Source organism: Tamandua tetradactyla, chromosome 4, assembly GCF_023851605.1.
Source record: "Tamandua tetradactyla isolate mTamTet1 chromosome 4, mTamTet1.pri, whole genome shotgun sequence".
Classification (NCBI taxonomy): domain Eukaryota; kingdom Metazoa; phylum Chordata; class Mammalia; order Pilosa; family Myrmecophagidae; genus Tamandua; species Tamandua tetradactyla.
In genome coordinates this window covers 106369588-106497527 of record NC_135330.1, presented here as the reverse complement: position 1 = coordinate 106497527, position 127940 = coordinate 106369588, and the positions used below count along the sequence as shown (strand labels likewise).

Genomic DNA, 127940 nt, shown 5'->3' with positions numbered 1-127940 from the left:
GGTACAACTTACTAGAAAAGTGTAAACAACCAACAATGACTAGAGAAGAAATACATGACCTCAGTAAACCAATCACAAGTAAAGAGATTGAATCAGTCATCAAAAAGAAAAGTCCAGGACCGGATGGCTTCACATATGAACTCTACCAGCTATTCAAGAAAGAATTAGTACCAATTCTGCTCAAACTCTTCAAAAAAATTGAAGAGGAGGGAAAGCTTTCTCATTCCATGAAGTCAGTATCACCCTAATACCAAAACGAGACGAAGATACTACAAGAAAAGAAAATTACAGACCAAATCTATTTAATAAATATAGTTGCAAAACTCCTTAACAAAATGCACACAAGTCAAAGCTAGCAGTACATTTTAATGACCAAATGGGATTTATTCCAAGTGTGTAAGGCTGTTTCAACACAAGAAAAAACAGTGTAATAAGCCATATTAATAAATCAAGGGGGGGAGAACACACGATCATCTCGAATGATGCAGGCAAGGCATTTGACAAAATTCAACATCCTTTCTTGATGAAAACACTACAAAGAATGGGAGTAGAATGAAACTTCCTCAACATGATAAAGGGAATATATGAAAAACTTTCAACTGAAATCATTCTCATTGGGGAAAGACTGAAAACTTTCCCTCTAATATCAGGAAGAAAACAAATATGCCCACTGCAACCATTGTTATTCAGCATTGTGTTGGAAGTTCTAACTAGAGCAATTAGGCAAGAAAATGACATGAGATCCCCAAATTGAAAAGGAAGCAGTAAAATTTTCACTGTTTGCAGATGGCCTCCCTTATAAGGCCTCCACCATGACATCAATTGTTAGTCTAGGCATAAGAAGATTCTATATATGGTTTCTGGGGGAGTAGAAGCCCCAGATTGGTGATAAAAATTTAAAAAGGCTTTTGCAAGGCAAACAAACTCACTGCCCTCCCCTTCTACGTGGGACATGACTCCCAGGGATATAAACCTCCCTGGCAACGTGGGACAGAAATCCTGGGATGAGTTGGGACTTGGCATCAAGGGATTGAGAAAACCTTCTTGACCAAAAGGGGTAAGAGAGAAATGAAACAAAATAAAGTGTCAGTGGCTGAGAGATTTCAGAGTCAAGAGTTTATCCTGGGGGATTTTCTTATGCATTATAAATGTTTCCTTTTTGGTTTATGTGAAATGGCTAGAGGGAAATACCTGAAACTGCAGAGCTGTGTTCCAGTAGCCTTGATACTTGAAGACGATTGTGTGAAGATATAACTTTTACAATGTGACTATTTGATTGTGAAAACCTTATGTCTGATACTTCTTTTATCTAGGTATAGACGGATGAGTAAAAAATATGGACAAAAATTAAATAATAGGGCGAATGAAGATTAAAACAAATTTTAACAGGCTTTTATTGTGTAAATTGTGGCCATCATATAATGTTCTGGATGACTCCTATTCCATATGGGCTTAAGATTTCTAACCAGCATGACTGTATAGGTCAGCACCAAGGACCTCATTTTTCCCCATTTCTATGGTGTTCTAGTTTGCTAGCTGCCAGAATGTGATATATCAGAAACAGAACAGCTTTTAAAAAGGGGAATTTATTAAGTTGCAAGTTTGCAGTTCTACAGAAGTGAAAATGTCCAAATTAAAGCAAGTCTATAGAAGTGTCCAAATCAAGGCATCCAGGGAAAGATACCTTGGTTTAAAAAGGCCAGTAATGTTTAGTGTTTCTCTCTCAACTGGAAAGGTACACGACAAACATGGCAGAGACTGCTAGCTTTCTCTCCTGGCTTCTAGTTTCATGAAGCTCTTCCAGGGTGTTTTCCTTCTTCATCTCCAAAGGTCTCTGGCTGTGCCGGCTCTGTAGCTCTTTCCAAAATGGTTCCCTCTTAAAGGGCTCCAGTAAGCAACCCCACCTTGAATGGGTGGAGACACACCTCCATGGGAATCATCTAATCAAAAGTTACCACCCACAATTATGTGGATCACATCTCCATGGATAGTAAAAAAAAAAAAAACTCCCACCCAGCAATACTGAATGAAGATTGAAAGACACGACTTTTCTGGGGTCCACAAATTCAAACAAGCACATATGGTCTGATGCACAGGCAAGAATACATTATTATTATTCCCCCTTTGGGGCTGTAAAGTGGCTGGCCCTTTAACTTGTATCCTCAGCGCTTATATCAGCCTTGCATTAGCATTTCAGTAGGAGATAGGGCTGCAACCCACAGTAGTTTAGGCAGGTTAGGGCCTGATATATAGCCTTTTGGAGCATTTTTGTAAGGATGTCTCATCATCTTACAAGTGTTCCTTTATGAGGCCATTCACTCTATAAGGCCTTTGTGTGTGGGATTATAGGGTAGATGAAAAGTCCACATTACATCATGGTCCATAGCCCATGCTTGGATCATTTATGCAGTGAAAGTGGTTCCTTATCACCGTTTATTTGTGTAGGTATTCCATAGTGGGTGCTTACCCTTTCTAGGCAGTATATGGTTGCTCACTGATTAGCTTTCCCCACCCAAAAAGCTAACATAAATCCTGTGGCATTATCCACTGCAGTGAGTGCATACCTTGCCCCTTCCGAAAGTAGAAGGGGGTCAATGTAGTCCACTTGCCACTGGGTCATGAGTCCCTGATCAGCCAATATGTCCCATCCGGTGGGGCAATTCGTGTGTTCATCACAGGAGCACAACAGGCACTCTTGCGTGATGTCTATAAGTTGCTGGCACATGATGGGAAGCTGAAAGTGCTAGGCTGAGCACTGCGAGCTTTGATATCCTCTGTATCTGCTCTTTCAATGAAGCCACTTGGCTGCTTCTCTGGTTTCAATAATGTGGCTCTAGACTCAAGCAAGAGTGTCCGCCTCAGTGTTGCTGGGTAGCACGTTAGAGTGTGGGCAGGGACATGTAGAGAGTTACTGTTACTTGATCTCTAACAAGCATCCCATGTGTCTTGCACAACTCTTGTTGCCATAGGTGGCAATTTATAACTGTCCATTGTTCTTGTTGTCATCCAAGTTGTAAAACCTTTGTAAACAGCCCAGATGTAGGCACAGATATTTAGCATGTCTCCTGGATCATGCATTATAATCACGTATACACTCTTAATTCAGTCCACAGACTACTTGGCAAATGTCAGTCTCCCACATGGTGTCAGAACTGGGTTTTACCTCCATAGCTCTCCATGTGGGAGGCTGCTCATGAGCAGGACCATCAGTACAGTAAGCAGACTCAGGAATTGCTGCTGTGCACACTATAGTTGGTATTTTAACAGCTATGTCAGGTGCTACAATTTTGATGAATCTTCTATGTATGACACTGGTCCTAAAATTTCATACATTTTGGCATTAATAGGGCTGGTATTGAAAATACTGTATTGCAACAAGTAAGCTTTCCATTTTGTTAAGGTACTTAATTGAACACTGTCAGAGTGTGTTTTACTGGCCATGTGTATAATCCACCCATGTATAGGGAAGTCTGTCTTCAATATGATGGGACATTTCTGTACCAGACCTTCCACTTGTAGTAGAGCATTATAAGCAGCACATAGTTGCTTTTCTAAGGGACTATATCTGAATTCTGCCCTTTCCAAGATTGCAACCAGAACCTTAGGGATAATCACTTAAAATGTTGCTTCTGCCACAAATGCCACCTGAAGACAAAGTCAGTTGTAGCCACATCCATTTCACAGGGTAAATCAGGATCTACCACCCCTCACTGCTTTTGACTGTGCTGTTGCCCTTTTTGCTTTAAAAAAGCAGCCTGCTTGGTGTCTTCCCATTCCCAAGTACAACCTTTTCTCATTAGCATATACAATGGTTTTAATGTTTGAGCTAAATGGGGAATGAAATATCTCGAACATCCTAGCAGTCCTGGAAAGGCCATTAATTGCTTAGGTGTATGTGGTGTAGGACAACATATCAATTACTGCAGAAGGAATAGTTTTTGTCTTACCTGACCATACAACTCCCAAGCATTTGACAGAGCAGCCGAGAGCTTTGGTCTTGTTGCTATTGATTGCCCATCACTGGCTCTTGAGATGGGCAATCAAATATTAATGTTTCAGTTGAGAATTGCCAGTTAATATCATCAATATAATTAAATAAAGTCACAAATTGGGGTTTCTGTCAATTGGTCAAGTGTGTCACCACTAGGCTGTGGGAACTGGTCGGGCTCGGTAGATGGCCTGTGTGAGCACAGTGAAAGCCCTTTGTATCCTTCACAGGTGAAGGTGAAAGCAGGTTGACTTGTTTCATCTAAGGGAATACTGAAGAAAGCATTAGATAAATCTAAAACAAAATGATACTGGCATAAGTGAGTGCTGATTTCTCGTAGCAAAGACGTAGTGTTTGAAACTGCTACATACAAAGGTGGTATTGTTTTATTGAATCACGGTAATCCGTTGCGCGCCAGGTTCTGTCAGGTTTCCATACTGGCCACACAATACTACTAAAGGGGCTATGGGTTGGTATTAATAGTCCCACTCTTTCAGTTCCTTAATGGTTCTGACATCAGAAATCTCTTGAGTTCTCCGCCACCTTCCACCCCCACCTGGAGCTTATATTGTTGAGTGGCTACAACCCTCTGAGGTTGCAGTACTTTTACAGGGGACCACTTTGCCCACCCTTTTAAGACCACTTTCATTACTCTACACCAGAGGTAGACTTCTCCTATGGTTTTGTAATGTGGAATTTAAGAGATCAATTCCTAATATATATTCGGGTACAGGAGAAGTATGTACAGTGTATTGTTGGGGGGGGGGGGAGGAAGTCTCCCAATTTGCAAGATCAAATTATGTCATTTGGCTCTGATTGTCTACACCCCAGAGCCAAATATAGCTAGCACGAGTCCATTAAATCAGGCTACATTTCCATAAATTAGAGTACATTCAGCCACAGTATCTACTAGTACCAACACACTCTGTCACTAGGGGGCCAACAAATAGTTGATTCTACATGTGCCCTCTGATCCCTGGGGTTGCTGGTTATCAGTTTTACTCATACTGGGGAGTCTTGACCCATCCCTATGGGAGAAGAAGAGAAGCTTGCCAAGTCTCTTCCAGAGTGTGGAGGATTCTCATGTTTTTGAAAGGGGATTGCTTAGGTGGTTTATCTTTCCCTTCAACTAATTGGGGAAAGACCAATCTTTTGTCATGGGGTAATTTGTTCCATCATTTAATTTAAACAGCACTTGGTTGTTTGTCTATGGTATCTAGTTCTGTCTCCATGGCAATTAGATCAGCTGACATTTGCTCATATGAGACCCATTTAGGGCCATCATGTTCTCAGGGAATTTTTCCTGTGGCTCTTATTCCTCTTTTCCAGAGCTGCTCAGATTCCCTGAGGTCTGATATGGCCTGAGAAACTAAAAATGGGCTGTACCACTAAAGGACTCAAAATGAACATGAGGGATCCATAAAAATGATTAGGGATGGTGTTCAGGATGGTGTATTTCATCCCCAATGTAAGTTTCATTATCAAGGCTTGCAAAATCTCAGAATATATTGCATGCTTTATTCCAAGACTCTGCAAAACCTCTTGCAATTTTTCCATAGATTGCCAATAGGAAGTAGTGTATGGAATATCTCCCTCCCTGAGCCAGGCAGCTTTGCATGCAGCTACTGGCCAGGCTAACAAAGATACCATTTCTGTACAATTTAGCATGGCATACAGGTGCTGGAATAGGGATGAGTGCATTGTCATAGATGCCAACTTATTCGGTTTCATCCTGGTTAATATCACACCCTTGACTTCTGTGTCCCATAATCATAAAAACCAATCCGGTATTGACTCCCTGGCTTTCTACCAATAATAGTACCCGAGGTCACCTAATTCAGCAGCAGTATAACCTCATGGTGCTATGGAGTTTCTGCACAGGAGGTTGTAAATTCTGTGGGTCCACCCTGGCAGCCGCTCCTGTTCTGTTTTTATTTTCTGCTATAGCACTGGGTATACTTGCCAGGGGGTTTCTTCCTCTACTTCCCATACTTCTCCCTTTTCCTCCTCTTTATCTTCAGATGAAGAATCTATGGGATCCCAAACTTGGGTCCTACCCCAGATTAGTTAGTATTCTCTGGACTCAGACTCAGGGTAATTTCCAACTGCCAGCATGAGCATATCTACAAGCTGAAGTTTCTACAACCAACACAAGGGCTCGGTTCAGGCATCTTTCATATCTGCTTGAGCAAACTGTGTATCTCTTTATAATTTTAATTCCTCCTCCAGAAGGTGGGTTGTTGTTTTTTCCTACCTGTTCTGCCTCTAGGGCCACACATAAGGCTCCTAAAAGGGGCCTAGCTATGGTTGCCACTTCTTGGCCATCTCCTTTCTTTTTGCTAATATTTAGTTGTCCAGCTATCTGTTACAAAACAATTAGCAAACCTGCCAGAGTCTTTAAGGCACCCCACATATTTACAGAAGTCCCCACCCATCCAGGACAGCAGCTCCCCTTCCCCAAATGGACAATGAAGGCCAACCCAAGATTTCTCCTACCGCGTCTCCTTTCCCTAGATGCATGCCTTCTGCTGCTGGCAATGTCCAGCTTGCCAGTTGTTCAAGCACAGACCAAGTTCATGCAAAGTATGGGTTGGTGCTGCTGTCATACCAAAAAACACATCAGGCACAGAAGTAGACATAGTTTTATTGGGACTTACTAACATCAGAGATTCTCTGGTGGTAGCCATTCTGGATGGCTAAAGCAGATTTGTTATAGGTCATTTAGTAAGGGGCCTGGGCCCTGGGCTGCTATTAAATGATAATAAAATTTAAATGCAGATCACCAATGTACCTTGTGTTATATCTGGTCGATGTTCCTGAGTGAAGGCTACCCATCTTTCATACATTTTAAAACTATTCTTCAGAATAACAATTTTCTTTTGATTAAAAGTTACAAAGATTTAATAGCAAATGAAAAAAAGAAAACTGTCAATTAACAAAAATCAACGAAAGTGACTGTCAAATGTAGCCAGAGCTACCTGACCTGGGAAAAGACAACTTGTTTGTGGCACTGCATTTGTTCCCCAGTTTTGCCGCATGCTTTCTAAAATTTATTCACACACTTTGTGGAGGACTGAAGAATGCCCCCCACAAAATGAGTGCTCGGGTCCCAACCCCTGGTCCCGTGGGTGTGAACCCATTTGTTAACAGGACCTTTGAAGAAGTTATCAGTTAAGGTGTGCCCACACTGAATGATGGTGGACCTTAATCCAACATGGCTGAAGCCCTCACAGGCAAAAGAATTTGGACACAAGAAGAGAATTAAGAGTGAAATTCTGAAAGAGAGAGAAGGTATGGGGAGCAGCCAGAAGCTGAAATTCAACAGAATCGTAGAAGCAAGGAGAATATGCCATCATGCCCATTGCCATGTATCAAAAAGGCAAGGAACATGGATCTCCAGGGGTCAATGCAGACCACCTCAGTCTTCTGAGAGAAAGCATCGCCATGCTGACACCTCATTTTCGACTTCCCTTAGCCTCAAAACCATGAGCCAATCAATTCCAGTTGTTTAAGCCAACCAATCCTACGATATTTGCTTTAGCTGAAGGAAACTAAAGCACCTTTTAAAGCAGTAACTGTATTTTAGGAAAGCACTCTAATAAAATAACCCTAAAGGGAAACAGAAGTATACACAGCGCTCTCCACGTATAGTGCGAAATAGGAAATAAAGTGGAAGGGGCCCAACTGCTGGCAGCGAAGGCTATGGACCGATTTGTGTTACAAACAGACAAATTATAAGATGGCTATGTAATGAAATATTCTCCATTGTAAATTCATGAGGTCTGTGTTAGCATCTGGAGATGTTTAAGTGAAAACAATCTTTGGGGAAAAAAAGAGGAGCACAAGACAGTATTACATCTAACTGTCACTGGATAAAAACCATTCATGCCACACATTTCATTTTTTTAAAAGCTGCTATTTATAGTCTTTAAAAGGAACGAGACAGCATGCTGGGCACTGCCAAGAAACGTGCAGCAAACATGCAGGAAGAATGCGCAATAAAGAAGCCCAGCTGTGACCTGGGCTCCCTTAAAGTCCCTTGTAAGCTCCGGGTGTGTGACCCAGCTGGATGGAGAATGGGGTGCATGTGTCCCCACGCCATCAATATCACAGGCCGTTTCGGCCGGACCGCCAGAGGGCGCTGTCTGCTCGTCCCCAGGTCCTGCTCGTCCCCAGGTCCTGCTCCCGCTCGGTCCCCACCGGACGCCAGGGGGCGCAAGGCTGCCCGGCGCTGGGCTCGGGGCTCGGGACTCTGGGCTCGTTGCTCCGGGAGCGCGCGGGGCCGGCCCGGCGGCGGCTGCGGCGGCGGCCATGGACCGCTTCGTGTGGACTAGCGGCCTCCTGGAGATTAACGAGACCCTGGTGATTCAGCAGCGCGGGGTTCGCATCTACGACGGCGAGGAGAAGGTAGGCCTCGCGAGGGCCTGGCGGAAGTGGCTGCGGGGCGGACGCGCGGCCCGGGCTCCACAGGGGCCGCCGGGCCTGCACCGGTCGTGGCGGCTCCGTCTGCGCCCCCCGCGCCGGGCCCCGCGTTCCCCGCTGCGCCCGCGGGAGGTGCCGGCTCCGGGATTTTAGGCGGGGGAAGCGGCCGCGACCTCGCATCCGCGGGCGTGGGTGCCGGACGCCGGCCGAGGCTGGGCGTCTGGCCCGGTGACCCCGATGGGCTCGGCCCGCCCGGGTGGGGAGCACGCCCGGGTTCCGATTATGCAGCCCGGGGGACGGCTTCAGCTGGGGCTCGAGAGCGAGTCCGAATGCATCGAAAAGCTGGCCTGGGCCTAGGGAGTGAGGGGTTGCTTTGAATGGACTTCTGAAAAGGGCTTCGGTGCGTTTCTCACGGAAACACCTCGGCTTTTGTAATTTCCTTACAAAGGAGTTTTGAGCGTTCGGTTTGTAAAGGGGAGTAGACCACGCTGTTACTTTGCTAAGTAATAACAAACATCAATTTTAGAAGTGTTTGTAAATTAAGAGAAGAATTTTGGCTGTAAGTGTTTTGTGGATGTTTCTGTGACATCACAAAATAGCTTCCTGTTCTGATTGAAACGTACAGAATGGAATTAGAACAAAAATTTAAAATCATTTTATTTTTCTTGTAGGACCGTATTAGAAAAAAAATTGTTTAAACTTATTTATCCTCAAGCACCCAGAGGTTTTCAGTCATTACCTCTCCTTTGCAGTGTTGTTACTGAAGCTTCTCCACTGTACATTTGTATACGTTGACCCAGGCTTTTCCTAGTAGATGCTTACCTAAGCTTTAGGTTTCCTCCCGGGCCCTGGCGCAGCTGGCAGCAGGTACATCTGAAACTGGACCTAGGTATCCCTGACTCCCTTAGGGTATTTTCCATGCATGTACTCCCTCCATTGTTGAGGCAAGGTCTTTTCCTTAAATAATTTGCTTGTACTTATTCCATTTACTGCCACAGCATTTCTATTAACTATATCAGATTGGAACTAACATCTTTTGGTTGGCTTGACAAGCTAAATGTGTGGGGTTTTTATTCTTTTATTTTAGCCAAATTTTCGCCTTTGGAATTGTTTTTAAATAGGAAACTTAATCTCCTTTCCTTCTACTGTTTTGATTATGCCCCCAACTCTAAGAAAAAATGAATTCCCACAAAGATAAATTGGTCTTCAAAGATTTCTCTAAAGCTTCTGTCTGCTGGAGCTCATGGAAGTATAATTCCAGTATACCAGTTAGGAACACGTTTGCTGGCAGACAGTGCTGTGATATAGTTAAAACCGTATAAAATCCCAACTATATGAAAAAGCATTGTTGAACCAGCGAAGTCTAGTTTTCCTTTAAAAAATGTTGCTGCTTGTTTTGCAGACAAGTAAATATAGGTGTCAGGGTTTAAGAAAAAGTCGTGGGGTGGGGGGTGCTTTGAGACCCTTTGATCTAGTTAGATATTCTTAACTTTTTGGAAAGCTCTGGTGAGAGATGTGTTTACATTGCAGTGGGGCTCTAAGAACAGCCTTCTCACCACTGAATTAAACAGGGTTTAAACACGTGGCTGAACCTACTTGAATAGTTAGTCACTTACTGAGTGGTCCGCAGCCGCTTGGTCCCCGTATGAGTGAGTACAAGACTTTGATTCCTGGGGAAAGCGCTGGGTCCTGGTTTCCTTCATCTTCCAGACCCCACGTGGTGCTGATGACTCCAAGAGGCTGCTTGTCATCTTCAAGGGTCGTTCAAGTCAGTCCTGGTTCAAAATCCTTCCCTGGCTCCCTTGGTGGAAGAACTGCAACCCAGATGGCTAGCCTCTCTTCCTGGCATTTCAGCCCAGTCCATTCCCAGGACTGTCTTCCAGACCACTTGGAGACTCCTGGAGGGCAGAAAGTGTGTACTCATCCTTGTATCTTTTAGCTTATTGTGCTTGTAAAACGTGGGGTTCCCCCCCCCTCCCCAAACTTAATAATTAAAGCACTTGATATGTGCCAGGGCTTTTCATAGATCTCATTTAGTTCTATCAACAGCTGCATGACTGACTGTTTTGATTTGTCTAAGACCCATAGAGTCAGTTATCAGGAGATACAGGATTTAAGTCTTTATTGATCAGACTCCCCAAGGCTGTGCTTTGTTCACTGTGCTGCATCACTTCAAAATAGATCAGTCACCAGTGTCAGACACTATATAATATGTAATATAGTTAATTCTTCCGAACATCAGGAAGCTGAGACCCTCTTTTTATAGTGGAGAAATTGTGATTTGTCCAAGGTCGCATACCTAGTCATTGATGGAGCTGAAATTCCAAATCAAATTCCATGGATGATGCTCTTTCTACCACTCAGTACCTCTTGTGAATAACTGTATGGTTTGCTTGTTTCTGTAGGCACAGTTTTCATGTGCCCATTGAGACTATATAATGTGTTATTTTTGTAAGCGGTGTAGATAGGTCGTTTGTTGCAAATCACAGAAGCTTCTATAGCCTCAGCTAATTTAAAAAATGTCAGAAGGCTACTAGTGGTGTACAGTGACAAGTTGGTAGCATATACCAAATGATTTAGAAAATGTTTATTCTCCTTCATCCAGTGGTTTCCCTTTTAGGAATTTACCTGGAGAAATAATCAGAGATGCATAAAAATGTTACATACAAGGACACTTATCTCTGCATTGTTTCTAATACAGAAGATTTGGCAGCAGTCTGAGTGCTTCCATGGCCTCCTAGGTTTGCACATGGAGTTGCTTATAATAGGCTGTGAAGTGAAAAGAAGCAGATTATGAAACAATAAATATCATAGTGCTGTTTGTGTGTGTGTGTGTGTGTGTGTGTGTTTGTATACATATAAATTAGAAGGGTATACCTTAAAAGGCTGAAGTGTTAAACTTATACTCTGGCTGGTATGATAATTTATTTCATTTTCCTTCTTTTTTAAAAAATTTGTTTTGGTAACACATACAATTCTCATTTTAACCACTTTCGTGGATAATTCAGCAATATTAATTGCATTCACAATTTTGTGCTACCAACACTGCCATCCGTTACAAATTTTGTTATCATCCCAAATAGAAACTCCGCACCCATTGCTTGCAATAACTCCCCATTTCTCCCTACCTCCAGCCCCATTCAAACCCTTGGTAACCTGTGATCTGTGTCTATGAAGTTACTTAATCTAGGTGTTTCATGTAAGTGAAATCTTACAAAATTTGTCCTTTCGTTTCTGGCTTATTTCACTCATCATGATGCTTTTAAGGTTCATGCATGTTGTTGCATGCATCTGCACTTCATTTCTTTTTTGTTTTCCTCACATACATAGTTTTTTCTTTATTAGCGTTTTTCGTTAGTGTGGCATGTTTGTTACAACTGATGAACCAATATTGTTATATTATTGTATTATCAATTAAAGTCCATAGTTTACATAAGGTCTATTCTTTGTGGTGTTCATTTCTGTGGTCTTTTTCAATTTTTTTATTGTAGCTATATATATATATATATACACACAAAATAAAATTTCCCATTTTAACCACTTTCTAGTATACAGTTCAGTGGTGTTAATGACATTAACAGTGTTGTGCTACATCACTATCATCTTTTGCCAAAACTTTCCCATCACTCCAAACAGAAACTCTGTACTCATTAAGCATTAACTCTCCATTTCCCACGTGCTCCTTCCCTTTTTGGGGGTGGTGGTGACATGATTTATTAATAGCTATCACTATAATAAAGCCTATAATAAAACAGAAGTAATATTGGCTTAAATAGAACAACCTCTCTGTTTTCCTTCTGGCCACAGTAAGTAAATTGAGGCACAGAGGAAACCTGACTTGCCCACAACAGATCATAAGTCAATGGTGTGGCATCCATAAAAGGAACAGAATAATCTAGAATTGCAGTGGTTGCTGTACTGGAGTTCAGAACTCAGTATGCTAGTTTACATTATTTTTTTTGGTGGGGGTGTGTGTACCTGGTCCGGGAACCGAACTGGGTCTCCCACATGAAAGGCGAGCATTCTACCACTGAACCACCTGTGCATCTGCATTTATTTTTTATTTTTTTTAAATTTTTTGTGCGAATGGTTCAGGAGGTGAACCTATTATTTTTTTTTTTTTTTTTTTAAAGGAAAGACAGAGAGAAGGAAGGAAGGATAGAAGGAAGGAAGGAAGGAAGAAAGGGAAACATCTTTAAACATTTTCTTGTTTTATTGTATTTTGTTTTTCCGTTTTTTTGTTACATGGGCTGGGGCCGGGAATCGAACCGAGGTCCTCCGGCATAGCAGGCAAGCACTTTGCCCGCTGAGCCACCGCGGCCCGCCCCCCTATTATTTTTTAATAATGATTTCTATTGTAAAATATTACATACTTACAAAGCAAAGAAAGGAAAAAAACAGTAATTTTCAAAGTATGTTTCAACAAGTAGTTACAGATTTCAGAGTTTGTTGTGGATTACGATTCCACTATTTAAATTTTTTCCTTCTAGCTGCTCCAAAACACAGTAGGCCAGATTAATATAGTGATTCAGCAGTCATACCCATTTGTTAAATCCTGTTTTCTGTTATACCTCTGCCTTCTCCTTTGATCCTTCTCCCAGTCTATAGGGATCTTTAGGCGATAACCCGTTCTGACTTTTTCATGTTGAGGAGGTCCTTTTTATAGCTGAATAATATTCTTTTGTGTATATATATACATATATATATATATGTATATATATACACAATATATATTGTTCCATGTGTTTATCTGTTAATGGACACTTGGGTTGTTTTCACCTTTTGATTCTTGGGATTAATACCACTATGAACATCGGTGTGCAAATATCTACTTGTACCCCTCTTTTCAGTTCTTCTGAGTCCATACCTAGTAGCAGGATTGTTGAGTTACGTGATAGTTCTAGGTTTAACTTTCTGAGAAACCACCAAACTGTTTTCTACACTGGCTGTTCCATTTTACAGTGCCACCAGCAACGTCATGAGTTCCTTATTCCCCAAAATCTCACTAACACCTGTGATTTTCCATTTAAAAAAAACCAGACATTCTAGTAAGGGGTTTGAAGTGATATCTCATTGTGATTTTGATTTGCTGTTCCCTAATGACCAGTGATGTTGAGCATCTTTTATATGCCTGTTTTCATTTCTTCTTAGACTTTTCTTTAAATATTTTCCAATTTTTCAGCAATAGAGCATGCATTACTTTTATAACTAGACACATGTTAAGTAAAAATATAGGGCAATACCTTGTTCAGTGAGTGCCTAAGATAGATCATATTTTAGATAGTAAAATTATTCTAGTGCTGAGTGGCAGAAGCAAACCAGCCTAAACGTGTCTATCAGGTTTAGATCATAATCCATTGGAATACCCAAAGGGAACTTTTCTTCACTTACGATGGCAACATTTTACACTTGTGCTTTAGTGGGCATAACAGTGGAATATACTCTGGCATCATCTTTAAATTTACATCTTTATTCTTGGATATCACTGAGATAAAATGCAAAGTCTCTTAATCAGAGCTCTTATGCGCTAAGGTAGCATTATGTGTTCTTGTGTTAAAATATTTGCTTTTGGAGAACGAAAATTTTACTCATTGGCAAAAAAAAAAAGAGATGTTTGAAGTATGTCTTAAAGTCAATTATTTTGTTTTGCACAAACAAGATTAACCAAACATTTGACAGTACCCTGAAGTAAGAGCTGGAAATACATATGTGCTCTTCCAAACTCAGGAAAACACGGCAAATTAGTGAGGTTTTTTCTCAGAGGTGTTTTAGTGCTTTGGTGGAATAATCTCTCACAGAGTGTATATAAAAAAAAAACTAGTAAGTTTCTTTAAATTTGTTTAATATCATTAAAGCTTATTAACCAAATTATTATTTAATATGTACAAATTTCAAAACATTATTAATACCTTTAGTTTTAGTAATACCATTAATAACACCTTACTCTTAAAAGTTTTTGAAAATTCGTGTCAAAAGTGTTTTGGGTAGATAGGTAAGAAAATAAGGACAAAAATGTAAATAATGGGGTGGGGGATAACGGATATGGGATTTTGGGGTGTTCTTTTTTATTTTTTATTTTTGGACTAATGAAAATATTCTCAAATTGATCGTGGTGATAAATGCACAACTATATGATGATACTGGAGCCATTGTATACTTTGGATGTGTATTTGGTATGTGATATATCTCAATAAAATTGCATTTTAAAGAGTGTTATTTTTTATACACGGGTTTTTGACAAATGTTTGTCTGCTTAATTTGACAAAAATCATTTGTATGCATTTCAGTTACATGAAGTTACTTACTCCTGAAACACATTTCTTGAACTTTTTCTTTTTTTTTGGACAAATAGTAAAGCTGATAAATATGGTTAAGATAAAATAAGAGTCTTAAAATGATTAGTAATCCTACTGCCTGTAAACATTAATTTTTGGCCTATTGCATGTGTGATTGCATTATGTGTGTATATAATCATGTCCCATATACTCTTTTTTGGTTATAGAAGTTGTGTGTTTACAGAACTATCATTCATAAACACAGAGTTCCCAAATAATACCCTCTTTATTAACACCTTGCATTACTATGGTACATTAGTTACAATTCACGTTAGAACTTTTTATAAATATATTACGAACTATAGTTCATTGTAGGGTTAATGAAAATAGGGTTTACTATTTGTGTTGTACAGTCCCATGTTTTTCTTAAAATTTGTATTCTAGTAACATATATGCAACCTAAAATTTCTTCTTTTAGCCACATTCGAATATGTAATTCAGTGCCATTGATTATGTTTGCAATGTTATGCTGTCGTCACTACTATCCATTAACAAAACTTTTCCAACGTCCCAAATAGAAATACTGTACAATTTAAGCATTAACTTCCCTATTCCTTACCCCCACCCTGTCCCCTGGTAACCAATATTCTAGATTCTACTATGAGTTTGCTAGCTCTACTTATTTCATATCAATGAGGGTCATAAAGTATTTAACTTTTTGTGTCTGGCTTATTTCTCTCAACATTGTGTCTTCAGGATTCATTCATGTAGCTGCATGTGTCAGGACTTCATTCAGTTTTATGGCTGAATATCTGGTTTCCAAATATTTTCTCCCATTGAGTAGATTGTCTTTTTACTTTCATGATAAACTTTCCTTTGATGCCCCAAGTTTTAATTTTGATGAGATGCCATTTATCTGCTTTTTTTTTTCTTTTGTTGCTTGTGCTTTGGTTGTAAAGACTTAGAAACCATTGCTTAACACAAGGTTCTGAAAATGCTTCCCTACAATTTCTTCTAGGAATTTTATAGTTCAGGCCTTATATTTCGGTCACTGATACATTTTGAGTTGATTTTTGGTATATGGTGTGAGAGAGGGGCTCACCTTCATTCTTTTGCACATGATGTCCAGTTTTCCCAACACCATTTGTTGAAGAGACTGTACTTTCCTCTTTGAATGGACTGGGACAAAATCAGTTGACAAAAATGTGAGGGTTGATTTCTGAACTCTTAATTTGATTACATTGGTCTTTATGCTGTCCTTGTGTCAGAACCTTGCTGTTTTGATTACTGCAGCTTTGTTTTGAGTTTTAAGATTGGGAAGTGTGTATCCTCCAACTTTCATTTCTCTTTTTCAAGATGTTTTTGGCTATTTGGGGAGCCTTACCACCCCATATAAATTTGATGTTTGGCTTTTCCATTTCTGCAAAGAAGGCTGTTGAAATTTTGTTTGGGATTGGTTTGAGTCTGTAAATAACTTTAAGTAGACTTGACATCTTAACAATATTTAATCTCCCAATATATGAACATGGGATGTCCTTCTATTTATTTGGGTCTTTTTGAAATTTCTTTTAATAAAATCTTATAGTTTTCTGATATAACTCCTTTGCATCCCTGCTTAGATTTATTCTTAGATATTTCATTCTTTAGTTGCTATTATAAACTGAATTTTTAAAAAATTTCTTCTCCAGATTGTTCATTACTAGTATATAGAAATACTACTGATTTTTATATGTACCGCACCACTTTGCTTAATTCATTTATTAACCCCAGTAGTTTTATTGTGGAGTTCTCAAGCTTTTTTGTATATAGAATTATGTCATCTACACATAGGAAAAGTTTTACTTCTTCCTTTCCAGTTTGGATGCCTTTCATTTCTTTTTTTGTTTTTTTCTTGCCTAGAGCAATTGGGCAAGAACCTCTAGTACAATGTTGAATAACAGAGGTGACAGTGAGCATTCTTGTCTTGTTCCTGATCTTAGAGGGAAATTTTCAGTCATTCATCATTGAATATAATTTTAACTGTGGGTTTTTCATAGATGCCCTATATCATGTTAAGGGCATTTTCCTTGATTTCTAAGTATTTTTATCAAGTAGGGGGGCTGGATTTTGCCAGATGCCTTTTCTGCATAAAATATTTCTTGGTAAAATAAAACTATTTTTAGTTTAGTTTATACTCCACAATAAAACTACTGGAACTAATAAAACAGATCATGTGTTTTGTCCCCCTTGTTCTGTTAATGTGGTGTGTTAATTGATCTTCTTTGTTAAACCACCACTTGCATTCCTGGGATAATTCCCACTTGAGCTCCATGATGTTTAACTCTTTTGATGTACTGTTGGATTTGATTTGCTAGTATTTTGTTGAGGAGTTTTGCATCAGTATTTATAAGGGATATTGGTCTGTAATATTTTTTCTTGTGGTGCCTTTATCTAGCGTCAGTGTGTGTGTGATGTTGGCATCATAGAAGGAGATAGGGAATGTTCCTTCCTCTTCAATTTTTTGGAAGGCTTTGAGCAAGATAGGAATTAATTTTTGGAATAGTTAGTAAAATTCACTTGTGCAAGTACTAAGCAATAAAGATGGATCACTATGAAAAATTCACTTGTAAAGCCATCTGGTCTTGGGCTTTTCTTTGTTGGGAGGTTTTTGATTACTTATTCAATCTCTCTACTGATTATTGGTTTATTGAACTCTTCCATTTCTTCTTGAATTAGTATGGATAGTATAGAATCAGTATAGATAGTTTGTGTGTTTCTTGAAATTTCCCATTTTATCTAGGTTATCCAATTTATTGGCGTACAGTTCATATAGTATCTTCTTATAGTCCTTTATATTTCTGTGGGGTCAATAGCATTATCCTTCTTTTCAGTTCTTATTTTTGTTGTTTGTGTCCTCTGTCTCTTTTTCTTTGTCAGTCTACCTAAGGGTTAGTCAATTTTATTGATCTTTTCAAAGAGCCTACTTTTGATTTTGTTGATTCACTGTATTGCTTTATTTTCTGTCTATCTCATTTATTTTCACTATAATCTTTATTTCCTTCCTTCTGCTCGCTTTGCTTTTCTCTTTTTTTTTCTAGATCCTCTAGTTTTGAGGTAAGATTTCTTATTTGAAATCTTATTTCTTTTTTAATGTAAGCATTTATAGTTATAAATTTTCCTCTCAGCACTACCTTTGCTGCATCTCATAAGTTTTGCTATATTGTGTTTAATTTTCATTGCCTTAAGATTATTTCCAAATTTCCCTTGTGATTCCTTCTTTGACCTGTACATTGTTAAAAAGTACATTGTTTAATTTCCATGTATTTGTGGCTTTTCCATTCTTTGCCTGATACTGATTTCCAGTTTCAATCAGTTGTGGCTATAGAAGATATATCATATGATTTCAGTGGTTTTGCAGTTATTGAGACTTGTTTTGTGACCAGCTGTGTGGTTTATCCTGGAGAGTGATTAGTGTACACCAGAGGAGAATGTATATTCTGCTGCTATCAGATGAAGTGTTCAATGCATGTTTGTTAGGTCTAGCTAGTTTTTGGTGTCATTCGGGTCTTCTCTTTCCTTAATGATCTTCTCTCTGGATGTTCTATTCTTTATTGAGAGTGGCTTATGGAAATCTATTAATGTAGAACCATCTATTTCTCCCTCCAAATCTGTCAGTATTTGCTCTTCTTTTAGGTGCATATATATATATATATATTTTTTTTTTTTGACTTGATCCATTTTTCAGAATATTGTGGCCCTCTTTGTCCCATCTAACAGTTTTTGACTTAAAGTCTGTTTTATCTGATATTAGTTTAACTTCCCCAGGTCTCTTTGATTGCTATTTACATTATATAGTTTTTTCTATCCTTTCACTTTCAACCTACTATGTCTTTAAATTTAAGGTAAGTCTCTTTAAACAGCATATAGTTAGGGCATTCATTTTATAAATTTCAGCAGTTTCTGTCTTTTGACTGGGGATTTAATCCATTTACATTTAAAGAGACTACTGATAATGGATTACTTTGTTTTACCATTTTACTATTTAGTCCTTATTAAGTCTAATACCTTTTTTGACCCTCAATTCTTCTGTAATACCTACTTCCATATTTATTTGGCTTTTTATGTTGTACTATTTTGAGACCCTTCTCATTTCTTTCCATATACACTTTTTTGTTGTTGTTATTATTACCAGGGAGTTAAACTTTGACATTCTGAATCTTTAACAGTTACATTTGACTTGATACCAACTGTTTTAGTTTCCTATGCTGCTTAAGCAAATATCTTGAACTGGGTTGGCTTGAACAATGGGAATTTAGTCGCTCATGGTTTTGAGATTAGGAAAAAGTCCAAATCAAGCCATCATGAAGACGATGCTTTCTCCCTAAAGATGGTGGCATTCTGGGGCTACCTGCTGGTGATCCCTAGTCACATGGCAAGACATGGCATTGTCTCTCCCTTATCTTCCATGCTCTGTTGATGTTCGGTTTCTGATTGCTCCTTTGTGACTTTCTCCATCTCTGTCTGAATTTCATTCCAATTGTAAAGGACTCCAGTGATAGGATTAAGACCCATCCTAATCAAGGCGTGCAGCACCTTAACTGAAGTAACCTCATCAAAAGGTCTTACTTACAATGGGTTTACACCCACAGGAATGGATTAAATTTAAGAACATATTTTTCTGGGGTACATACAACTTCAAACCATAACACCAAGTTATTTTCAATAACACGCAAATATACTTTCCCTAAACCCTTCTGTCTGCCTGCTTTTTTTTTTTCTTTTGGTACTTGCTATAAATTATATATGTATTTTCATGTATGTATGATACAAATTATCATTGTATGTTCAGAACCATCAGTTTATCATACTTTTTATGCATTTGCATTGTAGCACTTATATGAAGCAAGACGTGTAGTTATATAACAAACAATACAACACAGAGGTACTGGCATTTATACTTACCCGAATGGTTACCTTTGCCTGGTCTTCACTTCTTTATACTGCTTTGATTATCTGTCCAGTGTCCTTTTCTTTGAGTCTGAAGAAATTCCTTTAGCATTGCTAATAGGACAGGCCTAATGGTAACAAATTCCCTCAGCTTTTGTTTATCTGGAAATGTCTTAATCATTATTTCTGGATTTTGAGAGGCTGTTTTATATATATATAACCTGATGTTTTGAGATAAGAATGAAGCCAATCAGGTTGGGGTTGAAGTAATTCAGAACACAGGGTAAGGTAGACAATGTCCTCCCCCACTTCCCCAACTATTTACCCCTGGTATTGCTGTGGTGCTATTAATGTATTCCTGTTAAATATAGGCCATAGCATGTAATAGTAGTTTCCCCCCATACCTCTCTATTATTGGCTCTTTTTACAAGATTCATACCTTTGAAGTAGTTCACGCAGGAACTTATTTGTATTTGTAGTGTTATACAGTGGGATACATGGCTCTATATAACCCCTTTCAGTCATGTTCAACTTTAATAGGGCAGTATTACTCATAGACCTACTATGAACCACCTTCACATCTATCCATTCCCTTACATTTAAGTTCAACCTCATTAGCTAACGGTTCACCCATTTCTAGCTTCTGTGTATTTCTGAGTCCCCTATATTTTATAAGTCTGTGAATTTATCTTTACCAAGGTCATAGGAGGAAAATCGTATAGTATCTGTCCTTTGAGTCTGGCTTATTTCATTCAGCATTTTGTCTTCAAGCTTCATCCATGTTGTCATATGATTCAGGATGTCATTTCATTATTCCTTTTAACTTCTGCATGGATTTAATAGTATGGAGGAATCATACTTTATTTAACTACTCCTTTGTTAAATATATATTTAGGTATATTTATGAAGTGTGTAGCATTGCTTCTCTTTAATTTGTAATAAACTTGATATTTATTCATGTGATTAACTTAGTATTTGTATAATTCATGAGAGAGAAAATCTGGGCAACATTGAATGATATGTTATTAATATTTTGTGATGATCTTATCTTTCTAGATAAAATTTGATGCTGGGGTCCTCCTTCTTAGTACACACCGACTCATTTGGAGAGATCAAAAAAATCATGTAAGATACAGTCTTTTTGGTATCTGTTCTGAGTTTTAAATCACTGTATTTTTCTTTTTCCTTTCTGGCCAGACTACACATAGATGCAATAATAAAATTTTTTTTTTCAGAATGTCATATGTCCGATTTGATCTCTTTGAATAGAATGCAAATAGAGGAGGTAGGGTACTGTCACTCATTTAACTTCAGAAAAGTCTGTGTAGCTACTGGATTAGAGAATTGTGTTTTTAAACACCAGTCATCGTGTTTTTAAACACCAGTCAGATCCTGTTCTATATTTGAATGTTCTGCATGTAATAAAGGGAATAATTCTCCCATCTGTTGTGAGGGGTCCTTTTAAATAACTAGGGCATCTTAAAAACAACGCCTTTTCTCAGATGGTTGGTAGAGTCAAGTGTATATGTCTGTTATGAAGTATATACTTTTATCCGCATATTGAGGCGAACTGCCTTTAAGTCACTCAGCAAGAAGAGAAAAATGCTGTTTTTAGTTTCTAGGAGAGGAGAACAAGTTATGTGTAAGTAGAGCTGATATTTTTATTACAAAGAGCTTTAACTTGAAAGTATATATACATTAATTTCGTTGTTGCCAGTTAAAGAAGCTAGCTCTTCTACATTTAAATTTTCCTAATCACCCCCCATTCCCATGAAATTTTAATGCCACAGATATGTATACTGTACTGTGGTCCTTTGAAAGGGCCACTAACCATTGCAACATCTTAAGGCCATTTTTTACCCCAAGAACCAATTTTTTCCCTCTTGGGAGTGATAGTCCTCCCATTGAGAATGCTTCCTTAGACTGTTAATGTTGTTTAATTCTTGAAAAAGAAATATGCATTCAGGAAAAAATCTTTTTTTTTTTAGGGTAAGGTGGTTATCCTTAAGCCATGTGTTTATAAATTAATCTTAGTATATTTTTTTGATTGCCATATAAAGAGGCAAATTTGGATAAACCCATAGACCCCTTTGCTGGTCATATATAATTTTTAAATCAGGTTTACTAATAAGGGCAGTATATCTCAGTATTCTCTTTTAAAAATTGTGTGTATGTGTATAGATACAGATAATTATAAAGAAAAAGAAAAATCAGCCATATAATACTCCTTAATGTTGTTTTGATTTATCTGTTTATTTTTGTTTTCCATGTAAGTTAATACTACATATAAAAAGTTTTCATATAAATATTTCTTGAAAATACACCCTCTGTGAAAGCAAAGGTAATTATAGCTTTTGAATCTCTGATGGTCTTCCACCTAGCAAATTGCCATCATTTTAATTTTTGCATTTAATTTTTGTTAAATGTTTCATTTAATTTTCCCTTAAGTTTATTTAAGGCTTAAAATAACAATGACTTTTTAAATGTTTTCATTACTAAATACTTGTGCTTAAATCTGATGAAATGGATTTCTGACAAGTCTTATAAATCAGATTTCTGCTTTTTTCATCCTAGGAATGCTGCATGGCCATTCCTCTTTCCCAAATTGTGTTCATTGAAGAACAGGCAGCTGGCATTGGTAAAAGGTGAGGTTTACAATCCTTATTCACATTCAAAAAAAATTTCCAATCAAACTTAACTTAGCGGATTTATTGCTATGCCATGACTGCATATGTGAAAATGAATCTTATGTTTGTGTTTTGGGGCATTATAAATAACAGTCACTGATCAGGAAGAAAATACCTTAAGAAGGTATTTATGTACATTTTGATTCATTGGTGAATGAAGTCATTCTTAAAAAATGAATAAAATACTAAGGTTAACTCTAATATGTTCTCACGTCATTATAAATAAATATGGGCCAGCTATCACTGTACATATTTCCATAGACACCTGCTTTCACATCTATATGTCTGTTGTTCAGTATTTAAAATCAGAAATGACCAATCTGAGAAAAAGAACTGACTTTGGTCCAGTTTCTAATTGATCATTAAGTTTACTTCTCAACTTTGACTTTTTCAGGTATCAGAATTAAATAGATATCATAATAGTTATTGTCCAAGCTGGAATATTTATAAGAATAAAATGGAGATTGGATTATATGAATGATGCCATATTATATGGATAATATGTATTGATATAATATATATTCATATAATATATATGAATAATATGAAGATTAGGGCAGCAGAAGTGCTGTGGTCACTCTGGTTTAAAGCCATATGTTTACACATTTCTGTTTATTCAGGAGTATCCCAGATTTTGACTTACATTTTGAGTGCATGTAGCTGAGGGAGGTTTATGAATAAATATTGTTGGTATGGAATTTTTTTCTCATAAAGGACCATTTTAGGTTTAGCATTATTGTGTTCTTTAATAGAAGTTAAATAAATATTGTTTCTTACTGGAAATGCAATGCATGCCTTAATTCTATTATAATTACCATAAAAAAAGTGCTTGTTTGGCATAAAAGAAACTAACATTTTGAAACAATTAGTAAGCCATAGATTTTTTCAAGCAAATGGTTCCTGTAATTTTTGTTTTCTGCCTTGTTACTTTTCTCCATTTTTTAGTTATAGAAAGTAAAATTTAAAGGCATTCCAAATCATTTGAATTTTCCGCTGCTGTGTTCCTAGGAAATCTGAGCTCTATAATAAAAATACTCAGAATACTTATCTTCATTACTAATGTCTTATTTTAAAAAATATCTCCAGTGAGGAGAAATTTAATTCTATTCCTGGTTAATTTTTCTCAAATTTCTCTTTAGTTTTCAGCTCTGTATCCCCAATTACCATATCTCACTAAGACTTAATATTTCTCCTTCTGACATCTCTGCATTCAAGATACTTCTTTCATTTAGTGGATTTTAAATTTGATGAAATATGGCAATTGAATGATCCAATAAATGAATGTAAAAAAAAATTGGCATGAATCTTTTATGCTTGCTCTGGAATTTTTAAATGATATTTTATATTTATGATCTTTTAGCTTCTCGTTGGACTTCATTTGGCAGAATCTGGTGGTAGGGCTTAGGGTTTTTAGCTTTATAGATTGTGTGGGCCTATCCTAATTGTTGGAATTTGTTCCTTTACTTGATGATTTATTTTTGGCAGCCTTGTGATTCTGCTTACACAGTTAATGGGAACTTCACTTAACTGATGTTTACCACAATGTAATAAGTGAAGAGTCCATACACAGCTGGCCAGAACTCATAACCAAAACGTGTTATACTGAAAAGTCTCAAAAATAGTGTTTCAGTTGTACAATGATATTTAGGCAACAATGTGAGTGTAAACAATGAAAAGTAGAATTTAGTAATAAGTATAGTTATAATTCAGTCATAAAGAAAATGTTCTAAACCAGGTATTCAGAACATTTTGATTATGAATTTTAGTGGTTTCTCTAATCTTTAAAGAGTGCTGTGTATTGAGTAGATGGGAACAAAGGGAAGAAAACAGATTTATAAAGCTGAATAAATATGGTGACATTTTTAATCGCATAGTAGATAACGATAGTCATAAAGATAGCGGTAGTTTGTTTTCCAAGAGCAGCAGCATTTTGAGAATTGCTTTTACTGTTGGATATCTTTCTAAATCATGCTGTTGACCTAGTGGTATTTTCCAACAAATGACACTGTAGAATGTTAGTTTTGGATGGAATTTTAATGAAGTGTCAGCTGGCCATTAAACAGATAAGTTTTCACATTTATTTTCAAAATAAGTAAGGTAATATGATTTGGCAAAAATTACAGGCCCCTTTATGACTTCTAGTGATGATTTTGTAGATGGAAAACCCTAATCATATACCACCCAAAATTTAGCCAAATTACTTTGAATTTGTTTTCTAAAACCACATTTTAATTTAGTCCATAGAGCCGGTAACTTGAAATTTTTTGGTTCCTAACTTGTGTTAAGTACAGATCTTTTGAATTAATACATTTTTCAAAAGGGTGCTTTTCAGGATGATCTTTGTTTTTACCAGAACATTAAAAGTGGTATGCAATATATTAAAGTTTGTAATAATAGAATCAGTGATGTTTTAAAGGCAACTAAATATATTACATTTGTTTTTTCTTTAGTGCCAAAATAGTTGTTCATCTTCACCCAGCACCTCCTAACAAAGAGCCTGGTCCACTCCAAAGTAGTAAGAATTCATATATCAAACTCTCCTTCAAAGAACATGGCCAGATTGAAGTAAGTTTCTTTATGAATAAAATTGGACTTAGAAATATGTATGTGTTTATTTTTTGCTTGTTAATATGATAAAAAGCAATATTGTACAGTATATCAAGTTTTTTAATTAAAAAAGTTATGGGTTTACAGAACAATCATGCATATAATACAGGTTTCCCGTATACCACACCAACACCAACACCTGGCTTGGTATGGAACATTTGTTACAACTTCTGATACCACATTTTTATAACTGTACTATTAATTAAAGTCCATGGTTTAACTTAGGGTTCACGGTTTCTCTAGTTTAGTTCCATGGACTTTTTTTCCCCCCTGTTCTTAAATCTAACATTTCCTCTTTTAATCATGTTGAGATATATATTTGAATGCTGTTAATTGGGTTTACAATGTTGTGCTGCCATCGCTACCATCCGTTACCAAAACATTTCCATCATTCCAAATCGGAACCCTGTACATTTTAAGCCTTAACTTCCCATTCCCTAGCCCCATCTCACCCCTTGGTAATTTGTATTCTAGATTCTGACTCTGTGAGTTTGCTTATGCTAATTGTTTCAAAACAATGAGCTCATACTATATTTGTCCTTTTCTGTCTGATTTATTTTACTCAGCCTGATGTCTTCAAGGTTTATCTATATTGTTGCGTGTGTCAGAACTTCATTCCTTTATACAGCTGAATAATATTCCACAGAGTGTAAATACATGAAATAAATTATGCACATTTTATTTATCCAGTCATTGGTTGTTGGACAGTTGGCTTGCTTCCATCTTTTGGCATTTAGGAATGCCACTGTGTACATCAATGTGCAAATACCTGTTTGAGTCCCTGCTTTCAATTCTTCTAGATATATACCTAGTAACAGGATTGCCCTGTCATATGATAGCTCTGTAGTTAGCTTTCTGAGACACTGCTAAACTGTCTTCCATAGCAGCTGCACCATTTTACATTGCCACCAGCAATGAATGAATGTTCCTATTTCTCTGGATCTTCTCAAACACTTATTTTCCATTTTTTTAATAGCCAACATTCTAATGGTTGTAAAATGTTATCTCATTGTAATTTTGAATTGCATTTCCCTGATGGCGAGTGATATTGAGCATCTTTTCATGTGCTTTCTGGCCATTTGTGTATTTTCCTTAGCGAGATGTCTGTTCAAGACTTTTGCCCATTTTTTAAATTGAGTTGTTTGTCTTTTTGTTGTTAAATTGAAGGGTTTCTTTATATGTTCTGGCTGTTTATCCTTTATCAGATATGTGGTTCCCAAATATTTTCTCTGTTTGTGTAGGTGGTCATTTTACTTTCATGATAAAGTCCTTTGGAGAACATAAGCTTTAAATTTTGATATGGCCCTATTTGTTTGTTTTTTCTTTTGTTGTTTGTGCTTTGGGTTTAAAGTCTGAGAAATCATTAACAAGGTCCTGAAGATGCTACCCTACATTGTCTTCTAGGAGTTTGATAGTTCTAGCTCTCTGATCCATTTTGAGTTGATTTTTGTATATGGTATGAGGAAGGGAGTCCTTCTTTTCTTTTGCAAATGGAGATCCAATTTTCCCAAAAACCATTTGTTGAAGAGACTGTTCTTTCTCAAATGATTGGTCTTTGCCACCTTGTCAAAAATCAGTTAGTCATAAATGTGAAGGTTGATTTCTGAGCTCTCAGTTTTAGTCCATTGGTCCATATATCTGCCCTTGTGCCAGTACAATGCTGTTTTGATTTGTGGCATTGTAGTAAGTTTTAAGATCAATAAGTGTGAGTCCTCCAATTTTGTTCTTCTTTTTCAAGATGGCTTTAGCTTTGGGGGCCCCCTTACACTTCCATATAAATGTGATGATTGGATTTCCCATTTTTGCAAAGAAGGCTGTTGGAATTTTGATTGGGATTGCATTGAATCTATAAATTGCTCTGGGTATTATTGACAAATTAATATTTAGTCTTCCGATTCATGAGCATGGAATATCCTTCCACTTATTTAGGTCTTCTTTAATTCCTTTAGCAGTGTTTTGTGGTTTTCTATTACAAGTCTTTTACATCCCTGGTTAAATTTATTTCTAGGTATGTGATTCTTTTAGTTACTATTGTGAATGAGATTTTTTTTTTTTATTTCCTCTTCCAGTTGTTCATTGTTTGTGTGTAGAAACACACCTGATTTTGGGGTGTTGATCTTGTACTCCACCACCTTGCTGAATTCATTTATTAGCTCTAGGAGCTTTGCTATGGATTTTCCAGGATTTTCTGTATTTAGGATCATACCGTTTGCAAACAGGGAAAGTTTACTTCTTCATTTCCAATTTGGGTGCTTTTTATTTCTTTTTCTTGCCTAATTGCTTTGGCAGGAACTACCAGTGCAATGTTGAGTTACAGTTCCCTTCTTCCTGATCTGAAAGGGAAAGCTTTCAGTCTTTCACTATTAAGTAGGATGTTAGCTGTGGTCTTTTCATATATGCCCTTTATTATGCTGAGGAAGTTTCCTTCTGTTCTTAGTGTTCTAAATGTTTTTATTAAGAATGAGTGCTGGATTTTGTCAAATGCCTTTTCTGCATCAGTTGAGGAAATAATGTGGGTTTTTTTTTTCCTTCAGTTTGTTAATGTGGTGTATTACATTAATGGATGTTCTTATGTTGAACCACCCTTGAATACCAGGGATACATCCCTCTTGATCATGGTGTATAAACTTTTTTAATATGCTGTTGGATTCATTTGCTAAAATTTTGTTGAGGATTTTTGCATCTATATTCTTAAGAGATACTGGTTTGTAATTTTCTTGTAGTACCTTTACCTGGCTTTGGTATGAGGGTGATGTTGGCCTTACAGAATGAGTTAGTGTTCCTTCCTCTTCAGTTCTTTGGGAGACTTTGAGCAGATTTGGAGTTAAGTCTTCTTGGAATATTTGGTAGAATTCCCTGTAAAGTTATCTGGTCCTGGGCTTTTCTTTCTTGGGAGGTTTTTTGTTTTGTTTGTTTGTTTGCATGGGCAGACACCTCTTGGGAGGTTTTTGGTGGCTGATTCAGTCTCTTTACTATTATTTGGTTTGTTGAGATCCTCATTGCTTTTTAAGTCAATGTAGGTAGTTTGTAGGTTTCTAAGAATTTGTCCTTTTCATCTGAGTTATATAATTTATGGTTATTCATAGTATCCTTTTATAGTCCCCTTTATTTCAGCAGGGGAGGTAGAAATGTCTCTCTTTTCATTTCTTCTTTTCATTGTTTGTATCCTCTTTTTCCTTTGTCAGTCCAGCTAAAAGTTTATCAGTTGTTTCAAAGAACCTACTTTTGGTTTTGTTGATTCTCTCTGTTGGTGTTTTTGTTTTTTATTTCATTGACCTCTACGCTGATTTTTACGGTTTCCTTCCTTCTGCTTACTTTGGGTTTAATTTATTTTTTGTTGTTGATTTTCCAGTTTTGCAGTTAGGTCTCTGACTTGAAGTATACCTTCTTTTTATAATGTAAGCATTTGGAGCTAAACATTTCCTTCTAAGCCTTGCCTTCTGTACATCCCATACATTTTGGTATGTTGTATTTTCATTTTCATTCACCTCAAGAAATTTCCTAATTTTGCTTCTGACTTCTTCTTTAACCCATTGGTTATTTAAGAGTATATTGTTTCCTACGTGGGTCATGTCTCCCAGAGGTGTAAATCTCCCTGACAATGTGGGACCTGACTCCCGGGAATGAGCTGGGGCCCAGCATCATGGGAATGAGGAAACCTTCTTAATCAAAGGGAAAAGAGAGAAGTGAGTCAAAATAAAATCTCAGTGGCTGAGAGAGTTCACATAGACTTAGGAGTTTATCCTGGAAGTTATTCTTATGCGTTGTATAGATATCCCTTTTTAATTTATGGTACATTGGAATGTCTAGAAAGAAGTACCTGAAGCTGTTGAACTGTGTTTCCATAGCCTTGATTCTTGAAAAAGACTATAACTATATAGCTTTTACAGTGTGACTGGATGGTTGTGAAAACCTTGTGTCTGTTGCTTCTTTTATCCACACTATGTATAGATGAGTGAAAAGAAAATAAGGATAAAAAATAAATAGTAGGGAGAGATAAAAGGTAAAAATTAGGTAGATTGAAATACTATGAGTCAATGAGAAGGAGGGGCGAGGGGTATGGAATATATTAATTCTTTTTTTTTTCTTTTTATTTCTTTTTCTGGAGTGATGCAAGTATTCTGAAAATGATCATGGTAAAGAATACACAACTATGTAATGATATTGTGAGCCATTGATTTTATAATATGGTCGGACTGTGTGTGTGTGGATATTTCTCTATAAAAATATTTTTAAAAAACTGGGCACAACACACACACACGTACGTTGTTTAATTTCTATGTATTAGTGAATTTTCCATTTCTCCCTATTATTGATTTCTAGCTTCATTCCATTGTAGTGGGAGAATATACATTGTATGATTTCAGTATTTATGAATTTTGATTGGGATTGCATTGAATCTATAAATTACTTTGGGTACTATTGCTTTCTTAACAATATTTTGTCCAAATAGTTTATCCTGGAGAATCATCCATGTGTACCTAAGAAGAATGTATATTCTGTTTTCATTGGGTGTGGTGTTATATGGGATATAACACATATGTGTTATATCTACTTGGTTTAGTGTATTATTCAAACCCTGTATTTTCTTATTGATCTTCTGACTAGATGCTTGGCCATTATTAAGAGTGGTATTTTAAAGTCTCCTGCTATTGAAGTAGAACTGTCAATTTCTCCCTTTAAATCTATATCTTGCTGCATGTATTTTGGGGCTCTGCCATTAGGTCATATATATTTATAATTATTACATCTTCCTGTTGAATTGCCCCCTTTATCAGTATATTATGACCATCTCTGTCCCTAATAGCTGCTTTTGACCTAAAGTTTATCTTATCCCATATTAGTATAGTGACCCCAGCTCTCTTGGTTACTACTTGCATAGTATATTTTTTTCCATCCTTTCACCCTCAACCTACATGTATCTTTGACTTTAAGGTGGATCTCTTGCAGACAGCATCTAGTTGGACATTTATTTTATCCTTTTTGCCAGTTTCTGTCTTTTGACTACAGTGTTTAATCCATTTACATTTAAAGTCACTACTGATAATACAGGACTTTCTTCTACTGTTTTGCTATTTAGTCTGTAAGTTTTACATTTTTGTCCCTCACATCTGTTAACGCCTACTTTTACATTTATTTGATGTTTTTTGTTGTACCATATTTATGTGCCTTCTCTCTTCTGTCTGGATACATTCTTCATCTGTTTTCCTTGTGGTTACCATGGGTTTAAAATTTAATACCCTAAACATATAACAGTTATATTTGGTTTGATACCAGCTTAACTTCGATATCATGCATATATACTTTTCCTATGCCCTTCTGTCCCTCCACCAGTTTCCTTGTACTTATTGCTACTTGTATCTTTGTACACTGTACTTCCCTTCATTTCCTTGAATAGTTTTAAGGTCTTTTTTAAAAGACATTGTTTGGTGTGTTCACATTCTCATCTTCTTCATTGGTATTTTTATCCTCCCTTTGGATGGGACGTCCTTTCCTGATTCTTTGTCTTATACTCTTTTGTTATATACTGTACATTTTAATATTTTGAAATTTTAACTCTAGGATTTACTGTCTGGGGTGTCTGTTTCTTGGTTTTTTAACCAAGTTGATGGTAAGACAGATTTTCCTGAACTTCAGCCCTTATATCAGGAAGGTCTGCCCAAGGTGAATATACTGTGCAAGGTTTTCCTTGTCTTTCTGGTCATCTTTCTTGTCTTGGATTTTGCTTGTTTGTAGTTTCCTGTTTACAGTAGTTTAGTTTTCCAGGAGGTAGACCTCCCCTATAGAATATTTGAAGCTGGCAAGTCTTTGCTCTAGATTGTCCAGCTCTATAGTTTCTTATACTCCTTTCCTTGTGCCATGCTACTTTTGCCTGGAGGGAAAATTCTGGCAGGATGGGCACCCCAAAGAGTTCTTATCCTAAGTCAACCTTTGCCAACCACAGTAGGGCCAGGGACCTATGGAGAAGGTGCATACTGCCTCTAAAGTGCCCCAGGTAGGAGAAGACTCTAAAACCTTCTCTAATGGCTACCCAAAGCTGGGCTTTTCTTGCCTGTCCAGCAAGTGCAGCCCATATGTTACCTGTCCCTGCATCTCTGAGGAAGAGGAAAAGATAAACTACAGCTGTGCCTTTAAATCTCCATTGCCTATGTACCTGTCTAGGGAGGGTTGAAAGAATGACTGCCATCACCATTATCTGTGCCAAAGGGTTGAAAGAATGACTGCCATCACCATTATCTGTGCCAGGTTGAAACAGTAGGTGCCCTTAGAGTTGGGACCTAGCAATCCAAATTCTCTAATTGAAAGCTGTGATTGGCAACTTATGCCCAATCCTGTTCTTGGGGAAGATTTTTATGTCCCATTCTGTTACCAGCAGCTAGCCAGGAACTGGACCCCATGGTGGCCTGCTGTGAGATTAGAGGGTCAGCCAAGGTAGTCGCCGTGGGTAGAGAGCGATTTACTGTCATTTACTGTAGTTTATCTTTTCCTTCCTCCCACTCTTCTCTGGATGATATACAGCATTCTTCTGGACTCTGGAGTTTCAAAATCGTTGTTTCACACAGTTCCTGCCTGTTTAGTTGTTTTGGTGGAAGGACTGAGTCCTGGAGCACCCTACTTTGTCATTTTCCCTGGAAGTCTCTTCACCATATTTTTACAATAAAATTTTAAGATAATCTTAAGCCTCGTTAGAGAGTGAAACATGCAGTTTAGCTTGCAGTGAGGATAGGAAACAGGAAGGTGTGATCACAAGAAAGAAGCAGAAGCTGGAAATAGCTGAAGTTGTGCCACTAGGCCACACTTTTCATTAAGCTTATGTATTTATTTATTCATTTTTAATTGGAGAAGTTTTGGGTTGCAGAACAATCATGCATAAAGTATAAGACTCCCATTTACCACCCTGTTATTAACACCTTGCATTAGTGTGGTACATTTATTACAATTGATGAAAGCACACTTTTATTATACTGTTAACAGTAGTCCATGGTTTAACTTAGGGTTCACTGTGTTGTGCAGTTCCATGGACTTTCTTTTTTAAAATTTTTATTCTAGTACCATGTATACACATATAATTTACCCTCTTAGCTACATTCAAATATATAATTCAGTATGTTAATTACATTCCTCACAGTGTGCTGTCATCATCACCATCTATTTTATCAAAACTTTTCCATCATCCCAAATAAAAACTACCCTTTAAGCCTAACTCAGTGTTCCCAGTCCCCACCTTGTAAGCATTATTCTAGATTCTGACTCTATGAGTTTGCTTATTTAAATTATTGCAAATCAGTGAGATGATAGGATATTTGTCCTTTTATGTCTGGCTTATTCCACTCAACATGATGTCCTCAAGGTTCATCCATGTCATCACATATATCAGAACTTCATTCCTTTTTAGGGCTAACATGCTTTTGCATGTATATACCACATTTTATTTATCCATTCACCAGTTGATGGACATTTGGGCTGCCTCCAGTTTTTGGCAATTGTAAATAAAGCTACTATGGACATCAGTGTGAAAATATCGTTTGAGTCTCTGCTTTCAGTTTTTTCAGGTATATACCTAAAAGCAGGACTGCTGGGTCATATGGTAATTCTTTTTTTTTTTTTTTTGATGATTTGAGAGAATCACACTTGCCAAGACTGCATCATACATATTTCACAATAGTATATGAGAAAATCTCTTTTTTTCTTTTAGTATTTTTATTGAGAAATATTCTCACCTTCCATACATGGTGTACAATCAGTGGCTTACAATATCGTCACATAGTTGTGTATTCATCACCATAATCATTTTTTAGAAATAAAAAGGAAAAAGAAAAAAACTCATACGTATCATACACCTTACCCCTTCCTCTCATTGACCACTAGTATTTCCATCTACCCAATTCCTTTTACCCTTTGTCCCCCCTATAATTTATTTATTTTTTAATCCATATTTTTTTACTCATCTGTTCATACCCTGGATAAAAGGAAATTTAATACAAGGTTTTCACAATCACATAATCATATTGTAAACGTTATCTATTTATACAATCGTCTTCAAGAATCAAGGCTACTGGAACACAGATCAACAGTTTCAGGTATTTCCCTCTAGCCACTCCAATATACCATAAATTAAAAAGGGAATATCTCTATAATGCATAATAACCTCCAGGATAACCTCTCAACTGTTTGAAATCTCTTGGCCACTGAAACTTCATTTTGTCTTATTTCTCTCTTCCCCCATTTGGTCAAGAAGCTTTCTCCATCCCTTAATGCTGGGTCCCGGCTCATCCCAGGATTTCTGTTCCACGTTGCCAGGCAGATTTACACCCCTGGAAGTCATGTCCCATGTAGGAGGGAAGGCAGTGAATTCACCTGCTGAATTGGCTTAGAGAGAGAGGCCACATCTGAGCAACAAAAGAGATTCTCTGGGGGTGAACTTAGGCCTTATTTTAAGTAGGCTTAGCCTATCAGTTGCAGGAATAAGTTTTGTAGGGGCGAACCCCAAGATCAAGGACTTGGCCTATTGATTTGGCTGTCCCCACTGTTTGCTAGAAGATCAGAAATTCTCCACCCGATGCAAAAGTTGAATATTTCTTCCTTTCTTCCCAGTGCCCCAAGGGGACTTTGCAAATACTTTTTTATTGTCTGCCCAGATTATTCTGGGATATATTGGGGCATCACACTAACCTGGACAAACCAACAAAATCTCATGCCCTATTCAGTATTCCCTATATGGTAATTCTATACCTTACTTTTCGAGGAACTGCCAGACTCTCTTCCACAGTGGCTGTCATGAAGTTTTCAGTGGTATAGTCTGGCTAAAGAGACAGAATATAACACAGTAAAATTAAATTTCCTCAGTATCTGAAAGATCACCAGCCTTAAGTTAGGCAGATCTCCCCAGATGTAATCATTTAAGTACTTAGCCCACAGAATAGTAAGTTATTTGGTTTGATTGGTAAGTCCCTATATAAGTGTTCTTAAGACATTTACAATTTTATTTGTCTGTCCGTAACATTATAAATTATTATTTTTTTACCTGTAGTTCCTCACCCAGTGCTTCTCACACAGTAGGCACAGAACAAATACAAGAGCCTGTATGAAGTCATTTTCACTCTACTTGAAATATATATTTGATTTTTTTTGTGTGAGCATAGGCATGTTTTGGCCCTAATTTCTGCCTTCAAATTTTAAATAAATTATTTTCTGCTTCCTTCATGGAAAATGGTTGTATATTTTTCCTGGCACTGCGTTTGTTTCACTATAGGTTGAAAACAATCCACATATGCAGGATTATTTAAAGTGTTTATTTCATTGTCACTCATCTCTTTGGTGAATAGCCCGTTTGTATAGAAAGGTCAGTTCCTTCTTTTTTTTTCTTTGTGCTTTTTGAAGTTGATCCAAGAAAAGAACTTCCTTTCATTTCCTTTGATGTCTCTGTGAATTCTAAGCTTGTTCAGACCTTTAACTGAAGAAATGTTAAGTAATAATTTGTATAAGGGTGTAAGGATGCCATAACCCTACTCACTTAAAGTATGTGTATGCATATAACAGTTTTACAGGCGTTTATCAGAGGAAATGACACAGAGAAGATGGGAGAATCTGCCAGTTTCCCAGTCAGTACAAACAAGTAGAGGATATCAGGTATTTTTTTTTAACTATTTGCTAATACAGTATTTTCAACTGTGTACTTTTTTGCATCTTTATTAAGGAAAGGACTCCGTGATTGTAGAACTTTATAGAAGCAAAGCAATGTTATCCTTATTTTATTTTTGTAGCATCTAATTTAGTGCTCTATAGACAGTACATATTTAGTAAACATAGAAGACTGCTTAACAGTATTTCTAAGGGGAGTAGAAGTCAGATTCCACATACTACTTTCTGTTCTTCATAATCAGAGCACTAAACAGTGCTGGATGGCATTTTCCAGACCAGGCTAAATTAATCACTAACCACGGACAGGCACTCAAATATGTGGCTGCAGCTTATATAGTCACTGGCTAGTGCCAATATTTTAACTATAGTTTCTTGCAGATTTGATACCCTATTAAGAATCTGTTGCATAATCACTTGCCAAGGAACAAAAATGAATTGAATAATTTATATCTAAAATATAGGACAAAATATGCCATTTATTATATATTCAGTTTTCTTTAATGATTTGAAGATCTTTATGTACCGTAGGAAGCTGACAAATGTTTTGAAAGAAATTTAGATTTCTTTCTGTTGTTTTTCTTTGGTCCTTTGTGGGTCTTTTCCTGCCATTGGGTAACACAGTGTGTTGAGATACAAAAGATTTTGTTTCCTTCCTATGTTGTATTTCTTATTTCTGCTTTTGTTTTTCAGCCAGGAAGAATAAGGGCTGTAGGAATTGTAGGTATTGAAAGGAAACTGGAAGAAAAAAGAAAAGAAACTGACAAAAACATTTCTGAGGTAATTATTACACAAATTCTGGTCAGCCGTCTTTTTCAGCCTTTTGTGTTTATTATTTTTGGTACAGCTATGCCTAATTCTTTTCTGTAATTGAAATATATTTAGTTTTCCTGAAACCACAGTCTCCTATTCCATTTAAGAGGTCCATCTCAGGTTGGCATAATTTAACCAAAACATGTTCTAACAGCCTTTTTCTAAAAAGAAGTAAAAAAAAGAAAGGTCAATATGTTTTCTCTGCTCAATTTTTTTTTTGGTAGACTATATAGTGGAGGTCACATTTCATTTTTCCGTGTGACTGTCCTATTATTGCAACACCATTTGTTGAATTCTTTGGGGGGTGGTAGTGGAGGGGAAGTGCATGGGCCAAGTAATTACTCAGTTTTTAATGCAATAGTTTCTCTACCTCAGTCTCCTGGTAGGGCAGTTTCAAAAGTTTCTAGGGTCTATGCTGCTTGCCCTTTCAGCCTTTCTGAGGACCCCTTGCACACATTCTATTAGAGTTGGGAAATCCCTCCCAGTTTTAGGTGCTGTCCTCAGATTGGCCTGCTATGAATACCATTGGCTCGGTGGGTTCTCTTATTCTCAGAGCTGTCAGTAGCCCTGTTGTTCCCCTTTCCTTCCCCTTGCATGGATGTGGCTATCGTGCAGGACTTGTGGCTCTTGGTAGTTTGTCCCTCTCTGTTTGTATCATAGAGTTTTGTGGGTATCTTCTAACTTAGTTGTTTTTTTTTATGCATATTTCTGTTTATTTTGGCTCATATTTATTAAGTATCTTCTATTAGATTTATGTATTGAAGGAACACTGCTCCAGAAAATTCTGAGTTGGCCAGTTGTCATGTAGTTGATAAGCCGTAGGATGTGTTTGTCAAAACATAGTTGTAGAGGTGAGCAAGATCAAATATTAGCAAAATACTATAAAACTTAAAACTAAGAATCAAATCGTATGGCTGAGCCATATTTCTATAACTGGGTTTTTATTGCTCCTTTGAAGTAGTTCAATCCGACTAATTCATTTTTTGCAAATTAGAGGCATTCATTGATTATAAAATATATACTGCAAAAAGCTGGATATTTAGACGTAGAATTATATACTGTAGAGCTGGCTGAAAGTGAAATTTTAAAATTTAATAGGAAAAGACCAACTACTGCCAAGAAAAATTAGAATTATGAAACAATGTGGACTGATGAGACACACATAACAAATTGAAAACAATGGAATTTGCATACATTCACATATATAACAGATGAGAACATTAAATTTTAAGCACAAAACCAGTTGGTGATTTATTTCATTAATAGTAAATGGATATAAATCAGTAAAATGTATGTGAAAATATGAAGACCAGAAATAATACATGGCTAAAAGTCATGGAAACAGTCCCAAAGTGGAACAGTACAGGGCTCATGTGCAATTTCAATGGCATGTAACTTAAGTAAATGTTTATTACAGTTTTAGCAAGCTTCCTTTTTCATTTACAAAGTTAATTTGGGATGTGCAGTAAGGAGATTAGCATACCAGTCTTGTGGGGGCAGACCTGCTGTTTAGGGTGAAATCTTTTGATTAGTTGTTTCCATGGAGATGTGATATACCCAAATGTCAGTATGATCTTTTGATTAGATTATTTCCATGGCGATGTGACCACACCCATTTGAGGTGGGTCTTAATTTGTTAACTGGAGTCCTTTAAAAGCGGAAATGTTTTAAAGAAAGTTCAGACACAGACATGTAGAGAGATGCTCGGTGTGCCCACACAGACACCTGGATAGACACAAACATTTGGAGATGTAGAACCCATGAGACATCGCCATCTGCCTTTCCGTGAAAGGACCCGCATTACTGAAATACCAGAACTTGGAAAGAGCCAAGGTCTTGTCACTTAGTTTTGAAGTATTATGTATGTATTGTCTGTGAGTTTTGGTTTTGTGATCCAGTTGTCCTCCCTGGTGTTGTGATCCAGCTACTGTCTGTTTTTATGTGGGGATTTGTAGAGATTTAAAAACTGTGTCGTCACAGCCACCATCTTCCCAGAATCCTCTAATCTCATTTTGAAAAACTGCTTAACTTCTTTTAGTCTCAGTTTTCTTTTCAATAAAGTATATACATGTTTATATGTGCCTTTCCAGGTTGTTTTGAACATAACCCTGGTATTACCTTCAAATTAATGTTTTTGTTTATTTATGAGATACGTTATTCTATTTCCATCTAATTTTCATGAAATCTCACAGCTAAAAGGACTGTACACAAGCAGTTGTGCTCTGTAATGTGGGTCACTAATACATTCAGCAAGCAGATGGTCCTTGCTCTCTGTGGACTTGTCACATCTGACCCCAAGATGCTGTGAATGTAGTGGTGACAAGCCAGACACAGGCAGGCAAATAGGAGTTATCTACAGTGCAAGAAATGCAACGTTAGGGAAAAATACAGGGTGCAATAGGAACAACAAATGGCCCCTAACTTCCAGTGGGATCAGAAAAGGTTTGTTAGCAGAAGTAGCCTCAATGTCAAGACCTGAAAAATCAGTTGGCAGAGGGAACAGCATCTGCACAGGTACAGAATCAAGAGTACTGAAACAGAAAATTCACGAATAGATTGTTAGTTACTGACACTGGTTATCAAAGTAATGACTGCAAGTCAGTAAGAAATAATGCCATAAATCAGGATAGACCACAGTTGTAAAGCAGAGATGCCGTTTTTCTCAAAATTGGAGTGGGAATTGGGACATAGTAGAGGGATAGGTGAATCTGTAAACTGGTAAATAAAGTAATAAAATGGGCATGTGCATCTATTTTGCATTTGTGCCTATATTGCTTTAATTTTTATTATAGGTAGATTTTAGACATTTGGCTGATTCCAAATTTTAAAAGTGAAAAGCTTTTGTTTGTGTTTTGTAATTAAAATATTTTAGGGATAATTCTTCTAAGGCACTAAAATATTTATTTTATTTTCTTCCATTGTATTTTTTTAGCTTTTTTATTGTGTAGTATAACATATATAGAAAGCAAAGAAAGAAAAAAGCAATAGTTTTCAAAGCACTGTTCACAAGTAGTTACAGGACAGATCCCAGAGTTTGTCATGGGCTACCATACAGCCCTCTCAGATTTTTTTCCTTCTAGCTGCTCTAGAATATAGAAGGCTAGAAGGCTTAAATACTTTTTTATTATCACAATTGACTTTTTTTCTTCTTTTTTGTAAAAAATAACATATACAAAAAAGCAATAAATTTCAAAGCACAGCACAATTAGTTATAAATATAAATATTTATATTTATATATAAATATAACAAACATTGGCTAAATATGTAAGAAATAGGGTTAATTTTTTGTATTATATTACTCTTATTTTTGGCATATTTTTCCTATGAAAATATAATACAATAAAGAAAGTGATTTGCCATATAAATTTGTTCAAATGTTGTCTTATTGGTTTTCTTTATACAGGTAAAAGAAATATATTAATACTTTATATAGTCAAAGTAAAAATCTTAAGTGTATAAAAGGTTTGTGTGTTTTATTTTTTAAAACTAGGTTGGTGTGTGATTTGCCCTTAATTTAAATGTTAGAAATGAGTTAGTTTGAGAGCTGGTGCCCAGAGTTTCCCACAAAAGGTTTCCTGCATCTGCTGTTTGTTGCTGATAAGAATCCAGTGTTTAAGCCTTTTGTTTATCTGAGGAAATTCCTGTTAGGTGTGTGCACAGTCCCCTTTGTTTTCTGTATTAGTCTTAGTGAGTTGGCGGTAAGAATCTTACACAGCACTCTATTCTTTTAGTAAAATCCTTTCGCACATGAAGGATACCTTCCTGCATGTTATTAAGATGGGCACAAGCTGATCAAAGCCTGTTGATCACTAGTCTATGTAAATGGAAAGATTTCCATTACTGATGTTTCTTAATTGACCTTTGAAATTAACGCTTATGCACATCAATTAGAATAAATCTGGAAATATATTTTTCATCACTTGAAATAATTTATTATATCTGAGTTAGTTTGAAGAGGCCTTTGAAGTGGCTTCTAGATGTAGTGAGTTAAACAATTCATGAGTTTTATTTGAAACTTTTTGGTAGTATTTGAATGTTATTCTTATGTGATATTCACATAACCCAAAGCTACAAGCATAATCTGTTCATATTCAAAGGTTGAGGTTCTCTGATTCAGTTATATCACACCTGCTTTTAAAACCAGAGTTATTATGCCCAAAGAAGTATTCCTGCCAGCTGCCTATCGCCTTTTTTCAACAGGAAGGCTTTACAATGCCTTTGATTCTTAACTTCCTGAGAGGAAATGATTTTGGAAAAAACCAATGAAAAATTTTCTTGCTTCTATCAAAGAACAATAAAAAATATTTTCTGAACTATAACTGATGTTACCTTTTGTTTGTTTAATCAATAATAGCTATTTTCTCTTTAAGAATTTGAAAAGGTTTTGCAGTTCGTTTTGGAAACAACAAAACCGAACTGAATTCTCAGGGTAGGCGATATATTTTTGTATAAATATTCATGCAAATAAATTAAAACTTGTAAGAAATTTCATAAAATTTTATTATAGTAAAGAAAATACAGAAAGTGTTTCATCGCTTGAAAGCATTTTAACCATTTAGGCAGATGCCAACAAACATGTGTTTCTCATTTCAGGCCTTTGAGGACCTCAGCAAGCTAATGGTCAAGGTATGTGCCATTTGCGCCTATTTAATTCATCCCAATTATGATATGGTTTTGAAAATATACCTTGTTTTTAGACACTTTGGGGACATTGTTTCTTTTTGGTCTTTTGCTTTTTTCTGGACAGGCTAAGGAAATGGTGGAATTATCGAAGTCAATTGCTAATAAAATTAAAGACAAACAAGGTGACATCACAGAAGATGAGGTAAATAAGTTACCTGTTTAAGGCATTAGAAACCAAATTGCACAAATAATGCAAAGATGATTTGGTAGTTTACCAGTTTTCTTTCTTAATGTAATGCTTTATTTCTTTTAGGACTCAAGGATAAATGAAAGTATTAAAAGAAAGTGACCATAAAAACTTTGTTAGTTCTAGTAGGAATGAAGGTTATCTTAGTACCTTCTCTTGGAGGATAGAAAACAAAAGTATTGAAATGTTGTCATATCTGTTTCATTAAAGCTGTCTACAATCTGGCCACACCCATTTTCTTTTCTAAATTTTAGGTCATATCATTTGGTTGGCATTAAGTATAATATAGTTGTATCTTAATCTCCTCTGGCACCAAATTTGTGAGTATAAGATACAAGATAGGAGAAGGAAGAATAAAATCTAGATTTATTCAAGTAACTCTGCTCTCTCAATAGTTCACAGTATAGAAACCTAGTAGAAGAAATGGTGAAATATGGAAATAATTGTATTTATTGCTGGAATATTTGAAATGTTGGAGAGGAGTGCTAATTCTGGAGAGTGATTTTTTTTTTTATATTTTTTCCTTCATTATAGACTATCAGGTTTAAATCCTACTTGCTGAGCATGGGAATAGCTAACCCAGTTACCAGGGAAACCCACGGCTCAGGCACACAGTACCACATGCAGCTGGCCAAACAGCTGGTTGGAATACTGCAGGCACCTTTAGAGGTAAAAGCCAAAAAAACTGTGTGAAACTATTTCAGTGTCATCAGAAATCCTAAGAAACAGAAATCCTTTCATAACGTGGTTACATTCAACTTTCCTGTTAGTTTTTCTTTTGGAAATGTTAATTAAATCACTGTGCTTAGTAATGATTATTTGTCAGCAACCTTCTAAATTGTTTTCACCATCCTTTTCAAATAGGTATAGCTTTCTAAATCTATTTGATAGGAAGTTGTTTTATTTCTTATTTTCAAAAGGAAATATATGATCTTTCTCTATTCCCATATACTCTCAAATATATAATGCACGAAGTAATTAGATATTATAAATATTGCAGTATGTAATTGTAAAATAAAAGACTCTTTTAAACATACTATAATCATTTCATGCCAAAAAATTTAAAATAATTTAATATCAAATATCCAGGTAATGTTTAAATTTTCTCTTACAGTTGGATTATTCAAATCAGAATGCATTGCGATTGATTCGTGTTGAGTTTTTTTGTTTTTAAATCCCTAGATTTCCTCTTTCCCCACATTTCTTTTTGCCACATGAAGTTTATTAAAGAAACTAGTTGGCTAGCCTATAGAGTTTCTCATCATTTGAATTTTGCTAATTGTATCTCTCTAGTGTTTAACATGCTCTCTCTCCTATGTATTGTCTATAAACTGGTTGCTATATCTAGAGGTTCCCTTTTTATTTTGTGGCAAAAATATTTCATAGATGGTGTTGTGTGCTTCTATCAGGAGGTATATAATGCCTGGTTTGTTTTGTTACCAGCCATGAACCATCATTTCCTAGACCTGTTATTTCATTAGGGATGGCGAAATGGTGTTATTTATAATTCTGTAATTCCATCTTTATTTACTAACTGGAATAGTTTAAAAATCTTTAAATATACATTTTGAAGCATTTCATTTTGATCATTTAAGTAAATGTTAAAACAGTAATAATGACATTAAATATTGAATTTTAAATGCCCCATGGTACCTCACTAGATTTCCCTGTGTGTAAATATGTAACTATAGTTTTTAAAACCTAAATTAATTTTCTGATTTCTGTTAAGAAATGTAGATAAGTAAATTAGTTTTACTATCCCCATTTGGGTGCAAATTTATTATAATTATACTTTTTTATTTTATATTTTAACAGGAACGAGGGGGAATAATGTCACTTACAGAGGTGTACTGTTTAGTAAATCGAGCCCGAGGAATGGAAGTAAGAATAAAATGTTTAGGTGTTCTGTTAACTAAATATAGACTTTTCCAAATAATACAAATTCTCCTCCAGTGAATACAATTTGGGGAAGAGTTGTGAATATCAAAGCTATTTCGAGAATCAGTTTGGTCCAGTGGGAAGAATATGGTTCTGGGATCCAGAAAGTAGATTCTTTACTGGTTTTGCCAGTGAATTTTTTGGGGGGTGGAGGGGGGCGGTGCATGGTCTGGGAATCGATTCTGGGTCTCCCGCATGAAAGGTGAGCATTTTACCACTGAACAACCCATGCACCTTTTGTCAGTGATTTACTTCAAGCAGTGTACTTAACTGTCCAGGACCCAGTTTTCTGAGTTTGGACTGAGCTCAAATACTTGGGTCTTTACTGTGGCAGATAAGGTTGTGCATGAGGCCCTTTCTCTCTTAGTAGAAGGAATTAACTTGGTTGGATGCAGCTTGCCTTGTATAATTTAGAGGGAGAGCACCCATCTTCTCTGGCTAGGTATCAGCAGCAGATGTCCTTCAACTCCCATTGCCGCCACACCCAGATATCCTTGGCTTTGAGGGTTTTTTTGGGTGTGCTGTGTGAGCTCAAGACCATTTGCAGTAATGTGGTGTCAGCAGCTGCCTCCGTTGCAGGTGACTCACACCACAACTTTCCATCCCTTACCCCGTGCCTTGAGCTGAGTCCCTGCTCTGGGTTCCTACTGAATAGGCATATTAACTGCTACTATGGGGTGCTCACTCTCTGCCAGACAAGCTCCCAAGCACTCCGCTCCTGTCATTTCACTTACCCTCCCAGTAACTCGATGAGGGTGCTATTTTTACTATCCTCATTTGGGGTTAATTTGGGGATGAGGAGATTGAGGCTCAGCAAGATTAAATAACTTGACTAAGATCACATCAGGAGCCAGCAGCTGACCAGCGTTTGGATCAGGCTGGGCCAGCTCTGGAGCTATGGCTTGTAGCCCTCCAGTCCTGAGCATGCTGCCGCCATTCTACCCGGGCTGCTCATTCCCCACGAGTCCTGCTGTGCTCATGGGCCTGTTTTCCTCTCTTGTTTTGCTCTTCTGAGCCTCCCACTTACCCGGGCTGAAAATGGGGCAGCTAGGATTGACACACCTCTCTCTTCATGCCACCTGTTAGGGGCAGGTCCTATGTAAGACATCTGTGACGAGCTCCTCCCCCTTCCCTCCTTGCCTACCATGCGGATTTAGGTACTGAACCGTTCCCTTCCCCTGGATAATGAAAAAATGGTCTTTTACTTGGTCTTCCTATTTGTATCCTCTTCTTCTCCAGTGAGTTGGATACCACTGTCAAATTGATTTGCCTAAAACATATCTCTCATTAGTCTCACTCTCACTAGGTCTGCACTGGCCACACGGAAAATTCCATTGGCCCTCGTTACCCTCTATGATTGTCTGGCATATTGTGCTTCTGAACTTCCTTTGTGTCTCCCTGTGTTTCAGCCAACACAACTGAATTATTCTTGTATTAATTAATTATATATTGGTCTTGCACTTTACAACATCTTTGCCTTTATTTATGTATTTCCTGGCACCTGGAATGTCCTTTCCCCATCTGAGTGTCCAGATCTTAAGGTCCTTCAAGGTACAACTGAAGTATCACCCCTGTCACAAAACCTGTCAGGCTAGAAATACTCTGTCTGTCCTTTGAATGCCCACTGCACCGTGCTGGGCTCTCTTCTGCCTTTTTACCAGGTAATAGAGTTTTTAATGTGTGTGTTGTCTTATTTCCCTTAAGAAGCTATTAACTTCTTAAAGGAAGGATTCTTGTATGATTTATCTGCATTTTCCAGTGTATCTAGAATAGCAGTTTTTACCTAAAAATGATCACTAATTAATTGTTGAATGATTGGATGACTGTGTTGTGTAACTCATTCATCCAAATGCTCAAAATAAAACACACAACAATACACACATGTGAGTGTAAGAAGGAATAAAGAGTTGATTATTACGTATGTCTTTTCTCTTACTATATCCAGAGACTTTTGTTCAGTTCATTTATTTCTGAGGGGTTAAAAGAGAATTTATTCCAACTCCTCCTCCTCCTCCTCCTCCTCCTCCCCCTCCTCCTCCTCCTCCTCTAGTAGCATCCAAGGACGGAGGGCCATCTCAACCCACTTCAGTTGTCCACCCCAACTGCTAGTCTAGTACCCAGCTAGTCGCAGACTTATGGAGTTGAGATGATTAATAAGGAGATGAAATATTCTCCTAAGATAGCCACAGTGTGGTACAATTGTAAATATCCCCATCTTTGGGTAAAAAGACCTGGGTTTGAACCCTGTTTTGTCTGTTTTCAACTGAATGAACCTGGGCAAGTTCTTTGATCACTGAGCCATTTCCTCATGTCTAAAAAGAAGACAACAAGAAAACCTTCTTTACAGGGTTAAAGTGCTTTTGCAAAAATACCTCGTATTCGGGAAAGCAGAAACAAATGCAAACTGTTACTCTTCTAAGATAAAAGTCATCATCATCATCGAGACTATGCCTGGCACTGTGTTGTGTGCTTTGTCTTGTTAATTCTCCCAGTGACACCTTGGAGGTGGGTATTAATCTCTTTTTAAAGATGAGGAAAACAAAGAGTGGAAAGATTAAGTAATTTACTCAAGGGTCTAGAAGTTAACAAGGGGCAAAGCCAAGATGTGGACCTAGAATCTGTATGAGTCAGAGACCTACTTGTCACCACCATACTGCCAACACCTTTAAAGCTGTGCCATCCCACCTGGCTGCCACCACCCACCTGTTGACCTGTGAACTGTGGCTGAGCCAAATTGAGAGCTGTGAGTGCAAAATGCCCACCAGATTTAGAATTTAAAAAAACGAAATGTAAAATATCTCAGTAATTTTTTTATATTGAATATAGGTTGTGTTGATAGTATTTGGGATCTACTGGGGTATAAATTACAATATTAAAATTCAGTTCACCTGTTTCTTTAAAGTAGCTGTTAGAAAATTTAAAATTACATACATGCCATGTTAAATTTCTCTTGTATAGCACTGCTTAGATGAATGAATGTCTTTTGCTCCTTTGCTAACTCTTTTGCCTTGTAATGATTAAGTCATCTCAAATCCCTGATAGATTGTCTTTTTTTTTACTTCCCTTCCTGTTTTGGTGATCATGATAATTATATAGCATCAATCTATTAATTTGTAGTGTAAACTAGATTTTTTTTTCTCCATTAGTTGCTCTCGCCAGAAGATTTAGTGAATGCATGCAAGATGCTAGAAGCATTGAAATTACCTCTCAGGTAAAGGAACCACCACAGGATGTTTGTTTAGAGTAGATTGGACAGCCTGCAATGTTTGCCATCAGGCATAGAAGGCTAGAATATTGCCCCTGTGACATGATATCCTGTGCCCAGGATGTACCTGCCAGGAGAAGCACCTTCTGTCATCTCAGCTTCCATCTTTATCAGGGCCGTGTGTCATAAAGGAGCCAGTAGTCAGACTGTTGATTTGGATCATGAGACAAGAGGGTGGGTTCTTTCCAGGAGGTCAGAATAACCATCACCCCTCCCCTAGACATTTTGTATTCAATCTCTAGAGGCTTAGATTTGTGAATGTTGAGCTGTAAATTACATTTTCCTTATCCCAAGGGACTAAAAAAGTAGCCACACATATTTTATTTAACATACAGATTTTAGTTTATAATTTTATTAACTCTTTACGCATGAGGTTTTCAGTTATCCCATTGTTGCTTGTTGTTGTTAAGGCTTTAAATGTTGTTTTTGTGTTAATAGTGCTCTCGTACTTGGTTATAAAAAAAAAGTAAAAAGTGTTGGCTCCTGCTTAGTGGTCAAAGATTGTAGGTAATTCATTGCTTTGTTCTCCCATCTGTGGTTTTCAGGCTCCGTGTTTTTGACAGTGGTGTCATGGTACTTGAGTTGCAGTCCCACAAGGAAGAGGAAATGGTGGCCTCGGCCCTAGAGACGGTACGTGAACCCAGTTTCCTTCAGTTATTAGAGTTTACTGTGAAGACTCAAAGTGTTTAGAAACTTGAGAGACAGGATTTCCTTTTGCATTTGACTTTAGTTTCAGACCCAATTAAAAACAGTTAATCATTAGCAATAAATAAATATTTATCAAGATTACGTTTTAAAAGCTCCTTTGAAACTTGTGTTTATTGACACTCATAAAATCGTATAAATAAGGAGAATTAGAATGAATGAGGAATAAATAAGCTTCAATTGAAGCTTACTATTGAGAACAAGTTTTTAACTTTGTTCATCAGAGTATTACACTTAATTGAACTTTTTCTTTCAGTAGTAACTACATAAGGAGCTTTGTAAAACAATTACAAGTTGGGGGTGCAAAGGTAATTCAGTGGAAGAATTCTTGCCTGCCATACGGGAGACCCAGGTTCGATTCCTGGCCCCTGCATTTCCCTCCTCCACCATCCCCCCCCAAAAAAAATTCAACAAATGGTGCTGTAGTAACGGGATAGACACATGGAAAAAGAATGAAATGTGACCCCCACCATACAGCAGACAAAAAAAAAAAATCACAAGTTGTTTTGTGAAAGAATTGCTTCAAAAAATGTAAAAAGTAGTTGTAGTTTAGACAGATTTTAAGGACCAAACTGCTATGTTACTCGTTAGAATACTTGAAATATTATTGCCTTCATAGTCTCTGTGGTGAGCTGGTATAATCTGAACATCTTGCATTTATTATACATCTTATTTTAAACCAGATGAAAGCCCCAAGACCATAGATATTTCTACCACATATTTTAAACAAACACGTAATATGTATTCAATTCTATTCTTTTCAGAATAGAGAATAATTCTTTTTCTGCTTTAGCAGAGTGCCTTTGTTATATCATAGAAGGCTTCATTTTGATATTTTAGTTTCTTTATTTGTTCTGTGTCTACCAACTCTTATAGAATTAAACATCAGTGAAGAAGATTTAGTTCAATCATGATAATATTCTGGGGATTTTGGAAGAAAATTGTTTCCTAGGAATATGGTAGACATTCTCCCTAGGTTAATACCCAGATGACCTAAATTATCACTTTTTTTTTTCTGCTTTGCCTTTCTCCTAGATTTCAGAGAAGGGATCCTTAACATCTGAAGAATTTGCCAAGCTTGTGGGAATGTCTGTCCTCCTGGCCAAAGAACGGTAAATAAGGTCCTTATGTTGCATTAAAATTTGTATTTCTGAACAGACAGCTGATTGATTGTTTTGTTCCCTTTAATTCTTAGGTTGCTTCTTGCAGAGAAGATGGGCCATCTTTGCCGAGACGACTCAGTGGAAGGCTTGCGATTTTATCCAAATCTATTTATGACACAGAGCTAAGAACTTAGTATTTGAAATACTTTTTGTCTTTTTACTTGTATCATGTAGAGGTTGTATGGCATTGAGCTAAAAGAGATAAATCCTGGTAAATTGAGAATTTATTGGAACTTCGCAGTATAATATAAACTCTTAATTTCTTCCTAAACATTATGGTCCACAAAGCTTATTTAGGATAAATAGGAAAATATAAAATATTGAATGCCAATATGAATTTAAAATCATGTTATAATTATATAGAACCTTCAGAGTTTGACCTGAAAATCAAGTGAATTTTAACTTGATCATCAAATCTGTCCATTTGTATAGAAGAGAATTTTTAGTTCATGGGGTCAGATAAAGAGAAGTTAGTTGCTGGTTTGGGCAGGTTAGATCACTGTTTTTAGGAGACTAAAAATTCCCTGAATTATAAATGAAATTTTTCTCCATATCTAATGAGCCCATTTTGGGGATCTTCACAAAACCAAGTCATCCCTATGAGAACCTGATAACAGTGGAACAAATAACAAGCTGCTTAAGGCCATATCAGTCTCCTCCTAAGGGCTTTTAGAAACAGTCATTAGCATGTCTTCAACGACCAAATAAAGTATCTTTTAATAAGGAGAGAATTTTATTCAATTTATGTACATATAATATGACTAATTTCTTTTTTTTTTTTTTAAGTGATGATTTCATGGCTGGCATTTAAAGGATGCAACTATGCCATTTTTTTTCAAAAGTGCTGTGGATTTGGACACTGAGTTAAAGAGCTGTGTAGACATGCCCAAATACAAGAGTTCAAATTTGGGAAGTAGATGGCCCAGGCATTCTCTGAGATTGCCGCGTGAGTGAAGGGGCAGGGGGCCTTTTAACTGGCTTTTCAGAAACCTCAGATCCTTAGTACTCTTTTTCCTCAAAGCCAAGGACAAGGAAATAGAAAATGGAAAAGAAATATGTTTCTTTTTTCTTCTTTCAAGGAACTTCAGCACTGAGCTTTAAAAAAATCCGTCCTATTTCAGCAAACTTTTTTGTTGTTCTTGGCCCTACCTATTTTAAGTTGTGTGGAAAAACTATATTAGTAAAAAGTCTTACTGATATAGTAACTGGCTATTACTGAATTTTGACTGCTGAAGTTTTAGAGTGGCCTGCCTGACTGCATGTGTCACTTCTATACAGCATACAGTTTGCTGGCATTGCCTCAAACTCAGGGATCCCACGGGCACAGAAAGGAAAACCCCATCTGAGACTGAGTTGGGTGGGAGGGGCAGTGATGGTTCTCTGCTGGACCATGTCCCCTCAGGGTTGCCTGCAGAGCATGGAGGGCACTGCATTGAGAGAAACATCAGCGAGACTCGGAGGAGAGATACCCAGGCTCAGACTCTGGAATTCTTGTCACATTCTCACAGAAGGAATCAGAGGCTGCTTGCTAAAAAGACCCCTGGGAGAAGTTCCAGGGATCCTCAGCTGCTAACCCAGGGAATCCCTCTAGGGGCGGCCAAAATCAATTCTGACCCCCCCTTAAAAGCTGTTGTCACTGCTTGGTATCTTCCAGTGTGGCCATGCAGCCTGCTGTAGGCTTTGTTTTCCCAAACTGTTACTGATTCATTCTTCATTGTCATGACAGATTCCCTGATTGCCCCATTGCTCACCCTCAGGTTTCTTTGGGTACACTTTCAGTGTCCGGCCACCCAGTCCTTTCAGGGATTTGCTGGATATAAGTTTGTTGTATATGTCAGTCTTCACACACACATGCAAACACACACTTTCACACACGCTATCTCATCTGGCTCAGGTTTTTAAATATTACAAAGATAAGTAAATAATTATCTGTTTCGCCAGTTGGAAATGAATTCTAGTTAAGATTGAACTAGAGGGTATAGCTCTGATGGGTTAGTTACAGCAAATCCACGTAAATCAGTGTATTTGCTTTAGTGGGATAACAAATTAACATAAGTGGCACAATCATAATTGTTAACTAAAGAAGAAAAGTGATGTATGAATATATTGTGGAAAGTCACATCAATTTTTTAAAAGTATGATTAAGTTTACTTTATTTTGTGTTTCAAGTGGGCATTCTTCCTTGTTTCTCTACCTCTGTATGTATTTTTATCTTTTTTTTTTTCCAAATAAGATGTTATTCCTTGTCTTCTGTTGGTAAAGGTCACATTTAACCACAACTAATCAGGCCCTAAGTGCAAAAAAGTTCTGTCTTGGTGCTTTCCACTGGTATAATGATTATTTTTGCTTTCCTAACTTGGCTCTGAGGAGCAAAAAATCTGTTTCTAGCTTTATGATATTGGAATATTTCTAGTCACTTATTGTCAAGAAAATTTTTTTTACATTGTATAAGTGAAGATTGTTTTCGGGGTTAAATGATTGGTATTGATGTATATATGGTAAACTTATTACAAAATTAAAAAACAATTTTTCTGAACTTGGTGTTCTATTAAAATGTTTTTAAAACAATATATGAAAATGATAAACCTTGAAGTTAGAATAAACCAGGATTCATCCTTTTTTAGACTTTATAATCCAGAACTGATTGTAAATATTTATAACAACATGCCCTTGCTATTTGGGTTATTTTAAAAGAATGGGAAATGGTCCTGAACTTTTTTACAAACACCTGATGTGAAGTCCACTGTTGATCAACCACGGGAATGTGCTCTCTCTCCTTCCCTATTAGCAGAGGAATCTGACTGGAACACGGAGTTGTCATTGAGCATCGTTCTCAAGCTCTAATACTTAAATTGGATTTCCTTAGCCCAACAGTCTCAGAGCCATCATTTTGGTATAGTGGAGTCACAGCTTACAAGGTCGTTAGGTTATAAGGACTGTGGACAAAATCAAGTCTCCCTTCAAGATTATTCTTGAAAATTTTTTAATTTGCCAATAAAGTTCAATATATAGAGTCTTGCTGTAGAGGGATATGTGGGTATGGATATATTATAAATATAGTATGTACAACATATAATAAAGACTTTTTAGCAGCAGTAGACTTCTATAATTTTAATTATTATACTATTGACGCTATTTAAATGAACATATCTTTTTCTGCCAGTAAATATAGTTGAATTTATGTAAATTTATTGCTAATCGAATCCCTCATGATGAATGTAAGCTGCACACGGGAAGAGATTTTTATCTGGTTTGCTCAAGGATGCATCCTCAAAGCCTAGAAGAGAGCCTAACACATAGTAAGTGTTCATTGAATATTTACTCAATGAATGAACTCTGATGTATGCACTTCTATAATCTGTCTTCATTTTTTTTTAAGGCATAATATATTTTATTCATTTATTTTGTCTATTGTCTCACTCTACCCACAGAAGATATGCCGTATCCCCAGTGCCTAAACTGTTCCTGACACACAGTGCGTACTCCAAGAATGAAGGAAAAGCTATTTACATTTTTAAAAAGTTATATGAATTTTATATTACAAATGTCAGTTTCCAAACCAGATAATAAAGTATTCCATTATTAATGTCTATTTATCATAAGAGGTATTCAAGTAACCTTGAAACAGGTCAATCCTACACTATTATTTTAGTTAAAATAAGTCCAACTATGACACACAATGATAACTAATTTTAAATTAAAATTACAGTCAAGATTTGCCTTCTCCAAATATAGATTCTCTCAGGTAGTCCATCCGAGCATCCTTTGTTGATAATGCCATAGAGTTCCATTCAAAATGAGGTGTAAAGCTGTGGGAATCCTTTGAAATTAGTTCATGCTGCATAGACTTTGAATCCTCCTTGGAAGTCAAAGTGGATCTTTCTTCCTGGCAATGCCCTAAAGACCTTTTCCTGCCTCATAGCTCCTTTTATTCTTCAGTTTTTGCAGTATCAACAACAGATGATTTTTCCTGTACAGCCTTCTATCATCATACAGTAGCCTTTTTCTCTTATCAGCTCTCCACATCTTCATAATGCCTCTCTCCCTAGTAAGATAACTACACAAATCAAGGGACCCTAAATTACTTGATAGCCCAAAATTTCCAAGTGGTATTTTTCATGGCAGATTTTCCGTTTAAATGAGGCATGTTTCTACAAAAAGCTCTTGAATCCAGAAATTCCAAAGCAATCCTTTCAGCTCCTGGTGGCATCCTTGATCCACCTCTCTAGGTATATGATTCCCAGTGCATTTCTGGCAGTTATCCAAAAATTATATTATGGTTACCATAATATAATTATGGGGAAGAGGCTTTTCCCTTTCATCCAAGACATACTCGAAATCTCTGAAGTAAATTCCTCCCACAACGCCAGACAACTCTTCTGGAGGGTCCAGGAGAAGGTTGGTTACTATGGCTTGGAAGTCAGAGTTACTCCCAGTCTCCAACAGGGCATGCGACAGGGTCAGTTGTCTCGCTTACCACTCAGCTCCCAGGATTTTTAGCCCTTCTCGAGAGACATTCCCTTTTTCTGATGGAGACTAACCCCAAACCAAGAAAAAAAGCCGGGGAAGGGTAAACGTGCAAGGCAGAAGCTCTGTCTTCATTTTATCCTGCCTTAACACCCATCCTTCAATTCAGTTAAATACCTTTTTGAATCCACGTCACTTTTGTGTGAGGAACTTTGTGGGGCACTGTACCTGAGAAGAGGGCAGCCTAGTTGGGGAAATAGATGTAAGCACCTTTAATTGAGGACGAATGAAGTGAGTGCCATGGCAGGGTCACAAGGCCATACAGTGGGGGACAAAGAAAGGAGACTTTGGTTCTGATGGAAGGACCTGGGAAGGCTTTATGGGTGAGGATCCTGGTAACCCAGTAGGCATTAGAAACACTTGCTGGTCAAGGAGACACCATGCGATATACCCTTCCTGCTCCTGGGATGCCTCTCCCATGTCTGTCCAAACATCCCCTCATTATTCCTCCTCATTCGCTTGTTCTACCCCCCACACCACGCAATCCCACCTGCTTTTTAAAAGTCTCTGTTTTGAGCCCACATCTCTCCTATTTCTAAACTCCCCATAAGAGTTCTCTCTGTCCCATAAACTTAACTATGTTTTGTCTTGTTCTTTACTTGTTGTCTTGATACAGAAAGAAGAGAACTTGGATTCCTTTAAGTTCGAGGACTGTCATAAGCACTTCTTTTGAATTATCACTGGCCTAGGCGATTGTACATGGTAGATTCCTACTTAAATATTAACTGAATTGAGTGATTTGGGGATTATGATACTATGTTAACCAGGCAAATCTGAATCTGTGCCCTTTCCCCTCTTCCCAAAATTCTTCTCAGCCAGATTTGTCCCAGTTCAGCTTGTCTGACATCCATGCTTTCTTACTCAAATTCCATGATATGGAACATATCTGTGATGTGGGAAGCACTCCAGGAAAATCAGGTTACATACCTGTAAGATCTTATTTTATAAGCTGTTGTATTACAGTGTGAAAATTGGGACAGCTTTTATCTCAGAGTAGTACCTAGGGAAATAAAAAGATTTCCCCATTTGTTTGAAGGGAGTTATTGAGAGTGATAGTGTATAAATTTTATACAATTTGCAAAAGATCACTGGACCAGACACCCAGAAAGAGAACTGAAGGTGTCTTGCCAGCCATCTTTGTTTTAGTTCAATACTGACAAGACCATACCACTCTTCTTTGGAATGCATTTTTTTCTCTGCTTTTTATTTGCCTTCTTTTCTAAAAGATTAGACTGTATATTAACTGCTCCAGTAAAGACAGTAATATGGTTTGTCAAGGATTCTAATGACCAAGCATCTTAGAACGGTTTAATTTAAAAACCAACCAAGCATATTGATACTGCCACTTAAACCTATGCTTAGGTCCTGCTACTTCCCAGCATTGGCTTTCTGGGGGAGAATCTGTATGAAGGATTAGTGGGGAGCAGGTTGCTTTTTATATATGCTGTCGGTTATCACAAAACTTCAATGTAACTTTTATGCCTTTTACAGTGGAGGAAAAGAGGGATTAAGTAATTTGCACAGGGTTACAGAGGCAAGGCTGGAGTTTAAACTCAGATCTCTCCAACTCCTAAAGCCTGCTTTTTCCACTGAGCTTTTGCTTTCAGAACTGAAAATGTCAGGGACTTGGGCAAATATTTGAAAAGGAATCCCAGCTTGAGTTGATGAATGTCATATTGGATTAGATGATTTCATGATTATACAACTGAAAACACAGTTTTCCCAATTAAATTTTAGTGGAAAAATTAGATGATAACCTTAAAGGCATATTTGAAACTTTAAATGGATTTAATTAATTCTATTTAGTATGAATTATTTGGCAAGCTAGGTAGTTAGGAAATTTGATACTTGGTATCGTGTAAGTGTATAGTTGTGCTAGTCTTTTAAAAGATGGAAGTAGATAGATTCAAGGGCCTGCAAATGGTATATATTTTTAAGTTTTAAAAATTGAGGCAAAATATACAGTGAAATGCACAGATCTTAATAGGATGAATTTAGACTAATATAAAACTCATACCCAACCAATACAAGATATTTGTCTCCCCAGAAAGTTCCCTCGGGCCTTTTCCAATTACCCTCTCCCGGAGGCCACCACTGCACTCTAATTTCTAGCACTGAAAAATAGTTTTGTCTGTTTAATGGTTTAATTTTAACAATATTTTGTGTAAAAGAAAAGCAGATAGCAAACGATTACACATTACAGTGTACTCAAAAAAACAAATGAAGCTGTTAAACAGTTCCCCTTGTATTTGTTCTTTAGTATCCTTTTAAAAAGACAACCCTGACACTTAGTTTTTAAAATGTTATTTTTTAATTTAAATTAAATATCCAATAACTGCTAAATTATTATTGGATATTTAATTATTGGATATTTAAAGATGGGCTCTCCCTGAACTGTTTTCTTTTCGAACTCCTAAATGACATTTGAGAAACCAGTTTGTGGGGATGGGGGGGGGGGCGGGGAGCCCACATATTATGCCATTTCAACGATTTATTTTTGTGGTCTCCCAGAAAAAATACACTGCGAGGAGAAGTATTGAATGTGAAATGTCAGGAGACGCTACGATGTTGGCTAATCCTAAAGCCTCGGGTACAGGCTATGGGAGTGTGTGTGTTTGGAGGGGCGGCCTGTGTTTACTGGGTCTGCGCCCCGTCCGCCGACCCCTCCACGGCCGTGCAAGCTTCCTGCCAGGTTTGCAGTCAGGCAGCGGGCGAGCCGGGGCAGGGAGCAGAAGATGCGCTGCCCAGAAGGGGCGGGCGGGCCGACCTCGCCTGGCGCCCCGAGTCCAGTCCCCGCCCCAGCTCTCCGGATGCCGCCCTCCCCGCACCATCGGGGGCGGGGCCGGGCGGGGCCGCAGGCCGGGTCTGGGCGCACAGTCCCGGCACCGCGGGATGCTCCGCGCGCTTCCCCGCGGCCTGTGTGGCCCGCCTTCCCACCCCGCCAGCTTCGCCTACCCCGGCCCGGAGCCGGCGCCCTGGCAGACCCGAGAGGTAAGTGGAGCCCGCCGTGTGCGTGGGGTCCCCTCGGCGGCGCGGTCCGGCTGGGACACTGGCTCCGGAGCCCGCCGTCTCCCCGGAACCTGAGCGCACCAGCAGCAACCAACCCGCGCACTCGCTGTCTCGTGCGCCTCCTCTTCTCCCGGGGCCATGCTTTAAAAAATCTCCTGTCTTCTCTCCTGCGAATCCAACCCTGCTCTGAGCCCGGCTTTCCCGTCGCCCAGGTGTTGCCAAGAGATTGGGGCTGCCCGAAGCTGGGCATTGGGGTCAGAACTCCCAGGACCCGTGACAAGTCGCGACTTGGGATACTAAGCGTTTCAGAATGTTTGCTGCTCTCTAAAACGAAATCCTTTGAGGGAGTGGTGGTGGGATTCAAGCAGTGTGACGTGTAAGCATTTCAAAATGGTCCTTATTTTGAGATGTCTTTATGCTGACGACACGGGTAAGGCTTGATTTCCAAGCCTGAACTTGACCTGTGCGCCTTTCCAAAACTGAGTAGATGTGGAGGGTGCACACGGCGCCCTAGCAACCAGGGCAGAGCAAACTCTAAATAAAGCCTGCCTACACGAGCTGCTTTGGGATTAGGAATTTCCTCCTAATAAATACTACTATTATACACCCACGGGCATGTTCATGTTTGTTAGAAGGGACAAAATCTCTTTACTTCCTTTAACTTTTTAAACTTTTATTCTTTGACGAGTAGTCGGTCCCGTGGACATCAGCGTAGTTTATTTACTTCTGCAGCTACGAAGACATTCTGGGGGGTAACGGAAACTTTTTATCTAGCTGGTTTCAGCAAAAATTAGGGTCGTGACCTTGATGCAGTGCCTTTGGCCATTGAGAATATTCCCAACCTCCCTTGCCCCCCTCAGCTGATGCAATTAGAATTTCTCAATAAATGTTTATGTATATGAATGCTATACAAGAGTATTTTTGAATGTGCATAAAGTATACCATACCCAAGTTCTTATCTTAAAACAATTCCGAAGCCAAGCACCATAAATATCCAATTGTAATACTGGCACAGCCTCTGGGAAGAAAACTATCAAGCAAGGTAAAGCAATTAAAAAAGAGAGAGAGAATTAAGAGACATGCCCTCTTCTAAAAAAAGTAATACTCTTTCCCCAGCATGCCATTCCATCTGGTGCTTTGCTAATTTCTTCAAATTCATGATTAAGCTAGTAAAAATTCAGCATTTAATTTTGAAAGCCTGAAAAGATTTTCAAGAAAATCTACAGTATGATTTAAAGGTCGCAGGGTAATTTATTTTATAATTCCATTTCCATTCAATTTATAAAGTACTCTAAATATAGATCATCATACAACTCTACATTCTACTGGTCATTTTCATAGGGAAGAAAAATGTGTTTTGATCAAACAATCAGTTTTGATTTGGGCTTTAAAAAAATGACTATCATGGAGAAGCAAGTAGAACTTTTGGGATCTAAGGAAATGTCTTGCTTCTCCTTATTTTGGTTACTGAGTATCAGTGGCTGTAAAGGAAGCATGTAATTGCACTAACTTCCCACACTTGACTAAGAGATATGAGAACTCTGCAAGGGCCTCACCTTTCCCTGTCCATTTTCAAGGAAAGGATTTATTCAACTCTGCTGCCAATTCCAGCAAACTGATTTTTTTTGTTGTTGTTGGGGGTGGGGGCAGAGCTAATGATCAGCATAATTAACTTCAGATCTCAGTTTCCCTTTGAGGAAGTAGTGTTTCCTTTGTACAATCATCTCTTATCGAAAGAAAGCTAATGGAGACACACCAGTTTCCTTCCCATTGAAGTTTGGATTATTTCAATCAGCATTTATTTCGGTTCTTTTCTGAAAGGCTGTATTGTACATATATTTGGAAAATAGTATATTTTACTTATTAAAATGTATTAATTGTGGACAGTGGGAGGAATCTAAAAATTAAAAATATATATATTTGGTTATGTTTAGTAGCCCCTAGTCTACAAGATTTGAGTGTGAAAAAAAAACTAGCCCTTCGGTGCACTGTGTCTTATTCTCAAAGTCCAAATGTATGTTATGTCCAAGTGGGAGCCTCATAACAAATGACTCTGAAACACGGTTTGCCAAGGTCTTCCCTGCCTTCCTGGGTTGTCTGGAATGAGAGCTGCCTGAATGCTTAGAGATGTGCCAGCAGCAACAGGTATTGGAAGACTGATAAAGGATGATAATTGTTACCTGTTTCCTTTTTAGCTTGGCCTAAAGGGAAGCAGGCCACACAGAGTTCACATTGAAGCATAATGCTCTGGGGGATTTTTTTTAAGGCTGGTTGGTTTTGATGTAGCTCCTAAGCATCAAGCAGTGAGGCAAGAAAATGAGAGTTTGATGACACATTTGTGGAAGTAAGTCAGGAAGGGTTTTGATCTATATAGCACAATGCAACGTGGAAGTTGGGCAGGATTTAGTGAATTGATCAGATAAGTAATTTGAAAGTATATCATCCAAATGGTCTATTCGCTTTGACGAAATCAGGCAAATAACAAACACTACATGTGAGGATGTGCTGTAAAAATAAGAGAAACTTGATGTTTGTGAAGTTCATCTTTGGGGTGCTGAGTATACCTGATGTTCTTAGCAGGTGAGCTATAAAGAGGTATTATATATATATATATATATGGATATAATTGATGATTCCAGATTATTTCCCCAGGGAAAATTAGTTTCCACCCCATTTTCCTTTCAGTATACCTTAGGAAGTTTAACTCTTTAGAATGGTTGTCATTTCATGATTCCTATTATATGAATCACACAGAACAGAGCCGTCATTAACTGAGTTTCCTAATTTCAGTTGTTCCTGAAAAAAAAATCATGATTTGGATGGGAGAAAGGACATGAGGAAACCAAAGACCTGGGATTTTGCTTATCAGAATGAAACAAATGTTGAAAGACTTTTCAAATCTACTATTGGTAGTACTCTGTGACTATGGTGAGTATTGAGTATGCCTAATGTTGGTATCAATAAGCATAAATGTGAGGTCTATAAATGTATTGTTGTTGATGACTTTTCACAGAGTGCCTTTAGAACTGTGATCCTGGCAACCCTGGATTCTACTAAGGTGTGTCAGACAATTTGCATGAATGATTCAAATTTCCTTTTTTATCTAAATACATTTTTTAGCTCTTCTTTAAAAAAGTAGTATAAAATGACTCACTCCCTCTGCAGGGCCTTAAATCTAGAATTGTTTCTTACCCTAGCCATGAGGTAGGGTGGTTGCCTTGCCAAACTCTGTCTTTGGATAGGGTTCAAAATAGAAACAAGGATTGCTATGTGTCTTGTGTTCTTTCAGCTTTTCGCTTCTGCTGCTCTGATGGGTGTCTTTTTAAAAAGATATGATTGCTCCCGATGGAATGATCCTGGGGCCTGTTATATAGGCCAATTTCAGGATGCTAATGTCTTTAGGATGACCAAGGACAAGACTAGTCATTTCATAAACACTCACACTCTGAAAGATAACACTCCATCTCTTAGCTCATCTGGGTAGAACAAAGTGCCAACATTGCTTACCCATCTAAAAATTACTGCCCCATATCAATCCATGGGCACTGGTTCCCTTGCTGGTAAAAATTCCCAAGTATTTTTCTTGAATATCAGAAAATAGTAGCTTTGAAGTAAATTTTACATCTTAACCTTTCAAGTGATCTAGAGCATTTTGCATTGTGTCATTTAAATCAAGCTTTCTCTTGCCTCACTGTATGTCCATTTTCCCCAAATACCTAAAGACCAGAATAGGATTAAAACGAAAAATGTGAGCTATTGGGTTTTTATTCTGAGAATTGTCACTTGTTATTCTTGCTCTTGTGAACCCAGAGTATTTATAATGAATTCATTATTTTAAATATAAGCATGAGAGATGAAGATAAAGGAGCATAGGCACTATAGGATGGGCAGAGTACGTTGCCCATCATCTCCCAGCTCCCAGCATCTGTGCACACCATCATTTTACATCCTCCTTGGCTCAGTGCAAACATATCTTGTGTCTAAAATGCCTATTATGGCCTGTTACAGCACTGTTCAAATACTCCTTTTTAAAAACCAATTCTGACCATTTCATTTCAGTTCTAGGAGAAGCTGAGTATCTCCTCTTGGGAGAGCCAGGCCATGTAGCACTAAGCAACAACACGGTGTCTGTGGATTTCCAATATTTCGATGGTGCTAATGGGACATTGAGGAATGTCTCTGTCCTGTTGTTGGAGGCCAATACCAATCAGACTGTGACCACCAAATCCCTCCTGACCAACCAGTCACAGGGAACACTCGAATTTGAGTGCTTCTACTTCAAGGAAGCTGGTGACTACTGGTTCACGATGACTCCAGGAGCCACAGACAACAGCACTCCAGTCCCCTGGTGGGAGAAAAGTGCCTTTCTGAAGGTGGAGTGGCCCACCTTCCACGTGGACTTGAATCGGACGTCCCAGGCAGCGGAGGGCACCTTTCAGGTGGGCCTTTTTACCCCTCAACCACTCTGCCCCTTCCCTGTGGACAAGCCCGACATCTTAGTAGATGTCATCTTCACCAACAGCCTTCCTGAAGCGAGAGCTCATCAGGGACAGCCACTGCAAATAAGAGCCAGCAAAAGGGCAGAACTCTCCCAAAGTCAGTGGGTAGACTTTGGTTGTGCACCAGTGGGGCCGGAAGCCTATGTCACGGTGGTGCTTAAGCTGCTTGGCCGAGACTCAGTTATTACCTCAGCAGGACCCATCGACCTGGCCCAGAAATTTGGATACAGACTAGTTATGGTGCCAGAACTCACGTGCGAGTCCGTGGTGGAGGTGATGGTGGTGCCTCCCCCATGTGTCTTTGTCCAGGGGGTGGTCACTGTCTTTAAGGAGGCCCCCAGACGTCCCGAGGAGAGGACTGTTCAGCTGGCTGAAAACAAACTGAACCTGGGAGAGAGGAGAACCATCTTTAACTGCACTTTGTTTGACGTGGGGAAGAATAAATACTGTTTTGACTTTGGTGTTTCAAGCAGAAGCCATTTTTCTGCAAAGGAGAAGGAATGCATGCTAATTCAGAGAACTATAGGTTGGTACTGAGATTATCAAATTGGTGCCTTTGTGTAATCAAAATTATTAATTAGAATTTAGATGAACTTAATTTTCTCTAAACTGTACCGTCATTTGTAAGGTTCTCCCCTCTTAATATCGCAATTAGCATATCACCTGTATGTGAAAATTAAGAGTCCTGGTAAAGAGACCATGCTGGCTACTTACTTAACCTCTCTGGTTCTCATTTTCCCCATCAGTAAAATATAGGTGATAAAAGTATCTACCTCAGAGAGTTGTAAGGATTGCATGAGAGAAAACATGTAAAGTGCTTAGCATAGTGCTTGGTATATAGGAAGCACTCAGTAAAAGTTAGGTACTATTACATTAGATTTTTAAAATTATATTATTGTATCATATGGCAAGTCCATGGTCGGTATGAATAAAATTCAGAGCTAAAAAAAATTCCAAATGGAAGCTTAGCCTTCTTGGATTTAGTAACTTCTGGTTTCCTCTAGCTGAGCATATCTCTTTCTTCTTCAGTCATCCCTTACAGGAATTGAGTCTCTTTAGTGAGATTCCAAACAAGATTTCTAAAAACATCTTTAGATTCTATTTGTGTACCCAGTCACAAAAAGTGGAGTTATTATAACTTCGTCTCTCTCCCGTGTTCCTCTTTGCATTTCTCCCCCTTTTCATAGGGGTAAGCCTGGCCCTCACAAATGGTTTACTTTGTCAGATATTGTCTGGTTCCCTTATAAGCTTCTCTTATCTCCTCTGCTTTCTTTAGCCCTCTATTAACAGTGTCGCCTTACTGCCTCAAGCCTCTGTAACCCCAAATATTCCCTGCTCCAAATTTACCCACTCAATACTCCCCTGTCCACTGGCCACTTTCCTGCCTGCCTTTCCTCTCTATCCAGCTTAGATTCCATGGCCCATCCCTTACCTCACTCTCCTACCTATATCCTAAACTCCTTTGCCCTGCTGTCCTTGTGATGCACCTGCTAGGCCGGACCACAGCACTGTATGAATCTAGCCATCCATCTGCTGCCCACTCTTCCCAGGCTGCTGAGATCACTGGAGAAGGTTCCACCCAGGCAGACCCGTGTCTTCACCCTCAGCCGAGCCCTCCATACCCCCAACATGGTGTCCTGGCCAACTTGTGCTTCCGCTCTCTGTAACAGCTCTTTCAGACCTTGCTCCCTGCCTTCTGTTTAACTCTGAGTTGACCTTGCCTCCTGGAAGCTACCTGGCGGGAACTCCCTCACCCTCCCACCCAAATGTCTACAACTCCATAAGCATCAGACTTCTCTCCCCTGTGGACCCCAAGCCTTTCTGCTCATTTTTGGAACCTTCTGTTAATCGTTACCCCCTCTCTCTCCTCTGTCTTTTACTATTCCTTCTATACTGGACCATTTATATCAGCATTGAAGTTTTTTTTTATTTTTTATTTAAAAAAAATTTTTTTATTTATGATACATAACCACAAACAAACATTCTTACCACATGATCGTTCCATTCTTGTTATATAATCAATAACTCACAATATCATCACATAGTTGTATATTCATCATCATCATCATCATTTCTTAGAACATTTGCATCAATTCAGAAAAAGAAATAAAAAGAAAACAGAAAAAAAATCATGCATACCATACCCCTTACCCCTCCCTTTCACTGATCACTAGCATTTCAATCTACTAAATTTAACATTTGTTCCCCCTATTATTTATTTATTTTTAATCCATATGTTTTACTCGTCTGTCGATAAGTTAGATAAAAGAAGCATCAGACACAAGGTTTTCACAATCACACAGTCACATTGCAAAAGCTGTGTCATTATACAATCATCTTTGAGAAACATGGCTACTGGTATACAGCTCTACATTTTCAGGCAGTTCCCTCCAGCCTCTCCATTTTACCTTAACTAAACAGGTGATATCTATTTAATTCGTAAGACTAACCTCCAGGATAACCTCTCAACTTTGTTTGGAATCTCTCAGCTGTGCTTTATTTTGTCTCATTTTGCTCTTCCCCCTTTTGGTAGAGAAGGTTTTCTCAATCCCTTGGTGCTGAGTCCCTGCTCATTCTAGGATTTCTGTCCCATGTTGCCAGAAAAGTCCACACCCCTCTTCACACACTTGGTAAGTCATCTCATTTACATCCCTGGCTCCAATTGCTATCTTGAAGCTGATGACTTCAGGTTGGTGTGCTTCCCCAGCCCTTCTTCCAGCATCCAAGTGCTTGTACATAGCTGCACCCCTCAAATGTCTCTCAATTGCCTCAAAAGCAGTATGTTGCATAGTAGACTTGCCATCTCACCTCACACCTGCTCCTCAGTTTATGACTCCATGTTCTCCTTCAGATATCACCTTCTTTCCTTCCATTTTTTAAAGAGTTGCCTACATTTTTTTCTCATCTCACATTCACTCTCAACCCATTCCAAACCCAACCCACCTCATATCCCTCTCCTGAAAATGTTCTTACTAAGGTAATCATTGATGTCTTCCAGGTCCCAAAATCCAGGGACTTTTCCTGGATTCCTGAACATTCATCTCAGTGTTCAAACCAAAAGCTCAGGAGTCTTGCTCTTCTCCTCACCTCCTATAAAATAATAAATCACTAAGCCCTATAGATTTTGTCTCCTCGGTGTCAGAGTCTCTCCACCTTTGTCTAGTTCCGCTGACACCACTTGATTGACGCCTCCATCATTTCTTACCTGGACTCTTGCAGCAGATTGGTTCCCCGCTGTCCACTCTGCTCTCTCAGTGCAGCCAGAGGGATTGTTTAAAATGCAGGCCTGGTCAGACAGTTCCTCTGCCAAAAGTCTTTCAGTTCAACTCCCGCCATGTGAGGGTGAGAATTCACAACCTTTCTTTGAGTCTAAAGCCTTCCATTGTTGGCTGCCCACCTCACAGTGATCATTTCTGGGTGTAGACCTGGAACATTCTCCTCCCACCTTCACCCAGGTAACATGAACTCATTCCCCAAGTTCCCAGGTCCCCACGTCTCCACTTGGGCGACTCTTCCTCAGCCCCAGACTGGTTAAGTTCTCTTGGTGTAAGCTGGCAGAGTATCCTTTAGTTTCTTTAGCAAGGCATGTATTACTTCTGCCATTGTTTAATGTCTTTCTCCCCCTGCATCCCTCTCCCACAGATTGGTGGCAGATCCTAACTTGTGTTGCCTTGAGGCTATTTATGGTCTTCATTTGTCCCACTTAATATACCTGACACATTAGGTGCTCAAAATATACTTGTTAAGTTGAGAATTAAATGAGGTATGGCTAGTCTCAGCTGGGTATTAGGAGAAAAATAATTTGATTGAGCTAATCTTATCATCTATGATATGCTTGTCTTTTTGAATGAAGATCCTTGTTAAGGAGGAAAAATTCTAATTGACTTAATTTGATGGAAACTATCCAAGGGAAGTAAAGACATTTAGACCATTTGAGTGAAGGCATTTGGGGACAGGAAGTCCACCCTGTTAATTCTGTAAGCTGCTAGGCTTTCCACAGATTCTTCCATTCAGTGTCTAAAGACTGGATTTTTTTTCAGAAACGCTTCTGTGGCAACAGAGGAGGAAGACACGAGAAAGGGGCAGAGTGGAGTCATTCTCCGTGTGCCTGGGTTAAGGATGGTCAGGGGCTACCCAGGCAGCAGCAATTGGATACAACCCAAACAGCAGGGCTGAAAGGAGTAAAGAGATTACCTGGAGGAGGTAAAACCTCCTGGAGAACCACACAGAGGTTCTCTGTGGTGATAGACAGACATTGGCTTTGCCTCTGTTTGGCTGACAAATTTATACTAGCAACAGGAACCTCAGAGCCTTCCTATGTTTTCAGTATATAAATTTACAACTCACCTGAGTTCTTTTCTTTTCTTTTTCCATTGAAATCAATAGCTCTGACCAGTAAAGACTCCCTTGCCAAATGGCTTGATTTAGGGACCTCACGAAACCCACAATGACTTGTGTGAGTCACTGACTCTCTGAATTTCTTATCAGTTCTTTCTGAAAATGGGATGATTTGGTTTCTGTATTTGTCTCCTTTTCTAAATATGTTTTAGGACCTAAAGATATTACATAAATAACAATTTACAACAAATACAAATGGATCTTGCCAAAAGTGAGTATTTATGGTCTTTATGTATCCTACTTAATGTGAATATTTATATATTTCTCTGCAGAAAGGTTGTAATTTGTTTGATGATAGGCTACTACCTGAGATTCACTGGGGGAATGTTAGTCATAAGTGGCACAGGCACTTTCAAAAATCCGAAAAATTCTAAATTCTGAGCACATCTGCTCCAAAACTTTCAGATAAAGGAATATGGGCACTTTATCTCAAGGCAAAATGTGTTCTTTAGGTGAAGTTGAGAATTATTGATAGTAGGTATGACTCTATATCCCACAATTGTGTAGACGATTTAAATTTTTTGGCCATCTTCTTGTTTTTCTGATTAGACAGTCTTGTTTTTACTTTGTAATGTGATAAAACAAGAGCTTTTACCAAGAGTAGGTATACACTCACCCTGTCATCTTCCTGTTTGCAGGTGCTTGTAATAATAGTATTATTGTCAATCTGGGTTGCTTTTTTTTTTTGGGCCAGAACCTTTTTTTTTAAACCTTTTTTTATTGTATAGTATAACATGTATACAAAGCAAAGAAATAAAAAGCATTCTTCAAAAAGTGGCTACAGGATAGATCCCAGAGTTTGTCATGGGCTACCATACAATCCTCTCATATTTTTCCTTCTAGCTGCTCCAGAATATAGGATACTAGAGGGCTTAAATACTTTATCATCACAATCAACTTTTTTTCCTTCTTTTTTGTGAACAATAACATATATACAAAAAAACTATAAATTTCCAAGCAGAGCACCACAATTAGTTGTAGAATAATATTTCAGACTCTGACATGGATTACAATTTCACAATTTTAGGTTTTTACTTCTAGCTGCTCTAAAGTACTGGAGACTATAAAAGAGATATCAATTTAATGCTTCAGCATTCATATTCATTAAAGTCCTATCTTCTATGTATAATTCCACCATCACCTTTGATCTTTTCATACCTCTTATTGAGGTGGCTTGGGCTATGGCAGTTCTAAATTTTTGGTATTGGAAGGGTCTGTCACTAATATGGGATAGGGAGATGGAACTATGTGATGTTCTGGAGAGGCTGGGCTATGTTTTAGGACTTATCTGGACCAGAGACCCATCTGTAGGTTATAAGTTTCTGACAGGTTACTCTAGTGCCTGGAACCCTTGTGGAATCTTATAAATTGCCCTAGGTGTTCTTTAGGATTGGCTGGAATGGTCCTGGTTGGGGGTTGGCAGGTTATGATAGGTAGCAAGGTCTACCTGAAGCTTGCATAAGAGCAACCTTCAAAGTAGCCTCTCAACTCTATTTGAACTCTCTCTGCCACTGATACTTTATTAATTGCACTTCTTTTCCCCCTTTTGGTCAGGATGTAATTGTTGATCCCACGGTGTCAGGTCTGGATTCATCCCTGGGAGTCCTCGCCCATATCACCAGGAAAACTTTCACCCCTGAATGTCATGCCCCACATAGTGGGGAGGGCAATGATTTCACTTGCAGAGTTGGTTTTGCCAGAACCTTTTTAAGCCACCTAAAAAGTAAACTCATTTTGGGTGGGCCACGGTGGCTCAGCAGGTAGAGTTCTCGCCTGCCATGCCAGAGACCCAGGTTTGATTCCTGGTGCCTGCCCATGAAAAAAAAAAAAAAAGTAAACTCATTTTGTGAGTTATTTTACTTAAAACAAGAAAATGCAGTTATAAAATCAATATAATCAGATTCTTGGGCACTATGACAATCCACAGCTCTCTGGAAGTGAATAACCCAGTAAATGCTTCCATTTAATAGCACTCCTACCCTTTCTTTGAGATTCCTTTAGGACATGGATGTGGCATGTGACCATCTGACATAATAAGGACAGCTAATGTGTACATGGTGATAACTGGGACCAGGCACTGGCCTGATTTCTTTATGTACATTAACCCATTTTTTTTTTCCTAATACCTCCATAAGGTGAGAAATACAGACGTGAAGATTGAGGAGCTTGCCCAAGGTCAACAGTGTTCAAGTGGTAGAGTCAGGACACAAACCTAGTAGACTGGCTCTAGAGTCTGCTTTTGCCACTATTCTAGACTGCCTTCCATGCAACCATTGGTCAATCCTAAACAATATAAAACTTTTAGATTAAGAAAAGTTCTAGTGTTTTCCTTTCTCATCTCAGTAGTTCATCTTGTGACCCTCTTAAAAAGCACATCATCCACTTTGGAGACCATTGGCTCAGGCAGAAGCATGATTTTTTTCAATGTAAGTGAGTCTTATTCTGCGAAAAGAAAATTAGAGCTGTTAATCTCAGATGGCTTAGCTCCAGCAGCTACTTTTAGCTTCTTGTTCATGTCTATAAAGTTTTCTTACAAGCATGTTTTATTTAGGTATCTTGGTCCCTTAAAAGTAAACTGTCTTGTAGACTTGAATATTTCATAGCCTGTTATTCCTTCAGTTAGTCTTAGGGGTGAGAAAAATCTACCCTTTCGCATTCCGGACAACTTTTTCTCACCCAGAATTAATATCCTCTATGGTTACCTGAAAGGCATTTAGCCTGGCCAAACAGGTTTATGATGTAGTGTGATCCCATGTATGGACATCTGAATAGAACAAAACCAAACAAAAAGCTCTTTCATTCATGAAGTAAGCCTATTTGGCATATTGGTCATCTTGCCCTTCATTTCTAATAAGCAAGCCTTAGTTAATGAGTTCCCATCTAGCCAAGTATTTTCCTCAAAGTTATTAGCAGAGATCCGTAGGGATCAGATAGAGTTATGTAAGGCATTCTTTAATTTGCCCGTTAAATTTGTTCATCTGAGTGATTTCTTGTAAAAATTTTTTCCGGTAGAATTATAGCGATTTAATCTGATTTAGAAATTAAGAGGTATAGAAACATAGTTAAAATGTTTTTATTATTGATTGTCCTGCCAGTCATGATTTTATTTCCAAGGGAAAAAACACAACATTTTAAAATGAGATTTTTGACATTAAGAATCATGCCTTTTTTGACACTGATTTTTTTCTCATCCCCACTAACGGAATTTTTGGTTTTAGTCTATGACAAATGACTTTATATATTTAAATAAATTGTATTTTTGTAAAGTATAAGAGTAAAAAAGTAATAACCAAAGGTTTCTTTAGCTTTTGTAATTGTCTTTGATGGTCTTAAGTAAACTATATGTGGACTTAAATTTTTAATTTAGGTTTCACAATAATGGGATTCCAAATCAATTTTTCAAAAATAAATCATAGCACTTTATCTCAGAGGATTTTAATATGAGATTCCTGAAGCTTTGCAAGCACCAGGGGCTTAGTATCTGAACAGCTCAGAGGCCTTTAGGACAGGGTCTGCTCGTTGTTCTGCTGTGTGATCTGGGAGGCACAGAACCAGCATTGTGTTCAGTTGGACCTCTGGATGGAGCATAATTACCACACCTCAGCTGATGTTGGTCCAGGATACTGGTTTGTGATGCTCCCACTCTTGTGAAAATCTTCATAGACTTTTAATTGCTGTAAAGAACTCATATTCCATGACTCATCCCAAATATTGCACCACTTGACTCACGTGAGAACACATCTGCTCTACATGTTCCCCTTAGGTTTGTGTAGTGCTTTATATACCTTGGACTGCATTGTGAGCTTTTGTCCATAGAGGATGGGTGATGAGAAGAGACTTAAGCGGAGGTACCTAGGGTTGGTATTGCCTGATGGGTCTTCAGGTTTGATGTGTATGCCGATAGAGGACTTAGGATAAAACTTTATAGGGGACCCTTCAGTATTCTATCTGGCAGTGATGACATATCTGCCTGGAGGAGAGGTTTGCGTTTATAAGTCAATAATGACTGTTCTAGGAGTGTTTTGTGTTTAGAAGCTCTGGTGTTAGGGATATCCTCATTTTGGATTACTAAGGCTTCTTCTTGATTTGACGATTTTATCATTATGTAATGTACCTCTTTAGCCCTCATAATATTTCTCATTCTGCTGTTCATTGTGTCTGATTGTAGGCAGTTTGCTTTCTTTTGATTATGCTTGCAAGGGATATCTTCTTCCATCTTTTTACTTTTGATCTTTTTATGTCTTTATATTTAAATTCGACTTCTTTTAAACAGCATATAGTTGGATCTTTTTTATCAAATCTGACTATCTTTCTTTTAATTGGTGTGTTAAGATTATTTATATTTAATGTAGTAATTATATGGTTGGATTAAAAGCTATCATATTGCTAGTTATATATTTGTTCCATCTGTTCTTCATTTCTTTTTCCTCTTCTTTTTGCTTTCTCTTAGATTAATTGGTTATTTTTTTGTGATCTATTTCATCTCCACTATTAGTTTTTTATTAATAACTTAATAAAACTTAGTGATCTTCCTAGTGTTTACAATAAAGATCTTTAATTACTCTCAGTCTACCTTCAAGAAATATATTTCTTCATGTTTAGTATAATGACCTTATAACAGCACATTCCCAACTCACCTCAGTTCCATTCTTTGTATGAGTGTAGTCATCCGTTTTACTTCTATATATGCCATAAACACATAACACATTACTACTATTTTGCTTTAGACTGTCAATTATATTTTAGAGCATTTAAAAAATAAGAACTATTGAATTATATATTTACCTTTATTTATACCATTTCCAGCACTCTTCATTTCTTTGTGTAGATCTAAGTTTTTTTAGTATCATATTGCCTTTGCCTGAAGTATTTCTCTTTAACATTTCTTGACATGAAGGTCTACCAACAATGAATTCTCTCAGTTTTTGTTTGTCTGAAAGTGTTTATTTCTCCTTTTTCTTTTTTCAACTTTTTTATTGCATTGTATAACATATATACAAAGCAAAGAAATAAAAAAGCAATAGTTTTCAAAGCACTCTTTAGCAAGTAGTTACAGGACAGATCGCAGAGTTTGTCATGGGCTACCATATGATCCTCTCAGATTTTTCCTTCTAGCTGCTCCAGAATATAGGAACTAGAAGGCTTAAATATTTTTTTATCACCACAATTGACTTTTTTTCTTTCTTTTTTTGTGAAACATAGCATATATACAAAAAAGCAATACATTTCAAAGCACAGCACCACAATTAGTTGTAGAACATATTTCAGAGTTTGACATTCTTCTTTTTTGAAAGTGCTTTCACTGGACATAGAATTCTGGGTTGACAGTTTTTTCTTACAATACTGCATTGTCACACCTTGCATAGTGATCTGGCTTGCATAGTTCCTGACAAGAAGTCTGCTGTAATTTTAATCTTTACTCCTTCTGTATGTGATGTGTTTCCACACATACTTGCTTTCTGGTAGCCTTAACATTTTTTGTTTGATTTTGTTTTTCACCTGTTTGAACATGATGTGCCTAAGTTTTTGTTTGTTTTGTATTTCTCCTGGTTGTTGTTTTCTGAGCATCTTGTATCTGTGGTTTGTTATCTTTCATTAATTTTAGAAAATTCTCAAACATCATCTCTTCAAATATTTCTTCTATTTACGTTCTCTCCCTCTTCTCTTCTGGGATTCCAATTACAAGTATGCTGGACCTTTCCATGTCATCCCACAGCTCTTGAGTAATATTTTATTTGCTCTTTTTTCTCTCTTGTGTTTCAGTTGTGGTGATTTCTCTTGACCTCTGTTCAAGTCTGTTTCTTTCCTATAGCTGTGCTTAGTCTACAGATGAGCCTGTAGAAGGCATTCTTCATCTTTGTTATCATGTTTTTTAATTTCTAGATTTCCATTTGATTCTTTAAAGTTTCCAACTCTCTGCTGAAATTTCCCATCTGTTCGTGATTTTTGTTCACTGTTTTCACTAAAACCTGTAACATATGATTAACATAAATAATCAGAGTTACTTTAAATTCGCTCTTTGATGGCTCCAGTATTGGGTCATAACTTAGTCTAATTTTCCTGATGACTTTTTCTCTTAGCATTCTGTTACTTTTATTTGCTTCTTTGTGTGTCTTGTAATTTCTGCTTGAAAGTGGAACATCTTATATAGGCCTATAGACACCGAGGTAAATGGTATTTATGCTTAGAAATGGGAGCATGTTACTTTTGCTAAACATTTAATATGGGCCCTAAGTCTGGAGTGGAGCTGGGTTTGCATTTTGCTGTTGTTATGGCTTCCCTCAGTGTACCGAGTAGGAGTTAAATTGCCAGGGTTTTCCTAGTGTTTGTATTCCACCTTCACCTTCAGGCTTGATTATGCACATCGGAGAGGTTTCACCTCTCACTCTAGCCTTTCCCTCAACAGTACAGCATTGTTATTTGATGCTTTGTAGGTGCTAGTCAGATGGTAGGGAGTGGGAGAGACTTCTCTGTTGTTCTGGTTCAGTCTTAGTCTTAGGTAAGTGCTGGGGCCCTGGGCCTCATATAAGACTCCTTGATGATCCTGCCCCTCCCCAGTGGCAGAAGATCTCTAATGGCTTCAGCCCAGGGTATTTTCTTACCCTTCCCAAAGTATGGAGACTTTTTTTCTTTTGCCATTCCCACTAGTGGGATTCTACCTGTGCTGTTAGGGTGACCGGGTTTGTTGCCCTTCCCCCAGTGGTTTAAGACCTTTTTTTAAAGCCTTTTTAAGCCTCGTTTTACAGGGAAACTTGGGGGGAAGAATCTGGGTGAAGTTTTCTGTCTTTCCAACAGCACTGTTGCTTCTCTTCTCATGCTCCCTCCATGAGGAAAGCATTCTCTAGTCTTGTACCCTGCCCTCGGTCCTTTTTGTGAGCATTTGATGAGATCTATGGAGAAGAGTCTACGAGTGGATATGAATTGCCCTTGTGTCTGTGGCTCCCAGAATTTCTGTATTCTTGTGCTGGCCCATACTAGGCTTTTAGCAATTCATTAAGAAGTTTAACTGATTTCTTCTTACTGGCTTGGATGGTTCCTGGCATTTGCCCCAGGTAAGCAGGTCTTTGTGTCCTGTCTTTCCTGGGAGGAGCCTGTTTTACCTTCAGTTTCAGACTAGCTGGTTGCCTTGTGGTCTCAGTTTTCTGATGGGTTCTAGAAAGGTTATGATTTTATGATTTGTCTAGTGCTGGGAGTGATACTTTTTCTACTTTATGCCATCTCTGGGGGTGTTTTTGCTTCCTGACTTTTCAAGGCCTGAGATTTGAGTTTTGCTTCTTCATTTGGGTGCAGTTAAATATTGATTCTCAAGTGAAATAGCATTAAAAGCATGACTTATGTTCTTGCAGAAACTTGGGGACCATGGCAGCCATGGAGCCAGTGTAGCACCACATGTGGGAATGGTATCAGAGAGCGTCGCCGAGTGTGTCTCACATCCTTCCCCTCCAGACCTGGCTGCCCCGGAATGTCCTTGGAGAATTCTCTGTGTTCCCTGGAGGAGTGCACTGGTAGGTCTTCTTCCTTCCTTTGGGAATGTCTCCTCAGAGAAACCATATAATCTTCTGTTACTGTTATTGGGTGAACTAACCCTGTACTTGTTCAAGACTGGGAGAAACTGGGAGAACACTGTGCTAAGGTGATGATGGGGAATAACAAAATGAAGATAGAGGATTGACAGGGAAGTACATCTAAGTTAAAGATTCAGACATATTAAGTAATTTCTAACAATATAAAATGGGGGAGATGATTATTTCTTCCCCCTTTTTTTCTGCTGTATTTCCCATCTTTGCTTTCCCCCAGCCAAACTGTGGGAAAACATTTTCTTTAATTTTTCTCCCCATCATTCCAGAGAAGCCCAAGGGTCTCACACAGACAGGAATTTGCCACGGTGGGGTTAGGCGTGACTTCTCATCCTCTAGGTGGCCCCCTAGTTTATTCTTCATCGCCTCTACCCTGGAGGAAAGGGTGGCAAGATTTCTTGTTGCTGCCTCCTGGGAGTTGGCCTCTCCTCATCCTCCAGGTACCTTCCAGGCTCACCCTAGTAGGTGCTTGATGAGTATCACATAGGTGAATTGGGTTTCCTTCAGCTCATGGAGTTGAATCCCATTCATCTACCACAGGTTACAATAATAAATGGTCTTTGCACTTCCTACATATCATCTCACCTCCTGATACTCAACTCAGCCCCTCATTTAGTTTCTGGTCTTGACCCTTAGATAAAGTGCTTCTGTCCAGTCCTGCTTTCATCCATTCACCATTTCCAGATGGAAAGATCACCCCTAGCTTCTTGTCCCTTGGGATTTGGAGGAGTTAGGCATTTATCTGTGTTTTGATCTCACAGTACCTTTCAGCCAAAACTACAGGCAGCTGGCAATGTCTCAGCCAACCTCCCACCTGTGACCTTAGAAAATCCTTCTCACTTTTTCATCTTTCCAGCCAGTGCCGTAGGCCTGGTTCCCTTCATTCCAAAACCCTGAGAACATTGTTCTCTTATGTCTTTTTCCTACTGCATCCTCAAACCCAGGCTTTGCCTCCCAGCCCTAAGCCTGCTCTCTCTTCTTTTATTGATCCTGGGTCCCACCCTGAATCCATTTTTCATCCAATGATACCTCTCTCTGTTTCTAAGACCCCTTCTCTGTCTCTCATTTTCTTCACTTTCAATAACTCCTTCCTTGTTGTATATCACTTCCTTCAAATACCCCTCATATTCTCAATCATGTGCTGGCATATTGTGTTAAGATATTCCACCCTGAGTTCTGTAACACTCAAATAAATTTAACACTCAGTTGCCACTGGCTTCCACTTGACTTTTAGAAGTCACAATAATAACAACCTTTATTGACCATTTGCTATATGCCAGCACTTTCAATATGTTATCTCATTTAAACCTAACAGTAAGTCTACAAGGTAGTTATTGTCATGCTGTGTTCATAACTTGAGTTTGCACATATATGAAGTAATATGCCATTATCTCCGCTTAAAAGATAGGATTATCTCCACAGTGAGTCATTAAGAGGGTAAGTGACATACCCAAGATAATGAAACTAGCAAACAGAGGCTCAATCTGATTCCATATTAAACTCCCTACCTTTAATACTTTGCCTTCAAATACATGCCAGTCTGGCTTTCTAGAAGGATCAGCAACCCAGAATTAGCAATAATTTTTGAGGAAATATACTTGCATGTTCTGGCCTTTTAATTCTTTGATATGGAGCAAGAACTAGAAATGTGTATATTAAAAATTAGCAAGTAGGGTAAATGCTACCAACAGACCTTCTTCTACTATAAGCAGTCTCAAATGAATGCTTATATGGATAAAAACTGTTATCTCTTCCAAGTGTTTTCTTTTTCCTATTCAACCTCTTTTTCCACTCCTTGGAAATATAAATATCTATCAGTAGGCTGCTGAGCATCGGGAGATGAAGGAAGCAAGACTAGATGAGGAAGAGATGGGTGAGGCCAACAGCATTGGCACTTTTCTCCAGTTATGGTTTTGAAAGGAGCCAGAGTCTAAAGGTAACAGAGCTGAGTGAAGAGGGTTTGTGGTATATATGAGTGGTGCTGCTACCAAAAGCCATCAGCAGTCGCTGCAGACAAACAAAAAAGTCAGGAAACAAGGCTTTCGTCATGTCACTCTTTGCGCCTGTTTGGAAGTTTAGAGTTTAGTTTGGCTTCAAAAAATGTTTTTATGCCAAGATCTGAGTGTAGCTAACGTATTAATTTTGACTCACTTGTTTGACAAACAAATAGGAGTCATCAATTACTATTATACCTGCATTCCATCTGGTGAAATATTGATCATTTTGCTCTCACCTTTTTAATAACCAGTGAATCCATCAATTAATTAATCCTAATGTTTATCAAGTACAAGCTGTGTGCAAGAAACTGTGACTGATGTTGAGAATATTTAGATAAGACATGCCTTTGTCTTGAAGGAGCTTATAGTGTAGTAGCTAGACAGACACATGTTCAGGGCTAGTACACAGTACAATATAAGGCCTGAAATGGTAAGGGTATCCACCGCATGCTACGGGAGTTTGCAGGGTGATAACCCATAGTGGAAGCATCCCCGTCCTTGGAAGAAATGATATTTGAACAGAAGTTTAAAAACTGAGTAGGTGTTCTCCAGGTGAACTTGATAAGAAAGTGAGTTTCAGCAAAGGAAGCAGTATAGGCATTGAATGAAGATATTGGAGATTGAACCATGTCCTCCACTAGACATGCGTAAACCTAATTCCTAGTCCTGTGAGTATGGACGCATTTGTAAATAGGATCTCCAAAAATCCTATCAAGATGAGTCCCAGTTAAACCAGATTATACCAGGAGGACCTTTATGTGGTCCAAAAGCCATTGCTGAGGCCTGGGCTCGCCCGGACCACAAGTTTGACCTGATGTATGCCAAGCATGCCTTTGTTCACTGGTACGTGGGTGAGGGGATGGAGGAAGGAGAGTTTTCTGAGGCCCGTGAGGACATGGCTGCCCTTGAAAAGGATTACAAGGAGGTTGGAGCAGATAGTGGTGAGGGAGAAGATGGGGGGTGGGGGACTGGAGTCCTTATAAGGACTTATAAGTTGTCCATTGTGCATCTAAAAGATAAATCCAACTACCAGTATCCCATGTATATATTACTTAACAGAAAATCTTCATATGGACTACAGTAGAGGAGTGAGATAGCCATGTCATGGAGACAGAAAAGTATATAACCATCAAAACTCTAAAATATAGACATGATCTTTACCATTGGGATCAAGATAGAGAGAGTTGCAAGAAGTGTCTAATGGTAGCCAATGCTGCTGAGGTAGAGGAATGTAAAGACTAAAATACTTTGACCATGACAGGAGCCATTTCATTAGAATCCTGGAGGCAGGTTGCAGGAATCAGGTGACAATGTGAAAGCAGAAGGTCAGCAGATGTAGATTCCTCTCTTTGCCTTCAAATCCAGGCCAATCTGGCTTTCTAGAAGGATCAGCAACCCTAATTGGTTGGGAAGAGAAGAACAATGTTTGGTTGTAGTGAGAGGATTGGAAAAGAGTCTTTCAAAAGTGATAAATGCTTGAGTGTGTTTTTGTGCTGAGGGAAAGGAGCTACATAGAGGAGAAGCCCAGATATAATTGGTACAGAGGGAAGAGCCACCTGAAGGATGGAGGATTTACCTTTCCTGCTGATTCTGTAGAGAAAGAGGTAAATATAAGTGTGCCTGCTGGTAAGTTTATGGGGGAGGGAAGGATGGCAGAAGAAACCTGGGATATATTTTCCTCATGTCTTCTATAATTTTGTGACCTCAGAGAGTCACCTCAGAGGAAGGGCATTAAGTAGGGGACTAAGGAGAGTGGTGAAACTTTGAAGCTTTGTACGGAATGGAAGATAGAGTTGCTTCAGGATCCATAGAAGAATTGCTGGATGGCCCTGAGGCCTAAGATGATGCTAGATGCTGGGGATATGTAGGGACGCTGGTCCTTTGAGTTGTATTTATTTCCACTACTAGTTCTTAGAGTCTTCGAGCAGCAGCTAAGAATTCAGATGTCTGCATTTATCTAGTGTTTTAGTTTGCTAGCTGCTGGAATGCAATGTACCAGAAACGGAATGGCTTTTAAAAAGGGGAATTTAATGAGTTGCTAGTTTACAGTTCTAAGGCCGAGAAAATGTCCCAATTAAAACAAGTCTAAAGAAATGTCCAATCAAAGGCATCCAGGGAAAGATACCTTGGTTCAAGAAGGCCGATGAAGTTCAGGGTTTCTCTCTCAAGTGAGAATGCACGTGGCGAACACAGTCAGGGCTTCTCTCTCAGCTGGAAGGGCACATGGTGAACACGGCATCATCTGCTAGATTTCTCTCCTGGCTTCCTGTTTCATGAAGCTCCCCGGGAGGCATCTTCCTTCTTCATCTCCAAAGATCGCTGGCTGAAGGACTCTCTGCTTCGTAGTGTCACTCTCTCTGAATCTTTCTGAATCTCTCATTCTCCAAAATGTTTCCTCTTTTATAGGACTTCAGAAACGAATCAAGACCCACTCAAATGGGTGGAGACATGTCATCCCCTAATCCAGTTTAACAACCATTCTTAACTAAATCACATCAACCAGGGAGATGATCTCATTACAGTTTCAAATATACAGTATTGAATAAGGATTATTCTACCTTTTAGAAATGGGATTTATATCAAAACATGGCTTTTCTTAGGGGGCATACTTCCTTTCAAACCAGCACATCTAGGGTTGGACTTTTGCTGGAGAGGAGGGAAAGAAGTAGAGCTCAGTATTCAAGGTCAAAAAAGTTGAGGATATTGGAAAAAGAGGGTCTAGATTAGTTAGGGAAACAAGTAAGACCAGGAATTTTCTGGCAGATGTGGAGAGAAAAGATGTGCTGTAAAGTTAGAAGTCTCAAAGAGGTCGAATAATCGATGAGTAAGAAAAGAGGGTACAGCCAGAGAGTAGGCTATGAAGTTTAAGGTTTCAGAAAAGGAGCAGCTGCAGACAATGTAAAGGTTTAGCATGTGGGATGGACCACTCCAATGAACACTGAAGTCACCAGGATAGTATCAGTTAGTGGATGGTTAGGAAAACAGGATGCAGGTGCTAGAATGATGGCTGGAGGTTGGGAGATGACTATTTAGGGGGAAATAGGAGAATGATCTACATCAAAAGATTTGAAGTTTTATGTGGAAGTGAAGGAGTACTGGCTGAAAATGATAATCAGAAATGAGTAGATTGAGGCATGCCCCCTTCTACTGGCTCTGTTGGTTTGTGAAGGAACTATGTGTAACAGTTTCCACCTGAGAAGGTGGAAGGGTTGCTATGTTCTGCAGGACATCCAGGCCTTAAGTAAGGCAAGTGGCGAGGGAGGGTTTTGTGGAAAGGAATATGTTGAGGAGTTTGGTTATCAGATGTCATGGTGGGTACAGTAGAAAGTAGAGAGGAGCAGTGGGATCCAGGAGATGAAGCACCCAGCTAGGTGTTGATAAGAGTGGGGAGGGTGGGGGGTGGGAAGGATCTAGCACAGGTGACTGGAAGGGCTTGAATTGAGGACATTGGCCAAAGAGGAAAGAGAGGTGAGGCCTGGTGGGATTAGTTGACCTCAGGCTTCCAGGGCTGTGGTGGCTTGAAACTGTTTGTACCCCAGTAAAACACATTATTAAAGTTAATCTGTTCCTGTGGGTGTGAACCCATTGCAAGTAAGACCTTTTGGTGAGGCTACTTTAATTAAAGTGTGACCAACCTCATTCAGGATGGGTCTTAATCCTATTAACTGGAGTCCTTCATAAGTGAAATGAAGAGACAGAGAGAGAGAAAGAAAGGAAAGCCACAGAAGCAAGAAAGTGAAATCAGTTAAACCTGGAAGAGAAGGGAGAGACCAGCAGACACCACCATGTGCCTTGCCATGTAGCAGAGGAGCCAAGGATCTCTGGCAGCCAGTCTTTGGGGAGAAAGCATCCTCTGATGATGCCTTGATTTGGACATTTTCTCAGCCTCAAAACTGTAAGCTAATAAATACCCATTGTTCAAGCCAAACCAGTTCATGGTATCTGCTTTAAGCAGCTTAGAATATTAAAACAAGGTGTTATGGGATGTGCAAATTTAGGCACAGGCTACTAAATTATTGTACATGTTAAATTTTATACCTGGTGAGAATTTTCCATTGTGTATCTCAAAGATAAATTCACTACAGATATCCCACGTATATATTATTTAACAGAAAAATCTTCATTTTATCTTGAAGTTTTCTACATCTTACTGCCATGTAGAAAATTTCAGACACATTTCAGCAGGTGACAACTCTAAGCAAGCAGGAGCCTGGGTTGTGGCTTAGCTCACCTCCCTTCCTTGCATCTCAGTGTTGGCATGCTTCCCCTTTTTTGGTGATATTGTTTGGCTTAAGCTGTCGGCAGAGATACTTGTGTGTTATCAGCTAGTGTTCTCTGGAGAGAGAAATCAATAGGATTTGCATATAAATTATACCTTTATATATAGTTATTTATTTAGTCAGTTAAAGACCTTGGCTCACATGATTGTGGGGACTGGCAAGCCTGAAATCTGTAGGGCAGTTGGGCAGCCTGGGACTCAAGCAGGCGTTGATGTAGCAGCCTAGAGTCTGAAATCCACAGGATAGGCTGGCAGGCCGGAAACTTAGGATTTTATGCTAGTCTTGAGGCCGAATTTCTTCTTCTCTTCTTTGCTCTTAAGACCTTCAGTTATTGGAACGAAGCCCACCCACATTTTCGAGGGTCTTCTCCTTTACTTAAAGTTGATCGATTATAAACGTTAACCACCTCGCCTACAAAATACATTCCTGGCCACGCCTAGATGAGCGTGAGATTAAAACAACTGGGTAATCATAGCCTCGCCAAACTGACACACAGACTAACCGTCACAATATGTGAAACCAGAAATTCTAGTCCTTGTTTCTTCTTTCTTTATTTACGTGCTAGAGAATTAGACCAAGCACCTCAGAGACCTTAAGACTGCCTAGAGCTACCATCTCTATTTTTTTTTCTTTTTATAGCTTTCCAGCCCTCCAGCCCGTCTCCTCTTCAGCCCCAGGCTCCCGCCGCGTCCAACAACACCGTGACCATCACCGGCATATCCCTGTGCCTGGTCATTATCGCGGCCACCGTGCTCATTACGCTGTGGCGGAAGCTTGGCCGCGCGCCCCAGTGCAGCAGCCCGGCCCGGCACAGCGCCATCCACTCCCCCAGCTTCAGGAAGCACTCAGACGAGGAGAACATCTGCGAGCGGAGCGAGCAATGCGGGAGCCTCTCGGACGCGGGTGACGGTCCCTCGGGGAGCCCCGGCGAGATGGGCATCCCTCTAACCTGCAGGCACAGCGAGCCAGCGGCCCCCGAGGATGATGCCTCTGGCAGCGAGAGCTTCCAGTCCAGCGCACAGAAAATAATCCCCCCTCTGTTTAGCTACCGCCTGGCCCAGCAGCAGCTGAAGGAGATGAAGAAGAAGGGTCTGACTGAAACCACCAAAGTGTACCACGTGTCTCAGAGTCCCCTGACGGACACTGCCATCGACACCACCGCTTGCCCAGCCTTAGACTTGGAAAGCCCCGAGGAAGCTGCGGCCAACAAATTCCGCATCAAATCCGCGTTTCTGGACCCGCCTGCGGTCAGTGCTGGCGAAAGGCCTCCCTCCAGGCTGGATTTTCATGTCTCTCCGGCCAGCTGTGCTGTAAGCCCCAGCCAGACCCTGATCCGCAAATCGCAGATGAGGCACATGGGCAGCAGAGGGGGGCAGTCGGAGAGGAGCCATCCCAGGAATTCCCACTTCCGAAGGACAGCTAGTTTTCATGAAACCAAGCAGGTCCGACCGTTCAGGGAAAGGAGCATGTCCACGCTGACACCCCGGCAGGCGCCCGCCTACAGCTCAAGGGCGCGGACCTGGGACCAAGCAGAGGATCCATCGAGGCCTCAGAGTCGGGGTGCCCACGTGTTTCCCGAGAAACTGGAGCATTTCCAAGGAGCAGGGGGAACCAGCGGTCCTCTAAGCCCCTTCCCTAAATCCCACACTTTGGGGCTGTCCACAAGGAAACCAGAACCGGGGGATCGCCAGGCACGATTGGTGGCAGGAACGGAGAGAATGGAGCCTCCCAGAGCTCGGAGGGGACCGTCCCCCAGTCACAGGAGTGTTTCGAGGAAACACCCTCCCCCCACCTCCCCCAAAGAGAACTACCAGAGGGCCAGTCCTCTGAGCCCTTCTCAGTGTAGAAAAGACAAGTGCCAGAGCTTCCCCGCACACCCCGAGTTCGCCTTCTATGACAACACGTCATTCGGCCTCACCGAGGTAGAGCAGAGAATGCTCGACCTCCCTGGATATTTCGGGTCAAACGAAGAGGATGAAACCACAAGTACACTTAGTGTGGAGAAGCTGGTAATCTAAGCCAGGACTGAGTCCGTAGATTATTTCTGCACAACTCTCTGTGCTGTAGGACAGACTGGGGAGGGAAGGAACTCACACAGAGGAGCATGTGTGCTTGTGCACCTTGTTTTACTTCGTAAGAAAGAAGTGATTTATCCTGAGCGTTTCCCTTTGTCAGCCTTTTCTCTTGGTTTATTACTCATAACGACAACAATAAAATTTAAACAAAAAGGAAAGTAGGGCTTGGTCTCCCAGGTGGATATGAAACGTGACATGATGTGACTTGTAACAATGAAATGCTTTAAACAACTTGCATTGTCAGTTTCCAGCTTGATGGAGAAATCCAACTCTAAATCAGGGCTGGTGCAGAGTTAACTTGGTAACACAACTCTCAATGTTAATTTATTAAATTATAAACACGTAAGAATTTGACTCATAGAGGGGAAGAACGCACAACTTTCATATTTGGTTAATTAAGTTAATGGTGACTAACTAGGTACTAAGCTACTGAGACATGGTGAAAGCACAAGAAGAATTTTAGGGCCAGAGTAGGGTGAGATATTATGAATGTTCTTGATGCATCAAAGAGCCCAGGTGATGGGACGCTCAGTTATGTGAGTTAATTCTGCTCTGGGGAAATAGTATAAGAAGCTGGTTATTGAGGTCACGGGTCAAATGAAGACCTAGGCATGCATCCATCACTGTTCTGAACAAATTATCTTGGAAAGAAAGATATTGTCTGCTGAGAAAGCTTCAGCTGGGAAATGGGCAATGGCTGCTGGTCAGGTAACCTCCTGGCATCACAAGGCCCCTGCCATGGGGACCCCTAGGTGATGTCATCTGGCAAATAGTGTGTGTATGTTGTTTTTTTTCTTTTTTTGTATGTATGTTGTTTTGTTTTTTCAGTGTGGGCACTCACTGGGAATTGAACCTGGGTCTCCAGAATGGCAGGTGAGATCTCTGCCACTGCACTACCATCACCAGCCCTATATGAATGTTTTCTTTTTAGTTATTTTTTTATTTGTTTGTTTGTTTGTTTTTGTATGGGCAGGCACCCGGAATCGAACCCGGGTCTCCAGCATGGCAGGCAAGAACTCTACATGCTGAGCCACTGTGACCCTGTATGTTTTTAAAAGTAACTTTTAAAAAAAAAAGTAAGTGCCTGCCCATGCAAACAAAAAAAGTGACTTTATCATTTTATTCAGAAAATGCATGCATTAATCTCGGATAAATGGAATGCAGGCAGACCAGATTATGACTTCACAATTTAAGCATTTTTAATTGGAAGAAAGAGGTAAAGAAGGGAATTTAGAATCATGCTGGTTTTCCTAGTCAATCTTCTTGCCACATTTCACAGCTGAGGAATTTGAGGCTCAGGCCAGCGAGTGTCTTAACTCTTTCAGGGTTGGATAGTGCATGGACTCATTTTTATTTTAATTGGCCATCCTCTTTGCACTCTGCCATCACAGCCTTTGCAATTCTCCTCTAATAGCCGAAACTAGAGGTGCTTTAGGAGAAGGTTGAAAGCTTTTATATAGAAGGGTATAGAGAGAAGAAGCCTCTGCTAGATTTTCCCAAAGGAAGAAAGCTTTCTGCTGCTTGCTGAGATGCTAAGACTGCCCTTGCAACTTGCTTTGTTAGGAAGTAAGGGCTAAACAAAAGAACATAAAGGCTGGATGCCTTTGTTGGAAGTCTGTAGTCAGGTACCCTGTGTGCACTCACACTGCAGTCTGTGCCTCACTTCCTTCCAGCTTTTGAACTTGACTCCTTACTTATCTGCCTAGGCTGAGTAGCTGCACTTTCTTTTCACAGTGACCTCTCTAACTGCCACACCCATCTCTGCCTTTTTGACTGTTTTCCATCTTCCTTTCCTAGTGTATCAGGATGTCAGCCTGCTGGAAAGACCATCCAAGAGAGTGGAATTAGATGGGAAAAAAATCACAAATGCAAATATTGTAGTGTGGCAAATTTCTATTTACTGCATTGCCACCTCATTTATACCATTTTTAATGGAAAGTAAAATACGTCTCCTTTTGGAAATGCTTCTATACTAACTATCTAACTTTCAGGAACAGGAGGGGTCAATTATTCAGAGCTTTCTGACAAATGGTATGTGCTGATACAAAGAAGAGGAAACCCACCTTTTTAATTTCCATTGTCTTTGTTTATCATACTAGAAAGCTTGTTCTCTTTTGAAGTTCGCAGGCTTGCATGCCAAACTTTGAGAACAGAGGGTACAGGCTCATTCATTCCACATTTCACAGTGAATTCCCATACAGCCTCAGAGGGCCAAAACCTCTGTGGGTAAGGTGAAGAATAGAGAACATCACTGTGATCAGAAAAATCTGTAATTATGTTTCTCCATAGTATGTCATGTCATGTATCTAAATTAATATCACAGTGTACTAATACTCACATCTAAACTGTTCGCCATCGCCCTGGCTCTTGGTTTACTGAAGATCTAATCAAAGACCGTGTCTCTATATTTCGAAGTTGTTAATTTGGCCTCTCCCTCTGAGAAGGAGAAAAGTAGATGCTTCAACATTGTCTTTGGTGGATAAATGTCAAAGCTCATTAGAAATAATCTCCCATGTTTCACCACCATGTTCCTAGGTCCCAGGACCAGTGCCTGGTATAGAATAAGAACTTGATGAGATTTGTTGGGTAACTATTCAAAAGTCCTCAAACTGTACTTGTGGTTGAACTAGAGAAATTCTGTTTAACACTTCAAATCTTAAACTGTTATTAATGGGATGTTTTCCTGAGACGGGGTAGGATTTTAACTTCTGGAGATCTCCAGGAATGAAGGAATCCCCTCCTTTTGGGGATGCTACCCTGGCTGAAGGGAAAGGGGTTTCTGGAGCCTCTTGCAGTGTGTGGTATACAGTAGTCGGTAAGTACTGAATGCATACGAGAGAGTGGTCCAAGTGGTTGGGGTACTCTACCTTCCTGTGGTCTCTACTATTCACCCCACTACTCCAGAGTTTGCACCATGTTTGGGGATCAGTGTTTCCCAGTCTGACTTCTTCTTAAGTGGGTGTTATAGAGCCAGCAACATTCAATGTGCCAAGCTCCTGCCACTGACACCCAAATGATAATCCAACCCATCCTAGCCATTTTATCTCCTCAAGTTCTACTGCACTCCAACCTGACCCACAGAATTTATAACTGCTGTTTTATGGCTTAGTTGGTTTCTCATTTTTCTTGATACGTCAATCATAAAATGCTATTGAACATGTTTTTGTCTGGGTTTCTGGCGCATTCTTATACACGAAGAGCAGAACATTTCAAACTTATAGTATTATGTAAGACCTTGTGACTCCAGGCCAAACCAGCCAAACAAGAAGTTTGGCATAGTTTGAAAGAACACAAATTTAATCCAGGCCCTTTCCTTTCTAGCTGTGTGATCTTAGGCAAGTCACTTAATCATCCTGATCCTCTGTACTCAAAATGCAAAATGGGAAAAATAATACTGATCCAAGCTACCAGTTCAGATGGAGACAAGCGCGTGTATTTATTTCCTCTCCCTCCCAAGATCCAATTAAAATAAGATTAAAGGTATATAAATGCATAATACCAAAACATTTTTAAAGAATAAGAGGATGAGCGTTTTTAACAAATCCCTGGAAGATACTACAGTGCATGGAAGAACACTGGATGGAAAACACTATAGCCCAGGATGTGCAGGGAGGGTCCTGCAGAGGAGGAGGGAGCCTCCCGGTTTGGTAGAACTTGGAGCAGTTGAAGACTCAGAAGTTGCTGGGGGATAGAAATGAAGAAAAAACTGCAGACAGTCAGGAAGACTGTACAAGAAACAGTCATCCTCCATGCTACACTTCAACCCTAGTACCAAAAACCTCAGACAAAACTAAAACAGCCACAAATAACCTAGGGGGACATTTCTAAAGATATTTCAGGATCTTTCTGGGAAAAGTGGGGCAGCTGGAGCCATCACTGGTACTCTAGCTCAAAACCATTTCCAGTCTGGCTTTTGTGAAGCCAAAGCACAATGATCAGATCTTTGTCTTCTCACCCTACAATTAATCCTGCCCATCAGCAAGCTCCACTCATGCTCAGAGCTCCTGGCCAGCCTTTCTTATGTCTCATTCTTAGATATGGCCTAGCAAATAAAAATCACAAACATTTTAGAAAAGCCTACAGTATGGTAAAGAAAGATAGAGGAAGCATATAATTCAGGTACTAGGATTAAAATGGGTTAAAACGAAACCCCACAAAAACTATCACAATAGAGCTATGTACTTATATTGGATCTATTAAATAAGAACAGGATGTTATATTTAAAAAAGAAGAATCAGAAAATAGGAAATGACATTTGGAAATGAAAAAGTCAATGAAAGATGGTAAGATAAATTAGAGGGAATTTCCTAAATCCTAAAGCAAAAATATGTAAAATATGACAGTTTGAAAAAAGAACACACACGGGGGATCAAATCAGAGGGGGACTAGTAAGAGATTAGTAGGAATTACAGATAAAGCAGAGAAGAAAAGAAAGATACCAAAGAAATAATACAATGGAATTTTCTAAAACTAAAGGAAGACATGCACTTCCGCATAAAAAGGGCCTTTCTGAATGTTGATTAGAAGGAATGGAAAAGGCTACATATTATTTGGAAGTTTTAGAAGAACAATAAAGAGAAGATCCTAAAGCTTTCCACGGGATGGGGGAAGAAAGAGATAGTCCTCTACAAGAAACAAGAATCATACCAACATTAGAGATCTCATCAGCTGCATTAGAAAACAATAGAATATTAGCTTCAAACTTCAGGAGAAAGTTGATTTTCAACGTGGGAAATCTATGTCCAGTCTAGCTGAGGACAAAATAAAAACTTTGTTAGAGATGCAATGACTCAAAAAAGTTTATGTACTTCACACTTTTTCTTGGGGAGTTATTTGAGCATATAATCTATCAGTAAAACATCAGCATAATGGAAGGAAGACATGGGATTCAGGAAACAGTAGATGTGACCCAGGATTCAAGCTGTGTGGGTGACTTAGCCACAGCTCCTATTTGAGCAAAAATGGGAACTCCAAGAAAGAAGGGGCTTTCAAAGAAATTTTAGAATCTTTGAAGATATACTGCAGGCAAAGAATGAATGAAAATAGGCAAGTAGAAATTACTGAAAAAAAAAGAGTACAAGAAAACCATGTCATAATACAAATGATGAATCAAATTTGAATAGGAAATCAAGCTTCAAAAAGATAAAAAGTTTTTTATGCAACAGATAAAATGGGTAAGATGGCACAGATTCCCTTTCCCAACAGGAAAAGAAAATGCCAGGAAAAGTAAAACAAAACAGGAAATGACAAAGACATGCTCAAAATTTGGGTAATTGAGTGACACAGAGAAGGGAAATTAATCACAGCACACTACTTAAGAATGAAAGTTTTCATAAACAAAACTTTTAATGCAGTTTATTGACCACTGTCATATTCAACCTAAAGACAAACTATAGGATACTTTAAAATATTCTCAATCATTGCAATTTAAGTATAACTTTAAAAAGTTGGGCGGTGGAAGTAGGGGTGGGAAATCAAGAATTAGGAGTCAAAATAGCCTCTCCTCTTACAAAACAGAGAGCCAGGGATGCTATACATATTTGACAGAACTAAAAAGAAACATTTAAGGATATTAAAGTTTTAAAAGTGAACAATAGAACTAAAAATGACTTTGTGTGTGTGGTGGGTGGGGTGATATTAAGTAAGCCGAGTTCTTATCTGTCAGAACAAGAATCAATGAGTAACTTCATAAAATAGCAGCTTGATCATATTTACACAGTTGGAGACCATTAGCAGAAGAATTAAAACTCACAAAGGTTAAAAGAAGTAGGATTGAGTCTGGGAAGTCCTAAGCAAGGAACAATTGCTTTTTATTTTAACTCCTCCTGTGCTGTTTAAATGCCTCTGCCATTTTATTTATTTATTTATTTATTTAACCTTGACAAAAAATAAAAAATAAGCATAGCAATCCTACCTCATGGGGGTTGGGTGAAGATCAGAGATAAGCTATTTTTAATGCTGGCAAGTAAAATCGAGGAGCCATCTTTGGCTGTTATTAGCAGACATTGCTTCTGGAGCTGTTACTGCCCTCTGACCACCCCCACTCTGCTTTGTCCCTTTCCTTGGGGGATCCTGGTTGGCTCGTACACCCCAGTTGCATCCTCAGCTGTCCTTCTTTTCCTGGCAATCCGGCTGTGGTTGTCCCTCACAGCCCACCTTCTCTCCGGATGCCACCTCTGCTGCCAGGCCTGGTGCCCCAACCCAGCCATTCCCACTCTCATCACTCTGCATGGATTCTCATCACATTTTTTGTTTGTTTCTCCCTCAATTGCTGCCAAAACACATCCAGGTAGCATTTTAATATTATAGATAGATTGTAATGTATTTATTTTGTAAGTTCAAATGTATGGACACATCCACGCAGTGTTCAGCTCATAATTACAGTGCTTACCCTGTATAAGCTTTTAAGGTTTCCGAGTTCTACATCAAGTTTTACAAATTTAAAAATACATTTTCCTTGAAAAAAGGAAGCAATATATACTCATTGTAGAACATTTGGAAAAACACATAATTGCTCTTTTTCTCTTCGTCAGCTTGTTGTAACTAAAAGAAGTCCCATTCTGTTGATATTAAAAGTAGATGCCTGACTCTGAGTTATATCACTTCTGGTGGAAAGGTCTCTCCTCCTTGAGTCTTTTGGCCTGAATAATCCCAAAGCCCTCAGGGAGGTTTACACCTCTTCTTCCTGAGGTGTCAATCTGGCTAGAAATCTGGAAGTCATCCTAAACTCCATTTTCCTCTTCATTCCTCAGATCTACTCAATATTAAGTCCTTGGAGAGGCTAAATGCCTCGCCCAGGTCACATTAGCATCCGATGGGTGAGGCTTAGGAGCCAAAATCTGGTGCTCAGAGGGCTTTGTATCAAGCAGGTTTGCACACTGCTCTTGGGTAGGGTTTATGCTTATTGGGGTGGCACGGGATAGGGGAGACTAATGGAGGATATGGGTAGGATAATGCTTCCCCCAGCACCCCCAGACCCCATAAAAACCTTCCTTCCTTTGGCATCATTGCCATCATATAGCCACAAAGTGGCAAAGGCAGGATTTACTCCTTCGTGAGTTTTGATGTCAAACTGTTCTCTTTCCTCATTTAATTTTTTCTATTTTATTGACAATTTCCAAAATATCAGAAGAGTTGAAAGAATAGTACTATAACACTCGTCAATCACCAGGTTGAAAAGCTGTTAACATTTATTATGTTTGTTTTACTTACCTATTAGGTCAAACAGTATGAAATTGAAATGAAAAATGGCTCAGTAGAAACAATTTCATGTAATTCAGTTGCTGAACAATTTGAAAATGTGGTTGCAGACATATGTGGCATTTCAAAGTGTACCTTCTAAGAACAAGGATATTCTACAAAACCATATTTTCACCACACCTAAGAAAATAGTTCCCTCAAATAATCTAATATACAGTCCATGTTCAAATTTCCCCAATTGTCTCCTAAATGACTCTGATAGCCTCCTTTTTTTTCTGACAGAGACTCCGAGATTCATGTGTTGCATTTTTTTGTCTCCTTCTATTCTGTATCATCCCCCAGAGCACTGACTTTTTAAATTGTCTATGCCAGATGTCTTTTAGAATGTAGGTTTATCTGGTTGTTGCCTGATGGTATTAACTTGTTCTTCTATTCCCTTTTTCTCTTGTAACTTGGAAGTGGTGGCTAAAGCCTTGATTAGACACCACTTGAAGACTTTTGACAAGAACGTTTTCTAGGGATTCTGTATCTCCCACCAGGAGGCACTTGCCTCATTGGTAGTGATGCTAACTTTGCACCACTGAGTGAGGTGGCAATTGCCAGATCTCTACAATGTAAGGGTATATGTGTTGAAAGACAATTCTCTATGGGTCTCTTGCTTTTTTTTTTTTCCCAAGCAAAACTGCCCTTTAAGAGGGTACAAGGGCAGTTTAGTGGTAGAATTCTTACCTGCCATGTGGAAGACCCGGGTTTGATTCCTGGCCCATGCACTTCCCCAAACAAACAAACAAGCAAACAAACAAAAAAATTTGTTGAAAAAATTCAACAAATGGTGCTGCAATATTGGGACTCTCACATGGGTCAAAAAAGAAATGTGACCCCCACTATATAGCATACAAAAAAGTCACCTGTCCTTTATATACTGGACTTAGAATTTAAATGGTGTCTCTCTCTGGAGCAAAGGGCAGGTATGCTTGCTGGCCAGTATAATAAAGATATTATCTTCCTCTAGAGCCAAGGGCAGACATGCTTGTACTGTAATTATGAAAGACTAGGAAAAAAAATTAGGGTTCCCTAATCTCAGGGTTCTTCTCTTGTGTGCAGGTATTATCTAGCCCTCTTTTGCAGCACTGGCCTGTGGGTTTTGGGGAACCAGTGCAAAAATGTTGCTGCTCTGGTGTTGTAGTTTGCTAGCTGCCAGAATGCAATATACCAGAAACAGAATGGCTTTTAAAAAGGGGAATTTAATAAGTTGCTAGTTTACAGTTCTAAGGCCAAGAAAATGTCCCAATTAAAGCAGGTCTATAGAAATGTCCAATCTAAGGCATTCAGGGAAAGATACCATGGTTAAAGACGGCCAATGAAGCTCAGTGTTTCTTTCTCAAATGGAAAGGCACATGGCGAACACAGTCCGAGTTTCTCTCTCATTTGGAAAAGCACATGGTGAACACGGTCAGGGTTCCTCTCTCATCTGTAAGGGCATGGTGAACATGGCGTCATCTGCCAGCTTCTTCTCCTGGCTTCCTGTTTCATGAAACTCCCTGGGAGGCATTTTCCTTCTTCATCTCCAAAGGTTGCCAGCTGGTGGGCTCTGCTTCTTGTGGCTATGTCATTCTGCTCTGCTCTCTCTGAATCTCTTTCTTTCTCCAAAATGTTTCCTCTTTTATAGGACTCCAGAAACTGATCAAGACCTACCCAAATGGGTGGAGACACATTTCCCCTAATCCAGTTTAGCAACCACTCTTTATTGGGTTACATCTCCAGGGAGATGATCTAATTACAGATTCAAACATACAGTATTGAATAGGGATTATTCTGCCTTTACGAAATGGGATTTTGATTAAAACATGGCTTTTCTAGGGTCCATACATTCTTTCCAACCAGCGCATCTGAGTATAGCTGTTGCTTGAGTTTTCAGTTGTCACTGAGCCAGGGGTCTGTGTTTCTTGCCGACATTCCTGAAGCTGCACCTAACTTGTCCGCTTGCTAGTAGGGTGAAATCTCAGACCCTCCACAGTTCCTGACAATATGTTTTCCTTTGCAAATTACTAAGTCATCTATGGGTAATACATTTCCCTGCGTGACTATCTTGACCCCCCACATTTTACTATTGATCTTACCATCCGTTTATAATCCTTGCTGGAATCAACTAATTCATTGTGGGTAACAAAGAGGTTTTTTTGGGTTCCTGTTATTCTTTCCACACTTATTAACTGCATTCTTTTGTAAAGCAGAGCTTCCCCTCATCAACTGGAATGACCAACAGTTTCTTCTCTCACAAAGAAAGGTAAATGCTTACTTTTTCTTTCTCTCCTTGTGCTCATGCATTTTTTTAAAAAATTAATATTTTAAGCAGCCAGTTGTTTCTTTTGATGTCCACATTGTTTGAATTTGGCCAGTGGGAGAAACATCAGACTGGCTTCTGTGTCCTTTTAACACGTCCTATTAGACTTTCAGAGCTTTCTAGCTTGTGAACATATTAAGATGTCCTAGCCTCAACTTGTGCTTCCTTGCCCAGGGCTGAAATTAGCCATTTCTGTAAGGAGTCCTTGTTCCTTTTCATGGGGAATACTGTCTAGGTACCAGGATCTGTGGGATGCCATTGCTTCTGGCCTTTTCGAAGAACAGCACTAGGGGTGCACGGGTAATTTAGTGGTTAGAATGCTCACCTTTCATGCGGGAGACCCAGGTGTGATTTCTGAATCATGCACTCCCCTCCCCCCAAAAAGCCAAAGACCAGCACTAAGAAATACATTTTTAAAAATCATGAGAACCTAGTGATATTTTAATTCAGATTTGACATTACAACTTTTGTTCTTGACTTCTATAATTTGACATTTGTTTACCTGTTTTTTTACACTCAAAATCTTAGTTTCTAATATATGAAAATAATTAGTTAATTGCTTCTTATCTTACAATATACAAAAAAAGAGTTTCCAAATCAAAATGCTGCAACTGCTACTAAAAATAAAAGTACAGAATGAAGTTTAAAATGTCTTTGAAATTCTTTTTGCCCTCAGAATATATAGAACTAAAATGAATTATTAGAGTACTATGGTCAAAAAGTCTCAAGGTTCTTGTCTTTGTGTGGTTATCTTACCAGTTCGATACACAGTTTGGTTAACTTTTTTCAATCTGCTTTCTGTTTTAGGGTTGCTTGGATCAAAAACTAAAGCTCTGCAACAAGATATCCTGAGCAAGATATTGCTTGCATCCCTATGCTCTATACTTCATCCCTCATACCTTCACCCAGAAGTTTCTGATTTTTCTTTCCAGTGTTTCTTTATGCAAAAATAAGTCATGTATTCTATTTCTATATATCTCTATCTAACTTAGAGTCTTATTTCTCCCATTCCTTACACAAAATGTAAAAGAACTGGTATCTTTTGTATGAATCTTAAATGTAGGATTCAAACACTTTTTTCTGCTTTTAAAATCTGCAAATAAGGCTCATAATGCCAAACAATGTAAACTTCAGAAACTGCTCGTTCTAAATGGTACATGTTGGAAACATTTAAAAATAAGGGGGCAGTGAATGACACTCATTGTATTATCATGAGGATTTATTGATATTTTGGCTTTGTCATTCCTTGCTCTCCTTCTCTGCTTATGGTAAATACACAGCTTTCTGGGAACTTTGGCAAGCCTATATTCCTGCAGTACTTTACTCATAAACCTGCTTAGCATTTATCTTATTGTTTTATATATAGTTGTTTCTTTATAGTTATTATAGTTATTTATGTGCCTATTTTTCTTTTAGTATGTGAGATCTGAGAGTAGGGATCAGATCCCATCCCTCTTTGAATCTCAAGCAATACACTATAGTGGGAAATTCCTTTCCTTGGAATCCTGGCTCTACCACTTCTCACTGTGTGAGTTTATACCTGTTACTTAACCACTGTAGACTTCAGTTTACTCATCTTTAAAATAAAAATAATACCTTCTTGTAGAACTATTGATGACATTAAATGAGATTATGTTAGGGAAGTATCCAGCATCTGGCCAAGCCATCCTCTGACCTCTCAGTGCCATTTGGCCACCATTTTGCTTTTCCCTGGCTTTGACTTCCATCTCCATTTGTGATGTTGGCTCTTTTGATAAGTTTCCTATATTTATTTATTTATTGTTTCTATCCCAACTTCTGCCTCCATTCCCTAGCCCTGATGATATTCTTGTAGTCTTGATTTTTTTTTTTTTTTTTTTTTTTTTTTTTTAGCATGAGCAGACTCTGGGAACAGAACTTGGGTCTCTGACATGGCAGGCAAGAATTCTGCCACTGAGCCACCATTGTACTCTTAATAGATGTTCTTGCTTGCTTGCCTAGGCTTCTGTGACCTCATTCTCTCCTGGTTTCCTTCCCTACTTTTTAGACCACTTATTTTTCCTTTTGTCTGCTTCCTTTGTTCTTCTTACTACTTAAGTATTGGCCATCATGATTTTGTCATTAATTTTCTCTATTCATGCTATAATATAAGTTTCCAGGCAACTTCATTCAAACTCAGATGAAAATTCTCAAATATTTATTTCTAGCTCTTGCTAGCAATTTCAAAACGGATATTCCAAACTGGATCCCTTTTTTTCTCCCCAATCTGCTCTGTATTGAGGCAGAAGCAATGCTGCACAACTGATCCCCCAACTGAGGAATGTAGAAATCACTTTGAACTTCTTTTCTTCACCCACTCTCTGCAACCACTAAGGCATCAAGTTCTGTCAGTTTTATCCCTGCGTGCTCTATCCCCACTGCACTGTCTGATCATTTCTTGCCTGAATGGTTTCATTAACTTTCTAATAGTTCTATACTTCTATCTTGCTCTCCCCTGATCCATCTCAGCCTAGCAGACAGAGAATTCTTTTAAAAATGCATATTGGACAATGCTACCCCCTTAGTAAAACCCTTTTGTGGGGTATGCTAGAAAAGTTCAGTGGTAGAATTCTTGCCTGCCATGCAGGAGACCTGGGTTCAATTCCTAGCCCATGTACTTCCCCAAAACAAACAAAGAATAAAGAAAGAAAAAACAAACAAAAATTCAACAAGTGTTGCTGCAATAATGGGATACTCACATGGAAAAAGAATGAAATGTGACCCCCATCATACAGCATATAAAAAAAATTTTTTTTTGTGGCTCCCACTGTCCACAGAAACCTTCCAGACTTCTTCACATGGTACATAGGCCCTTCAAGATCCAGCTTTCTCCCACCCTGATGAAAATATCCAATGCCCTGTATGCACCTCTTTCAGTTCCTTGAACAAACCGCACTTTCTCTCATCTCTGACTTTGTATGCACAGTTGAACTTCCATGCTTTGTCCATCTGATGAGCTCCTCTGGGTCCTAATAATCCCTGGCAGAGAAAAGGAGCATTCTGTGGCCCCTTCCATGATTAAGTACCTCCATTACAGTAGTGATTACATTGTAGTAATTGTTGGTTGTGTTTTTTTTTTTAACATATTTGTTGTTTCAACAAACTGTGACCTCCCATAAGAGAACGAACTATCTTTGAATCATATTTGTGAACTGAGGGGATAGGGTAGTGCCAAGCACAGAGGTTTTACTGTTTACTGTTTACTATTCCTCTTCTTGAACATCTCATATTTAACAAGATATTCGTATTTGGGGTGGCTCGGCATTTGGGGATTGCTGTTCAATGCATGAAGGAGGAAGCCAAGTACAATCCTGGACTGGCTAGTTGGTTCAGGAGACTGAGTTCTCATTTTTCGTTTTCTGTGTGGACTTTGCCCCTCATGCTTCAGTTTCCTCACTGTAAGGCGAGGAGAGGAACAACTGGAGTTCTAAGATGGAACCAAAAAAAAAAAAATGGAAGTGCAGTTAAAATAACAGTCAAGACAATGTCTATATTTCACCATCAAAAAATCAGCACTGTATATTTTGTCTGTTTTTGTATATTTTTGCATATTTTGTCTGTGCAATTCAAATTCTGTATATCCATTTTACATCCAGCAGAGTCATCGGCAGTCATTTTAGAAAGCAAACTCCAGGAAGGCAGGCAGCCTTGTAAACCTCAGGGTATGGTTGTGCACAGTACCTGGTGATTCATATGTCCTGACTTTTTAACAGAGCTCAGAGCAACTTTTTGGCAAGTTTTGAAACAGCAGGATTCAAAGCAGGTTTACAGTGATTTTGCTTAGAAATAACAAGGGAAATGCTTTGCTCCTGGTAAATGGAAGGCACCAGTGTAGCCAAGGCAGTACGAAAGGAAGCTGAATGCTTGATCTGTTAAACCCAAGTCCTCTTGGCAGCAGGGGTAAAAAATGGAAAAACCTGCCCCTAGATGTCTTTGGGATGCTTCATTATCCCCAGAACAGCCTCTCTATAAATACCTGTTGAATGAATGTGGAATGCCGACCATTATTCCATTCAATACAACTTTAATGAGTTCGCAGGAGCAGTCAACCACATCCTTTAATAGTGCTTTATTGCTGGTGGTTTTAGCATCTTTGTTAGGTAGTGAAGGAGAGAAGGGCTAAACCTGAGTAAATATCTAGGGAATTAGTAAGAGAAGATAGGCAAAGAGCTGGCATGATTCAGCATAGGAAAAGTCTGAACACGAGTTTATGTAAGCCTTATTCAGTTAGGGGGACCACTTTAAAAATCAAAAGTTGCAAATTGTACCTGCAGATACACTTTGACCTGAAAATGAGTTTTGGACAGGTAATGATTTAAACATTTTAAAAATTGAATCCTCTTTTGATGAGACCTAAACAATCCAATTTTCCACTGATTCTAACCCTCCCTATCTCCCACTTCACTCATTTACATAACTTGAATGATTCCTAAAGGCAGGGATCCTGGCTCAGATAAAGCAGAAAACAGGGAGACCTTTTGGTGTCAAACTGTCCTAAAATTAGAATTTATAGTCTTAATAATTGGTCTAATGAAGCTTTCAGAACTGATGTGCTTTCTTCCTTTATTTTAGTTATCGGAAGAACTTTGTTTCCTGCTACAATTTGTAAAAGACATTTTTCTCAATAATCAAGAACCATTAATTGTATGCATTCTAATTGCTAGCCCAAGTGCTGTTAGCTATGGCCTCTCCTTTAATTTATACAACTTTCTCCAGGTTACATCCAGCCAGAGAAAGGACTCACATGTTTTCTGATTTCAAAACCATGTCATTTCGAATGGATCACAAGGCAACATGTGATTTCCCATTATATTGGGTACTGAAACAAAGGGTAATAATTTCATAATCTATAGATGATCAATATTTTAAAAAGTCTGCTGCAAGATTATAATAAAGGAATAACATTTGCTGAGTGCCTTATGCCTTTATTAATTCATTTAATTCTCGCATCAACTCAAGAAGGTAGATCCCACCAGTAGCCTCATTTTACAGATGAAGAAAATGAGGCACTAAGAAGTTAAGTAACTTTTCCACCCAAGAGCATTCACTCTGTGTATGGAAGCCAGGATTTGAATCCAGCTCCAGATTCAAATAAATGCAATAAATCATTTTGTAGCTATTTGCCATTTATTTCTGGGTGGGTGTAGGCATATACAGTAAATTGGACACTAACTTGCATTCAAAATCAAATAAAATATTTCTATTAAAAAGATAGCTGTACTAGCAACTCTGTTCCTAGGTATATACCCAAAATAATTGAAAAGAGGGACTCAAACAGATACTTATACATCAATGCTCATAGCAGCATTATTCACCAAAAGATGAAAACAACCCAAGTATCCAACAACAGATAAATGGATAAACAAATGTGGTATATACATACAATGGAATACTATTCAACCGTAAAAAAGAAATAAAGCGCTGATACATGCTACAAAGTGGATGGGCCTTGAAACCATTATGCTTTAATGTTTTCATTAAATAAAGCAAACAGAAGGAGGTAAATTGTATGATTCCACTTATATGAAGAATCTAGAATAGGCAAATACATAGAGACAAAAAGTAGATTAGAGGCTGGGGGTAGGGAGAATGGGGAGTTATTTAATGGGAACAGAATTTGTGTTAAGGGTAATGAAATGTTTTGGTAATGGATAATGGTGAATGTAGTGCAACATTATTGTAATGGCAATTAACGCCACTGAGCTGTATACATAGAACAAGGTTTAAAAGGCCAAATAAAAAAGTAAAACTATTCTAAGGAAAATAAAAGTGATAAAAAGAGACAATTGTATAATGGGGGCTTATTGATATTTTATTAACAGTCTACATTTTATTACAACGGCATCCTGTGATAAATATGTATAATTCCTTTGGAGAGTTCTTAGAGTACGAAATATTTTTTAAAGCTAATTAGGTGGACACAGGCTTTGTTTACTAGGAAAACAAGCTGCAGAACCCTGGAATATGCAGCTTTCAGTGGTACAACAATGCAGTTCTACCCCAGGGAGCCACCATCTGTTTCCACTCTACCACCGCCAAGTCGAGATGTTCTCCTCCTCCCAGCACAATTCCGCAGCCTGTGTTTTCCACCTGCAACTCGTTGTTCAAGCAAATCAAAGCAGAGCAATGTTCTATGTTAACTGGACTTTGGCTGTTGCCAACCATCCCCTATTAAAGACACACAAAGTGATTATTTGGTTGCCTTTGTACTGTGTTCTGAACCAGCAACATGGCAATGTCATACATGAAATTAAACTTTTATTTCAGTAGCTCATAAAAATGGTTTCAATTTCAAATCTAGGATAGTACAGGAAAAAGCCCGTCCTAAAGTGTGGGAAGAAGCAGGAACTTGTGAGGGGTTCCTCACTCATAGTTATAAAAATCTTTATGACAAGGAGATTTTTGCTTGCTCTAACTTTTTAAAAAAAATTTTGTTAATTAAAAAATGAATTACAAGAAAGAAACACAAACATTCCCAACACATACACTCAGCAATTCACAATATCATCACATAGTTGCATATTCATCATCATGATCATTTCCCAGAACGTTTGCATTGATTCAGAAAAAGAAATAAAAAGACAACAGAAAGATAAAACAAAACAAAACAAAAATTTTACATACCATGCCCCTTACCCCTCCCTTTCATTGATCACGAGCATTTCAAACTAAATTTATTTTAACAATTGCTCCCCCTATCATTTATTTTTATTCCGTATATTCTACTCATCTATTGACAAGGTAGATAAAAGGAGCATCAGACACAAGGTTTTCACAATCACACAGTCACATTGTGAAAGCTGTATCATTATACAATCATCATCAAGAAACATGGCTACTGGAACATAGCTCTACATTTTCAGGCAGTTCCCTCCAGCCTCTCCATTACATCTTAGTTAACAAGGTGATATCTACTTAAGCATAAGAACAACCTCCAGGATAACATCTCGACTCTGTTTGGAATCTCTCAGTCATTGACACTTTGTCTCATTCCACTCTTCCCCCTTTGGGTGGAGAATGCTTTCTCAATCCCTTGATGCTGGGTCTCAGCTCATTCTGGGATTTCTGTCCCACATTTCCAGGAAGGTCCACACCCCTGGGAGTTATGTCCCACGTAGACAGGGGGAGGGTGGTGAGTTTGCTTATTGTATTGGCTGAAGAGAGAGGCCACATCTGAGCAACAAAAGAGGTTCTCTTGGGGGTGACTCTTAGGCCTAATTTTAAGTAGGCTTGACCTATCCCCTGTGGGGTTAAGTTTCATATGAACAAACCCCAAGATTGGGGGCTCAGCCTATAGCTTTGATTGTCCACACTGCTTGTGAGTATATCAAGAATTCAACTTGGGGAAATTGAGTTTTCCCTCATTCTCACAATTCCCTGAAGGGGACTTTGCAAATACCGTTCCACTCACTGATCAAATCACTCTGGGATTCATCACGGAATCACCTGGACAAACCAACAAAATCTCATGTCCTGTACAAAGTTCCATGTACTTAAGGTGTTCAACCAACTATCTACATAAGTTATATGAGGAGATGCACTAGTCAAAATATAAATTTGTACCAAATAAACATTTTTTGCTTTAGTTTCACACATAAGTTGAAATTTTAAAATATTAATTATCATCTATTTTCAGCACCCTGCAGTAATGACATTCCTTTGTTCTTCCTCATGCAAAACATTTTTAAAATTTGTACATTTAGTCACAATCATTATATACTCTAGGCATTCCTAGATTATACCATCTCAATCTTTAACATCTATCTTTCTTTCTGATTTCATTTGAGCTACCAGTCCTCGTCCCTTTATCATTCTCACATTCAGCGTCATTCAGTGTTTTAATATAACTGTATTGCAGTTAGGTCGTATTGTGCTGTCCATTTCTGAGTTTTCACATTCAGTCCTATTGCACAATCTGTATCCCTTCAGCTCCAATTACCCAATATCTCACCCTATTTCTATCTCCTGATGGTCTCTGTTACCAACAAAATATTCCAAGATTATTCACTAATGTCAGTTCATATCAGTGAGACCATACAGTATTTGTCCTTTTGTTTCTGGCTAATCACACTCAGTATAATGTCCATTCATGTTGTTACATACTTCATAACTTTATTCTGTCTTACAGCTGCATAATATTCCATTTTATGTAAATGCCACAGTTTGTTTAGCCAACTGTCTGTTGATGGACATTTTGGCTGCTTCCATCTCTTGGTAATTGTGAATAATGCTGCTATAAACATTGATGTGTAAATTTCCATTTGTCTCCTTGCCCTCATGTCCTTTGAGTAGAGACAGCATATAGATGGGTCCTGTTTTTTAATCCATTCTGCCAGACTATGTCTTTTGATTGGAGAGTTTAATCCATTAACATTCAGTGTTATTACTGCATGGGTAGTACTTTCTTCTACTATTTTGTCTTCTGGATTTTATATGTCATATCTAACTTTCCTTCTTTTTACCTTTACTCATAGTCTTTCTTTCTACACTCTTCTCCACACCTCTCTCTTCTGTCTTCTTATCTGTCTCTAGTGCTCCCTTTAGTATTTCTTGCAGAGCTGGTCTCTTGGTCACAAATTCTCTCAGTGATTTTTTTGTCTGAAAATGTTTTAATTTCTTCCTCATTTTTGAAGGACAATTTTTCTGGATATAGAATTCTTGGTTGGCAGTTTTTCTCTTTTAATAATTTAAATATATCATCCCACTGTCTTCTTGCCTCCATGGTTTCTGCTGAGAGATCTGTGCACAGTCTTATTGGGTTTCCCTTGTATGTGATGGATTGCTTTTCTCTTGCCGCTTTCAAGATTCTCTCTTTCTCTTTGACCTCTGACACTCTGATTAGAAAATGTCTTGGAGTGTGTCTGTTTGGATCTATTCTCTTTGGGGTACGCTGCACTTCTTGGATCTGTAATTTTAAGTCTTTATAAGAGTTGGGAAATTTTCAGTGATAATTTCCTCCATTAGATTTTCTCCTCCTTTTCCCTTCTCTTCTCCTTCTGGGACACCCACAACACGTATATTCGTGTGCTTCATATTGTCTTTCAATTCCCTGAGTCCTGCTCATATTTTTCCATTTTTTCCCTGTATTTTCTTTTTCTTGCCAGATATCAGATGTTCCGTTCTCCAGTTCACCAATCCTATGTTCTGTCTCTTGAAATCTACCATTGTAGGTTTCCATCGTTTTTTTCATCTCTTCTACCATGCCTTTCATTCCCATAAGTTCTGTGATTTGTTTTTTCAGACTTTCAATTTCTTCTTTTTGTTCTTTCCTTGCCTTCTTTATATCCTCCCTCAATTCATTGATTTGGTTTTTGATGAAGTTTTCCATGTCTGTTCGTACATTCTGAATTAATTGTTTCAGCTCCTGTATGTCATTTGAATGGTTGGTTTGTTCCTTTGACTGGGGCCATATCTTCAATTTTCCTGTTGTGATTTGTTATTTTTTGCTGGCATCTAGGCACTTAATACCTTAATTAGTTTTTTTTCTGGAGATTGCTTTCACTTCTTTTACCTAGGGTTTTCTTGCTGGATGAATTTGTTGTCTATCTGTTCTTTGACATTCAGTTCAGCTTTCTCTGGAGCTCTAGCTTAAGTTTTGTTTAACAGAGGAGAATTTTTCAGTTCTTATTTTCTTGTTTCTTGCCCTGCTTGTGTGGTGCCTTTTTCTCCCCACACTTAGGAGGTTCTACTTAGGTATTATAGACCACAGCTGGATTTTCCCAGACCAAACTGGTCTCCTATCAGGAGGAAAGAGTCACCTGCGTCGGTTTTCCCTGAGGGTGAGACCCAGCAAGTTGAAAGACTTTCTTGTGAAGTCTCTGGGCTCTGTTTTTCTTATTCTACCCAGTATGTGGCACTTGTCTGCCTGCAGGTCCCACCAGCATAAGACAATGTGGTACCTTTAACTTTGGTGGACTCTCCCTGCTGGGGGCATGGTGAAGACAGAGGAGAGGTTGTAGGCTGGTTTTAATGACTTCAAATTACCAAGCTCTGGGGTCTGAATTCCTTGAGGGAGGGATTCCACCTGAGTTGGGCTTCACTCCTCCCCTGGGGAAGGCACAGGCTCCAGACAAACCCCCAAAACAGCTCACTTCTGCCTATGCCTCAGGCAGTTGCAGCCTGAGAAGTCCTGCTGCTATATCCAAAGGCAGTCAAGCCTTTGTAGAAACACAGCCACAAAAACCTCTGTTTCCTTCTTTTTTTCCCCCTTTTTCCAGCAGCCCTGCCCCCTTGGTGCCAGAGCAAAAATGAGCAACCTCCACCTAAGCTGGGGGCCTATTTTTAGTTGTCAGAATTTGTTAATTAATTTCACAATTGGCGTTTGGTTGGGCTCAGTCCCTGCTGCTGGTAAAAATCTCTTTCCTTTCCCCTCTGGGAAGCAGACTGTGGGGGAGGGGTGCTGGTCACCATAGCTTTGGGAACTCATGGTTCTGGGGCGGCTTGCAGCTTGTCCAGCTGGTCCAGACTGGGGTACGCTGTGTGTCTGGTGACAGACGTGGCCCCAGGAGCTGTTCTGTACTGTTTCTGGTTATTTAGTAGTCGTTCTGGAGGACGAACTAAAATGCACACATTGTTAAGCTGCCATCTTGACCCAGAACTCCATTCTGCCAAATTTTGCCTTTGACAGGATAGTTTAATCTATTTCCATTTCATGTCACTACTAATGATGCCTGCTTGCTCTAACTTTTTAAAAACCAACTGATTCTGAGTATTCTTAAGGTAATATTCATAAGTAAAGACTGTCAAAGACTCATTTGAATAAAAGAACATAGTCCTTAATGAGTAGTTTTAACTTAATTTCCATATAGTTAAAAAGTGGCTTAACACTGGGCAGTGCAACGGTGGCTCAGTGGCAGAATTCTTGCCTACCATGCCGGAGACCTGGGTTCGGTTTCCGGTGCCTCCCCATGCCAAAAAAAAGTGGTTTAAGACTAAAGAAGGCTTCTGAAGGAGGAAAAAAAGATGCCCTAGATCTGTATCACCCTTTTTGACTTTGGGGTGTTCCTTTCCAGTTTATGACATTGTGAGTAATTCATGGCTATTGTGTAGATGTTCAAGGTGTCAAGATAATCTATCCATAATTCCACTTTCATGATTTTTTGGATAAAATTTTTGATAAAAATTCAAGTTAAAAAGAAGGATTTTTACCCCCATTTAAAAACAATATTTAAGTAATGTCAGGGAATTTGAGTATTTTCTAGAGTTTATGTAGACTTTATATAGGCTTGGCAAAGCAGAATGTCTGAAAGTATTTTTTTTTTTTTTAAGTAAACCTGGAAAGAAATAGTCACAACAGGACTAAGAAATGGGTGTGAGTTTGGGGTGGACTTGGAACCCACTAAGGTGGGATTTCTAGAGATAGTCATTTGCATGTATTAAACCATTTAATCTTTACAGTGGGCCAACTATAGGAGACAATAACAGAGGACAGGGAGTGGGGACTAGATCCTGTTGAGATGAGCCGGCTCCTGAAATCAGCACGTGGAGTTGCATATCTATGCAAAAGTAACTGCAAGGCCATATATTGTTTACGCTCCAAGTGTCCTATGGTGTTAAAGAAATAACTTGCCAATATTTGTACCAGAAATCAGGACCACTGTTTACATTTTACACTGTTAAAATCATTACATGATTGTTAGAACTACATGGATGTGATTTGGGCATTAAAAGGCATTCCTGAATGAGACTGGACTACTTGGTATCTGCCATTAGGGATCCAAAGTGGAACCACAGCCAACATATATTGAGTACTTGCTGTGGATGGGGCACTGTTGCAGGTAATTTGCAGGCATTAAATTATTTAATTTGACACCAACTCTGTGTCCTCAGAGGAGGACACCAAGACCCAGAAAGGTTAAATTGTTTGTCCAGCATTAGAGTGAGTCAATGTTTGAGTCAAAATGATAGCCCAAGCAATTTCTTCCAGAGCCCATGCTTGTGGCCATCATGTAAAGTGGCCTCTTTGAGCTGTGGCTACTGTGGTGGGGGTTCCCAGAGGGTTTTCCCTGGAACATTAGCCTAAAGGACCCTTTAAAGGGTTCATAGCAAATTTATTCACAGAATTCCCTTTGTATAGATGCATGAGTATTGTTACTATGGCTGGTTATCCTCTGGACACTGAGGAGCCCTCTTCAGTCCTGATTTCATATGGGGTCCCTCCTGACCTTCACCCTGCTCAGGCCACAGGCTTCGTCTCCTGACTCCCTGGGATGGACCGACCACCAGGGATCAGTGCAAACACTGGCCTCCTCTCTAGGTTTGCTTTCTAGTCCCTTATCTCCTTTCATTAATGCCCTTACTTTATCCCACTCAGTTAGTCGAACTTTTAAAAAATATGCTTTTTGTAGTGTGCTAGTTTGAAAGGGTACATTATCCCATACTTTAGAAAAGCCATGTTTTAATTGTAATCTATTTTGTGGAGGCAGCCATTTCTTTTAATCTCTATTCAGCACTGTAGGTTGAAAGCTTCATTAGAGTATCTGCACGGTGATATGACTCATCCAATTGTGGCTATTAACTTTTCTTTTAATTTTCTATTTTAAGGCATTCACTTTTTTTTTGTTTTTTGCATGGGCATCAGGAATCGAACCTGGGTCTCCAGCATGGCGGGCAAAAATTCTACCTGCTGAATCACTGTGGCCCACCTGGTATTAACTTTTGATTAGAGGGAGATGTGACTCCACCCGTTCCTGGTAGGTTTTGATTAGTTTAATGTAATCCTTTAAAAGAAGAAACATTTTTAGAGCCACAAGAGCCAAGAAAGCACAAGACCAAGGGGAGCCCACGCAGCCAGAGACCTTTGGAGATGTAGAAGTAATATGCCCTGGAGGAGCTTCAGGAAACAAGAAGCCTGGAGAGAAAGCTAGAAGACATCACTGTGTTGGCCATGTGCCTTTCCACTTGAGTGAGAAACCCTGAACTTCATTGTCCTCTTTTTTTTTTTTTTACTTTTTTATTGTAGAGTGTAACATATATACAAAGCAAAGAAATAAAAAAGCAATAGTTTTCAAAGCAGTCTTCAACAAGTAGTTACAGAACAGATCCCAGACTTTGTCATGGGCTACCATATGATCCGCTCGTATTTTTCCTTCTAGCTGCTCCAGAATATTAAAAAAGTGTGCATTTTTATCACCACAATTGACTTCTTTCTTTCTTTTTTTGTGAAAAATGACATGTATAAAAAAAGTAATAAATTTCAAAGCACAGCACCACAATTAGTTGAAGAACATATTTCAGAGTTTGATATGGGTTATAGTTCCACAATTTTAGGTTTTTACTTCTAGCTGCTCTAAGACATTGGAGACTAAAAGAGATATCACTTTAATGATTTGGCAATCGTATTCACTTGTTGAATCCTATCTTCTCTCTATAACTCCACCATCACCTTTGATCTGTCTATCCCTCTCTTTAGGGGTGTTTGGGCTATGGCCATTCTAACTTTTTCATGTTGTAAGCATCTGTCACCAAGATGGGAAAGGAGATGGAACTAACTGATGTTCTGGAGAGGCTGGGCTCTCTAAGTTTCAGGACTTATCTGGTCCAGGGACACATCTGGATGTGGGAAATTTACACTAGTGCATGGAACTCTTGAGGAATCTTATATATTGGTCTAGGTGTTCTTTAGGATTGGCTGGAATGGTCCTGGTTGTTGTTTGGCAGGTCATGATAGGTAGCAATGTCTAACTGAAGCTTGTGTAGGAGCAGCCTCCAGAGTAGCTTCTCAACTCTATTTGAACTCTCTCTGCCACTGCTACTTTATTAGTTACACTTCTTTTTCCCTTTTTGGTCAGGATGGAATTCTTGATCCCACAGTGCCAGGGCCAGATTCATCCCTGGGCATCATCTCCCATGCTGCCAGGGAGACTTTCACCCCTAAATGTCATGTCCCACGCAGTGGGGAGGACAATGATTTCACTTGAGGAGTTGGGCTTAGAGAGACTGAGCCATATCTGAGCAACAAAAGAGATTCTCCAGAAGTAACTCTTGTGCATACCTATAGGTAGGATAAGCTTCTCCACTTGTACATAATCTTCATAAGAATAAGTCTCAAAATCAAGGGTATGTTTACTGATTTGGGTGTCCCTAAAGTTTGACACGGTATCAAGAGATTTCCTGATGGTAAAGATTAATAGTTCCATATTTTTCCTCCCATCCATCAAGGGACTTTGCCAATACTTTTTGATTATTTGCTTAATATACTCTAGGATGTATCCTGGCATTACATTAAACTATACAGGATTAAAGGATCTCTTTCTTATTCTGGGCTCCCTGTGTTTCAGTTGTTCAAATGAGCTATACAGATAGGTTGAGTTAGATTATGTGCTACAGAAAAATTTTGGTTCCAGACTAAAAAGCCTTTCTTCCTTTGGTTTCAAAGAGTATGTGTGTTTCTAAAATATAGACATTGTCTACCTTCCCCCAGTGTTCTGAATTACTTTAACCCCAACCTGATCGGCTTCGTCCTTATCTCTAAATATCAGATTTTATTTATATATATATATATATATAACAGCCTCTTGAAATCCAGAAATAATTACCACTCCAGGCTAAATGTGTCTGCTATAAAAGCTTAAAATCTAAGCCCCTGTTTTCTTGTAAACATTTTCTAAATGAGACCATACCATTGTTGTTCTTTTGTTTCTGCCTTATTTTGCTTCACCAAATGTCCCACATGATAATTCACATCATTGCATGCCTCACGACTTCTTTCCTTTTTTGTAGCAGCACAACATTTGTTCATAAGTATGCACCATCATTCCCCAATTACTCCTCAGTCAGTATATCCTTCAGCCACCTGCATTCATCAGGGATCATGTATAGTGTCCAAAGTCCACAGTCCATCAACACTCTCAATTTTAGATAATTTCATTGTTCCCAAGAGAAAGGAAACCATAAACACACCCTCACCAAATAGGAAATCTTAACTCCTCTTAACTTATATCCCTCCCCCCAGTTATTTACCTCTGCTGTTGCTGTGGTAGTGCTGATGTTTTCCTTCAAAGCATAGCCAATAGCATGCAATAGCAGTTTTCTCCTTGAACCCTGGACTTAAACACTCTTTGTACACAAATCATAACTTTATAAAGTAGTTCTTGCAAGAGCTAATTTATATTACTAGTGTTAAACAGTGGGACATGAAAGTCTATACAACCCCTTTCAATCTTGTTCATCCTCAATATGGTAATATTATTTATTACCACTAGAGAACCACTTTCACTTCTATCTATTCCCTTACATTGGAATTCAATCTCATTAGCTAACCATTCACCCATCTCTAGCTTCTATGTATCTCTAAGTCCCCTATATTCTGTATTATAAGCCTCTGATTTTGCCTTTACCATGGTCAAAAAAGTGGAATCATACAGTATGTATCCTTTTGTGCCTGCCTATTTCACTCAGCATTGTGTTCTCAGGGCTCATCCATCTTGTCATTTGCTTCAGTACGTCATTTCTGCTTAATATTCCACCTTAATTATATGCCACATTTTGTTAATGGGCATTGTCTGTTGATGGGCATTTAGTTTGCTTCCATCTTTTGGCGATTGTGAATAATGCTGCTAAGAACATCAGCGTGCAAGTATCTGTTTGTGACATTGCTTTCAACTCTTCTGGGTACATATCAAGTAGTGCTATTGCTGGGTAATAGGAAGCTGAGATTTAGTTTCCAAAGGAACCACCAAACAGTCTTCCATAGTGGCTGCACCATTTTACATTCCCACCAGCAGTGCATAAGTCCAAGTTTCTCCACATCCTCTCCAACATTTATAGTTTCTGTTTGTTTAATAGCAGTCATTCTTACAGGTATCAGGGGATATCTCATTGTAGTCGATCTGCATTTCCCTTATAGCCAATGAAAATAAGCATCTTTTCATGTGCTCTCAAGCCATCTGTATTAGCTCTTCAGGAAAATGCCTATTCATATCTTTAGACCATTTTATAATTGAGTTGTTTGTCCTTTTGTTGTTCAGTTGTATGATTTTTTTGTATATGCAGGAAATCAAACCTTTGTCTGATATGTAATTTCCAAATATTTTCTCCCATTGAACTGGCTGCCTCTTCACCTTTTTGACAAAGTCTTTTGAGGTGCAGAAGCATTTGATTTTGAGGAGTTGCCATTTATCTATTTTTTTTTCTAGCTTGTGGTTTGGGTGTAAAGTAGGAAGCTACCTCCTAGTACTAGGTCTTGAAGATGTTTCCCTACATTTTCTTCTAGAAGTTTTATGGTGCTAGTTCTTATATTTAGGTGTTTAATCCATTTTGAGATAACTTTTTATAGAGTGTAAGATGGGGTCCTCTTTCATTCTTTTGGCTATTGATATCCAGTTCTTCCATGCCCAATTACTGAAAAGACTATTTTGTCCCAGTTCAGAGGATTTGGGGGCCTTATCAAAAATCAGTTGACCATAGATTTGGTGGTCTGTTTTTGTGCCAGTACCATGCTGTTTTGATTACTGTGGCTTTACAATAGGTTTTAAAGTCAGGGAGTGTTAATCCTCCCACTTAGTTCTTCTTTTTTAGGATGCTTTTAGCTATTAGGGGTCTCTTTCCCTTCCAGATGAATTTGGTAACTAGCTTTTCCAAGTCTTCAAAGTAGATTGTTGGAATTCTGATTGGTATTGTGTTGAATATGTAGATCAATTTGGGGAGAATTGACATCTTAACTATATTTAGCCTTCCTTTCCATGAGCAGGGAATGTCTTTCCACCTATTTAGATCTTCTTTGGTTTCTTTTAGCAATGTTATGTAGTTTTCTGTGTACAAATCTTTTTCATCCCTACTTAAGTTCATTCCTAACTGCTTGATTTTTTAGTTGCTATTTTGAATGTAACTGACTCCTCAGCTAGGTCATTGCTTGTGTATAGAAGCATTACTGACTTTTGTGCATTAATTTTATATTCCCCCAACTTGCTGCTCAAGTAACTTTGCTGTAAATTTCTCAGTATCTTCCAGGTATAGTATCATAGCATCTGCAAGTAATGAAAGTTTTATTTCTTCCTTTCCAGTTGGATACCTTTATTTATTTGTCCTGCCTGATTGGTCTAGCTAGAACTTCTAGCAAAATGTTGAATAATAATGGTGACATGGGCATATTTGTCTCGTTCCTGATCTTAGGGGGAAAGCTTTCAGTCTCTCTCCATTGAGTATGATGCTGGCTATCAGTTTTTCATATATTCCCTTTATCATCTTAAGGTAGTTACCTTTGATTCCTATCTTATCAGAAAAGGAGATTGAATTTTTAGCATCAATCAAGATGATAGTGTGATTTTTCTCTTTCACTTTGTTAATGTGCTGTATTACATTAATTGATTTTCTTGTGTTGAACCATCCTTGTACTCCTGGTCACGGTGTATAATTCTTTTAACGTGTTGTTGGACATTTCAATTTGAAATATTTTGTCAAGAATTTTTGCATCTATGCTCATTAGAGAGATTGGCTTGTAGTTTTCCTTTCTTATAGCATCTTTACCTGGTTTTGGTATTAAAATGATATTAGCTTCATAAAGTGAGTTAGGTAGAGTTCCCTTTTCTTTGATTTTTTTGAAAAGTTTGAGCAGAATTGGAGTTAGTTCTTTTTTGGAATTTTTAATAACATTCCCCTGTGAAGCCATATGGTCCTGGCTTTTCTTCGTAGAAAGATTTTTGATGACTGATTGAATCTCTTTACTTGTAATTGGTTTGCTGAGATCTATTTCTTCCCAAGTCAGTGCAGAATTGTTTGCGTGTTTCCAGGAATTTGTCCATTTCATCTAAGTTGTCTAGTTTGTTCGCATAGAGTTGTTCATAGTATCTTCTTGTGAATTTTTTTATTTCTTCATGTGGTAAGGCACCGTTCTTGTTTCTGATTTTGTTTATTTGCATTCTCTCTCTTTTTTTCTTTGTCAGTCTTGCTGGTGGCCCATCAATTTTATTGATTTTCCCACAGAACCAACTTTTGGTTTTATTGATCCTTTCTATTGCTCTTTTGCTCTCCCATTTATTTAACTCTGCTTTTATAGTTGTTATTTCTCTTCTTCTATTTGATTTGGGATTAGTTTGCTGTTCTTTCTCAAATTTTGTCAGGTGAGCAGTTAAATTCTTGATTTGTGTCTTTCTTGTTTTTTAATATAGGCATTTAAGGCAATAAATTTCCCTCTCAGCACAGCCTCTGCAGCATCCCATAAGTTCTGATAAGTTGTATTCTCATTTTCATTTGTCTCCAGATAGCTACTGATTTCTTTAGCATTTTCATCTTTGACCCATTAGTTGTTTATGATTGTGTTATTTAATCTTTATGTATTTGTGAATGTTCTCATTCTTTGGTTGTATTTAGATCCAGCTTCATTCCATTGTGATCAAGGAAAGTGCTTTGTATAATTTCAATGTTTTTAAGTTTAGAAAGACCTGTTTTGTTCCTCAGCATATGATCTGTCCTGGAGAATGTTCCATGAGCACTAGAGAAGAATGTATATCCTTGTGTTTTGGGGTGCAATGACTTATACGTGTGTGTTAAATCTAATTCATTTATTAAGTTGTTTAACTTCTCTGTTTCCTTGTTGATCTTCTGTCTGGTTATTCTATCTATAGAGGAGAGTGGTGTATTGAATTCTCATACTATTATTTTTTAAATGTCTACTGCTCCCTTCAGTTTGGGAGCATAAACATTTATGATTGTTATTTCTTCTTGGTGAATTCCCTTTAAGTAATATATAGTGTCCTTCTTTGTCTTTTATGATGTTTTTACATTTAAAGTCTATTTTGTTCAATATTACTATAGCTACTCCTGCTTTCACTTGGTTATAACTTATGCAGAAAAACTTTTTCCATCCTTTCACTTTCAGGCTATTTGTATCCATGTGTCTGCATCGAGTCTCTTGTAAGCAGCATATAGCTGGTTATATTTCTGAATCCATTCTGATAATCTATATCATTTGGTTCAAAATTTAGTCCATTAACATTCAAAGTTATTACTGAAAAGGAGTTTCTTGAATCCACCTTTTTATTTTATTTTATTTGTCAGATCTATATGTTCTTTTCCCTCTTCTTCCTTTTATCCGTTAAGTTACACTTACTGGTACTCTTCAGTTCTGTGCCCTCCTCCAGCCCTCCCTCTCCTGTCTTTTTTTTCAACTGGCAGAACTCCCTTTAGTATTTCTCATAGGGCCAGTCTCCTGTTGACGAATTCTTTCAGGATTTGTTTGTCTCTGAAATTTTTAATCTCTCCCTCAGTTTTGAAGGACAATATGGCTGGATACAGAATTCGTGGCTGGAATTCTCTTTCTTTCATGATCTTAAATATATGATATCACTGCCTTCTTGCCTCCTGGGTGCTGGTTGAGTAGTCTGAACTCAATCTTATGTGGTTTTCCATATATGTAGTAGATTGTTTTTTTCTTGCCACTTTCAGAATTTTCTGCTTTCCTTCAACATTTGACAGACTGATTCGTATGTGTCTATAAATCCAAATAGGATTTATTCTGTTTGGAGTTCTTTGGGTTTCTTTGATTTGTGTATTTATGTCCTTTATAAGAGTACTCTTCCTGCCCTTTAATCCTCTCTTCTCCTTCTGGGACACCAATGATTCTTATATTTGTGTGTTTTATTTTGTCTATCATTTCCTTGAGATCCAATTCACATCTTTCCATCTTTTTTGCCATTTGCTGTTTTGAGTTTTCAAAATCAGTTATCCTGTCCTCTATATCACTTTTTCTTTCTTCTGTCTCTTCAAATCTGCTGTCGTGTGTCTCTATGCTTTTTATTTGGTCAACAGAGTCTTTAATCTCTGTGATATCTGCTATATTTCTATTTACTCTTTCAAATTCCTTTTTACACTCTTCTACTGTCTTCTTGATCTTCTTGATGTCATTAGCCATCCCACTTATTTTATTAAGTAGAGTTATATGAACATCTTTGATTAGTTGTTCCAATATTTGTGTCTTCCCCAGCATTTTAATTTGGTCATTAGGCTGGGCTATATCTGTCTCCATTGTTATATGTATAGTGATCTTCTGTTGTTTTCATTGCATGCAAATATCTTGATTGATTTACTTTGTGAGTTGAATTCCTTCAGTAGAATGCAGGGTACAGGGCAGGGCACAACAGTGTGGTGATGCGTTGCAACGTAGGTATAGGCACAGGTTGGGGATGCTATGCTGATGCTTGTGAACAAGGGTGTCCAGCAGTCAGGGAAGATGTAACTGTGTGGGTACACAGGTCTAGGGGGCGTAACCCTGTTGTGCACTGCTCTAGGGCATAGGGTCCTTTGTGTGCAAGCATAGAGCTATGGCAGAGGGTCAACATTATGTCTTCCTGGCCTGGGGGCAGATGTGACCCACATGTGCAGGTCAGTGCTTTCTCAGAGCTGGAAAGCATAACTGAGGGCCATGCACATGTGCGGGTCTAGGAGTGCCATAAACTGATGTTCCCAAAGCTAAAGGGCATGATTGGGGTCTGTGCACATGCATGTGTCTAGGAGGGCTGTAAACTGATGCCCAGAGCTCGGTGGGGCAGAGTGAGGCTGTGCGACAGTATAGGTAGGGAGTGGGTATAGCCTGGGTATGGAGGTTTGCACCTGCAGCCTTTATGTGCTGGCAACACCCTGCAGGGAGCAGGGAGGGGGCAGTAGTGTTTGAGAGGGGTGCAGGAAAGGGGGATTGGGCTGCACTTCTTGTGGGGGTGTGGGGCGGGTATGCAGGCTGGGGGTTGGTGGTGTGGGGGTGCTTAGAGCACAGGGAGTGGGGGCGGGTGATGGAGTTTGGGTGCATGGGGTGTGAGGTTTGTCACAGGTTGCAGGACTTCACTGATGAGGGTAGTGCATTCAAGGTACATGGCTTGGCTTACTTCCTAGTCCCTGTCTCCCCATGCATGCACTTCTGTGGGCTCCAAGCTTCCAAATTAGACTCCAGTTTTCTGCTTCTCAGTTCCTCAGCTTTTGAAACCAGGGCCGCCCTATGTGGTGCTCATTGGCCTTTCTGGAGTGAGGGTAACCTCTTGTTGGTGTCTTAATTTTGACATTTTTATAGACCTGCTTTAATTAGGACCTTTTCATGGCCTTAGAACTGTAAATTTGCAACTTATTAAATTCCCCTTTTAAAAATCCGTTCCATTTCTGGTATATCACATTCCAGCAGCTAGCAAACTACAACAGTTACTGAAAAGGGTAATGTAGTCCTGACAAGTACCAACATACCACCATCATTGCCAATGTGTAATTGGCTTTCTGGTGGAATCAGGGTGAGTAATGTTGAAAGCATGTGTATTCCTTGGGAAACATGGTCATGAGCAATACATAGGGTAAGGCCAATGAAAAGATCTTGCTAATTCTTATGAAAGTGAACCATTCTGAGATGGATTCCCAGAGTTTTCTGGGTGATTACAGAAAATTTCCAGTAAGCTTAAAAAACAAAACAAAACTCAACTTCTTATAGCTTAAAAAAAAATGTGTTGGGTGGGACAAAGGATTAAAAGCACTTGCTGGTTGTATCAAAGTAGAATCTTGATAAGTAGAACATTGAAATGAGAGTGGAAGGTGGAGTGGTAAGGAGAATGACACCTTCTGATTGTTAACAACCAAAGAAAACCTTGCAGAATTTGGAAAGCTTATGTAAAGGGGATCCCTCTCTGCATTGTCATCTTGAGCTCTGGTTTATGTTTTAATTAGATGCCGTGTTGCTGCAAGGATAAAGGGTTCATAGAAGAGTGAAAACAGGGAGGCGGATATTGATGGAAAGAGAGCATGAAATGTCATCAGTGGTCAAGAGAAATGCATATGTGGGTGTGTGGGAGAGTACTAAGGGAAACTAGCACTGCCAAGCTGATTTGTTTTTCATCCCCAAAGAATTCCCTGGACATTCTCCTTAGTTACTAGGATGGGGGCGAGTTTCAATAATAATATGTTTATTCATTACAAATACAAGCATTTTTCTGATATATGTATTTTTAGAATTAAAATTGAAGAAATGTTAACATTGAAGAAACTTTGAGGCAGGATAACCCTCATAATTCTACTACTCTTTAATAGATAATATTGCATTTTTATGTTTTCTTCTATTCCAAAAATGTTCTTTCTTTAGCAAAACTTTTAGGCCAGTAAGTTTCCTCTTGGAATAATATCTGCTAAAGCAGCTTCTGATCCCTTAACAGGCTGGGGACAATTCTCCAATTTTCTATCATTCTGCCTTACATTGGAAAGTAGATCTGCAGAGATGAATTAACTGCAAATATCATTTCATGGTTTTTTTCTGAGATTCCTCCTTTCAACAACGGCTGATCCATGATCACTTCATCTACTGAAGTAAGGGGAGCCACACATTGTGGATGAGAAAGCAACTCCATAGTTATCCACAATAAGCTTAGGGATCTTCCCTCCTGGTAAGCATGTTTAGTAAGGAAACTAAGGCCCAGAAAGTTCACAGGGTGAATAAATTGAAGAGCTGAGATTTGAACCCAGGTCCTAAAGGTAATCTTTTGTTTTAAATAGTTTAAGACTTGAAAAAGTGGTAAAAATAGTTCTGAGAGTTCATGACTACCTTCACCCAGCTTCCCATACTGTTGACAATTACATAACCATAGTTCAGTGATCAAAACCAGAAAATTAACATTGGTACAATACTATTAGCTAACCCACAGACCGTGTTTGAATTTCACTAGTTTTCTCTCCAGTGTTCTTTTTCTGTTCCAGAACCCAATCCAGAATCCCACTGCCATTTAGTTACTGTGTTCCCTTAGCCTTCTCCAATCTGAGAGAGTTCCTCAGTTTTTTTCTTTCATGACCTTGACAGTTTTGAGGATTGCTAGTGAGGTTTTTTATACAGTGGCCCTCAGTTTGGGTTTGTCTGAAGTTTTCTCATTACTAGATTGAGACTATACATTTTTGGCCAATACACCACAGACGTGAGTGCTTGTCTCAGTGCAATATATTAAGGGCACATGATATCATATTGAAGGTCTTATTGTTGGTGATGTTGACCTTGACCACTTGGTTAAGATGGTGTCTGTCAGGTTTCTCCATTGTAAACTTAGTATTTTCCCTTTACAATTGATAATTTTCTTGGAAATGATGTATTTAGACTATGCTAATATCCTGTTTTTCCTCAAACTTTCACCCATGGATTTTAGGACCTAACTGTGGATCTTGCATGCAACAGTTATGGAGGTGTTTGCCCAACAGTGGTTTTGTATTTCCCTCTTTCCTTTCGACATTTTTTAATGGGATTCTCCTATAAAAAAGAGCTGCCCCTTCTCCCTTACATTCTTGATAAATATGAACTCATGAATGTTCATTTTGTTCTATGGGTTACAATCCAATACTCTGATTATTTATTTTATTGTTCAAATTATCCTAGCTTTCACCATTGGGAACCCCTTCAGGTTGACATCTGTATCTTTTTGTCATACTCCCATTGTTATGGTGGGTGTTTTTGTTGGCGGTGGTTTTTTGAAAACTTCCTTATTTTCTGGCATCACAGAAAGATTTTCCCTGCCCCAGCCCTAGAATCAACTACTTCTCTAGGGAACCCTATGAACTAAGAACCTTCGATAGAAACCTGTTGTGCTCCTTCTACCAGCTCATGGTGCATTTTAAACAATTTGGACTTGAATTCTTTAAAAGTTTTCTCATAAATATACTGAAAAGTTAGGTAGAGCTGGCACTTGTTGAGTTTGTTCTAGTCATCAAACATTGCCCTGCAGTTACTTCCATTGCTCCTCTGTCCACTCTCTTTGTCTTCTTGGAATGACACATACCCGGGCATGAGAGAGAGGAAAGTGAGAAGATAAAGAAGTGGATTTGAATATAGATAAGACTATTGCTATAGACAGAATTGATGTGCATGTAGATGAAGATATGGGTAGGGAGGTGGGGAGAATTCCTGGATGGGACTCAAACATACAGATAAAAAATTCGTCTGTTTCACCACTATGCAAATCGAAAAGCACAAAGATTTCAGAAATAAGTCAGGTTTTTTTTTTTCTTTTGCATGTACAGGCACCAGGAATTGAACCCAGGTTTCCAGCATAGCAGGCGAGAACTCAGCTTGCTGAGCCACCATGGCCTGCCCAGTCAGGATTTTTTAAGTTTATTTTTTTCTGGCACTCAGCTGACTTTGTCTATGGTGAAAATGTTCTGTGTGGCTTTAACTTCTGCTCCTTCTATATTCCTCTCCTGGACTGACTCTGGTAGCTCTCTGGGCTGAATGTGGGGTCTCACATACCCACTGCTTATATTTTATACTCCTTGTGTTAGCTGTGGTTAAAAACAAACATTTGGATGTTAATTGAACACACAGCTAAGTTCACAGTAAAAATTAAAAGACAAGCTAAAAATAAAAACTTACAAATTCTACATTTCTAAGTTTTTGCATAAAATAATAAGATTAAAAAGCCACTTAGAAAATCATCTGGTTAGCTCTACTACTATTTGCAGGCAGGAATTTATGAAAACTAATACAAATAGATGAGATTGTATCATGATTTAAATACTTGCAGTAAGACCCACATTCCATTCCTGGACTTAAGAACACTTAATGGTAACATTGCATAGTTGCCTGCCAATAACACATGAATGCAAGATTGTTTTTCTGCTACACTAATAGTCAATCCATATTTTTTAAATGCTTTTTATTGTAAAATATAATATATATACAAAGCAAAGAAAGAAAAAAGCAGTACTTTTCAGAGCACACATCAACAAGTAGTTATAGAACAGATGTTTTTCTTTATTTTTTCTTTTTTTACAAATTACATTATACTTTTCTCTATGTCCTTGTTTGAATGTTTGCATGTGTGAGAAAGAGAGCAAGAGCCAGAAGGAGAGAGAGGACTACTTGTTCCTTACTTTTACAGGAAATTTAATACATGTCAGCACAAATCTGAACTGAGACTGACTCATTTGGCAGAAAATACAAGATCATATGCCAGAGTAAACAGAGAATGGGGCGAGATCCCAAGAAGAGGGAACAGGCGAAGAGACAATTTATAATTTAATACACGAGTAGAAGTGCTTTGTTAAAATTATTTCATTTTCTCCTAATCTTATTGGGTGTTTCCCCTGATCTCCACTGTACTTGTTTCAAACTATCTAGGAAATTCCTTCCTCCCTCCTGATTCCATGTCTGTTTACTTATTAAATTCAACTTATCTCCTTCACATCTTGTACATTTTATCTCTTCCTTTCTATCCCCACAAGTACCCACTTGTTTCAGGCTTTCACCAAGTTTTGTTGGACTATTGCTATCATCTTCTACCCTTCTTGATTGTCTCTGAATTGTCTATCCCTAAAATTCACCCCAAACATCTCTTTCTGCACAATATAAGCTAGTCATTTCTTTCTTGGTGCCATCATTGAAACCTGTGTTAACCATTCTATGACTCTGTCCCCAAAGTATTCAAATTGTTGGTTTATATACTTTTGTCCCGTACTTGCTGTGAGCTCCTTAATGAAAGGGATTACGTCTTCCTTATTTTGTATCCCTAATGGCGTTGGGCACTCATAAATGAATGGAAAATGATCAAAACAGTGGGTGGATAAGTGAAAGAGCCCATTCACTGTTCATTGATGGAAATATTAACTAGTGAACTACTCATTATTAATCCCTAGCAAACATTTCTCCCAGAAGCCTATAATTTCTTGTATGGAAGATCATCTAATTTAAGATGAAATTTTGCAAGCTATAGTTGCTCTCGTACAAATAAATTATTTCCTTAAAATATCAAAGGTTATTTTTCCTTTTGGAAGACATTTGTAATTATTATGTCTTGTATCTCCATCTAGTGAAGCAAACTGATAATACAGCAATTAAGAAACCTATGAATGAATATATAAGAAGCACAGTTGTGAAAAATAATTAATGGAAAATTAATCTTCCTTCTCAAGGTTCCAAACTGTTTGTATCAACTTGTAGTACTCGCTAGCACACCCTACTTTCTGGAGTTCACCAAGTTTTTTCCTGCCAAAATTTCTAAATGTTAGGACAGTGTCATGCCACTGAAAAACAGTTTGGGTATAAGAAAAACATTTACAATTAGCTTGATTTTCACTATTTCTTAATCAAAAAGCCAATAATCTTTATTAATACCAATGATCTTTATTAATGTTATTAATCTAATGTTATTTAGATATTTTATGGAATAACATTTTCATAAACTGTCCAAACCATCCCTGCAATTCAATGTAACACATATTTTTGAGTGGTTCTTCATGGTCAAGATATGCTTCAAGGTAAATATTATTTCATTGTGATGCCCATTGCACTTGGAATAAGTTTAAAGTTTCTGATTTTTACCTAAACACTTTAAATGATCAGCCCTTGCTCTGAGCACTTTCCCTACTGTTTGAGCAAATTAGCACAATTTTGCTGGCTTAAAACACAAAAATATATTGTCTCATAGTTCTAGAGGTCAGAAGTCTGAAAATCGAGGAGTTGGCATGGCCATGCCTCCTCTGAAACATGTGTGGGAGAATCCCTTCCTTGTCTCTTCCCAGTTTCTGGAGTTTGCTGGCAATCTCTGGCTTTCCTTGGCTTGCAGATGCATCTATGTCTCCGTCTCCATGTGGCCTTCCTTCTTGTCTCCATCTTCACATGACACTCTTCCCTTTATCCTTGTCTGGGTCCCCTCTCTACTTCTCATTAGGACACCAGTCATCTCAGATTAGGTCCCATCCTAATCTAGTTTGGCCTCATTGTAACGATAAGATCCTTTTCTAAATAAGGGCACACTCACAGGAACATGGTTAGGATTTAAACATGTCTTTTTTGGGGGGTGGTGGGACACAAGTCAATGTATAACACCAATAAGGTCCCAGCAGAAATTTAAAAAGCTGACTTTCAAATTAATATGGAAATGCAAAGGAATAAGAACAGCCAAACCAATCTCAAAAAAGAAGAAGAAGATTGGAGGATTACCATATTGATTTAAAAGCTATGATGGAGCTACAGTAATCAAGACACTGTGGCATAGCACCAGAAAAAGGAGCCAATGGAACAGAAAAGATTCCAGAATGAGATGTCCCTATATACAGTTATTTTCAACAATGCTGCAAAAGCAGTTCAATGGGGAAAGAAGTCTTTTCCATAAGCGGTGTTGCTACAGTTGGATAAATGTATGCAAAAGATAAAGCTGGACCCTACCAACATACACAAAAATAAATTTGAGATGGCTCCTATATCTAAACCAGTGTTTCTAAAACCCTTTTCTCATCATTGCCCCTCTAAAACACAGAATGTAGTAAAGCGGCCATTAGATGGAAATTTGAATTTATATCCTCAGGTGCTTACATTAGAAAGTAAAAAAAATGATTAATGAACTTAGCACCAATGTAAGAAGTTAGGGAAAGGGACAGCAAGAATAAACCTAAAGAAAGTAAAGGGAAAGAATAAAAACTACCGTTGAAATTAATGAGAGGAAAAAACTGAGATATGATAGAGAGGATCAACAAAACCAAAATTTAGTTCTTTGAAAAAAAAGTCAGTGAAATAAATGCTGCTAGTGTGTGTGTGTGTGTGCACATGCCTCTAATATAATGTTGACTAGAAGTGATGAGAGTGGACACCCTTGCTGTCTTCCTGATCTTAGGAGGAAAGCATAGTCTTTGACCATTAAGTATTTTTATAAATGCCACTTATCTGGTTTTAAAAAAGTATTCTTTTATTTCTAGTTTGCTGAGAGTTTTCATCAGAAATGGAAGTTGGATCTTGTCAAATGCTTTTTCTACATAAAGTGAGATGATCATATGATTTTTCTAGTTTGTTAGTACCGTGAATTAAATGGATTGATTCTATAATGTTAAATTGCCCTTGCATTCCTGGATAAACTCCACTTGGTGATGGTGTATTATCTTTGTTATAGGTTGTTGGGCATGAGTTGCCAAAAATTTGTTTTGAATTTTAGCATTTATGTTCATGGGGACTGTTGGTCTAGAATTTCCTTTCCTTATGCTTTTTTTTACTGGGATTTTTCATTGGCAATAGCAATGACACATGTAGTTGAAAACTATTCCCTTTTCTTCAAATTACTGGAAAGTTTGTGCAGAATTGGTATTACTCCTTTGTTAAATGTTTGGTAGCATTCACTTGTGAAGGCATAAGGTTCTGGAGTTTTCTCTGTTTCAGTGTTTGAAACTACAAATTCAGTTTTTAAAGTAGATGTAGAACTATTCAGATTATTATTTTCTTCAATGAACTTCGGTCGTTTATGCCTTTCTAGGAATTTGTTCATTTCCTCTAACATAAAAAGTCGCTTATAATATTCCCTTCATATCCTGATGATATCTGTAGAATCTATCTGGATACCTCCTCTTTTATTCCTGATATTGATTATTTTGATAATCTTCTTTCATTTTTACCCCTGACCAGTTTTGGCTAGATGTTTATCAATTTTACTGATGTTCTCAAAGACCCAGCTTTTGGTTTCATTTTTTGGATTGCTTTTCAATTTTCTATTTCCCTGATATCTGCTCTTATCTATTTGATTTATTTTGCCCTCCTCACTTTGGATTTAACTTCTTCTTTCTAGCTTCTTAAGGTAGAAGCTAAGGTCATTTATTTGAGAGCTTTCTTCGTTTCTCTCTGAGAAGCCTGCGTTTGTGTATGCATGCGTGTGGTATGTATGTATGGGTTAGAAAAAATGATCTGTAATTTTCCAAAACCATCACAATGCTAAGCAGTTTTCATGTGCTAAGAAGGTCACTGTGGTTAAAAGGAGCAGAATTAGGGTTTGAACACAGCAGAACAGGTAGCTTGAGTCAGGGTCCTTGGCGCCAGAAAGAAAAGCAGGAGACTTTTGAGCCAGAGCTGAGGTCAAGGAACTATGGCACGTTCCGCAGCATGCGGCACTATGGACCCTGATTTTTAGGTTTCCTTTGCCTTATGCCCCCAGAGGCAGAATGTTCTTCCCTCTCTGAAGGCACCTTCTCTCATTCGCTGTTCAGCTCCCCTTCTTCCTCCTGCCACTCACCCTGGGTGTCCTCCAACTCTCAGGCCCTGTCTCTTTCTTCTCTCTCTGGGCGCCTTTCCTCTGAGATCTGGTCCTGCATTGGGCTCTGCCTTTCACCTCTTTCCTGATGTCTCCCATATTCGTTGCTCCAGCCCGAGCCTCTGAAACTCCAGGCTCCTGCATAGAATCCCTGGTTCCACTTTGAAATCCTTTTGCAACTCCAGGTCCAATTTGTTGACCAATCTTTCCATGAAAAAAGTCTCCCAGTGGAGATTTTGGACACAGGCAGACCTCAATTTGAATCTCAGCCTTATAACAAGTGGCTAAACCCTATGCCCTTGCATTAGTGATGTCATTTCTGAGCCCCTGTTTTCTCAACTATAACACGGGGATAATAATATTTACTCATTTGGAGGCCTTGATGTGGGGGTTAAATAGGATTCCACATTTGAAGGCCTTCACATAGAGCCTGATGTAAACACTCAACAGCTGATTGATGTTATAAAGAGATTTGAAATTCTATCAATTATTTATTAATCCCTCAGTCATATGTTAATGCATTAATCTTCCAACATTTGCTGGCTTAGTAGAATCTCTATTCTAGTATATCAATTCAAATATAACTGGCAAAAAAACTTTGTTAAACTCTTGTAAGCTAAATTTTCAAGTTTAAATTGAGTGCTATGTAAAGAATATCTCTAATAATGTGATAAAATTCAAAGTTCTCCCTTGAACTCTAGCAGGGTTGTTTACAGAGAGTATATAATTGGTTGGAAAGTGGTTGGCCTAACTCAGATGACCAAAAACAGAATACAAAAATTCTGTACATATCATATTGATTCATTAATTGTGACAGATGTATAGCACTAATGTAAGAAGTTAATAATGGGAAATTGAGTTGGGATATATAAGAACTTCTGTAATTTCTGCAAATTTTCTATAAATATAAAACTATCCTATAATTAAAAGTTTATTTTAAAAGTTCTGTAAGTTTATACTTTTTAATAAAATAGATAAGTATTAATATGTATGGAATTTTTATTTTTCTATTTTGCAAATAAACTATAGTGATGAAGGACTGGGTTTAAAATCAGAATAAAAAAAATAAAAGAGTTAAAAATGAGCTCCTGAATTCACCCTCCCTCACCTAATACAACTGCCCACATAACACAGCAAATCTCCATGACCTCTCATTGTTATATTACATTAGGTGCTTTCAGTCACAAGAATAGTATAAGTGATGCTACCTGGTTAAATGGCACTGAATACTTATTTCACATGAAATTCCAAGGTAGAGAGGCACCAGGGTTGATGAACTCAGTGGTTCAATGATACCATCAGGATGCCAATTCTTTCTTTGTTCTTTTTAATTCATTTATCTAATTATTTATTTTTGCTCTCTATTGTACTCTTTATTTTCTGGCATTCCAAGCAAAACATAATCATTGTAAAGCCTGTGTTTGAGAGGAGAAAAAAAAAGAAACAAAGCCTGTGTTTGTGCAGTAAGTTATATGAACCAAATTAACATTAAGGCAAACAGGGAGAAAAATCTATAGATACAGTTAGCGTTTCTTAAATTCTAAATATTAAACACTAAGTTAAATACCATTTGATGAGCTATCAAGACTATGTACATTCTCGAAATATCAAGTAGAAGTTATTAGAAACATCAGCATTGCAACAGTAATGACCTGTGTTAATGAACATTTTCAAGTTTTTAATTAAAAAAAATGTAAAGATACAGAAGTTTTTACAGATTATATATGAAAATCTTACCTCTTATGATATCATAACTTTAAAATCTATTTTATCTAATATTACTATAGCTACTTGTGCTTTGTTTTGGTTATAGCTTACATAGAACATCTATTTCCATCTTTTCACTTTGAATCTGTTTGCATCCATAGGTCTAAGGTAAATCTCTTGTGAGCAGCATATAGATAGATAATATTATTTTATCCAGTCTGTCAATCTGTGTTTTTTTAGTTAGTTAGTTTAGTCCATTAACATTCAAAATTATTACTGTAAAATCAAATCTTGGGTCTAGCATTTATCCCATATCTATAAATACAGATATCAGTTTCTTAAATTCAAAATATTAAACACTAGCTGTATACCATCCATATTCAACACCTTGCAATGTTGACATTCCTTTGTTCTCCCTCATGCAAAAACGTTTTTATATTTGTACATTTAATCAACATTATTATCCATCCTAGGCATTCCTAAATTGTACTGTCTTTATCCTCTATCTTTCCTTCTGGTTTCATACGTACCTCCAGCCCTTCTCCCTCAGCCATACTCACATTTTGTTTCTGGCTAATTTCACTCAGCATAATGTCCTCAAGGTTTATCCACGTTGTTACATGCGTCATGATTTTATTCTGTCAAACAGCTGTGTAGTATTCCATTGTATGTATATACCACACTTGTTTAGCCACTCATCTGTTGATGGACATTTAGGTTGTTTCCATCTCTTGGCAATTGTTAATAATGCTGCTATAAACATCAGAGTGCAAATGCCCATTTCTGTCTTTGCATTCAATGCCTCTGAATACATAGCTAATAATAAAGATTGCGGATCATATGACAATTCTATACTTAGCTTCCTGAGAAATCACCAAACTGCCTCCAGAGTGATTGTACCATTTTACATTCCCACCAACAGTAGATAAGTGTGCCTCTTCCTCCATATCTTCTCCAGCAAGGGTCATTTGTTTTCTGTTTTTTTTTTTTTTTTTTTTTTTTGATAATGACCATTCTAGAGGGTGGGAGATGATATCTCATTGTGGTTTTGATTTGCATTTCCCTAATAGACAGTGAAGTTGAGCATCTTTTCATGTGCCTTTTAGCCATTTGCATTTCCCCTTCTGAGAAGTGTTTGTTCGTATCTTTTCCCCATTTTTAATTGGGTTGTTTGTCTTTTTGTTGTTGAGTTGAAGAATCCCTCTATATATTCTGGATACTAAACCCTTATCTGATATGTGGTTTCCAAATATTGTCTCACATTATATAGGCTGCCTTTTGCTTTCCTAATAACATTCTTTGATGCACAAAAGTATTTAATTTTGAAGCGATCCCATTTATTCTTTTGTCAACACCCATACTTTGGGTGTAAGATCTAGGAAACCATCCCCTATTACTATTTATAAGATATTTTCCTACATTTTCTTCTAACAGTTTCATGGTCTTAATTCCAATGTTGAAGTCTTTAATCCATTTTGAGTTAATTTTTGTATAGGTTGTGAGATATGGATCCTCTTTCATTTTCTTGAATTTAGATATCCAGGTCTCCAAACACCATTTATTGAAGAGGCTGCTCTGTCTGAAGGGGGTTGGCTTGACCACTGTATCAAAAATCAGTTGTCCATAGATGAGAGGGTTTATTTCTGAACTTTCAATTTTATTCCACTGGTCATTATATCTGTCTTTATGCGAGTACCATGCTGTTTTGACTGCTGATTGGAAGTTTAATTAGATTATCTCCACAGAGATGTGACTCACCCAATGGTGGATATTAACTTTCAATTAGATGAAGTTATGACTCCACCCATTTCAGGTGGGTCTTGACTAGTTTACTGGAATATTTTTAAAAAGGAAACTTTTTTCTTCATTTTTAACTTTTTTTATTGTATAGTATAACATATACACAAAGCAAAGAAATAAAAAAGCAATAGTTTTCAAAGCACTCTTCAACAGGTACTTACAGGACAGATCCCAGAGTTTGTCATGGGCTACCATATGATCTTCTCAGATTTTTCCTTCTAGCTGCTCCAGAATATGAGAGGCTAGAGGGCTTAAGTATTTTTTTTATCATCACAATCGACTGTTTTTCCTTCTTTTTTTGTGCGAAAAATAGCATACATACAAATAAGCTATAAAATTTAAAGCACAGCACCACAATTAGTTGTAGAACATATTTCAGAATTTGGCACAGGTTACAATTTCACAATTTTAGGTTTTTACTTCTAGCTGTTCTAAAATACTGGAGACTAAAAAAGATATCAATTTAATGATTCAGCATTCATATTCATTTGTTAAATCCTATCTTTTCTGTATAACTCCACCATCACCTTTGATCTTTCCATTCCTATCTTTAGGGGTGTTTGGGCTATGGCAATTCTGAATTTTTCATATTGGAAGGGTATGTCACTAATATGGGGTAGGGAGATGGAACTATTTGATGTTCTGGAGAGGCTGGGCTAGGTTTCGGGACTCATGTGGACCAGAGACCCACTGGAGGTTGTAGGTTTCTGGAAAGCTGCTCTAGTGCATGGAACCCTTGTGGAATCTTACATATTGGCCTAGGTGTTCTTTAGGATTGGCTGTAATGGTCCTGGTTAGAGGTTGGCAGGTTATGACAGGTAGCAAGGTCTACCTGAAGCTTGCATAAGAGCAACCTCCAGAGTAGCTTCTTGACTGTATTTGAACTCTCTCTGCTATTGCTACTTTATTAATTATACTTCTTTTCAAACTTTTGGTCAGGATGGAATTGTTGATCCCACGGTGCCAGGTCTGGATTCATCCTTGGAAGTCATCTCCCATGTCACCAGGGAGACTTTCACCCTTGGATGTCATGTCCCATGTAGGGGGGAGGGCAATAATTTCACTTGCAGAGTTGGGCTTAGAGAGAGTGAGGCCACATCTGAGCAACAAAAGAGGTCCTCCAGAAGTAACTCATAGGCATGCTTATAGGTAGTCTAAGCTTCTCCACTGCCTACATAAGCTTTACAAGAGTAAGCCTGATGATTGAGGGCATGACATATTGATTTGGGTGTCCCTAAAGTTTGACACAATATCAGGGGATTCCCTGATGGTAAGGTTTAATAGTTCCATATTCTTTCTCCTCTCCCTCCAAAGTATTGGGGATCTTGCCAATACTTCTTGATTAGCTGCTTAATGTACTCTAGGTTATTTCCAGGCACTACAATAAACTATACAGAATTAAAGGACCTCTTTCTTTTTCTGTGCTCCCTGTGCTTCAATTGTTCAAATGAGCTATACAGATAGGTTGAATTAGATTATGCCCTACAGAAAATTGCAGTTCCAGATCAAATAAAACCTTTCTTCTTTCTCAAAGAATATGTGTGGTTCTAAAAATAGACACTGTCTTCCTTATCCCTATGTTCTGAATTACTTTAACCCAACCTGTTCAGTTTCATCCTTATCTCTAAATATGAGGTTACATATATAAAACAGCCTCTCAAAATCCAGAAATAATAATCACCACTCCAGACTTAATGTGTCTGCTCTAAAAGCTTAAAATCTAGGCCTGTTTTCTTATAAGCACTTTCTAAAGGTGACCATACTATTCTTGTTCTTCTGTTTCTGCTTATTTTGTCTCACCAAAAGTCCCACTTGTTCCTTCACATCGTTGCACGCCTCATGACTTTGTTCCTCTTTGTAGCAGAACAACCTTCATCTATAAGTATACCCCATTGTTCGCCAATCTACTTCTCCATCAGTGCATCCTTCAGCCACCTGCATTCATTGAGCATCATGTAGAGGGCCCAAAGTTCACAGTTCATCAACAGTCTCAATTTTAGATAAGTTCATTGTCCGAAGAGGACGAAAACCAGCAAACACACCCTCAAAGAGGAAGCATTTTGTAGAAAGCTTCAGAATGAAAAGATAGAATGAAAAGAAAACTACCAGATCCCATGTAACCAGAGACCTTTGGAGGTGAGAAGGAAAATGCCTCCAGGGAAGCTTCATGAAAGAAGTCAGGAGAGAAAGCTAGCAGACGTTGCCATGTTTGCCATGTGCTTTTTCAGTTGAGAGAGAAACCCTGAACTTCATTAGCTTTCTTGAGTGAAGGTAATCTCTTTTGGGTGTCTTAATTTGGACACTTTTATAAACTTGCTTTAATTGGAACAGTCTCATGGACTTAGAGCTGTAAACATGCAATTTAATAAATTCCTCCTTTCAAAAGCCATTCTGTTTCTGGCATATCACATTCCAGCAGCTAGCAAACTATAACACTCTTCAACTAAAAAATAGATAGTAATATTTTGGCAATTTCTAATGTTCATAGATGACATGTCCTAATTATCTTTTTTTCTAACTTTTTTTATTGTATAGTATAATATAAATACAAAGCAAAGAAATAAAAAAGCAATAGTTTTCATAGCACTCTTCAACAAGCTCTTACAGGACAGATCCCAGAGTTTGTCATGGGTTACCATACAAGCCTCTCATATTTCTCCTTTTAGCTGCTCCAGATGTAGAAGGCTAGAGTGCTTAAATATATTTTTATCATTACAATCGACTTTTTTCCTTTTTTTTGTGAAAAATAAAAAATATACAAAAAAAAAAGCTATACATTTCAAAGCACAGGACCACAATTAGTTGTGGAACATATTTCGTTAGAATTTCACAATTTTAGGTTTTTACTTCTAGCTGTTCTGAAATACTGGAGACTAAAAGAGATATCAATTTAATGATTCAGCATTCATATTCATTTGTTAAATCCTATCTTCTCTGTATAACTCCACCATCACCTTTGATTTTTCCATCCCTCTCTTTAGGAGTGTTTGGGCTATGGCAATTCTGAATTTTTCATATTGGAAGGGTCTGTCACTAATATGGGGTACGGAGATGGAGCTATCTGATGTTCCAGAGAGTTTGGGGTGGGTTTTAGGACTTATCTGGTCCAGGAACTCATCTGGAGGTTGTAGGTTTCTGGAAAGTTATTCTAGTGCATGGAACCCTTGTGGAATCTTATATATTGGTCTAGGTGTTCTTTAGGATTGGTTGGAATGGTCCTGGTTGGGGGTTGGCAGGTTATGACAGATAGCAAGGTTTAACTGAAGCTTGCATAAGAGCAACCTCCAGAGTATCCTCTCAACTCTATTTGAACTCTTTTTGCCACTGATACTTTATTAGTTACACTTCTTTTCCATCTTATGTTCAGGATGGAATTGCTGATCCCAAGGTGCCAGGTCTGGATTCATCCCTGGGGGCCATCTCCCACATCGCCAGGGAGACTTCCACCCCTGCATGTCATGTCCCATGCAGGAAGCAAGACAATGATTTTACCTGCAGAGTTGGGCTTAGAGAGACTGAGGACACATCTGAAGAACAAAAGAGGTCCTCTGGAGGTGGCTTTTGAGCATACCTATAGGTAGTCTAAGCTTCTCAGCTACCTCCATAAGCTTCACAAGAGTAAGCCGGAAGATCAAAGTCTTGGACTATTGATTTGGGTGTCCCTAATGTTTGATACAGTATCTGGGGATTCCCAGTAAAGTTTAATAATTCCATATTTTTTCTCCTATCACTCAAGGAACTTTGCCAATACTTTTTGATTATCTGCTTAATATATTCTAGGATGTATCCAGGCATTACATTAAGCTATACAGGACTAATGGCCCTCATTCTTATTCTGGGCTCCCTGTGTTTCAATTTTTCAACTGAACTGTGCAGACACGTTGAGTTAGATTACAAAATAAACCTTTTTTCCTTTGGTCTCAAAGAATAGATGTGGTTCTAAAATACAGAGAATGTCTTCCTTACCCCTGTGTTCTAATTCAGTCATTTTAATAGATATATAATCTCTTATTTATATTAGTTTTTTTATTCACCCTCCCCCCCTGAGAAGTTAGTTTGTCTCCACTTGTTTACTCTTACAAAGGGCACATGTTGGATCATTCTTGTATATGTTTCTTTGAACATGTTACCAAGATTTTCTAAGGTAGCCACTAGAAGTGGAATTTTGAGGACATAGGGTATATATAAATTCTACTTAAGTCTTTGGCTTATCTCTGATCTATGAATGTGCAGTGCGGACTAAAAGAAGTCTAAAATTAGACTTGAACTACTAACCACTTTTGGTAAAATAAAGTTTGCAGCTTGATTCTAACTATGTCAGTCTTCAGCTTCTACTATAGTACTTCTACTATATCGCCAAATGGCCTCCAAAGTACTTGCACCAAATACACTCCCACCAGAAATGGCTAACAGTATGTGGTACGATCAGATTTTTCCCAATCTCATGAGTGTGAAGTTGTATTCCATTAGGATTCTAATTTACATTCCTTTTATTTCTAGTGAGGATAAGCATATGCATATGTTACTGGGTCATTCTTTGTTTACCTTTAGGATGTTTTGCTCAATAGAGAGCTGCCATCTTTCTGGCTGGAGGGAGCAAGTTAAGGATGCCAGAGCAGCCGTGACCCCTGAAGAGTAAGGGGGAATTCCAAAAGAAGAGAGGAAAATAAGGTGTGGTGAATAGATCCTACGTTGGCCCCCAGTGGTCCCTGCCTCCTGGGATTCACACCTTTGGGTTATTTTCCTTTCTCAAAGGTGAGATGGCCTAGTGACTTGCCTCTAACCAATAGGTATTGCAAAGGCAAACGGATGATGTCTCTTGTGATTAGATTAGAAGATTTTACAATCTCTGTTTTGCTTGTAAACTCCTTTGGTAGAGTCCCTTGTTAGAGTCCCTTGTTGGCTTTAATAATGCAAGTCAGTATGTTGAGAAGGTTTATGTGGCAAGGAATTTAGGTTGAGCCCCTGCCAATAGCCAGCTAGAAACAGAGGCCTTCAGTTCACAAAAGAAACTACTTAGTCCTGCCATAAATGTCCTTGAAAGTCAATCTTTCTCCAGTCAAACCTTCAGATAAGATCTAATGTCTTCGTTGCAGTCTCCTGAGAAACCCTAATACAGGGGACATAGCTAAGCTGTGCCCAAACTCCAGAATTACAGAAGCTATGAAATATAAATGTATGTGTTTTAAGCTGCTAAATTTGTGATAATCTGTTATGCAGCAGTAGTAACTAATACAAAAGGGAATCCCTAATTTCTTTATATAAATTCTACTTAAGTCTTTGGCTTATCTCTGATCCATGAATGTGCAGTGCAAACTAAAAGTAGTCTAAAATTAGACTTGAACTACTAACCACTTTTGGCAAAATAAAGTTTGCAGCTTGAGTCTAACTAAGTCAATTGCCTATTAAAACGAAAACATCAATATTTTTCAGAGGAATGTAAAAGAATCCAGAATCTCTGTAACATAACATTTATGAATCTGGATTACAGTAAAAAATATATATCATCATACAAAAAATGAGGAAAATGTAACCCCTTCTTGAAGGAAAAGAAACCCTGAAATGATACAGATGCTGAAAGTTTTAATGAGATCTTTAAAGCAGCTATTAAAATTAGACTTAATAAAGTAAAATTAAATTTGCTCAAAATGAATGAAAATATGGGAAATTTCAGTAAAGAAATAGAAAATATATAAAAATAGGAGAAAATGATAATTATTGAACTGAAAAATAAAACATTTAAAGTAAAAATTCACTGGATGGGCTCAACAATAGAATAAGAATGACAGAAGAGTCAAAGAGCTTGAGCTCCCAGCCTCCCATTTTTCTGGAAAGTCTCCAACTTCCTCTTTTGTTCAGAGCAGAGTAATTTAGTCATGTGAAGATTCTCCCATATCCATTTCCAACTTTAGGAAAATGAGACTTTCTGGTAAGTAACCAAAGTTCTCCCTGTTAAAGAAGCATCCACATAAGGCCACAGAGAAATTATGAATAATAAATTTATCCACTGTACCTTCACACACACACACAGATACTCCTGTCTCACACAGAGAGGGCCAGAGTCAAGGGCAGGTAGATGCAGAGGAGCTAATTCGCGTGTCAGAAAAGGAGACTTCAGTAAAGCTTGAGGAGAATTCCCAACGATCAAAGGAAGGAGTAGGTGTTTGGGTTCTGAATCCTTTGCCTCACCTCTTCTTCAAGGGGTCTTATCTTCAGGCTGCCCTGCGTTCCTCTTCCTCAGAATCCCTGACCTACAGCACATTC

General features: G+C 38.3%; 2 protein-coding genes across 6 annotated transcripts; both read left to right on the top strand.

The window, feature by feature from the left end:
- The first annotated feature begins 8244 nt into the window (after positions 1-8244).
- On the top strand, positions 8245-47532 carry VPS36 (vacuolar protein sorting 36 homolog). Of its 3 annotated transcripts, none has more exons than XM_077158168.1 (14): positions 8245-8395; positions 20668-20736; positions 22186-22256; positions 24749-24863; positions 34446-34535; positions 35238-35324; positions 39952-39984; positions 40106-40183; positions 40763-40897; positions 42044-42109; positions 45313-45377; positions 45977-46061; positions 47172-47248; positions 47332-47532. In XM_077158168.1, exons 1-14 carry the CDS (start codon positions 8300-8302, stop codon positions 47423-47425), a joined length of 1161 nt encoding a protein of 386 aa, XP_077014283.1. In that variant the 5' UTR covers positions 8245-8299; the 3' UTR covers positions 47426-47532. The 3 variants fall into 3 exon arrangements, with proteins under 3 accessions (XP_077014283.1, XP_077014285.1, XP_077014284.1); XM_077158170.1 differs by lacking the exon at positions 8245-8395 and adding an exon at positions 8657-8810; XM_077158169.1 differs by lacking the exon at positions 8245-8395 and adding an exon at positions 9102-9277.
- Positions 47533-51000: 3468 nt separating this feature from the next.
- Positions 51001-79819, top strand: THSD1 (thrombospondin type 1 domain containing 1). Of its 3 annotated transcripts, none has more exons than XM_077158167.1 (5): positions 51001-52528; positions 57626-57763; positions 58895-59860; positions 71079-71237; positions 78226-79819. In XM_077158167.1, exons 2-5 carry the CDS (start codon positions 57706-57708, stop codon positions 79602-79604), a joined length of 2562 nt encoding a protein of 853 aa, XP_077014282.1. In that variant the 5' UTR covers positions 51001-52528; positions 57626-57705; the 3' UTR covers positions 79605-79819. The 3 variants fall into 3 exon arrangements, with proteins under 3 accessions (XP_077014282.1, XP_077014280.1, XP_077014281.1); XM_077158165.1 differs by lacking the exon at positions 51001-52528 and adding an exon at positions 54752-54817; XM_077158166.1 differs by lacking the exon at positions 51001-52528 and having other exon boundaries at positions 54876-57763.
- The last annotated feature ends 48121 nt before the right edge of the window (positions 79820-127940 follow it).

Coding starts and splice junctions, on each gene's coding strand:
- VPS36 (XM_077158168.1), top strand. CDS start 8,300: ATGGACCGCTTCGTGTGGACTAGCGGCCTCCTGGAGATTAACGAGACC. Junction 42,110..45,312: donor ATCGAGCCCGAGGAATGGAA/GTAAGAATAAAA, acceptor TTTCTCCATTAG/TTGCTCTCGCCAGAAGATTT. Junction 46,062..47,171: donor TGGCCTCGGCCCTAGAGACG/GTACGTGAACCC, acceptor CCTTTCTCCTAG/ATTTCAGAGAAGGGATCCTT.
- THSD1 (XM_077158167.1), top strand. CDS start 57,706: ATGAAACAAATGTTGAAAGACTTTTCAAATCTACTATTGGTAGTACTC. Junction 59,861..71,078: donor GCTAATTCAGAGAACTATAG/GTTGGTACTGAG, acceptor ATGTTCTTGCAG/AAACTTGGGGACCATGGCAG. Junction 71,238..78,225: donor TTCCCTGGAGGAGTGCACTG/GTAGGTCTTCTT, acceptor TTCTTTTTATAG/CTTTCCAGCCCTCCAGCCCG.